This window comes from Elaeis guineensis, chromosome 10 (assembly GCF_000442705.2).
Source record: "Elaeis guineensis isolate ETL-2024a chromosome 10, EG11, whole genome shotgun sequence".
In the NCBI taxonomy this organism is placed as follows: domain Eukaryota; kingdom Viridiplantae; phylum Streptophyta; class Magnoliopsida; order Arecales; family Arecaceae; genus Elaeis; species Elaeis guineensis.
In genome coordinates, this window is record NC_026002.2 from 1,919,812 (window position 1) to 2,030,561 (window position 110,750).

General features: G+C 35.2%; 2 protein-coding genes and 1 long non-coding RNA gene across 38 annotated transcripts in view; 2 read left to right on the plus strand and 1 right to left on the minus strand.

Annotated features, from left to right (window-relative positions):
• The window catches only part of LOC105053232 (DNA gyrase subunit B, chloroplastic/mitochondrial), a 39,311-nt gene extending 2,311 nt beyond the window's left edge, over nucleotides 1-37,000 (plus strand). Inside the window, exons 6-22 of one of the 3 annotated variants that reach the window (XR_012134840.1) lie at nucleotides 4,518-4,619; nucleotides 6,628-6,778; nucleotides 6,856-6,932; nucleotides 10,938-11,045; nucleotides 14,839-14,909; nucleotides 15,115-15,256; nucleotides 18,739-18,837; nucleotides 18,982-19,110; nucleotides 20,110-20,224; nucleotides 24,180-24,247; nucleotides 34,646-34,759; nucleotides 34,834-34,950; nucleotides 35,060-35,113; nucleotides 35,205-35,310; nucleotides 36,034-36,164; nucleotides 36,301-36,475; nucleotides 36,627-36,828. Coding sequence is in view for 1 of the 3 variants with exons in the window: in XM_010934325.4 (XP_010932627.1) it covers nucleotides 4,518-4,619; nucleotides 6,628-6,778; nucleotides 6,856-6,932; nucleotides 10,938-11,045; nucleotides 14,839-14,909; nucleotides 15,115-15,256; nucleotides 18,739-18,837; nucleotides 18,982-19,110; nucleotides 20,110-20,224; nucleotides 24,180-24,247; nucleotides 34,646-34,759; nucleotides 34,834-34,950; nucleotides 35,060-35,113; nucleotides 35,205-35,310; nucleotides 36,034-36,164; nucleotides 36,301-36,369 (1,653 nt within the window). In the remaining 2 variants the exon portion in view is untranslated. Of the gene's footprint in view, nucleotides 1-4,517; nucleotides 4,620-6,627; nucleotides 6,779-6,855; nucleotides 6,933-10,937; nucleotides 11,046-14,838; nucleotides 14,910-15,114; nucleotides 15,257-18,738; nucleotides 18,838-18,981; nucleotides 19,111-20,109; nucleotides 20,225-24,179; nucleotides 24,248-34,645; nucleotides 34,760-34,833; nucleotides 34,951-35,059; nucleotides 35,114-35,204; nucleotides 35,311-36,033; nucleotides 36,165-36,300; nucleotides 36,476-36,556 lie in introns of those variants that run through there. The other 2 variants (XM_010934325.4, XR_012134841.1) reach the window with 2 other exon arrangements.
• A 23,885-nt stretch (nucleotides 37,001-60,885) lies between these two features.
• On the plus strand, nucleotides 60,886-97,180 carry LOC105053231 (MADS-box transcription factor 23). 9 transcript variants are annotated; one of them, XM_019853311.3, is made up of 9 exons: nucleotides 60,886-61,124; nucleotides 61,230-61,484; nucleotides 78,662-78,740; nucleotides 93,914-93,975; nucleotides 96,080-96,179; nucleotides 96,269-96,310; nucleotides 96,398-96,481; nucleotides 96,613-96,743; nucleotides 96,851-97,180. In XM_019853311.3, exons 2-9 carry the CDS (start codon nucleotides 61,303-61,305, stop codon nucleotides 96,852-96,854), a joined length of 684 nt encoding a protein of 227 aa, XP_019708870.1. In that variant the 5' UTR covers nucleotides 60,886-61,124; nucleotides 61,230-61,302; the 3' UTR covers nucleotides 96,855-97,180. The 9 variants fall into 9 exon arrangements, 7 of the variants coding, with proteins under 7 accessions (XP_019708870.1, XP_019708866.1, XP_019708872.1 ...); XM_019853307.3 differs by having other exon boundaries at nucleotides 60,891-61,124; nucleotides 96,613-96,767; XM_019853313.3 differs by having other exon boundaries at nucleotides 60,891-61,124; nucleotides 96,398-96,439; nucleotides 96,613-96,767.
• Nucleotides 74,835-106,162, minus strand: LOC105053230 (uncharacterized). 26 transcript variants are annotated; one of them, XR_012135096.1, is made up of 9 exons: nucleotides 105,872-106,149; nucleotides 102,662-102,723; nucleotides 100,326-100,398; nucleotides 93,911-93,991; nucleotides 91,700-91,830; nucleotides 85,311-85,476; nucleotides 84,303-85,212; nucleotides 75,615-75,817; nucleotides 74,835-75,514 (listed from the first exon to the last, which is right to left on the minus strand). It is a non-coding gene; the product is annotated as an uncharacterized lncRNA (long non-coding RNA). The 26 variants fall into 26 exon arrangements; XR_012135087.1 differs by lacking the exons at nucleotides 91,700-91,830; nucleotides 100,326-100,398 and having other exon boundaries at nucleotides 84,303-84,459; nucleotides 85,113-85,212; nucleotides 85,311-89,507; nucleotides 105,872-106,162; XR_012135076.1 differs by lacking the exons at nucleotides 91,700-91,830; nucleotides 100,326-100,398 and adding an exon at nucleotides 89,233-89,507 and having other exon boundaries at nucleotides 85,311-89,115; nucleotides 105,872-106,160.
• Between the last annotated feature and the right edge of the window lie 4,588 nt (nucleotides 106,163-110,750).

A 110,750-nucleotide genomic window follows, 5' to 3' on the forward strand; every position in this document is an offset into this window, starting at 1 on the left:
ATACCTGAATTCTGAAAGTACCATAACAATTTGAAACTACACAATCCAATCCTTGCATTATTTCTATGACCAAAAAACATTACAAAGTCACTGGAGACTGGACTCTAGGATAGGCATCAAATATCATTGTCACTAGAACCCTCCCCAACAACCTCATCATCCTCAAGTAATCATAATTATTTGTGTAGGAAATATCTTCCTCTCCATCCCTGCCCCACGTTGGCTTACAACTATCGTTTGTTTTCTGGATAGACTTGCCTATGTTGCTCCAATTTGATGTCATTTGCAATTCTTTTTTCCTGATTTTTCACCAAGCAATGACCAACCAACTGGAATAAGCAAAGGAAAAAAATGTTGGTTTCCTGTGAGAAAGAACTCATTATATTGCCTAAAAACTCGATTGTACCTTAAAAACTTCAAATTCAATGATTTCTTGTGCTAGACACTTTTCACTAATGTAGAACCAAGGTTTGAATAACCGACTGTACTGTGGTATGATACTCCCCATACTGAGACGCATCAAAGTTCATCAAGGGTGTATCAAACTGTACTGTGCCATGATATTTCAAACCTTGGATAAATCATTAATTAATATGGGGGCATGCCATGGTAGATATCACCCTGAGACGTGAGGCACTCCCTTATACTGCAGTACTTCAAACCTTCTGTAGAACTGCATAAGACAGATAAGAATTGGACTATTGGCCATGGAAAATTTGCGATCTTCTCTGTGTTTTATTGGTTGCACAAAACTCCAAACCAGAATTGTCGCTTCTTATAGATCTTGAACCATAAAGTTGTAGAGACCTAAGAGATAAAAAATACAATGAAATAATTTAACATATTACAAGCAAGAACCTGAAAAAAAAAGGAAGGGAAGAAAGGGTTCTGTGGACTGCTGGGTGAATAGGGCTATCCACCATCCATACCATATGAATCATAGAATTGTAGGCTTCAGTTATTCATGTAATTTGGCCTAAAAATGGAATTTAGGCATGGAATTTGGATTGATTGGCTGGAGGTTAGATCTGAATATCTGATTCAGCTTGCAATTTGCAAGATTTCGATCACAAGATTTTGCAAGATCTTTTTATATTGTTACACAAACATAGCTACTTTGGTTTATATAGCGACATTCTTTCTTAAAAGTATGATGTCCCATATTATGATAAAGTTTGGAAAATATCTTTTGTTGCTTCTTTAATTTTAAGTCCAAGGACTTTTTAAGTACATGTTATAAAAAAGATGTCGGTGTTTTTGTCTTCAATCCTGACTTTCAGCATCATTATCTTTCGTAATTCATATAATCCTGGATATTGCGAGGGATGGAACATAACAGATTTCAAATCCAATGCTCTATGCTATATCTTAGTATCCATAATCCTTGCACATGTTGCTGTTAATGTCTGAGTTTTAAAAGACTTCATACTGTCAACCCCTCATTGGTGCATCTTGCTGTCTTACTTGTACATGGAACTCATCTCTGTACTGCAGGCCATGTCCTTTCCTCCTTTTCAAATATCACTCTGCTTTGCTGCATGACTGTTCACTTAGGTTTTATTATCGATATATTCTAAAAAAAGGATACAATTTTAGCTGTGCCTAGTGACACTCTAGGTGTTGATATATTTTGAAAGACATGGATTGCTTCAGCCAGCCGATGAACCTTTCTCAAATTCTGGGGAAGGATATGCTTCCAACTCTTATGGCATGCTCACTAAATCTTATGTCTATCACTAGTTCAAAGGTTTAGCGATCAGTTGATTTGCTATCTGATATTGGCTCTGTGACTTTCATAATATTGTTGCATTTCTCTCACCATTAAATTATTCAAGATGCAATGATTTACTTTGTTGCTGGTTCTTGTGCATTATATGGAGATTCAACTTTTAAATCAGGCAATTGTTGATTGTAATGGCAACAGAGAAAAGGAGGTCATGTAAGAGTTAGACAGTTGCAAGATCAACCTTGCTGTGTGGATTAGAATGATAGACAATGAAAAGGGTAATTGAATTTGAACATAAGATAGATGTAGCATGATGGTTATGTGGTGGTTCTGTCATGGATAAAAGAAATTTAGGAAGGATTGTTGGCAAATGAAACTTTGGAACAGCATACTGAAAATTTGGAAATTTTATTTATTTATTTTGTCACATTTGCTTCAGAAGTAAGTTATGACATTAGTGAGGATTGGGTTTTAATACTCAAAAGAAGACCGGGGAAGATGTGGATGGAACTAGTAAAAATAAGAAACTTTGTAGGAGAAACATAGCAGATCCTGTAAATTTGAGGATGTCTTCTGATGATGATATTGCTTCTAAGTTCATAATCTTTTATGTTATCAGTCCTAACTTGCACAACATTTTCTGCAGCCATCTTTGTCAACACAATTTTTTTTCTCTTGACTGTGTTTCTTTTGGCTGGTAGTTTAAATGTATCAAAGTTATTTCCTCACAGAAGATAAAAAACCATTTATACAGGTTCTGTTCTCCATATTAATCTGATATTCAACATCTATATATAACTTGTGGTAGGTCATGATTTGTTGACTTGTGATTTTATCGATGAACAACATTTCCATCACTGAATAATGTACTTCTTAGAGTTGTATATTTAAGTAAAAGCTAATGATGATTGCACTTAAGTAAGATCTTGCATGACTGATGATTTAAGAGCATTCAGTCTGCTGCTATTTATGATCAATTTTTTTGACAACTATTTAATCTACTACTAACTTCGTGATGAGTAGTATAAACCTATTAACAAACTAATCCAGGTAGGAGGACAAAGAAGGACTATTTAAATTCCCTTAATTCTTGAAGAAGTTGATCCAGTTCTTAGTTTGTCAAAACCAGTCACAAAGATAGCCAAAGCTTCTATCTACATTGCATTGATCATGTCCTGAAACAAATTTCCCTATTCTTGGAATCTTTTTAAACATTGAACAAGCCAAATGTGAAAAAATTCCTCAATGCATTGACCGTCTAAGACGGTAATGGGAAATATTGATGCTTGTTTTAACATATCTTCCATCCCACGTTGTCTTTGTTCTTGTAGTGCAGGCCATGGATACTCTCCTGACATATCTTATATTGGTCTTTTGAGAGTCATATTATGTGTCATTTTGTTCCAAAAGTCATTACCTTTGAAACCTAGTAATGAGAGTGGTGATGTTTATGGAGGCTTCTGCAGATTTAAAAGAAAAATATAAATGTTTGTCCTCTTGAATGATTACAAGTCAAATGCTTTTGCTTCTGTGGTGCGTATAATTTGACCTTATGAATCCATTTGCCAGATTAGAAAGAGTTGACGAAGGCTAGTTGTTTTGTGTCAATAAGTGTAGAAATATAAATTGAGCATTAGATAACATGGATGCAGAAGATATTTGGAAGAACCAGGAAAAACGGAATTTGATGGTGCGTGGAAGTTAAACCAATATTGCATGAAAATGATACTTGTCACTTTACTGAGATGGTATTGCCATATGCAGTCAAGGCCAGAGAAGGCACCAAATGACTGGGGCACTGATTATGTGCAAGACTTAGAAAGTAAGAAGGGAAAACCACGAGAACCTGCATAGTGTACGAGACAGGAGTAAGAGAAACTTGCATTTGTGGGTTATAATGCTCTTTATAAGTGAAAAAACGGGCAGAAAGATTCATAAAGCCAATGCAAAAAGGATGAACAAGGTGTACTATAGGGCTGAGCAAATAACCGAAATTCGAAGAAACCCACCCAATCCGACCCATATGAAACTGAACCCGTATGAAACCGAACTTGAATCGGGTTGTGATTCGTAAAAAATTCGGTTAATTATGGTCGGGTTCGGTTTTTACATTTTTAACCTGTATAAAACCGAACCCGATCGACCGATATAGTATTTTCAATACTTAGGCTATTTAAAGAATTGGAAATTGACAATTATGACATGTTATGGACTAACTTATGGATGCTATAAAATTATTATATCTTAGTTTCTATATGAATTGAATGGTGTATTGATTTGTGATGTTTAAAATCAACATTGGATCAATATTGAAGTCCAAACCGACACAACCCATCTGAACCCGCTACAAACCATTAACTTCGGTTTCAAACGGTTTATATATGATAAACGGTTGGCAGCGGGTTGGATTTTCTTCAACCCGATTGGGTTTGATCGGATCCAATTTTTCTCTCAACCCGACCCAACCTGATCCGTGCTCAGCTATAGTGTACTGGTTATGGCTGTGAGTATTAAGAAGAATCCAGGCAGCCATAGAGCTGACTAAAGTGGAGCTATTGTGGGGGAGTTAAATCATGCATCTATCCTTTGGGTAGCATTTACTCGATCTTAGACTCAAAGATAGACTAATAAAAGAACATAAATGATTCTAACTTCATAACCTGTAAATATTTTCTTCATGTGATATTTTAGTTAGCATTTATCACTCTATGATAGACTTAAATTATGGAGTTTGGCTTCTGTTTGTTCTCTAGAAAATCCAGGACATCTGACTGCAGCCAAAATTATGTAGGTCTTACATGCTGGAGGGAAATTTGGTGGTTCCAGCAGTGGGTATAATGTCTCTGGTGGATTGCATGGTGTGGGTTTGTCTGTTGTCAATGCCTTATCTGAGGTACTTTTCTTCCTCTCATATAAGTTATGTAATGTTCTATTCCTTTCCATTTCTAGATGATTTTATGGAAATTCTGCTTCATACTATCAGTTTCTTTGTTTTTGTAACTTCACCCATGTGGTACTAAGTAGGCTTGTGGATGATGGCTCACAGCTAAATGTCAACATGGCCAGGATGATTGAAATCCTATCTCATCTAATTTTATAATTTTGTTAATCAAGCTGTTACATATACCCATACATCATTTATTTGTCATTAACTTTTGCTTCCATGATTTATGTTTGCCTAGCATGTGCATGTAACTCTTTTTTTTTTTTTTTGTTTTTGGTGCAAATATAGTCTCATTCTTCAGATATCATTATATTGGTCATTTCATCCTGCCTTTTGATGAGAAGACATTTGCACATATCAAGTCTTATCGAGCTAATGGGTTTTTGAATTTTGTCCATAACCCGCACCTGTTAAAAATCTAAAATTAAATTATGAGTTTTATTTGCTCTTTCATATGAAAACTGCGAGTAGTGATTATAACTTTTTAAGCCATTTCTCTAAACATAGATGATATTGCACATGAATTGATTGGTAAAAAGGTATATATATTCTCTCGTATGTCATGGTTATGGCTGTAATATTGGAAAACCAATAGATAAGCTCATGATGTGAAGGAATGTGCTGGAATTTTTTGGGGCTAATCCTTATAATCAAAGTTATCTTGTATGTATAGGTACTGAAATTGCATGTAAGCCAATGCACTAATCCTGTCTTGGTAGATCGTTGAAATAGATGGAAGAAACAAGCTTTATATGCAATCCTTGCAAAAATGGGGGCACTGCATTAACAGCTTTTCTCGAAATGATCTTGAGATCATTTCCAAGCTGATCTGCAAGAACCAGACGGATATGAAATGTTAAATTTATTTCAATTGACCTGGATGCAAGTGTACTCAGGTCTTGTCCTGAATCTCATAAAGTTTCAAGCAAGTAGTTCTTTTAGTGATTTCTGTGTTCAATAATTAAAGACCTAGATAAACCTTCAAGGTACTGAGTTTTGTGTGTTTTGGAAAGAAATAAGGGCAAAAGAAATGTAGTCATTAACCCTCAATTTAGAGAGTAGAAGCAGGGTTTTCCTCTTATTTTTTTCATAGCACTGTAGTTTGGCCTCGTAAGAAAGCTTTCCTTCTTTCCTGTTTGGAGTGAGCTCCTGTTTTATGTACCATAGTTTAACCTTTATTATGTTGACCTCCTAATAAAGCTTCCCTTCTTTCTTGTGGAGTGGGTTCCCAAATTATTAATGAACTACAGAATCCTAGTTAATAGAATCTAGGTACAAAATAGTATAAATTGTGAAAAGGGTTAAATTTTAGTATATTAACTCCTTTAGTGGTTTGAGAGGGTCATGCGGCTTTAAACAAGTTTAGTGGCTGAGATTTTAGTTCTCGGTGCTGCGTCCTGGCTTAATTTGCTTCTAGGACAGTATGGAACAGGAACTGGATGGTATGGCCTGGACAGATTTAAACAATCATTATTAACAATAATTAAAAGCAAAAAAATTGTGGCCTGGTCCATTCCAACCATTGTCCTGCTTTATCCCAAGTGTCGGGATGCAAGGGGGATGATTGGGACATACTGGTTCGAGAGAGAATTTATGTCCTGCACCTGTCTCAGGTACCATCTTCTTCCTGGAATGATACAGTACTAGTGGGAAGCACCGTTACCCGCGGAACATGAATCTTTGGTGGCTGTCAATGTGTGACTTCAAACATGGTTAAAATATCTGTCATTATATGAAGATTAGGCATTTTATGGCTCATTGGTGCGAAATAAATTTTTCTGATCTTTCCTTAATGTGACCAGAGCTTCAACATGTTGTGGTTGTAGTCGTAAAATCATGTCTTGAACTTGGTACTTGGATTGATCAGTAAAGACGTTGTTCTGGTCACTTGCACAGTTTTAAAATTGTTGATTTTAGGCTGGTTTTGAATTGGCTAAACTCATATCATGTTGAGCAGGCACTAGAAGTTACAGTATGGCGTGATGGGAAGGAATACCAACAAACCTATTCTCGTGGGAAACCAGCAACAGCTTTAACTTGTTACCTTCTGCCAGCTGAATCAAGTGGTCGTCAGGGGACATGTATCAGGTTTTGGCCCGATAGAGATGGTATGCCCTTTTCATTTCTAATATTTGTCCAAAAAAAAAGAAGAATTCTATGATAAGAAAGTGTTTTTTCAATGCAGTATTCACTACTTCCATTACTTTTGAGTTCAACACAATTGCTGGCCGCATACGGGAACTTGCTTTCTTGAATCCTGAGGTTTGAATATTCTTCTTCCCATTCTTGAATGCAACTTGTAATTTTTTTACTGTTTGGTTCTTTTCAATTTAAAATAATGTCATGATCCATGACAAGTTTATTTGAATTACATTTGTTGCCACCTACAGATAGCATAGTTTATTTCTTATTTTGGTAATTATTTTTAAGTTGCAAGGTACAAGTTCTCTTTGACTGTAGTTTGGTTGGTATTACTTTTGTATAAATCCAACAACAACTCCTGTCATGCTTACCTTTTTTCATTAATCAAATGTTCGTCAAGGATGCGTGTCGGGTTTTCTCCTAAAAGAGAAGATGTCTTTTATTCTTTTATATCCAACTCTCCACAACCTAGTGGACAAGGTCGGTGGTACATTGTGTACTTATGCCGATGTGAGATGTCTGGCTGGTCCTCCTGTCCAATCATCACTGGATTTTCAGTTGTTTCACCTAAGGATCCACTCAAAACAAGACCAATGTTGAATTGCTAGTATCTAGATTTTTCAATTGCAGATAATAAGCCCCAGTATTGCTTTTGATGGTGGCTCTAAGGCTCATAAGTATCAAAAGGAATTTTTATGATGTTTACTAGGCCTTTGGTCATGTCATAACATCGGCTGCTTTTTCCCCCCTTCTTCCTTTCTCACCTGTTATATAAGTTGCTTGTTTTGAGCTAGTTGAATGAGGGTCAATGGGCAGGTTAGCTTGAAGGTTTTCAATCTTGCTTGGTGTTAGGCATTCTCAGGCTTTATTTCAAAATTGTGAGTCTGAGCTTTTAGGCCTATTTTTTTATCAGACCAAGCATGTCCATCAATTACATACTTCGTTGTGCCTTTTCAAGGAGACATATCTTGAAGGGTTCATTTATTTGGTGTATGTCTGATTATGGGCCAATAGGACGCAATTTGTCGACTCTCGGAAGTCATTTATATACAAAAATTATTGTAGAGAAAAATAAATTTTATCATGTTTGGCTGGTGGAAAAATTACTTTGGAAAACGACATCAGAAAAGATTACTATCTTTGATTGGAGGTAATTTTATATGGCAATATTGCAAAATTTCCAACAATGCTCTTGAATAAACAATCGAAGTAACAACAATTTTTTTTTAGTCCATTTGTTGGCCATTTATGACCTACTTACATAATCACAGTCGATGATAGCTATTCCGAATATTAAAATTATATTTACATGAGTTAATAAATATTTTTAAATTAATTATACATATATTAGAAAATATATTTCTTATTATAAATAAAATTTAGTATGTTTTGGTATATGAATAAAGATATTAATTATAAATAAATCCTATGTTAGATTTATTGATACTTAATAAATATTTGTTAGTTATTTATTAATAATTAGTATTTATTAATAAATATATTAATATATGATTAGTATAATTAATATAATATAAGTGAGCGTATTTTCATAATCTTATATAGGAGTATTGCCAAATTTTTAGCAATGCCCTTGATACATAATCGCAGTCGATATTAGTTATTTCGAATATTAAAATATATTTATATGAGTTAATAAATATTTTTATATTAATTAGACATGTATTAGAAAATATATTTCTTATTATAAATAAAATTTAGTATGTTTTGGTATATAAATAAAGATATTTAATTATAAATAAATCTTATGTTAGATTTATTGATACTTAATAAATATTTGTTAATTATTTATTAATAATTAGTATTTATTAATAAATATATTAATATATGATTAGTATAATATATTAATATAATTAATATAATATTAATATAATATAAGTGAGGGTATTTTCATCAAAAAATAATAATTTTAGATCACGTCCACTTAATAATCTAATGTGGAAAAAAAAATACCACCCCCTGGCTGTACTGTATTTATTTCACATTCTCTTTGAAAACTAGACATGGGATCCATCATTTATTTTTCCATCTCTTTCATTCACTTTTTGTATGAAACATGGTAATTCGATGCGGGATTTATTTTCCCATTCCAGATTACCCCCAACCAAATGGGCCCTAAGAACTTTCCATAATGTCAATTTAGGCTATGTAGAACTTAAATATGTGTAGACCTCAACATTTACATTTGTGAGGTATAAACTTGTTAAAGACCCATGAACAAATGAAAGTCAAATTTAATTGCAGCATGTCTTCTCTTGGTCTAGGATCTCTAGACTTGAGATAAAGCTAGACTTCTTAAATGGAATTCTCATTGAGATGTAAACTTGCTCAAGTTTTCTCTTTCATATAGTGGTAGTAAGCTTTGAATGGTTGGATGCCCATTTAGTTATCTCGCCTCTACAAAAGTATCATACAACCCCAAATATTACGTATTTCATATTACACTAACTTCATTGCATAAATCACTAGTTCCAACCTTATGACTGGTCGATAATCAATTTGATAAGACAAAAGGGTTAATCAGTTTAATAAACAAATGCAACTTACTTGCTTACCCTTTTATACATAAAAGTTCATTTTCTTGGTTAGTTGAAAGGACATATAATTGATTGAATTCTTAAGTGAAGATTATTTTTTAACAATTATATAGATGCATTGGAAAATATTATTCAACTATAAATCAGTCAAGTTAGAACAAAAGATTTTGATATGTGTTTTTTTTGGGAGGTTTAATTGTATGGATCTTTTGTTATGATTGATGGGCCAGTGTCCCCAGTTTGCCTTATTCTAAATCTTGGATTTATTATATTAAGAATGGGAAGATAATTCAAGCTGTTTTTAATGGGGATTAGAATGGACTGGATGATGTAGAAAGGTGATGTCAAAGAGTTTTCTTATGGATGCCATTGTGATTACGCAAATGAAAAATGATATAAGGCACTATATAGGCTAGCTAGTGAATGTGAGTTTGAGGCAACAAAAAGGGTCCATGGATAATGTAAGCATAGATGAGGATATTTGGAAGGTGTCTTTGGAAAGGGGACGAATAAAGTTGGTTGCACCAATTGAACATGAGATTTATGGGGAACAATTCTATGAAAATATAAAATATTCTGACATTTATACATAATTATTTTACAAGTTCTCTATAAAATAGATAATTCTTGATTTTTTTTGACTATATATTTTTATTTTAAAAATTAATTTCTAAAATATTTTAATACAAATCCAATTGGATGAATGATCTAGATCATTGGCTGGGTTGGTCTTTGTGTGAGTTTGTTAATTATGAGCTAGACCCTGACCTAACTAGCTGTCTCATGCAATCTTGATATTGGATTCTGTACCCATCCTTTATGACTATGTCATTTATGTTGGTTTTCATTATTGAAATCTTCTCTAGATCCGGTTTATATCCTAATAATATTCAACTTATATCTGTATTTGAATATGATTCATATCCATATTTGTATAAAAAATACGGATATGAATAGAGACACACCAATACCTGGTCTGTATCCTGTCTGTCCAAATAACAGCTTTTGGCAGGCCTTTTGGGGTGAGGTCCTAGATCATCAGGTGCATTTAGATTTGTTTTTTTTTTTTTTTTAAATTTAAATTGTCTGATTCCGCGGTCAAGAATAACAGCATAGTTCCGTAGCTTTGTTGGATGTGTGGTGTTGATTGTGCCACTTCAATGAAGCTTTCTTTTCCAAAATGGAATATGCATTTGTTTGTTCATATTTATTCGATATGCTACATTTACATGATAAAACCTTTGTACTATCTGTAATTAAGAATTTATGAGAGGATTTGCACGTAAACGGGCATGAGATGCATATTAACACATTATTATGGATAAAGGTTTTCGGTGTATAGACATGCTTGTGTGCAAGCTTACTCGAAGTTTCTGCTCCACCTTGAGTGAGATACTATCTTATAAACCACTATCCGTTCATTGTATTAATTTTTGACTTATTTCTTTTCTGTGTATGTCTAAGTAGATTCTGTCCTCAATAAGTTCCATTAAGTTGCCTGTCATTTTCTAATTGTCCTTGTGGTAGTACCTCACAAATGTTGTTATCTCCATTTCTATTCTACTTGCAGCTTACAATCACTCTGAAAAAGGAGGAAGGAGACTCGAAGGTGCAATACAATGAATATTGCTATGCTGGTGGCTTGGTAGAGTATGTGAAATGGTTAAATGCAGATAAGGTATGCAATTCTTAAACAATGAAATGCAACAATAATGGTGAGATTGAGTACTTAGAAATCCCACAATATTGAGCCTCATGTCATATACAAGGCCAAAAAATATAAATCCATCATAACATGATATATGGTACATATTGACAAGTAGCAATGTCGAGTCAGAATAGACTAAATGTCTAGCAATAATAACATATACGAGATTTTATTCAAAATTATAAACTAACTTAATTCATTCAGTTATAATTTCATACAGTTCTCACATATTCTTAGACAAATTTTAATCAAGCAAATATAAAGATAAGACTAGATCGCACTGAATTCCATACTTTGCTTCTAATTACACTCCCAAAAGATATTATTATGCTAATCTTTAAGTTCTTGGAACTGAAAAAAGAAAAGCAAAATAACGAGTGACGGGACGGACTGTCAGAGGCTGCAGAGGGACTACCAGAGGAAAGCCTACCCCCGCTAGCTAACATAGATATTTATTCTCTGTGCACATATTCTTTATTTAGAATTTGTTCCCGACCAGGCCAGGTCGAATCAGGCATTCACCCCAACATTACCCAGTTGTGCGGCTGTTGCTGAGCAATTTTTGTCAACAAACAAGATATTTCACTATTGACATGAGACCCAAGACTTAACCTAATAAGTATTTTATTGGATTGGAAACTTCAGTTCAAGCATATCATAGATAAAACTTTTTCAAGCCTTTTAAGTCGAGCTTGTTGTAAGGCTAAAGCTGTTTTGCTAGTAGAGGCAGAACAAAAAGTTGGAAAGCAGTCGGTCTTTTCGGTAAGTCAGTGTTGCAACTCTTATTGAATACCTAGAATCGGATAGCTTTCATAGCCCCGATCCAGTTGCATTCGATTGGAATTGAGAGAATAACTTGCTCTTTTGTTTTATCAATTTGGTTCTCTTCTCCTGCACAGCCCAGCAAGTAAACAACAACCTTAACCCGAGGATGAAGCAAGTACATTATGAAAGGCTTTTAACAAACTATTGATGCATAAGACATTTTCACGATCAATATTTCACATACAAATATTTCGATATAGGAATATAAAACTATTTTCTGAAAGCAATTCTTCACATTCAATTCCTAAGAACTTTTGTAAGTTGGATTCCAAAGGCCAACATATCACTTATACAAATATTTCCAATGAACAACAAAGCATTTTGTAAATCAATATTACACCATGTAATTCTAATAAGTTATAAACTATTTTTCAAGCCAATAGTTAACAACACATCAGTCTTTGAGACTATGGCCATAGTATCCCTGCGACAGGGCCCAATATGCCGCATTTAACCCCTGTAGTTGGTCCAGTGTATTGTATTTAAACCTTGCGAATAGGTCCATTATACTGCATTTAACCCTTTAGAGAATAACCAAAGTGCCAATATATAACCCCCTATCGACAAGGTCCAAAATCTAGGTAGATTGAGGAAGGCCAAGGCAAGCACACAAAATCCAATTGTTGTACCCATACCATTTAATTCTGTTTTTGAATTTATGAAAAAAATGGCTCATCAGTTTATGAAATTCTTAATTATACATGAGTTTCCAGTGATTCAGATATTTCTTGTAAACATGACATTAGTTCATAATTATGATTGCACATGAATTTCAAATTTAGCTAAGAGTTTCAATGATATGATAATCTCTTGCTTGATCTGATTTACTATGATATTATACAATTTTTAAAGCATTTTGAAATAAATCATAATTATATATTTAAGAGATATATGGTAGAAGTATACTTTAGCTAGGTTGAGGTTTCTTATCTCTAAAACACCAACAATTAGATTTAACTACTTCACAGAAATCTCTCCGGCACCGAAAAGTCCAAAATCACATGTATACCAAAATAGCACCACATTAATATTCCATAATAATTTCAAAATATTCTTGGAAACTCCAATTTCTAAAGAAAAATGTCCATTATAACATAGAAAGTGGTTACTCTTTTGAGCACCAGGCCGCTAATGTTCCTATTTTTTTCCTCCACATAGAGAGAGTGTGGAAATCAGAGGGAAATGGGGATGAGAGAGAGTAGGGGTGAGAGATGAGAGAGAGTGAGAGTGTGTGACAGTGAGAGGGGGAAAAAGAGGGGAAAATAAGGGATGAGAGAGATGGAGGGAAAGGTGGTGGAGGGTTACACGGTGGAGAAAACAAGGGGCGTGCCTCTGTATAGAGAAAGATGGGCACCACCTCAAGTGGCCTCAATAAGGCCTGGCCATGGGGCCTATGTATTACACTAGTAGTAGGGGATGCGGCCCCTTTTTAGAGAGGTGCATTGCCTTAGGCGGGCTCGATAAGACCTAGCCATGGGGCCTGGTTATTACACCAATAATAGGGATGTGGCTTTGCACTGGTGCTTGGTGATTGATTAGTCCAATTAATAACAGTCAATGAGTCACCTTCCAGCCATATACACCGCCAAGATGACCTGAATCGCATAGCACAGTCCCTCCCAAGTTCAAAGCTTGGCAACTGGCACTGTGGTTCGGCAAGGGATTGCTGGAATATGCATTCATTTTTGGCAAGCTAGATAGAGTACCCCCTAAAACAGATAGGGACATTGAGTTCAGAGGCAGTTGCATACAGATTAGAGTTCTGGAGTGTTTCCCCTTTTTACCGAAATGGGATGGAGAGGAAGCCAAGTTTGTGATCTGTTTGGATAATTGCCGGGCATGCCACTGTTTGTCACTGGATCAAAAAGACAAGTAGATGGATTCAGATATATTGACCTTCAAGGACTTATAGCTATTGGAATGCTACCTATGCTGTTGAAGGTTAAAAGCTAATTAAAAGAAAATAAAAAGATGAAAGATAAAACCAAGCTGATAAGTCATGGATTAACTCTACCAAAAGGGTCCCTTTTTTGTTTTATAACTTCATATTTATACTTCCCTCATCGTCAAGTTCCTTTGCCGACTGCTCGAGTACATCTTCTCTTCCATTTCACTATGTGTTCTGGTTGGTTACCACAACTATCCTATTTTCTTCTTTGTCAATTGCTAGCTTTAACTTCAAATTTTAAATTCTCCTTCCAATTCTCACATCATATTGTCTGGTAACCACCATGGAACCAATTTTTCGTTAACACTTCTGGGTATCCGTATTAGGCCTGCAATACAGTGGTATGTGAATTGAGTGCTTATTTAGCCTTTTATGTGTTCTCAACCTGCTCGGTCAGTTTCTTGTAACGTAGGCCTATCTTTTGAACCTTCCGTGTTTGGCCTATTCTCTTAGCTTACATTCTTTTGGTAGATATATCTTCACTAAGGTTTCTGGGCCTGTTCTTGCCGGCACGGCTCATCCTTGAGTAGGATGCCTTGGTATTTGACCCCATTTTTCTGGGTGGAACTTGTCGGCCTACTTTTAATGATGTCATGTGACAGTTGTTTTGGAAATGATCTGCGATATGCTGTCTGTCGTTTTTACAGCACATCTCTGGATTTCAGTCTTTGCTCAAGATGTAGTGTAAACACGGAAAGGATTAAGCAGTTGATTACAATGGAGATATCATCTCTTAAGGATGTGGTTTGAGCCACACTTTTCCAGCAAAGTTGCAGTTGGAAAGAACATGATCAATGGATTCTTCAATGTTTATGCAAGAATCATAATGATGCTGAAAATATTGTCTCCAGCTTTTTTGGCCTGAAAATTATATTGTCATTAGAAATCCATTGGTTCTAATCATACTTCCTTTTGTTATATACAGTGTGGTATTTAATTTTTTTTTATATGAATTATGCTATGGATGATAATGCATTGCTATGTTGCCAGAAACCACTTCATGACACTGTAGCTTTCAGAAAAGAGGTAGATGGAATCACAGTTGATGTAGCCCTCCAGTGGTAAAGCATTTTATCCTTGCATGCTAATTTGTCAATAATAAGGCTTTAGATTATTACAAGCTTCTAACATGCGTTATATTGACACAAAGTATATCTCAGTTTGTAAGTATCCATACTGCATTTTTTGATGTTTTTTAGCTTAATGTTACATTTGCATTTTTGAAATAATCTTGTTTCAGTTCTTATTAATTGCCATCTCAAACAGGTGTTCTGATTCATATACTGATATGGTGCTGGGGTATGCTAATAGCATCCGTACAATTGATGGTGGCACCCATATAGATGGGATGAAGGCTTCATTAACTAGAACAATCAACAACCTTGGAAAGAAGTCCAAGGCAATCAAGGTAATTGTTTTTGTTGTGTTGGTGATACTTTATTGCTCATTACAAAAAGTTGCTTTATTTTTTAGGTTCTTACCATTAAATTTGACTACTAGTTTGTGACGATGATGATGATAATAATTAAGGGCCTAATAAACATTTATAATTTAGGTTAGGGAAGAATAAAGGTTTAAATTTTTTGAAGGAATTTACTTGGTTTTAGCTTATTGCAGAAGAATTTCTATATCTATTTTTTACATTTGCTTATAAGTTATAACTTAAGATAAGCAAGAAAATTTGTCATTTTGCATTTTATCAAAGCAATTTTAAGTCTATTTTTCTTGTTTGTCGAATATGGGATGCTATGTTAGTTGTTTCTACCTGATCTACTCATCCTAGCCATGGATTTTATGAAGAAGTTGGATTAGGTCAAAATCGGCGAAAACCTAGCATGGTTAATAGCTGATAGGGATGTGAAGTGGCTACTAGAACAGGTGTAACTTTCAAAATGTTCATCAGAATTGCTATTATGACCCCAATCTAGAATAAGCATTCATAGCGCTGCAAGCCGTTGATGAATTAGAAGGCGATCAACTCAAAGTTTGAGCCTCAAGTTCCATCATTTTGAGAGTTGACAAGTTCCGAGCAGAAAACTACCATTTTTGGAACTTTTCCTTAGCCAATTACTATTTTTGGGTTATTTTTGGTGATTTTTTTTGATGTAGTACTCTTGGTAATCCTTTTAGCATTTCATTATATAAAAGGCTCAATGGCTTGCAAATAGAGCATGGTCGAACTACTTCAAGTACAATTCATGGTGTTTTGTCGACTTTTCCTATCCTCGTTCTTTCTGTATGTGTTTTGCTCATTCTGAAATTGCCTTTTTAGATATTATTTCTTGTAGTCCTCTGTATGACATTAAAAAAAAAAATGATATTACTATCCCCTCCGAAAGGCTAATCTTAATTTTCATAAATATGTCAGTCTCTTTATGGCTACCCTTGTTTCTTCATGGCCTTGTCTATCATCCTAAAATTCTGAAAGCTTGTACTTAGAAGTTGTGTTTTTAGGTTCAGGTTTACTCCATCTGATCTTTTGCAAAAGTGCTATTTTAACATTCTCCACCATTATCGTCTGGTCTTAATATCAAACTGGTTAATGTACTTGCATTCCATGTGCTATGGCAACCTTTATTCCTTTGGAGGACTTTCTTCTTTAGCTATCATCTTTGAATGTGATTGCATATGATTTCCAAGAATAGCCTAGTCAAGTTTTGTGAAGTTCTTACATGAATTCATTATGGGAATCAGTATAAGCAACATTCTAACAAGCCTTTATGTATCTATTGTTATTGTTTGGTCATGTAATGCTATTCTTGGGAACTGCTATAGCCTCCTTAGAACATATCAAATCAAGAACTCAAGCTTCAGCTGCAGAGAGAGAGAGAGAGAGAGAGAGAGAGAGAGAGAGAGAGAGTATTAGTAGGTTTACGCTTTGACTCAAAAGTAAAGAATTGCATGTTAAAAGAATGCCCGGCACTACTCTAGTTTATTATATTTACTTGATGTACTTGATGGTAATCTTTCACATGAAACAATGTGCCATGTTTTTAATAATTTATTTATCAACTTATCAAAATGGAAAAGAATAAATGTGGATATCAGATAGAATATGAAGCTTCTAAGTTCTAACATCATGAAGCTTCTATTTCATTAAAATTTGTTTTCATGAGATAATGTGTTTTTAGTAAAAATGAAAAGGAAAATTTTATAGAATTTTGCTCCAGAAATTACTTCAGTGTGAATCAATTTTAGTCACATGAAATTCAATGCAAGCATTCATGTTAAAGGTTAAGAATTTGCCCAAACTTTCAAATAAAAACAGAAAATAACTATAAAGAATCAACATTTTATATTCTTCTAAGCTAATTGTTCCACATAATTCAGACTTTTGTAAATTGTAAAAAGAAATTGCTTTTCCATATGCTATGATGAGAGAAATTTCACACTTCATTTTTATTCTCAAACGAATTTAAATTAGTGTAAAAATATAATCTTCTTTATCCAGTTGTTTATCTCCCACAAACAGAGTTGTCTATTAGCTCAAGAATATGAATATATCACCTGGAAGCTAGGAAGTACAGATACGATATGGGACACAGTTATGGTACAATATGGATGCGGAGATACGACAAATTCTTAAAAATATAGCATCCATTTTGCTATACGGATACGGGGTACGGTACGATATGGATACGTATCCGACACTGATATGACAGCCATTTTGCCGTGTCCATGCTTCCTAGCCTTGAAGAGAGTGCCCTGTGTCCTGGACTAATTTCCTTTAGCTTTAAGGTAAAGACAACTGAAACTTGGGAAGTAGGTTTGTCTTGGTTGCAGCTGAAGGTGATTGTTTCAGCCTAACATTAAAGCCATGATTCAAACCAGGATCCATTTTGTGGTATTGAGGATTTTGTCCCTGACTTGGTCTCAGTATGACATTTACCCATCAAGGGTTGTGAGAAGTTCCCACTAGTTGGGGACCTTTTCTTTTCTCTTTTTGAATTCTTGATATTTAAACCACACTTATTGGAAGCACGGATATTTCCTATTGGATGCGGTGTCCATATTGGATACATAATACATATTGATATTTGTCAAATTCTTCTTGGATATAAGCCTGATACTCAAGAGGGTGAGCCTGGATACAATGGTTAGGTTGCTCCATGGTGACTTTTAGGTGTCACGTGTTTGAGACACGAAAATAGCCTCTCCATATGCTGGGTTAAGGCTGCTTACATATGAACCTCTCTAGACCCTACAATGGTGGGAGCCTCATGCACCGGACCATATTTTTATATCCAATACCTGTGTAAAGTATCTTATTTTCAAAATCTAAAAACACACTAGTTACTTGCGAGATGTACTTGACATACTTCTTTAATACCACCACGAGGGGGAGGGTGTTTGCTTTCTGTTTTCTACTGTTAAACTTTTAATTGTAAATATCCAATTTTGTAGTTTATGATGTTAGTTTGAAATGTGGAGTATGGATTTTGATTTATGGATTTGAATGATGACTAGATGATGAGCTCATAAAAGTTGATGACTTGATGCTATTATATAAACTATGTTGTCTTGATAACCTACCATGCTTTATGGTGTTTTTTTTTTGCCTTTTTAATTTTTTAAATGCATACATATCTATATATCTAGTGTATATTCATTGATGTGTCTTAGCGTATCATAGCCTATTTTTTTCAAGGTTGTCATGTTAGCGTATCCATATCGTGTCATGGTATCCAGTCTTTGTGTCCTTCAAAGTCTTCTGTGCTAAAGATTGTTTGATTAAACTCTCTTTGCCTAATTTTGTATGAACGAAATTGGTGCTTATACTTTATTTGACTTTGCAATTCGCATGACATATTGGAGCATAATTAGTTACTTCAGCTTTTATAAATTTTTTTCTCCCAATTTGGTATCAACTCAAAAATCATATCTCTACAGGAAAAGGACATTAGCTTAAGCGGTGAGCATGTAAGGGAAGGATTAACTTGTATTGTATCTGTCAAGGTACCGAACCCAGAATTTGAAGGACAAACAAAGGTAATATTAACTTTAATTTCTTCTGAATGCTGATGTCTTCAATGAATGCTTTGGTTTTACTATCTTGTGTAATGCTACATGAAACACCTGTCTACTATTTTATGTAAATCCATGGTTTTGATCTTATGTATTCTTATGGGACAGACAAGGCTAGGAAATCCAGAAGTTCGAAGAGTGGTTGAACAATGTGTTCAAGAGTATCTTACTGAGTATTTGGAGCTGCATCCAGACACGTTAGATTCAATTCTCTTAAAATCGCTTAATGCTCTCAAGGTATACTTGTTCATTTACTATTTTAGTTAATTGTTTTCTAGCCACTGTATTGGAGTTACTATTCTTTCTTTGACAGTCTTTGCATACCCATCAACCAAGGTTTGCAGAACCGGTATCGGCGGCGGTATCGGCTGGCCGGTGGTACGGTTCGGCACGCCCCCGTTCCGAATCGAGGCGAACCGACGAAGAAAAATCGAGCCGAATTGGAGAAGAAAAAGAGAGAAAGAGAGAGAGAGGGAGGAAGAAAGAAAAAAAGGGAGGGAGGGTCCGCCGAAGGGGTCGTCGGAGGGCCTCCGACGGGCCGTCATGGCCCGTAGGCGGTGTTTATGCCCCTTGCGGCTCCACGGCGTGAAATAGGGGCGATCACTTAAGTGAAGCCGACACTGGGTTTGCCGGCATCACTTAAGTGAAGCCGACAAACCCCATGCTGGCTTCATTTAAAAAAAATATTTTTTTCAAAAAAATACATGAAACAGGGGTGGGTCGTCCCTGTTTCATGCCGCGGGAGGCGTTTATGCCGCCTGATGGCCATAACGGCTTGCCGGAGGCCCTTCGGTGGACCCCCCTCCCTCTTTTTCTTCCTCTCTCTTTCTCTTTCTCTCTTTTCCACTTTTTCTCTCTTTTCTTCTCCGGCACCGGCATGTGCCGTTTTCCATACCGGAACCGTCTCGGTTCTTCGTCGGTACGGTTCGGCATGTCCTGTACTGGATGGTTTGGTCTGGTACAGCATTCCCTGCCATCAACCATCTTTTGTGTCCTCAAATATTGGTATCTTTATCTTGGAATTGTACATGCATTTACATACCAGCCTTAGCTCAGCTCCCTGCGCGGGAGAGTTCCATGGTTCACACCCTGTTGGTTGTGTCCCCATTCTATTTCTCAAAAGCAAAGCATAGATTTGACTTGTGCTACTAGATTAAGTTGATGACTCGTGAAAGATATTTTTGTCAGGTTCATGCTGTGTGTGTGTGTGATGCTGAAATTTCATTTTTTATGTAGGCTGCACTGGCAGCCAAGCGGGCTAGAGAATTGGTGAGGACAAAAAGTGTCCTGAAATCTTCTTCCCTTCCTGGAAAACTAGCTGATTGCTCATCTACAAATCCTGAAGAATCTGGTAACTCCTATCCTGTCTCCCTTTTATGCTAAACTTCTCTATGCAATACGTATTGTTTACTTCAATACACTGTTCTTTTGAACTTATATATTCCTTGTCAAGTACACATTGCATCATTACATGTTCTATTTGCTTTGTAACATATATTGGTATGCTTGAGGATCTTATGTTAAGAGCTAAAGATTTATCAAGTTACCTTAAATTCAACTCAGACCCTGACCTGATATGATGCAAGCTAGCATGATCCAATTAACTTGTGGATTCACTCGACTAGCCTCAGCCCTAGATAAACCTATATCTATGTGGTGAGTGTCATAATCAATTTGCTCCACTCCAAAAGCAAAAGTAACAAATGATGATGCAAACTCACTTACATGCTATTCATAATGACCGAAGGATCAAAAAGATTTCCTCTGTGTCTCCATTAGCTTTTTAGTGTTCATGATTTTAGAAAATGTTGGCATATTTAGGTAGATTGTACTATGTTTTAGGTCATTTACTTTGGATTCAATGGTTCCATGATCTTTGGTGCAATTTCTGTGCATTGTAAATATATTCCAGCATAAGTATGTAAGTATGTGGAATTATTTAGACTGCTTGTGATACTTACTAAGAAAGTGAAGTTTATGCTACCTCACATTGAATAGAAAGAAGAAAATGGTTTTGTGTCACAAAAAGCATAAATAGTGGCATTTATGGTGCATCCAGCTGAACTAGCAAGCTTGCTCAGCCCAACCCAAATTTTGAATGGACTAGACCAATTCATCATTATGTTGGGCCGATCTTGGGTTAGAAAATATGTGATGAGTTGAATTACAGACAGGGTTGATTGGCAATGGTCAAGCCAATAGGATAGCCCTGCCCACCCTGCATGACATAGGTATGCATTCTTACATAAATAATAAGCCAAGGTTGTAACACAACAATAGTGACTTTAATACAGTTCAGATTCCAACCGTGATAATTGGCATATTGATGTAATAAAATTTTCCTAATAAAATAAATAAAAATGAATTGGAGAAATCAAATGTCAGGACCATCTTGGGTTCTTCATGGACTGAAATGACCCTGCTTTGCGCTAATTACTTCTTGGGCTAGCCCTACTTAAATTTATGATCATGTGGGTTGGGGGTCGACTAAGTGCAAGTGGGCGAAGCTGGGTTTTGCTTAAGCTCAGTTCAAGTCTACCGTAGTTTTGGCTGAGCCCAGGATGGCATTTGACCTGGCTTTGCCTGCTTTGTGCACCCCAACTCACAGCTTTGGTTAATACAAGCAAGACACCCCCTTTTTAAGGTGCTAAGGATTGTCACTTTTTACCAAGATGTATCCCAGGATCCAAAATTATTTTTGTTTCAGAAATCCTACGTGCAGTATCTAGGTAACATTGTTTAGATTTGCATATGGACTGTACTTTGAATAACCTCCATGTTAGTTATTTATTTAATTCACTGATTATCTTCTTGACTCGTTCAATTGCTATCCTGTCTTGTTCATTTCTCCACATTTGTGGTCCAGGCCCCACCTTTTTTTTTTGGTGGGGTTGGGGGGGGGTTCAAGATTGATATCCATAATTGACCCATTGCCTATCAGCTTACCAACTTACAAGTGGTGAGTTATCCATGTATATTAAGCTCTCAGCCGCATAAGGCATCTCTTGGCCATAATTTTGAGTTTGATTTTTATTGTCCTTTCAACTAGAGTAAAATTTAAAATACTCTTTTTTGGTGATGTTAGTTTTTTTGACCTGCATCCTCCAAAAACTTTCATTTAAATTCCATTAGGATTTAGCTCATAGAATGCTGTACCATGTCGAACCGATCGGTACACCCCGTACCGAGCCGGACTGGCTGGGAACCGGCACGGTTCGGTCGGTTCAAATGGTACACTGGCGGAGGAGGTAGGAAAAGAGAGGGAAAGTGAGAAAGAGAGAGAGAGGAGGAGAGGAAGGGAGGCGGGAGCTGCTGGAGGCTGGCGATGGCCCATTGCGGCCATCAGAGGACTGTGAAAGCATCCGTGGCTCGTCGGTTCGCCCGACAGGGCTTTGAAACGAGCGAGAAAGAGAGAGAGAAGGGAACAGATCACCGAAGATGGGAGCAGGCGGTGTCACGGTCGCGGATGCGGGCTTCGTCGAGATCGGGGGAGGGGGTGGCGGAAGCGGTGCAGGCAGCGTCGCGGTCGCGGAACAGAGGCTGTCGTCCTTGTTCACGCGACCTCTTTTTTTAAAAATGAAGATCAACAGTGAAGCCAGCAAACCATTTGCTGGTTTCACCGATTAAAAGGTTTTTTAAAAAAATTAAAATCAATGAAGCCGACAAACCATTTGCCGGCTTCACTTAAGTTTCGGTTTTTTAAAAAAAAATCATGAAACAAGGGCATTGCCCTTGTTTCACGCCTACGGCGCCGCGCGCGTAGACTGCGCCATCTGAAGGCCCCGCCCCCTCCTTTCCCCCTTTTCTTTCTTCCTCCCTCTCTCTCTATTTCTCTCTTTTTCTCTTTTTCTTCTCCCGATTCGGGTCCGATGCTTTCGTCGGTTCACTGTTGGTTCGGTACGGAACAATACCGAACCGTACCATTGACCGGCCGAAACAGCCGTCGGTATCGAAGCGGCGAACCTTGATTCAGCCATATTCTCATTTTGTTAATTAATTTTGCAATGTTTACAAATAAGATAAAACATAGAACCATCCTATTTTATATAAGTTATATATTATTTTTTTTGGAAGTTCGATGACAGTTTTAAATTCCTTTTGCATTAATATATATTCGTATTTGTTTTGTGCAATGGCTGCCATTAAGATAAAGTATAGAACCATCCTATTTAATATGACCTACATATTAATTTGTTGCAAGTTTGACAAGATACAGAAGGCTTAGAGTTGATCATTCATGTAATACAATCTATAGGTGAAAAATCATTTGTCTCACCAAAGCTATTCATGCTTGGTTGTGCTCCTTCAGACATAGACCATTTTGGCTCATTGCTAACTATATTACAAATAGCCTTTTATGGTACTCTATCATGTGCTTTTGTTAGGTGATGATGATCAATGTATATACTTTCTTCTCTCTATGTCGTTCATTTAGTTGTCTAAGCAATGAAATTTTTTCCTTGGTTGACCTTGTTGGCATGACCTCTCAATTGTCCTCACAATTTGTTTTTGTTTTCTTTTTTTTTTTTATTCCATTGTTTTCTTACTCTTCATTTTTAACATTTTCTAGGAGAAATTGAATAAATGCAGGATGAACTTAGGAGACTTTCACATTTCAATGATGTTAATTTATTGGGGAGGGCTATATGCCAAATTATACTAACCATCTATTGAATTGAGTTTATGATTTATGTAGTTAGAAAGCCAGTTGGAAGAAAGACTGGACATGTTTGAAAGTCTTGTAGAACTAGCTTATGATGAGAATAAGAACTTCATACACAATCTACTTACTACTTTTGCTGTCTAGCAGAAATTATACTATTGAAATTGTGATAAATCATTCAATGAGCATTGAGGAGCAACTAGCATAGATTAAATGAGGTAACAATTGTAAGTGTAAAAACGTACTTGGAAAGATGTACTTTCTTTTATTTTTCTTTTCCATGATTCTGATTTTTCTTATCTATATCAGTTCTGTCATTTCTTATTAAAAGTACCCATTCGTTCTGGTAAATAACCTTGCACCCAGTCTTTGTTTGTTGTATGTCATATACTTGCTTCTCTTGCCATGATGATATTCTGAATATAGGAAGCTTGAGACTTTATTTTAAGAACAAATTTAAATTCAGATTTGTCTATATTTTATTGCATGTCTGCATTTATCTGTGTTTCTGTTGATCTGATTATTTTTGAGCTTTGGTTATTGTTAGTTGCTAATCTTCTATCTTATGTTAGTGATACTCTACGCATGTTGGATTCTACTTACCAAACATTCTCTCGTAAACTCAATTTGCGAAATTTTCCAGAGATCTTCATAGTTGAAGGTGATTCAGCAGGTGGTAGTGCAAAGCAAGGTCGTGATAGGAGATTTCAGGTGAGATTTTAGCTTTCACATATGAGTGATGAGCAGTGGTATTCTTTGCTAGATACCTAACGAATGCATGATTAGCAGTGATTCCATGACCTTACTTTTCATAAATAAAAGGAAGATAGGTTTTAGGGGTGCATGTTTATGTTACACACTTCTTCATGCCATCATGCACTTGACAATCATGCCATATGCATTTTTTATGCAAGTGTATGCTTGATATTGTTGAGAAGACAAATCCTTTCAATTTTTCAAGTGTGAGCGACAATGGTATAACAAACATCCTTACAACCTGTCCAAGGAAAGATTGTAACGAAGATAACACTTTAGAATATAGCACATACCTTGATTAGGAGTGAAACAAAGCACCCTTAATTAGTTTCCTGTTGCATTTGTAACCTAACAGGCTAGGTTAAACAATTTGGGCTTGATTCATGCTTAGCTATCAATCCAATTACAATGGAAAATACTATTTAAACTCCTCTAGTGACACGGAATTTTCTTCCAAGTAGATGAGCCCTGGTTTCATAATACTCATTGATACTCCCTCTGAAGCTTGAGCATGAATGGGAAAGCATTCCAAGCTTGATTATAAAATTCTTCAAGTGTTTTCATTTGGTAGCTTGAGTTTTTTTAACATCAACCTAGAATTTGATCTAAAACAGGGGGTACATATTTCCTTGTTGATCACCTCATCTTGAATAAAGTGTAGATCAACTTCTATATGCTTGGTTTGGTTATGAAACACTAGATTACTGGTAATATGAATGTCTGCTTGGTTATTAGTGATGGAATGGGCTGAGACACTGAAATACTAAGTTTAGAAGTAAGGTTTGAAGCCACATCAACTCGTAGCCTCAGCACTAGATCTAGCCACAACATATTGCTTCTTGCTCTTCCCCATAACCAAGTTCCCCATCTTTGTACAATATCTTGAAGTAGATCTCCAATTAGATTGGGGATCCAGCCCAAACAGCATTTAGATGTTCCCACATCTTGATGTCCATGTGCACTAAACAGAATTCTACACTCAGATGCTTGCTTAAGATAGCACAGAATACAGTAGACTGATTCTATAGGAGGCAAATGAGGGCTATGCGTAAATTGACTGACCATCACTGTGTTATTAGTGATATTAGGTCTTGTAATCGTTTGATATATCAATTGAGCTGCCAAAGGCCGAAAAGTTTCTGGATCCTTAAATGGCTCCTCTTAATCCATAAATGGCTTCAAGTTTGCTTCCGTTGGAGTTTCTGGGTTTCTAACCTAAGTTCTGTGTCTTGAAGCAGATCCAAGATATATTTTCTTTGTAAAAGAACCACTCCTTTCTGGATTAGGCAACCTTTATACCTCAAAAGTAATGAAGCCGGCCCAAATCCTTAATCTCAAATCTCTTTTGACGGAATTGCTTCAAAATATCTTTCTAGCAAGAACAGTCAACATAGACCATAAGGAAAATCATACCTTTAGGCGTTTTCTTGATAAACAAAGAATGATCTACCAGGTACTACTACCCATTCCCATGTATCATTCTTGTAAAATACTTCCATTTCATCTATGATAGCCTTTGTGCAATCAGCATTTAAAAGAGCTTATTGAGAACTTTTTGAGTAGAAACAAAATAAACAAATAATGATCTAATAGGTACTACTACTACCCATTCCTGTGTATCATTCTTGTAAAATACTTCCATTTCATCTATCATAGCCTTTGTGCAATTGGCATTTAAATGAGCTTATTGAGAACTTTTTGAATAGAAACAAAATAAACCAAAAAAGCAAAGGATTTAGGAGAAATCAAGTCAAATGAAACAAAATGGCTGATGGGACATGAAGTACAAGATCTTTCAGGTTTTTGCGGCGCAATGTCTAAGTCATCATTAGGAAACAAGTATCAATGAAGAATGTATGCCTATGCTTCTATCTCGTTTTGGGTCAAGTGATTGATTGACATAAGGCTCAGATACATGGAATGCTGAACTGTCTCGAACTGTCTAATTCGAGGCATGTTGAACTGTACCAGTGGCCCATTGGGACGGTTCCACCATTCAAAACAAGAAACTGACAAGGCAAGGGAGAAGGAAATAGAGGAAAAGAGAGAGAGGGGGAGTGAAGGAGAGGGAAAGGCCAGGGAGGTTCGTCGTGGCTTTTGGAGGGCCGTGGATGCCAGTGGTGTGTGGGATAGGATAAATCGGATAGAGGAAGAGAGATAGAGAGAGGGTGAGAGGGAGGGAAGGAGAGGGAGAGCTGTCCGTGACTAGTAGTGGCTGTTGGAGGGCCGAGGAGGTCCCCAAAGGGAGGACCCCTCCGTGTTGCTGAAATAGGGATGAGAAGCTCCTGTTTTCTTTTTAGGATTTGATGGTGGAGTTGGCAATTGGTTGGCTAGATTCACTTAAGTGAACATGGCATGACGGCAAACCAGTTGCCAACTTCACCGTACATCTCCCTCAAAAAAATATTTTTGTGAAACAGGGGCATGTTGCCCAGTTTCAACCCCACGAAAGCCGTGGTGGCTATTTCTGTAGGCTAGGGGCCTTGATGGTCCTCTGATGGCCTCCCCATTGCCTTTCTCTACTTCTTTTTCTCTTCCTCTCTCTCTATCTCTCTCTACTATTATCTCCTCCAAGAGGGGGCGGAGCTCTAGAGGCATCAGTGGCCCTTCGAGGGACTTCATGGCGCTTCGATGGCCACTGCTGGCATCTCCGCTGGCCTCCCTTTCTTTCCGTCTTTCCCTCCCTCTTTTCCTTTCTGGTTCTTCCTCTCTGCCGCTTTCACTTTCGTGTCGATTTGGGTTTGGTACGGTCTGGTAGATGGTGTGTTGAACCATATTGCTGGCCAGCCGGTATGGGATTTGGTTTCGAGTCGGCGAACCTTGCCCAGATTTATCGAGACTGTTAAGAATATATACCTGTACTTGGTTTTCCCAAGTCTCTCTGGTAGTGTCATAAAACATTGAGTTGCTGTTCAGTGTTGGTTCCATATTGTTTCCACAATAATGTGGTGAGTTAAGAATTTTCTTTCTGCCATTTTTTCATGTTGTCATAGTTGGAAGATGGATTTTTAATAAGATATGCTTTCCTTTGGCTTTCAAAGAAACTTTCACAGCCTTTGCCCACTGAAGATAATTTTTTTTGCTTCCCTTAATTTTGCAAATGTCATTTGTACACAAATCATATCACTCATGGAGATGCCAACCTTTGTATCATCGTCTAACCCATTCATATTTAAAGATATTAAGTACAATGAGATTGATTACAGTATAGGAAGTGTGAATAACAATTTATTAAGATTCTATCAGCAGCCATAAAGAACTCCAAGGCTAATAGATGATATGAAAGGTTTCAATAGTCAGCATAGGAGACAAGACATGCATATTTCTGATCCTTTTGTCAGTAAACACATGAGATAAGTCAGAAGAAAGGTTCGGAAAATCGATTGAACCTATACTGGGCAAGAGCGGTATTGTATGTACAAAACCAAGAACCAAATTAATGAAGGAAACTGTTCGGTGTGGATGGACATGCCCAAACACCCTTGAAACTGCCCTTTTGGTCTCCAATTCTGATTTTGGGTTTCTTGTGATGGTTTTTTGTAGAGGTGCTCTGTTTTTGCAAGGAAGAAGATGTGGATATCAGAGTAATTATCCTAGTAATGGTTTCATGTGCATGGTTGAAGTTTGGAACATGCATATTTATCACATTAGTAATGTATCATATGCTATTCAAATTTCATATATGACATGTAGACTTTAATATTAGCACTGCAAAAGCAATCACATTACTAGAAACTATAAATCTTCTAGAAGGGCATACCCATAGTTGCAACTAATGCACTATATCAGAAATTAACATCAAACGCTTTATTAATTTTTTTTAAAACTTGCAATATTTTTAATATATTTATAAATAATTGATTCAGTATTTGCTATCGTAAATTCAAAATAAAAATTATTATTGCAGACAAAAGTACACCATCGAACTCAAAAATTGTGTATAATTAGCCAGGATATCATTTATAAATTTTTGACATTATAACATTTTTAATATATCATAAATAATTAATTCAAAGAGTGATTTTAAACTCAAAATAGTGAAAATAATATTTTCAATTGAGGCCTTTTTAGATTAGTCTGTATAACATCATATAAAAGATCAATCTGAACAGATGTATCTTAGATGAGTTAATTTTAAATTAATTTAATTTTCAATATTGGGCTTGGCTGGAGTTAAGGCTGCAGATGGGTCGGGTTGACCCGCGATCCACCCCGATTCGACCCATATAGATCTGATATGAACCGTTTAAAAAGACTCGTGGATCCAGGTCGGGTTCTAAAATTGGATCCATTCTATTTTCCGGATCGGGTATGGATTTATTGAACTTTGAGCCGATCCGACCCACTTAAGTTTTTGAGTTTATATGGATCTTATGCTCAATGATCCGTTTTGATCCGAATCCATTATATGATCCAAATCTATTATATGCTAGCATAGGCTAGGAACAAATTACAGCGGGCTGTCCATCTATAGAACATTATCTTCTTCCCTTTCTACCCTCACAATTGAGTGGCACCCACTGGTTCAAGCTGATAGAGTCCTCAACAAATATTATTTTCTTTCCTTTTCACCTTCATAAGAAATCCTTCGCATCAAACCTACGTAACCTTTCTAACTCAAAAAATTTAGGGGATTATCAGGAAATAGATATTTCACTTCTAGTTGTATCACACGATCGACTTTCATATGTATATGAGGTACATCTTTGCAGTTTTTTGGGATATAATTGTCACATGTTTATGGCCACTCCAAAAATTATTGTGTCGCAAGTGTCATTGGATGGTAAACTTGTAAGATCAACTTCAACTCCACTCATGAGAATCGATTGAATAGCTATAGCTGATGCTTGTTGGTTAATTCGACTTAGATCCAATCCAGACCCAATTCAGACCTAAACTAGACTCGAACTAGATTCGTATTTCATGAATTAAGGTCGGATCATACATAGATCCGATCCGATCCGAATGATCCGTTGGATCAAAAAATTTGATCATGGATCCGATCCGATCTTTTATTAGGTTGGATCTGGGTCCAAAATCAAGACCCGATCAAAGAACTGGATCGGATTGGGGTCGCTCATGATCCAGTCCGACCTGATCCATTTGCACCCCTAGCTGGAGCTTAAGCATTTTAAATTGGTTCTTTTTTTTTTTGAAAATTTGGTAGCATGCGTAAATTAAAAGTGCAAGCACGTCACCAATTTCTTTCAAATTTAACATATTTATTTTAAAATTATTTTTCAATAATATTATTTTTAAAAATCAATAATAGTTGATAAAAAATATTTCGTAGGTTTTTGGAGTCACCCATACCCGACATCTAATGACATAGGGCTTTATTTAGAATAGCTAGTTGGAAAGTATTATTCGGATTCTTTGGCCCTATATGAGGCCCTGTTTGGCTAAACTTTTAGAGTGCCAGAAAGCACTTTCTGGCCCTAAGAAAGTACTTTGGAATGATACAGTGATGTTTGGTAAAAATATCGGAAAGCTGTTTTGGCTTTGTCAGAAAGCTGAAAAGATCTACTTGGGGAAAGCTGTATTTTGAAGCTTTCTCCAAAAGTGTTTTCTAGCTAATGTCGGGAAGCTGTTTTGCTTTCCCCAAAGTACTTTATCAATATGGTTACAAAACAGCAAATAGCTTTTTCTAAAAGCTCTGCTTCCAAAAATTCTACTTCTCAAAAGTTCTACTTTCAAAAACTTTAAAAGCTCTACTGCCAACAACAATCCCAAATAGGGCCTAAGTATTTATGATTTGTCTAGTACATTGGTCAATGTGGAAACAAACATGCCCGCTTGGGTTCTCACACACCTTTGTTTTTAAGCTCTGATATCCTCGTCAGGTCAAGGATCCAAATTTAACCAATTGCAATCATAAATATCATGATTGGCCCATGGTGAGCTCCAAATATGTCCGTGTTGCAGTGTTCTGTAGTCTACATGGGCCATAGGTGGGTTCTGTTTTGATACTGTTGCGGCTAATCCCCTCGTCGCCTGATCGCCGGGAACGAGCGCCTGCAAAAGAAGTCCGCACTGACCGGAGGTCGAGGGTCACTGGATCGGCGAGGCGCTCTTCCCGCCGAGAAGAGGCCTCTCCGCCACCCTCCATGGCGGAACCCAGCTCTCCGCATCCTGCGGTGACTACGGAGGCACAGATCGCGGCGATCGTGCGGCAGATGACCGTACTGACAGACGCGGTCAAGAGCCTTCAACAACAACCAATCCGGCTGCCGCTCTCGCCGGTCGAGCAACCGGCGGCACGTCCGATGCCCTCCAGGAGCAGCCGCCGGCGCCCGCGTCGGTCTCCGTCGCCTCCGCAGCACCTGCCACAGTGCTCCCACCGAGAGGAGGGACGGCCGCAGCGTGACATCCATCGATTTCGACGGTCATCCCCCTCCCGGTTGGGACGAGCGAGGAAGGAAAAGCGGCCGCGAACACCGTCCGCCTCCTTCTCGGACTCATCGGGAGACTCCACCCCTGGGGTCTCTCAGCACCGACGAGTCGACGACTATGAACGCAGGTTCGAAGAAATCGACCGTCGGCTTGCCCAGCTGCAGGTGGACGGACAGAAGTCCTCGAACGACGTTGACTTCCAGACCGCCCAACCTCTTTCCCGACTCATCCTCGACGAACCGATCCCCAGTCGGTTCAAGATGCCGCACGTGGAGCCTTACGACGGCTCCACCGACCCGATCGACCACTTGGAGAGCTACAAGGCTCTCATGACGATTCAAGGGGCAACCAATGCTCTTTTTTGCATCGGCTTCTCCGCCACGCTCCGCAAAGCTGCCAGGGCCTGGTACTCCGGTCTTCGATCGGGAAGTATCCACTCCTTTGGGCAGCTCGAGCACTCTTTCGTGGCCCACTTCAGCACCAGTCGGAAGCCGCCGCGAACCTCGGATAGCCTTTTCTCCCTCAAACAGGGAGAAAACGAGACGCTCCGACACTTCGTGACGCGATTTAACGCGGCCACGCTTGAGGTCCGGGACCTCAATGAAGACATGGCCATCTCGACCATGAAGCGGGGGCTGAGGGCGTCCCGATTCACCTACTTCTTGGACAAAACCCTCCCCCGAACGTATGCTGAATTGCTGGAGCGCGCGTACAAGTACATGCGCGCGGATGAAGGAGCTTCCGACCGACGCCTGACCGAGCCCAAGGGCCCCAAGGAGAAGCGGAGGAAGGGTCGGGACCCTGCCGTGCCTAGCAGGCCCCCGACCGACGGTCGGGTCTCGCCTCTGCGACGGAATCAGAGGTCGCCTCGACGGCGGAGTCCAAGGCCGACACGCCCCAGGTATGACTCCTACATTTCTCTTTCTGCTCCTCGTGCGCAGATTTTGATGGAAATCGAACGGGAGGAATACCTGCGACGGCCTCCGCCTCTGAAGGCAAAGGGCCTCGACCAGCGGAAGTACTGCCGATTCCACCGGGGCCACGGCCACAATACCGAGCCAATCTGTTGCGGCCAATCCCCTCGTCGCCTGGTCGCCGAGAACGAGCGCCTGCAAAAGAAGTCCGCACTGACCGGAGGTGACTCCGGCGGGGACCCTCCGACGGTCAAGTCAGAGAGGAGACTAGGCAACAGTAGAAAGGAATCAAAGAGCTCAAGAGGAGAGGGTGAGAGCAAGAGCTAGAGCTAGAGAGAGGAAGGGTTCAAGGGTTTCGGAAAAACCTCCTCAGCACTGTTGCCTTCCCCGATTTATAGCAAGAGGTGGTATGGTCCCGCCGTCGGTGATGTAGACAACTGGAGAGTTGTCAAATCGCCGGAGGTTGTCTCGTCGTTGACGAGCTGACAAGTCCTAGGAATTAATTTGCGTCCTTGGCAGGACAGCGCCCCAGGTTTCCTGGCAGGACAATGCCCCCTGGCGTTCGTACGGCGTTTCCTTGATAGGACTGCAGCTCATTCGGCATCTAGAAGGGCCTGTAGAGGTAGGACGTCAGTTGTCCAGACCGACCGTGAGTCGGTGATGTTCCACCCGACAGGAGGTCGGCGATGGGAGATTGGCTTCTAGGCGATCGGAGGCGGTGTTGGTCCGTCAGGCCGACGCGTTCCGGCCGGGAATGACCGGTAGTTACCGTTGGTGTTGCCCGTCGTCAGACGGGCATAGTCGGTCGGTCCATCCTCGCGGATGAGTCGGCATTGGAACCCGTCGGTGAGTCGGCGTTGGTGTCGGTCGGTATATCCCAACAGATACCATTTGTATTAACCTATGAACTCATACAAAAAAAGCTGCAAAAATGGTGTTATTGGACTTCCTTGATCCTGTACAAGTATTCAATATTTATCCAATGTATAGTCGATGTGGGACTAAGCACACGCTCACATGGATCCTCACATTCAAAAATCTACCTGTACAAATACTGTTTGATTGAATTAATTTCGGATTGCTTGGATGTTTGGATTTAGGTTTCAAGTTAGCTCCCCAAAATCCTAACTTTCCAACCTGGATTCATGTTCTAAAGCATAAATCCTTCTAAGAGCTTCTCTAAACAAAATTTTTTGTAGTGTTTTCCTTGTATTTAGCTATTTCTGCACAATTTGTGTCTGCACTTTTCAAAACATAATGAAAAATGGAGAAGAGAAGTTATGGATCTTGAGGATTTGATTTTTGTAGCTCAAATCAATGGATTTGAGGTGTAAAAGGGTTGATTTGGGCCCCAAACCCTGTTGCCAAGCTCCCTCCCCACAAACTAGGCAAGGAAGTGGACAAAAGGAAGGATTCAACCTTTTTTTTTTCTGGTCTCAAGATGTGCCAATGGGCGAACTGGGGGATTTGGCAGTGTGATTGGGGTTGTTCAGTTGGAGCTACTAGATTCCCTAGTGGTTCAGCTGGTTTAGGCTCGGTTCACCTTGATCCGCCCTAAACCCAATGGATATAGGCTGATTTGGCCGTGGTTCGATATGAACCGGCTGATTTAGTGCAGTTTAGGTGGTTTTCAAAATCTTGGTCAGAAGAATTAGAAAGGGGCTGTTACCAACATCTAGCAGTCTCAGTTGCTATCTTGAGTACACCTCATCCTTGCTTACCACTCAATATGAAAGTCCACATCTAAGCTTGGAACCAGCGTTTTTACAACATCAATTGCTTCAATTGAAAAAGAGGGTTTAAAATATCAATGATGTACATGGGATTCACTAATCCTTCATATTAGGAAGAGAAACCTGCCCGAAATACTTCCTCCTTGAGTACTATTATCTCTTCTTCCACAAAGAAGAGTAATAAGAAAGGCCCAACAAGGCCTAACATGGGCATACTAATATATAGCTGGACAGCAACTGTAGTGAAAATAAGAGAAAGCAAGAAGAAAGGCCCAGCAAGCCCTAACACGGCTTTGGAATCATGTAAATTTATAACCGGACAGCAACTGTAATGAAAGTAAGAGAGAACAAGCGCACGGAAGAAGAAGAAGAGAGAAAGAGAAGGAAACAAGAGGCAAAAGTAGAAAAGAGGTGGATGGAGAGAGAGAGAGAGAGGTGAATTGTACAGTCCGAAAAGGAATCCATGTGACTTAGTGCATTAATGAAAGGGGCTGGCCACTTAATTATAAGAGTGGACCAAACACCTAATTACTGGCTTTTTTCTCTGTGTGACCTAACAGGTCAGGTTATGCAATTTGGGCTTGATTCAACCTTAACTATTGACCTGATTACTATGGGAAAAGTACTATATGAAGTCCACCAATGACATTGAATTATCTTACAACTGAAACGGTCTTGGTTTCAATAATGTTCATCAACAGTTTAAGCTATCTCTAAAATATAATATTCATCAACAGTTTTAGCTCTCTCTAAAATATAGTGATTTTCTATCATCCTTAAAATATAGGGATTTGGGTGTCCCCAGATTTCCCAAATTGGATGGACTTCCCTTTAACTGGCGTTCTCTCCATTAGCTTCAGAGAAATATTCTATATATAATGAAGCATTCAAACGGCCCTGTAGTAGCTTTATATGAAACTTAAATTTATTGGAAGCCGGCCCTAGATGGTTGGGGCTACTCTCGGTGGTTATAGATATGGCTATGTCTTTATTCTTCACTTTTTCATTAGAGCCTTGGAGGAGACTCTACAAGTTAACATAATGGGGAGAAGCCGATACATTTCAGATGTATTACTTTTTGGATAATAGATTAAAATTGTGAATAGTAATGCTTTTTGGTCTACCACATTACTATGCTGTGCATCAATCATTGGTTTAGCATTGCCAACTGGTTGCTGCTACAAAAGTCAAATTGTATTGTAGTTTAAAAACTTTTCATTTTTATGTTTGTTGCCCCTATTCAGGCAAATTAACCTCCTAAACTTATTTGCATTCTACATAATGAAAATTGACTTTCTGACAATGTGGTGCAGGCTATTTTACCCTTGAGGGGTAAGATTCTGAACATTGAAAGAAAGGATGAAGCAGCCATGTATAAAAATGAAGAAATTCAGAATCTTATTCTTGCTCTAGGACTTGGAGTGAAGGTTGCAGCATCTTAATTTCTATGCTTGTCCACTTTCTGGCATTTTTTAATGAACTTATTCTATTCTTATTTCAGGGGGAGGATTTTAGGAAAGAAGCCCTTCGGTATCATAAGATCATCATTTTGACAGATGCTGATGTAGATGGCGCTCACATCCGAACTCTTCTGCTGACATTTTTCTTTAGATATCAGGTAGCTCATGGGCGCTGCAGTTCTCTCAGAAACCAGTAACGGTCTCATGGTTGCATTTCAAACATATATGATGATTTTCAAATGTATGATAATGTGTTTGGTGCTGCAGAAAGCGCTTTTTGATGAAGGTTGCATTTATGTTGGTGTTCCCCCACTCTATAAGGTAAGCCTTCCTGCACTAATTTGACTTGCAACAGTTATGTAATATGAATATATTTTGTCAAAAGTTCTCATAAGTCATCCATAAATATTAGGTTGAACGTGGCAAGCATGCTCACTACTGTTATGATGATTCAGAGCTTAAAATCCTTCGGAGTACTTTTCCTGCAAATGCTTCATACAATATCCAAAGATTTAAAGGTAAAGATAGAGCATAGTGAATATTGTCATCAAAGGTATCATAATCTATGTCTTGCAATTCAATGTGATGTAGGAACAAAGCAGTATGTCTTTTTTCTTTTTCTTTTTTGTTAAGGCATGCTTGTAGATATGCATATTACATTCATTCACACTCGTGCTTGTCTGTATGACCTCTCAAGGATTTTGATACGTATGCTGACAATTTTCACTTTTGGGTAATTTTGCAAGGAAAATATTTTGCTGTTTGCATCACGAACTAATGTATAATAGAAAATGTTGATTTTCATCTTCCTGTGATCTCTTATTTTTCTCAAATTTTTCATTTTCCTGTTACCACTCCTTTTTTTAAATAATTTTTATATTTTTTTTTATAATAATGTCTTCGTATTCTGCTGTCATTACCTGCTCAAATGGGTGTTTCAAGGGAAGAGAAGTCATGAGTGGCCAACTTATGTTAATAGTGGGTGCACGTGCGTTGAATATTTTGAATTTGCATTGTACACTCAGTGAACATGCATTCAATGCCAATCAGTTTATTTGTTTATTTATTTAACTTTAAGAGTATTCCTTGCCATCCTAGTTTGTTGTTTTGCTCTCCAATGCATACAAGTTGTTAACCATCAATTTTTTATGCAACATGCTCGAAGCATGTAGGAGCACCTGCTATCTTTTCATGAAGTGAAATGACGTTTTTGATGATGCATTCATTTCCTTAAACATTAGGTCTTGGGGAGATGATGCCTTTACAACTCTGGGAAACTACAATGGACCCAGAGAGGAGGCTACTGAAGAAATTAGTGGTGGAAGATGCTGTAGAAGCAAATTTTGTATTCTCCTCTCTTATGGGTACTCGTGTAAGTTTAAAGATCCATAATCATAATTTTATTCTTCCCAATATTCATGTAAAAATTATTTATCCACCCGCTTATGTCACATCTTACTAATCTATTGGTCACCCCAGATTTTAATATATTGTTGCTTTTCTTTCAGGTTGATGTCAGGAAGGAACTGATACAGAACTCTGCAAGCATGATCAAGCTGGAGCATCTTGATATTTGAGGGTGGTCCAGGTTAAATTTTTTGACAACCGCATAATTTGCAAATGCACCAACTAACCATTTTAGTTTTTTCCAGTAGGAGGATGCTTTTATAATGGCATCATTAGGTATCCTTTCGGAGAAGTGATAGAGATTCACATCTGATTTATCCAGAAAACTTGCTAATGTAATACTCTTGTGCATTTCAGATTAAATGATATATTTTCCTCCACTCGCAATTTCTTTATGTTTTTCCTTGACTTGCGGGACTGATGCTAGGAGCAATGAAGTCATACAATTGGTTAGCACACCTTCACCTACAGCTTGTCGAGTGCAAGGTCACAAGATTGGATTACCTATGATTCCTTTTGTTCTGGCATTTCTGATCAAGTTGACATTTTTCTATTTTATTTTTGTAGTTTGTTATTGTAATTTCACTGTAATTCTTCTGTGGAGTTAAACCAGTTTTCAGTTCTTGGTCTTTCTTCGTGTTTTTGAGGTTGAGGTGATGGTTTGTTCTTGCAAAAGTCACCAATCCCAGCTATGCCTGTATTTGATCATTATGACTTTACTACCTTAAAATATTCGTGTAAACATACGAGATTGACCGTAAATCCAGTGCGACAGCAAGGGACAGGGTCCTTTTTTTATAAGATGATTTGCTGAGTAATCTATACCCTTACAATATGTCCAACAGTAGTTGCTTTGTGACAAATGCATGACATGGATGTCATTAAAATAAATTGTTGGTTTAGCATCAATGAGAATATTAGCTGCCCCTCCATTGGATATCCATTTTGATTTGAATGGAATCAATTTTACTCGACCTGATTGTAATATCTGATTTGAATGGAATAAATTTTACTCGATCTGATTGAAATTCGGGATGGATATGGGTTATAGAAAAAAAATATTCAAAGTGGATTTTGATCGAATACGGATATTGATATATCAAGATCTGATATAATTTTAATATATATATATATTTTAAAATTATAATAATTTTATATTATTTATATGTATCTAATTTGATTAATTTTTTTTATTTATTAGATTTGATTTTTATCTCTACTTGATTTGATCCAATTTGATCCGGGCGAATGCAGGAGGGTGGATGTGAACATGGGGATTTTACTTCTGGGGTAGGTATGGATATGAGCCGGCCCACCCCATGCCCGATCCGTTGCCTTGCATGGCCTTACATGTATGGCTTTATGTGATAGTCGACTGTTCTTATGATATTAACAAAGAATTATTTCAAGGATGCTCGGCAATCAAAACTAACAGTTGAGACAGTGCAAATATCTATTTGATATGTGATGGACGATAAGCTTGTACATGTAACCACTAGTTTTGTTCAACAGGAACTATATTTGGTAGAAATAGTAAGCTTGTACAAATTTCTATTAAGTGTGATATAGGATAGTAAATGTGTTCAAATACATAATAACACAGTATAAATGCCATCAACAATGGGAATAAGCATAGGGTTTTAGGTTTTAGTAACTAATGTCAATGATTATATTTGTGCCATTGGTTAAATTTGCAGAATGGTGGATAACTATGTCAATGTTCACGGTATTTAAATTTGCATGAACTTAATGCATGCTGTAAATATTTTTATCGAGGAGCATTTTACTATTGTTTGCAACATGGAATTCGACATTGATAAGGATTCTCGCACCTAGCATGCTAATTTATCAAGATAATTTTAATTTTAAAAAAATTATGAAAATAATGCCTATCAGAAATTTTTTATCAAAATATTGTCCAAATAAAATCGTCATTTGAAAGGACGATTTTGTTTGTCTAGTTAGCGGCCGATTTGACGAGGGAGCATATCGACTCAGTGAGTCATCCTTTGAAAGGACGATTTTCTGAGACCATCCAGTTTTTCTTAGAGGTTTCTCAGATGAGTATTTAAAGTTGCTCTATCACAGGACGACTCTATAAGTCATCCTACAATAGAGCGATTTATAGAGTCACTCTTTTATAGCGTAACTTACTAAACTGTCCTACAATGGAGCGACTTTATATTACTGATTTTATCATCTACATGGCGTGAATTATGGTGAGTCAGTACATAGAGTCGCCTTATCACAGGATGACTTTATTTTGATCAGTATTTTGATAAATATTTTATAAAAAAATATTATTTTTATTTTTTTTAAATTAATATTATTTAGATAAAATTATGAATATAAACTTCATCCAGAATTCTATCTTGTGAAATGAAAATTGTGTGAGCTTTATTACCATGCGAGTACAAAGCTATAAATATTGGTCCATTGTGTCCTTCGAGATGTTTGAGAGTTGCAAGCCATATCAGGCCCACTCTTATTGCATTGTTTCCAGTGCAAGCTTCCAAATTCCATTTGGAAAAATCAAATTACAGTAGAAACAACTTTTTAATCGTTGCACAGTTGCCATCAATTTTTTAATCAAATTCCGTTTGCAAATGGGATTATAGCCGGGAGTCCAGTCCACGAAGGGATAAGGTCCCCACCTTTTTTTTTTGGGTGTGCAGGGTTTGATGGTCGATGTTTTGAACTGCACAGTCTTCAATCCAAAGGCACAAAAAAAAAAAGAAAAAAATAAAAAAAAAAGAAAAAAGAAAAGAAAGCTTCACAAGGCCCACAAGCATAGCTCTAATAACCGATTTTAAGTTTTAAGAAAGGTGACACCTTTGAGGCATATTCTTCAACACCTATCCTTCATTTTGAGCAGCGCTAACCGCAACCCCAAGATAAGGTTGACAAAAGAGAATCCCAGGCTGCACTAGTGAAGTAGCCCCCGCCTGTCTACAACCCAGTAAGTCACTGGTGGAAGGGGCTGAACCTTACCTCCAATGCCAGCATCCACCATCCCCCACCTCGCCCCGCCAAGGGTCTTCTTGGCCCACAACTACTCGATTTGCAATGCAGAATCATAAGACCATTTTCCTACCACCATCACGGTTTATATTATAAAATTTTAAAAATCAATGAAGTTGCAACTCGTGGCAGCCAGTTGTGTGCTGATTTTTGCTCTTTATGCTCCTCATAAAGCAAAGGTAATAATTGATGTCAATTTTTTAAGAAAAAACTATGAAGATATATTGTAGCAACACTGTAAGATAAATTTCATATACTAAATTTGTTGTTTCGTGGGCCTGAGAGCCATAAATCCCATATCTGACATGCAATTTTGTGGAGAGACGAGAACAAGCAAGAATATATAGTTTTGTCAGCCGTTGGTTAATCTGTATGAGTTGTTGGAAAGAGTAGATATTTAGAGATTCTGCTTTGTTTGGATTGGGGGTACATGAGAGTTCATAAGGGGAGGGGAGGGGAGGGGAGGAGAGGGGAAGGGAACTAATGAACCCTTATTTGGGGAGGGAGGGGAAGAGTAAAGAAGAGCACATACCTTATCCTTATTTGGATATAGGAGTTAAAAGGGAGAGAAGAATTTTTATATATATTTTGACAAATATGCCATTTCTCATTAATAGATGTACTATTTAATATTTGTGATATTTTGATAAATGTCTGTTCCTTTTGACAAATATACTTCTCAGATCTACTCTATTTGATTCTTTTTTTTGGCATTCACATTAATCTATTCAAGAATGATTTTAGCTTTCTGAAATGTCTGTTCCGTTGTAGGTGAAGGGATGGCTATAGGGTTCTAAGTTGTGCAAAGAGCAAAAAAGTGGTTGGAAAGATAGAGTATATAATGGTCTAGTTGTAATTTTAAAATTTTATCAAGGACAAGTTAGAAAATAAAAATTAAGCGTGAACTTTTTCCTCCGTTACATCCCAAATCAGAGGTACAAAAAATTGAGTAATTGAAGAGTATGGAGGGGTTGAGGAAATCCTTCTCTATCCTCCTTTACTCTTCAAAAAATTATGTCAAATAGAGGTTCATTCTTTATCCTTTTCTTCTCTTCTCTTATGAATCTGTGTATCCCCAATCCAAACAATATTTGAGTAGTTAAAGTTGAAAAAGATATTTAAATTGAAAAGAAAATTGATAAAATCTTTAAAGTAGGAAATAGGGGCTGGCGGCTTGAGAGGACTCAGGAAAAGGAGGGCAGGGTGAGGAGTGGGCTAATCAAGGTTGGGTGGGGGGCGGGGTGATCAAATATGAAAAATATCTAATATGTTAAAAATATATTTATTGGAAAATATCATGGAGAAAAATATTTTAGGAAGCTATATATATCTAAATATATTAGAAAATACACATGATGTGTATTGCCATTTTAGAGCCGATCACTATCCTTCTAGTTTTATGTGTAAAAATTTTGATCTATTCTTAGCATAATTTATCTAAGGACGAACACTCAAAGAATGGGGCTTGACTCAGGCTTAGCTTACTATAAATAAAATTTATATTTATTTTAATATAATTTTACATAACAAATTTTATAATTAGGACTAGAGTGTATACATATTTTCACATAATATCAGATTTATGATTCATGCATTTGAGTATCTAAATATGAAAGTAATCAAATGAAAGGAGTCCTACTATTACTATAACAAAACAGAATATTAGCGACGAAAAAATTCATTGCTAATAACAGATTTTCATCGCTAACAGTTATTAGCGATAAAAATATCATCGCTAATATTTAATCGCAAATAATGACGTCGTTGATAATTTTTTACGATGAAAATTTTTTTTATCTTAAATAATTAATATTATCGATAAAAAATTTTCATCATTAAAAAAATTATTTTTTTAAAAAAACTATTTACGATAAAAAATTTTGGTTGTAAAAAAAGATAATTTACGATAAAATGTTAAGTCACTAATAAAAAATAATTATTTGTGATAAATTTTTTTGTTACTATTAATTTAATTAAAATTTTTTATAAAAATTAAATTTAAAAAAGTATTAGCGACGTAAATTTTTTATCGCAAATATGGCAATTTCTGACGTAAATTTTTATCATTAATAAATAATAAATTAATAGTAATGAAAAAATTTTTATCGCTATTAATTTAATTAAAAATTTTCATAAAAATTAAATTTAAAAAAATATTAGCGATGTAAATTTTTCATTATAAATGTAAATATTTACAATGAAAATATTTTTATCACTATTAATTTAATTAAAAATTTTTATGAAAATCAAATTTAAAAAAATATTAGTGACATAAATTTTACATCACAAATATTATAATTTTTGACATAAATTTTCATCGATAATAAATTTTTAATTATTTACAATGAAAATAGTTTCATTGCTATTAATTTAATATAAAATTTTGATATTTTTAAATTTATTAAAAAATTTATTTACGATCAATTTTTCTTCGCTAATATATTTTTTGGTGATCAATATTTTGTCATGAATAATTCCATTGCTAATAATTTACACATATTTTTTTAAAAATAATTTAAATATATATATAATTTATATTTATAATATTTTTTATAAATTAAAAATAAAAAATTAAAATAAAAAATTCACACAATAAACTCATAAATAAAGTTCATCATTTTATTATATTAAATTAAAATTATAAAAGATCTAAAATAAAAATAAAAAGCTATACAAATAGGCTGTCAAATGTCGGCATCTGCAGAAGGAGAACGGATTGGGGAAGGAGAGTGCTCGGATGAGCTCGGACCGGTCTGCTGCAGTGTCATTAGTTGCAGCATCTGCTCCATCTGCGCTATCCACTCTATCATCTGAATTTAGAGCCACTGATACTCGTCGACGCATGCAGTCAACTCATCAGCTCGCTGCTCAGCCTACCTCTGCACCTCCGCTAGTCGAACATCGCAGGCAGCATAGATGTCAGCCCTGGATGAGCGTGAGGATGAGGGAGCAGTGATCCCATGCTCTAGACCCCTAACATAATAAGATCTCGTACCAAGCATCTGATCACAGATCTCGTCATCTGTGAGTGCGGTTGAGCCCTCAAGGATAGGCTAGATTTGATGTCTATTATACGATCCTGAAAATTAAAGTTATAGCTATTTTAATTTCATACTAAAAATCAAACTATGAATGAAAAAAATAATTGAAAAAGCTTATAAAAAGCTCTTGACTCTCTGTCGTCTACTCTCCTGATCGTCGCTGGTGGGTCCGCTGGTAGATATCGATCTTACCAGGAAGCTCGCCACTCTCAGCATTTCTCTGTAATTTATGAATAATTAATTATTTTTTTAAAAATAATTAGAGAGTTAAAATATACTAATTAAAAATTACTTACCATCTGCTCCATGTGACGAGCGAATGATCTCGAACCCCCACAATACGGTACGATCTGTCTTGTCCGATTCGCAGCGTTCTGGGCACATCTTCTCTATATAGTTAGCAGTCAAATTTGTAGGTAACAAACTGAATTTAAGAATAAATGGTTCAATCATTAAACTCTAAAAAAAAAAGTTGGGATGTGTAACCTGATATACCGGATCCTCGTAATACCGGTATATGACAGTCTAATCATCCATAGTGAGGCTGTCATAGGGCCGCTGCCATGCTGCCTCCATCTCATGATCCTGCATCACATGATACCAATACTGATGGATGCAATGGCGATACTCCTTGAAATATAAAGATAAATGAGCGTTCAAAGCTCGCCGCAAGCGATCCTCCTCAAAATCAATAATATCAAATATACTCTGTCAGTAACAAATATTAGAAGAATATCATGCTAATTAAATATTCACAGTATAATTTATTTTACTTATAACTGGATGTAGAAAATCTCTTTCTGAGCTGGTACAACGTGATGCCAATCGAAAAGCATCACGGGGGCATAGCTGCTGCATATGATGCCCAGCTCAGTCTGCCACGGCTCGCACCATTTCTTAATGGACCTGGTGTAGTCGGATGGTATCTCGATATGGAGATACTGTTTCTAGTGCTCACATCTCCAATGCTCTAGAACGAGGTTCTTCGATGGATCTCGTCCTCGTCTCACTACTGGTGGAGACTGATCTGAAATAACAATAAATAAATCATCAGTATGATAGCTATCTAAATAAAAAAATTAAATTTTATTATATAAAAAATATGATAATACCACTCAGATCCATCTCACTCGGACCCGCCTCACTGGGATCTGCCAATGCAGGACCCTCTGGCGATGGAGCTAGTGCGGCAGTAGAAATCGATGAAGGCGCTTTAGCCTCCGGAGTAGACTACGAATGCAAACATCATCGTCTGTCTCCTGATGCCATATCTGCAATTCTTAATATATAAATAAATATAATATTGAATAATAATAACAAAAAATAAATTACATTCTAATGAATAGAATTACATCGCATACCACTATTGCAAGAGAAGATTGAACAAAAAATATAGATCTACTCATCAATATTCGTATCTTCCTCGATGTGTAAATCCTCCTCCGAATCACAATAATCGACATATGTATCGTTTTCTATCTCATTGTCATTTATGAACTGATCGTCGCCCTCTGACTCATCAAGATTAAATATAAAATCAGCTTCAACTTCATTGGACGGCAAATCAGCCTTATTCAAAGGAGTTGTTATAAGTTCTTCATCAACAAGAAGCTTAGGTAATATTTGTTCTTCTTCTTGAAAAGCTTCTTCTTCATTTAAATCCGAATTTTCATCCATCTCTAATTGGGTTGGTATGTCATATATGTCTTTAGGTGTTATTTTTTGTATGACATACCAATTACCTCGATACTTTAAATCCTTCAAATATATTACTTGTTTCGTTTGAGTTGCTAATATATACGGCTCATTCTGGTATCATATTCGTATAAAATTTACATTGATAAAGTTGAATCGATATGAATATCGATCTTTTTATTATTAATATCCCACCATTCACACTGAAACAAGAATATATAATTACTGGACCGATACTTCAGTTCTATGATATCTATCAATATACCATAATATTCAATCTCTTCTTCTCTTTCATATTCTATTGTAACAATCCCACTATTCTGGATCTGTCGTTGCATCTCAAGCTCTCTTGTGTGAAATCTCATTCCTCTAATGATACAGGATGCATAGTGATTAACCCTTAGATCAGAACCACATGCTAAATCGTATAACTTATCGGTCGCACCCTCTTCTTTATTGAAATACTTATATTTCATCTACATGATAACATAAAAAATTATGTTGGTTCAAATAATTATTTTTATAATTATTAAAAATAACGTATTACTAGTGCAACTTACAAGATCATTAAACTATTTTACAAATATTTTCTTATATCGATCATCAGCATTCGTATTATTCTCTCTGCATAGTATACTCTTGTGCTCACTACAATAAATTATGATTTTTAATTTTACATCGATATGAAAAAATTATTTAGGACATTAAACGGTATGCTAAGATGATACTTACTCAATAAAATCTTTAATTTCTTTATAATTATTTAAAATATAGAAATATACCTTGGATAGTTTATTCACGTCCATAAATTCATATCTCCTTCTACCAATGGGTCGAACTGTTTGTTTAAATATAGATAGCGTCGGTTCATTGTTACCCCATTCACGGTCTACGTTATGATCTGTACGATTGAATCTTGTTTCGATATCATCAAGATACATCGAGCAGAACGTAATGCACTCCGTAGCTACGTATGCTTCCGCTATGGATCCTTCAGACCGTACTTTACTACGCACATATCTTTTTTGGATACACAAAAATCTGTAAATAAAAATAAATTTAAATTTTAAAAATATATTTATATTTTATAACTGATATGATAAAGTGCATATAATTTTTTTACTTTTCAATAGGATACATCCATCGATAATATGTCGGTCCGACTAAAAGAGCTTCTTTTGAAAGATGAATAGCCAAATACACCATAATATCAAAAAATGATGGTGAAATTTTTTTTTCTAACTTATAAAGAATGAGTACGATATTTTTCTCAAACTTCTCAAGTAAGTTAATCTTCAATTTTCGACAACACAGTTCCTGAAAGAATACTCCCAACTCAATCAATGCAGTTTAAACATCACCACCCAAATAGTCATGCATGATCACAGGAAGCAAGTATTACATCATCACATGGGAGTTATAATTTTTCATGCCAGAGATATTGCCATCGTTGTTTCCAACACACCGCGATACGTTTGAAATATATGCATCAGAAAATTTTACGATTTTGAACCATTCATAGAAACTCTTCTTTTCTTCGCCAAACAGCGAATAACATGCAGGTGGCATAAAAAATCTATCACCTCAATGAACTAAATGCAACTCCAATTGAATTTTTATTTTCTATAAATCAAGATGAATTTTTGTACTATCTTTTATTTTTTTTGAGATGTTCAATATAGTATCAATAATATTATCACAAATATTCTTCTTAATATGCATTATATCCAGATTATGATGAAGTAGTAGCTGCTTCCAATATGGTAGTTCGAAAAAAATACTTCACTTCATCCAATTTAGCTCAGCTTTAGTATGTTTTCGCTTGCGAGTATCCGATATTTTCTCAAATTGGATATTTTCAATGACTTCAAGTTGTTCTAAAATTTTTGCTCCACTTAACTCCTTAAGTGGCGGATGCCGGTTGGACTTACCATCAAAGTATTGATTGTAACGGATCCTCTAAGAATGATGACCAGGTAGAAACTACCGATGACCTATGAAGTATATTTTCTGTCCATGCTTTAAATGTAAGGAGGATGCATCCTTGTTGCATATTGGACATGCCAGATATCCTTTAGTGCTCCATCCAGATAAATTTTTATATGCAGAAAAATTATTTATGATCCATAAAATCAAAGCATGCAACTTAAAATTTTTTTGACTCACAGAATTTTATATCTGTACTCTATTTTTCCATAGCTCCTTCAGATCATCGATTAATGGTCTACATATATATCAATTTCATTACCTAATGCTTTCAGACCCAGAATCAATAGTGATATAAAAATAAATGGTTCTTTCATATACTTCTAAGGTGACACATTGTATACAACTAGCATCACATGCCACATGCTGTAGGAAGTACTCAAATTACCAAAGAGATTAAATCTATCTGTCACTAGACCAAGCCGGATATTGCACAGGTCACTCGCAAATTGTGGATGCTTGGCATCGAAGTCTTTCCATACTACGGAATCAGTAGAGTGGCTAAGTATGTTCTCCTCTAAAACTCACTGTTCATGATGCCATCTCATTTCTTTTGCTATCTTTGTGGACATATACAACTTTTGAAGTCTTGAAATCAATAGAAAATAACTCAAAATCTTTTGAGGTATCTTCTTTTCTTTCTTGTTATCAATTTTATACTTAGGCTTACTATATTTCGGACATTCAGTTGCCTATTCGTCGTCCTTATAAAATAATATACAGTCATTTTTGCAGACATTTATAGGAATATAGCCAAGTCTTAATTTTTGCATGTATATTTTTGCTTCAGAATATGATTTCGAAAGTCTCTCTCTATCGAAAAGATTTGCTTTAATCAATGTCAAATTTTGATCAAATGACTTCTGACTCCATCGGTTCATGATTTTAATATGAAGTAATTTTATCAAAAATTCTAACTTGAAGAATTTTACATAATTTGGATAGAGTGGCTCTCGTGCATCCCTTACAAGCTTTATAAACTGTTCAGAAGTTTCTTCTACCTCAAGCCGGATATTGTATTCATGATCAAAATTATCTTCAGATGCACTAGTACTTATGCATACATTTGAATAAATATTCTGATGTAAATCATCTAATAGTTCTCCTATACCACCATATTCAACAGGTTCAACAGCATCACTATCATCTTCAGTATCGTCATCATTGCGCACAACTTCATTCGGATCATTCTCTCCATGCTATATCCAGCAAGTATACTTCTTATCCATACCATAATATAACAGATGGTCCTCAACAAGTATTATGTGATGATATACCATATTGACACATCTCTTGCATGGACACTTTATCTGACTAGTACTGTCAGGCTTATGCCGTGCAAAGTCAATAAAATCTCGAACACCTTTTTGATATTCAGGCAAAAAAATATTTTAGCATTCATCAAGTTTTTTTTAATATCTATCTAACAACAAACACAAAAATCATTAACAACAAAAAAATTTCAATGGTATTCATCCAAACTGGATCCCGATCCGGATTTCAGATCGAATCCCGACCCAAATTTTGGATGAAATTTCGATCCGGATCCGGACACGAATCATTTTATATAAAATAGTACGCATTAAAAAATACAGACTGAATAGTAATACAGAAAATCTTTTTCTACCAATTTAATGAAGTAAAAATGCATGATCCTATCCATTTCAAATCATTACTAACAGATGTGGCCCTATCTCTTTCAGAAAAGTAATAATTTTATTATTGTTATTAGTCGATATTTTATTTTATTATTATGAAAATTTTGATAGCATCTTTTCATGGTTCTCCAAGTATACGACGTGAATATGATGCCTACGTACCCTATCCACCATATATCCGAAGAATAGTGGACGGATAACTACTGAGTACCACATAATGAAATAAAATATCAACTATTAACAATAATAAGATTATTATTTTTTTAAAAAATCCAAATATGAGATATGCAAGAGTCGATCTCGATCAAGATCGACTCTTGAACGAAAATCTATGATACAATGTAATTTAATTACCATCTCTGAACGTACATTCAAAGATGGATTTGTAAATCATCAAAAAAGAGCAACTCTGCATTAAGATTTTTTCATCAAAAATTTTAGTAGAGTTTTCTCTAAAAGAAAAATATTTTTTATATTTAATTATAATAAGCAAAAGTATACAAAACAGCACATAAAATAATTAAATTATAATAAACAAAAATAATGTGCATTGTGCTAGTGGAATAAAAAAAATTTATAAATTTTTACAGTAAGACTAAAAAATTTATATGATAAATATAAAATAAACTATAAGTAGTTGAGCATGCAAAATAATATTAACATAAAATAATAACACGAAACCTAATCCCGAGGACCCGATGATTTTTTATTTTTTTCTAAAATATTTTTTATCTTAAAATAATAAATAAATTTTTTTCTAACATATTTTTTATTTAAAAATATATTTTTTTAAATATTTATTTTTTTAAACGAGCTCCGAACTCGACCGTCCATGGCCCCTGCTCCCACGACTCCAGCGCCGTCACCCCCCCATGCTGCCTAGACTCGACCCTCGCTCCTGCAGCACCACCGCAGTCACCCACCCTTTGCGACCCACCTTCCGTAGCACCATCGCCCTCTTCAACCCCCCACGACCCAGATCTCAACTCGGATCCTGATCAGATCCCGATCTGGATCCCAATCCGAATCGAGATCTCGATCCGAATCGAGATCTCGATCCAATTTGGATCGTAATCCAAATTTTATTTTTATTAATCAAATAATAAAATATTTGATTAATATTTTATTTTTTTATTTTTATTTTTTTTATTTTTTTTATTTTATTTTTTCCTTCCTCGTTTCTCTCTTCCTTCTTCCCAGCCGTCACTCACCCCTTCCTGGCCGACCCACTCCCCACCGTCACCCACCCTTCTGCCGGCTGACCCCCTCCGTCGGTCGTCCCACTCTGCCGGCCGACCCCCTCCTCAGCCACATGGCGTCGTCGTGTCGCCCCCGACCCCATCCCTGCCCCATGTCACCACTGACCGCCCACCCCCACCCTACAACTCCCTTTGTCGGTCGACCCCCTCCCCGGTCCCATGGCACCGCCGGCTGCCCACGGCCCCCCTCTCGCAACCCCCTCCACCCCCCGACCCCATCCCCGCCCATCTTGTATCCAACCGCCCACTCCCACCTTGCAACCCACTCCACCAACTGACCCCCTCCCCAACCCCGTGGCGCTACCGACCGCTCACAGCCCCCCCATAACCCCTCCGCCCCCTGACTTCATCCCCGCCCTCGTCTCGCCCCCGGCCACCCACCCCTACCCTGCAACCCCCTCCGTCGGTCGACCTCCTTCTCGACCCCATCGCACCGTCGGTCGCCCACGGCCCCCCGCAACCCTCTCCGTCTCTCGGTGGCCCGATCAATCCCAAAAAAAAAAGGATTGGAAGAAATCTTACCTTTGACGGACGGCGGACAGCAACGACAGCACGGCAACAGTGTGGATGGTGGATGGTGGCGGTGGCGACGGTGGAGACGGACTTACCGTCGGGAAGAGACGGGAGAGAGCCCAGAGAGGGAGAGAGGAGAGGGGAGAGGGAGAAAGGAAGAGAGTTTCGCATGAAGGGATGTCGAGTTGACGTGCATTGAATGTAGAGTTATTAGCGACGTAAATTTTTATTGCTAATATTATTATTAGTAAAAAAAAATATTTTCATCGTCAATAATTTCCATCAAAAAAAATTTTCTCACTAAAAAAGATTATTGACGACGAAAAAAAAATTTCATCGTTAATAATCTTATTGACAATGAAAATTTAAATTTTATCGCCAATAATTTCCACCAAAAAAATTTTTTTACTAAAAAAATATTTTCTTTAAAAAAATTTTGTCCAAAAATAAATTATTGAAGATGAAAGAAAAAAATTTCATCGTTAATAAAATTATTAGCAATGAAAATTTTATTTTCGTTGCTAATAAATACCACCAAAAAAATTTTTTCCCTCTACAAATTTTTCTTTCAAAAAAATTTAAAAAAATTATTTTTAAAATAATTTTTTCAACGAGAACTATCTTCATCGCTAATAAAAAATTTTATTTCATTTAACAAATTTTTTGTTTACAAAAATTGATTAAAATAATATTTTTAAAACATGATTGCTGATGAAAAATATATTTACATCATAAATATATTTTTTAAAAAATTTGATAAAAATATTATTTTTAGATTTTTCCTATCAAAAAATTTTTCATCCAAAAAATTTAAGAAAAAAATGACATTAAAAAAATATTTATGATGAAGAATAAAATTAATTATTTTAATATAAAAAATTTTTGATCTAAAAATATTTTTTAAAATAATTTCATAAAAAAATTAATTTTTTATTAATAAAAAATTATATAAATAGTTAATTTATGATTTTTTCTCCAAAAAATTTTTTCTCTCCTAAAATAATTAAGTACATAAAAAATATAATTGCGATGAAAAGTTCAATTTACGTTGCTAATTATTGTTGTAAAAATAGCTCTTCGACTTCCATAATGGAATAGACACTATGAGAGATCGATAGTTTTGAGGTCTTCGATCTCTAAGGAGCTCGTCTTCTTTTTAGAGTTCTCATTTCGAATGTTAGAGTATGAGAATATCGTAGCGATTGTGAGATTGCGAGAGAAATCTATCAAGATTGAAATTTGAAGAATAGGATAGGGATATGAAGTTAGAGGTCCAAAAGCTCGTATATTGCATGCATGTAAGGATTGAGCTTGAAAAATTCATCTGAAATTGTGTGAGCATCAAAGATCTAGTAATTAACCAGAATTAAAGTGGATCTGCGAGTAGTGCAAGTTGTGTTATAAAGTATAAGCTCATATTTATACTTTGCATTGTTAGGAAGATGAGTGCTCGTATTATTTATCTTCTCATGATTGAAACTCCTACAGAGATATATTTGTACGTCGATCGATGCGGAACGCACGGTACTTTTCGAGATCATGGAAGTTATGCTAGAATGCGCTGCTTAACTGTATGATTTCTGCATGAAAGGAGGCTCCTTTCATTCAGCTTAAGGTAGATACTCCATTAGAAAGATTTATTGATATCACTAGTAACAGTGACAGCGATGAACAGATAAATTTTACATCATAAATAAACGTACAACTCATTTTATTCAAAAGGATCTATTCATTTTTATTCGTAAATAATAATTAATTTTTGATTTTTTTAAAATTTTTAATTTTTTTAACTATTGACAACAAAAATTTTTCATAAAAAATAATTAAATATTTAAGATAAAATTTTTATTTTTATCATAAATACTTTATTATTTATGATAAAAAATTTTCATCACAAATAATAATCAATTTTTAATTTTTTTAAATTTTTAATTTTATTTAATTATTAATAATAAAAATATTTTCATCATAAATAATAAAGTATTTATGATGAAAATAAAAATTTCATCATAAATAACAGTTATTTACGATGAAAAATTTCATCGTAAATAATAAGCAACTTTTAATTTTTTTTAAATTACTGATTTTTTTTAAATATTGATGACGAAACTATTTTCATTGTAAATAATATATTATTTATGATGAAAAATTTTTTTCATCATAAAAAGAGATTATTTATGGTGAAAATCTTTCATCACAAATAGTGAGTAATTTTTAATTTTTTAAAAATTTTTAATTTTTTTAATTATTAGCGATGAAAATATTTTCATCATAAATAATTTAATTATTTATGATAGAAATCAGTTTTCATCATAAATATCCAGTTATTTATGATTAAAATTTTTTTATAAATAATTTATAATTTTTATAATTTATAATTTTTTTTATTTTTTTAAAATATTGATGATGAAAATATTTTCATCATAAAGAATGAGTATTTATGATAAAAATTATTTTTTATGATAAATATTAAATTATTTATGATGTAATATTTTTATTGTAAATAATCTGTAATTTTTGAATTTTTTAAATTTTTTATTTTTTAAAATATTGATGATGAAATATTTTTGATCGTAAATAATTGAGTTTTTATGATGGAAAGAGCTATTCATTGTAAATACTCGATTATTTATAACACAATATTTTTGTCACAAATTATCTATAATTTTAAATTTTTTAATTTTTTTTTTCAAATATTGGCGATGAAATATTTTCATTGGAAATAAGATTATTGTCGATGAAAAATATTTTTTCATTGTAAATACTTAAATTATTTACGATGAAAATATTTTTATCATGAATATTTAAAAATTTAAAATTAAAATAAATGATGTATGATTTATGATGAAAATATTCATTGCAAATAATGAGTATTTATGGTGAAATTTTTTTTCATCGCTTATAGTGAACTATTCACGACGAAAAATTATTTTTATCATAAATATTTTATTATTTATGATAAATTTAGTTTTTCATCATACATATTTTTAGTGACGATGAAAATTATTTTTGTCGTAAATAATTCTATTGTAAAAATACTCTTTTCTTGTTATAATTAAATTCTAATGTTGCAAAGAAGATTGAACAATAATCATAGTAGGGCTTTTAATGTAAAAACCATTCTCAGATGTAATTTTAAAATTTACTTTGGAATCATTTTTAGCACAAATGTGTTCTAGATGTTTGATGAAGTTACTTAAACGAGAGAATAATGGGGTTAAGGGACTTGAAGAGGGCGGATGGAAGATGGATTGTTGAGAGAGGAGAGGATGATATATGGAACAAGTGGAAATAATGGAATGGAATGGGTGGGTAGGTAGGATGGGGAAAAAGAGATAAATAGAGGGAGAGTGAAATTTTTCTACATATTTTTCTTTATTTTAAATCGACATATATGCATACATATGTATAATATGCATGTATGTGTATACAGAGAGATGGATTTGACTACACTTGAGTGAATCTTCATTCAGATTTGGTCAGATTTATATTGAGTAATAAAGATCTTTTATCGATATTCCGAGTTATTGGGTATCATCAATTTTCTTTAAGTTGCTTACGTATCAAAAATTATATGTTCTAGTACTACTTTTTATGAATAAATTTTTATTTTTTAAAAAACTATATCGATGAAGGGAATTCTATAAAAAGAAAATCTCATGATTTTAGAATCCATGAAATTTTGTGCCCTTTATTTTCTAAGAAAAAAGGAGTCCTACCCTTTACATGAACGACATCCTTCCAAATGACTTTTCCGTAATTTCCATTTTTTCTTGACTTTGAATTTTGTTGTTCATACATACAACTGCTTCCTATATTACTTTTATAAAATAACTATTTAAATAATAGTTCTATTTACTTATTTTTGTAGTTAATTGTCACTCCATAAAAGTTCAGTTTTAGCTTTTCTATATATATCAATCCTTTTATGAATGAGATACTTGAACTAAAATTATGAATCAAGTATTAAAATACATTCTACTTCAAATTTTATATGTCATTTTCTTGAGAAATTACTTATTCTTCTACTATATAAATTCATGTTGATGATTTTATTATTCCCCCATGCATCGCGCTGGTATCATATTTGTGATAGTTTAATGGTTTAAGAATATTTATTTTATTATTAATCTAATATCTGATATTTATACTTAAATTGAGCCTCAAATAATCAAGTACGAGTTATAAGCAAGAACTAATAATTAATTAGCATGTATATATAAGTGAAGAACATATTTTGGATCAAGCTGATTGAGTACCGTCTAAATATGTTCATCAAAACAACAAAATCATGATGGGAAACAAAAATATGTTTTCTAAGTTCAGTAACCTTCAATTTTTGGATCAAATTGACCTGATAAGCATTTATATTGGTTAGATGGTCATTATTTTGTTATAACAATCATTATATAACAGATATTGGTAACCATTACAATTTATATGTCATCCTTTTTTTTTCCTGAAAAATTGCTTTTTCTTCTATTACACAAATTTCATGCTTGTGATCTCATTATCCCCACACATTGCAGAGGTATCATACTTGTATGAAATTAAGCAAAAAACTCATGTTTCTCGAACTTACTCTAGATATCGGAATCACAGTAGTCCCCCGAGCAAACCACATGCATCACAGCTAATCAAAAAATAGTATTGTAAACACCCAACTTATCACTATTCAATTCAATCCTTGGAAGAAAGAATGAGAAGGTCTCAAGTCAAGCGGATACTTTTAAAATGTCCTGTAAAGAAAGCTAAGGAGGTAAGCGAATCTTTTCACTCTGTCCTCGTCCCTCCCCGTGGTTTATTTGTACCTTTTGATAGTACCTTCCCAAGTACACTTTGGCCAGTGATTTCTTGGTGCCATCTCCAGTCACATGCAGCGGAGGCGCCAACCGAGACCAAACTCTCCCTCCGAAGCGTCATTCCTACAGTTGGCTCTGTGGATTTCTGGTTTTGAACGAACGAAGAAAAATAAAGCAAATCTTCCACAACTCGTGAAAGATTCCTTTACCCAATATAGAACTCCATTTTCTGAGGCTGCTGACTCAAACATGGGGACACTTTGCACTGTTTCGGTTGTAAAGAAGTTGGGAGTTCCCATGAGGCTGCCTTTCTCCTTGGCATGCGTTGGTTCATGATAAGGCGATGATTGACACCTGGCCTTGGATTTAGCTAAAGTCATTGGGAGTACATATATATTTTTATAATTTATAGCACAAGCCATTGATTCCAGGTTTTTAAATTTTGGATCGATATCAGCCATCCCGATCATTCATTGATATTGTGTTTGTATTGGTCAAGAAAATATGTGAGAAGATTTTAAAGAGGATTAACATACTCCAAAATCTCAGCCAATAAAGGAGAATCGAGATGTGGATAGTTTGATCAATACTATGAAAATCGAAATCAAACACTACTTTTAGATTACTGTCGATATTTTTGTTGGAGCAAAAATCTGAAATATGTGGTACGTGTATTAGTTTTTTTTTTAGTCTAAATTAATTAATTTGTTTTTGGAGTGTAGATCCATATATATTTAAAGTCAGTCTTGATGGTAAGTCTTGTTTATGAATTCAAGGTTAATCCATGTAACTTCAATTTGAATTGGATTAGATAATCTTCACATCATAATAATAAGATCCATTGCAGCTTGACTTTTTTCTGTCAAGCAAGTGCCTTCTATTTAAGCAAAACAAGTTGCCGGTATCTAAATCTTGCATAATTAGCCAAAGAATCCTACTTAGCTCCAAAGTTGAACACCTCATTGGAGGATGGAATCGTGGCCACGTGATCTCGGCCAACTAGGGAGCTATCAAATCATCTCTGTCTGCAGGACAACTCCAAAGCACCAAGAGGAGGTATCACGGAGTACGATGGGAGCAATCAGTACTACCAAACTCTGATGCTGATGTTGTTCGTGGTTCTTTCCATATCCATTCTTTTCACCGTTCTCCCTGCGAGATGGCTGAGTTCGATGTAAGCGTGCGGAGAGAGCTCTCGACTGGTGGAGGGGATAAGTTTTCATGTCGTTCACGTGCATGCCGGTTGCTAGGGTTTTGACACGTACGTCAGAGTTATAGGAGAATGACGAAGTTTAGTGCTAGGGTTCTGAGACCAGATCACCTGAACCTGTCCCTTATCTTTTAATTAACTACTCGATATTTTATTCTCATTCCCTCTTTAGATGCTCATCAACTCAAGAAAGACCGCATTTTATTATATGGTTTGGTTTGAAGCATTGTTTTCTTCCAAAATACTTGCCAGGCCAATTACTTGATGCTGAAGCAACAAAGAAAGGTCGACGTATTCTTAAAAAAGAGACAAAGATAAGGGAGTAGCAGATTCCAAGTCGTTCGTCATCCATAAGAAATTAAGTTTAGGTCATCTTGTTATACCAAAACAGCACCAGATGTCAGTAGCGATGCTCGCCAACCAAGCAATTTGCTATAACCATAAATGGAAAAGAGCCAGTCTTGGTCAATCTAGACTTTGTACTCTTTATGTCTGAGAGTCAGAGCTGTCTTAATCTGTAGAAATGTAAGCGTCAATTGCTTGGTAAATGTTCCAACGATTAAAATTACAGGGTATCTGACAGATAAGCTTAAGAGACTACCGAGTTATTAGAGGCCTGGAGTTTCGAGTTATTTGAGATTCTATATACTCAGAAGAATCAAACAGTAAGGATATGAGGTTTATCTATTTTGTAGAAAGATATCAGGTTCAATGGAGGTTTTTCTTTTTTTTTTTTTTAAAGTACAGTCTTGTGAACTTAACTAGATCCTTCATTAAATTAATGCGATAAATTAACAGCAAAACGTACGTTGTTGAGTCATAGAAGACTTTAGTTGTTGTCTTCTATTTCAATGCTTCATCCCTCATTCTAGACCTCGAACTCATCCCACCACCTCATTGCCATCGTCCTAAGGCAATCACCCCACCTCATTTTGTCACCATCCTTGTAGCCATGAGGCCATCGGTTGATTCAGATTCCTCTTCTTCACACATGTTCTCCCTTTCTTATTCATTCTTTGCTAAAAGCAAAGATCAAAAGCACTCCACAGGCCTCAGAATTTTTTTTTGGATATCTTTGTTATTTTTATTCAAAAATTATAGTTAAATAGTAACTATACTAGCTCGGTTTAGATTTTTTTTTTTTTTGGGCTCAAAATATCCATGTATCCTACATCATATTGAATAAAAAAAATCCAATAAGATCACATTGAAATAGCAATATACATCCCCTCTTGAATTGTACTTATAGGGCGAGGAGCCTTTGGAGGCTGTTGCCAACAAAATCTGGCCTAATGATGATCTGGAGTTTCAAAGTGGAAAGTCGATGGTGGATTTGCAGGGGAAAAGGAAGAGCTAATCCGCAATAGAAGACCTGCACATGGAGAAAGATAAAAAGCTCAAAGGTCATAGACATAATCCGGCCAGGGTCCTCCCATGATTAAATCACAGAGCTTTGGGGAACAAGAGATATGCATGTAAAAGGACAAAGGAGAAGAGGAAGTAGACAGCTTGTTGCTAATTATCTTCGCATACCTGAGATCTTGAGCCTTTTTTATAGTTGAAGAATTCTAGTCTCGTTGGCATGAAAAAATAGGATTGGGATGGGCTTGGGACTTCGAAACCCATCTTTATTTCTTGCAGGGAGAGTAGAAAAAAGAAAATAAAAGAAAATAAAAGAAAGATGAAGAAAAAAAAGAAAGAAAAAAATAAGAAAAAGGAAAAAAAGAAAGGAAAAGAAAAAGAAAGAAAAAGGAAAAGAAAAAAGATAGAGAAAAAGAAAGAAAATGAAGAAAGATAAATTAAAAAAGAAAGAAAAGAAGAGGAGAAAGATGGAGGATATCCACTGGGATGCACGATCGGGACTGCTATCGGGATGGAACCAGATAGTGGCTGACGTCTCATTCTATGGAGAAATTGGGACATTTTTATTTCATAAGATTTAAAATCTTGATTAGGATTGGACTTTAGAGTCTGAAGTCAAGTGAATAACGAATTCTCAATTTCATATCTAGACCAGTCAAAGAATTGAGCAGTCCAATAAAAATAGTTTTCCTTCAATGCCAATATATCAGTTTACAATCGAATGATCAGATTTTGGCCATATCAGTGGCTAGTTATATATGTCTCTTGAATTATTAGGTTGTCTTTGAAACATTGAATGAAGAAAACAAACATGCGCCCTTTCACAAATAAACTTGATAAATTAGAGTTAGGCACAGCTTGGTTGCTAAAAGTGAAAGAAAAACATTATTAGAAAAAATCTTCTTTTCTGTTGATTGTGATAAAAAATATAGAAAAAAATTGTCAACCACCCCCACCCCCCCCAACCCCCAACCCCCAATCAAAAGGTAGTGATTTTGTGGTAAAATGAATGTAGGTAAGTGTTTAAGACAACTTAGTCATATCTTAACCAATTACTCAACAATTTTTTTTATAATTTTCTTAGTTAACCTAAGATGAGAAAATACTTGTTTATTTTTTCCCCTTCTGTTCTTTTCTCCTGCTAATTTATCTTTTTCCCTTCACCTTTTTGGCAGCCAAACAAATTCTTAGCGTCCTCAAATCTGTTACAAAAAGTCATGCTTGGCTATCTACCTATGTTGATTTACTTTTTTTTTTTGAAATTTATTATGATCATAAATTGTGGTAAATGTGAAATCTCAAACCTACACCATTGATAACCAATTTTCAATGATTTTTCCAATTAAAGCAGTTGGCATCCTCTACCATGTGGCTGTTCACCTGATAATTAATGAGGTTTTAACGTTGATTTTACATGGTCTTTGCTCTCATTTCTTTTTCTGGAAAAGGTTATGCACATAATGGTAATCAAGGCAAAGACATGACAAGAATAATAGCATCTAGCACTTCTTCAAATAATTAGAGTCATTTAGCACTAAACATTCTTAATTTGTCCAAAATTTCTAGCTATAGGAGGGAGGACCCATGCATGATGTAACCATTACTATTAACCAAAATTGCCTTGGTGCTAAACTTGTTTAATGAAGTGTTTTTTTTTTTTTTTTTGGTGATCCCTATATCTTCAATTTTTAATAATATTATTATAGCATTATAATGCATCCTGGTCAAAACTATTATTGACAATATTATTTTAATAGTTTCTTTCTACCCTAAAATGTATGACTTGAAATTATCTAACAACTACAATATTATAATGGATGATAATTACAAACAACAATGGAAGAATGATACTACTATTATCAAACTACTATTTGTGTAATAAATAATTATAATTATTATTTCAAGTAGTAAAAACTTTGTGGACATAGAAATTCATAAAAATTATAATTTAAATATTATGTTATTGATAAAATAATATAAATACAAATAATTATTTTTTTGGTTGCAAATGAATAATTGTAGAATAATAGTTTTGTTTGCTACAACTCATAAACTAGTAGTGTATGGAGCACCTGATGTGTTAGAGTGCTGAGGTTGATTCATAGAATTAAGTGACAGGGTTCGATTTGCCTTAGTAAAAGAACTTAAATATCTAATAGAATGAGAATTTTGCAAAGAAAAAAAAACAGGCAATAAAGAAGTGATAACTTACAGATGTATAGTAACAACTTTTGAGTGAAATGGTTGATATACTTGAGAATTAGGTATGCTGATGAGGGCCAAGGATATAGAATCCTTTCGATGCTTAGTTGATCTTTTCTAATATAGAATTGAGACCTTACATTGGAGAATATTAGACTAGAACATCCACGTCAGAGCAGTCAAATGTCTATATGTGTGGAGTGTAAGTGATCTCGAATGAAGTCTTCTTTCTTTTTGTATGCTGCAAATTAGTAGTTGTTTCTAGCAATCTTCTGAGTGGTTGCTTGACATTATAGCCCTCTCCATGGTGGTGGTTGCCAATAGTTCCTTGCATGAACAACTTCCTATTATTCTAAACTTAGTCAACTTTATTGATCAACTATCTAAATGTGATCTTTTGTATAAATGACATGTGGCCAACCACAATCTTTCCAAGTGTCAGATTCAAGTTATTAATAAATTAGATCTTGGTTAATGTAATATTATCCATTAATTTTTAGATGAAAAGAATACTTCCCTCTATGGCTTAATGAAATGAATATTTTTTTTAAAAAAACCCAATAAGCATAAGTTATTACCTGATTGACCAACTAAAAGGCATGCTAAATCAATCATATAGAAATTAATAGGCTATTATAGTTAATTGATCAATCTTATATTTTGGCTGTAATATTTTCCACAACATGTAGCCCATAAATCATCATGCCTATTAACCATGATAAAAATTAAAAAGTTCAAATTGACCAAGCATGCTTATCAACCATAACATAAACTAGAACTTTGTATTATGGTCGGTAGATTATCATTAACACATGTAATCAATCATAATGGTAGATTATTATATATGATTGATCACATACGCTAACTCCGGTGTTAGTTATATCATAAGCCTATGGACAATGCTTATTTGATATAATCCTTGATCACACTTATCATATATATAAAGACAACCACCTTGAAATAGGTTGATCAAAGTTATCAACCATGGCAATGGACATCACTTGAGAGGATAAATCATACCTATCGGCCATAATAGTAAGCTACGTACTGCTCAGGTCTATTTTATTATTCTTGTTTCTAATAGGATGAGAATATTGTAGGGAAAAAAGCAAACAAGGGAGTAATAACTCATAGATAGTAATAACTCTAGAATGCAATGGTCCTCATGTTGGAGAACGGGATACATCGATAAAGGCCAAAGATGCGAAATCCTCTAGATGCTCAGTTAATCACCTTTAAAGTGGAACAAAACATCATGTTAGAGAACTTTAGCCATATTTATCATGCTACATAGGAGAGACATGAAAATATTGTCTATGTGAGGGTACGTAGTTAGTTGTCTATGTATGTAGAGTGTGAGAGATCTTCAACGAAGTCTTATTCCTTCTCTTATATTACAGATCAGCAGTGATTCGAACTACCATATTTTATTTCGTTTCTTATTTTGGTTACTTTGACGGTGGTTTAAAGGTTAGAGTTTAGGATTTTATCTATAACTCTTTATTATACTAATAATTCTTTCTAGAAAGTTAGTTTTAGTGATCAACTATATATATTTCCAAATATAATCTCTTGTATAAATGCGGCTATGATGTTTCTAATTATTCCAACACTGGGATGAAAAAATCGGCCATTTCAAAGAGATGGACAACAAAACACCGCAAACCAATGGTAGAATCGCCGGGCCAGATGGGACCGTGGCCCGCACGTATTCGTCCTACCACGTGTCGGCGATCTATAAGGTAGGCGGCGCGTTATCAAACGTCCCAATAAATAGAAGTAATCGACGAGCGAAACGTGCTCGGTTGTTCCCCGGACCACAAAGAAAATATAAACAACCAATAAACATAATAAACAAGTGGATAAATAAGGAAGCGAGTGCAGGGAGGGCTCAGATATCAAAATGGTATGGTTTTATATGTATTCATTTTTTTGGTAAAGAAATCCTTTCACCACCACCTCATTCCTCCGTCAAAGGGGAAGAAGAAAGGCAAGGGAGAGTGGGAACCAAGCCCACCTATTGGCCACCCTTTTCCGTTCCTTTCTATTTTTGCCTATAAAATAGTAAGACTAGATAGGAAAGGCATCACCCACCACCTAGGCCAAAGCCAAATAGAGAAAGAGGCTCCAACTCCGTTTGTGGCCATTGATAAAGCTCGTCTTCCCGGAAATTAAGGTTTCAATCTCTCCACCAGATCGATCTCCTCTCTGTCCTTCTCTTTCTTTTCCTTCTCTCTGCCACCTTGGTCTCCCTCCTTTCTTTCTGATTCCTTGTTGTTAGTTTTCCATAGCAGATCTGATACATCTGATACTGGGTTTTTGGTGGGTTGAGAAGAGGAGGGAGAAGAAGAAATATGGGGAGGGGAAAGATTGTGATCCGGAGGATTGACAACTCCACCAGCCGCCAGGTGACGTTCTCGAAGCGGAGGAACGGGCTATTCAAGAAGGCCAAGGAGCTCGCCATCCTCTGCGACGCCGAGGTCGGCCTCGCGATCTTCTCCAGCACCGGCAGGCTTTACGATTTTGCCAGCACCAGGTTCTTGCTTCTCCCTCTTCTACAAATTACTCTCTATGTCATCCTACATGATATATACGGTTTCAGTTCGATCAGTCTTAATTTCTTAAGGTCTTGATGGAGGTTATTGCATGGATGGACTGGGAGCAAGTCTAACATATGGAAGAGTAATTTTACACCGAAATGATAGAATAATGTTAGGAAAGGTGGTTGGCTTCTTAGTTTTGATATCTTTGTTGCATAGATGGTTTAGCTGGTAGGTTTTAGAGAATGAACTAGAAAAAAAAAAAAAAATGAGGAATGGCGTATCTCCCCCACCACTTCTCTTTTATTTTATTTTATTTATTTTATTTTTTTAAGAAAACATGGCACTTCTCTTTTATAGGTTTCTTATTCCTAGTTTAATGTTACCAAGAGCCATTGTCATATTCTCTCTCTCTCTCTCTCCTTTTTTTTTTTTCTTTTGATGTAACATTGTCATATGCTTTTATATGCTTAGCACTCAAACATCTCGATCTTCCATCTGTTCTCTCCGCATAGATTTTCATTAGACAACCTCTCTCTCTCTCTATCGCTCTCTCGCTCCCCACCCCCCCCCCCCCCCCTCCCTCCATTCCTCAGATACTTCGAGAGTGCATTTGATGTATTTATCTTCTTGTCTTCTCTATTTCCATGGTATAAGACACGATATTGCTTCGTATACTTAAATAAAAAAAACTGCATGTTGATCCTAGGAGTGTCAATTATAAGCCTTGAGCTACTTCATGGTTTTTTGAAGTTTGTAAGAACACTAGAGTGCAGATCAAGAGATTCTTGGGATAGGGAAAAAAACAATATAAGAATTTGGCAGTTTCTTATGCATCTGAGACTTTTTATCTTTCCAATTTTCTCATTTGCCCCAATCAATCTAAAAATATTTAAATGATAAATGCTCCATGCATGTTTATATTTAACCATAGCCACTAATCTTATCATCTTCTGCTTCAGTACGCTATTGGATGTTAGATAATGAAGGGCACTCTTAAGGAAGATAAAAAATTTCATTAAATAAAATCATTCATTCACGTGTGTATAATGTGATGCATGGGTAGCGTACATCGAACATATATATATATATATATATACATATATAGAGAGAGAGAGAGAGAAAGAGAGAGAGAGAGAGAGAGAGAGAGAGAGAGAGAGAAAGAGAGAGAGAGAGTAACAAGGACGAAGTCCTCAAATATTTTACTTCTCACATTATTACTGTTAGCAACGAGCTAGCATTAGGGTAAGTCAGCATTTTTACAGATAAAATATTATTTTAATAACATTGAACTTTTAGATTCAGAAAGTGAAGGGGATGCTGAGGGTTAGAAGCATGGATACGGCTATATATTCTTCCAAAGTCCATGCACCACAATTCTAAGCCATAGCGCAGGATGATCATTGTTTTTCTGAATCATTGTTCTTGTGAATGTGTCCTATTTATATAGATATGGTTGTCCTAGGAAGAGAGACAACCAATTATGGTACTGAACATGGGAGTGGGACAGATCTGACATGCCTCTTGGACTATTTGATCATTTGATGCAATAACCGCCACAAGTTACGCCATCATTATATGAAACTTGTGAGCAAGTTAATGGCTTGAGCCCACTCCTAATCTAGTTTATTGTAAAGTGGGATGTGTAGAGGAAACCATGTTGGAAGATAAAATGGTCCAATGTATAGGATCTAATGCATCATACTTCCCTTGCATCCACCTCACCATCAGATCCGACAACATTCAGAATATATGGATGTGTGCAAGAAAACCTTCTTGGAGAAGTACGGCCTGCACAATTTTCTATACGTGATGTTGATGAAACATTACATAAAACTAGATGGTCATACATTATAACTTCACAAAGCAGTCTACAAGTACTTGTTTAGAGTTTCAACGTAAAATAAATACAAAAGTGTCGTTATGATCAGAGGAGAGGAAACAGTATCATTTTAAGGTTAATTATTATATTCCATTTGGAGCAATTTGAGTTTGTAAGGTATAGGTTACCTTCATTATTTTTTTTTGGTCTGGAAGGTTGCCTTCATTATGATGGAAGAGTTAAACTAAATTGTCACTTTGTAGCATCATTTAGATGCATGTGCTTGATGGAAAAAAAAAAAACCGCCTACATATTGCATGCACCTGGGAAAAAAATCCCCTTTTGAAGTGGCTTCACATCAAGCACAAGTCAGAACTTCATATCAAGAGGGTCCTAGACTGTTAGCATTGCATGCCATCATATGTAGGCTTGGGTACCATGTGAATGGTAGATCATACACTTAACAATCCTCGCCATTTTCCTAGACTCGCCAAGCTTGTTCTCTTTTTACCTTTTTCCTTTTGCATCAGAATTGTAATGAAACAAGTTTTTCCTATCCTGTCTCCATTCAAGCTCAAGTCCCCGTTCATGCCAACAACTATTCTGAGAGGAGTATTTGTTAGACAAAGCCATCTTTACAAGCTGATGGAGAATAAGTTGTGGAAATTGCATTCAACATGATTTTATCAATTTCTATTTATTATTACGAAATTTTCCATCTCTAGATTTCAAATTTTTTAATATTATAAAAGGGCTGGGTTGATTTCAAAAAGAGAGGTCCACAGTCTTCTATATTTTAGTTTTAATTACTAAAGTTTCACTGAAGTCATTTACATGATTTGAGTTTTAAAGATCATGCCAGACTTGTTATGTTAAAATTATTATATTAATTGTAGTCTATATACACTATTGTCTGGATAATTGAGTGGAAGGTTTATCATTATTTTGAACTCATAACATTCATTTTACTACTCTGTGTTCCCTCTTGCATGCATATTCAAGTTCCTGAATTTATTCTCACTATATTGTATCTCTCCCTATCATTTAGCGATGAATCTTTTATTTTCTAGTTATTGGCAACTCTTTTCTACTCCAAGATGGAACTAGAACATGCTTCTACTTTTCGATTAGAATGAAGAAACGATAAAACGAAACAATTGGAGTAGACTTCAACCTAATGGAGAAGCAGCTATGGTGGAAACGTCATAAGTCGATTTTGTGTATTTTTGCTTTTTGTAGGTAATTAAGCATGATTAAGAGAATTTGTTATCACACTACAACTAAAGGATAGGTTTTTGTTCGTAAGAGGTAAAGTTGAAACCAACCAACCTTAGATCAGTTGGTCAACATCCTTCTCCACTTGTAAGAGGTCTACAATTTGAACTCTGCTGGCATGATCTTATATATTTGTTGGTTTTCAAAATAAACAGATATAATGATGTCTACTACCATGTATAGTTAAATTGTATACTTGCATCCAATGATTTCTATATCTTCTTTTTTTAAGATTTTCAATTTTACAAAAAATGCAGTGGATAATTGAGTTAATGGTAGAGTTCAAGAATAGTATGGAAAAGCTCCAAGGTTGATGTTTAGGTTACTACCAAATTAATGCAGCAACCACAAGTTGGTTGCCATTATAAATGTTACTGGTCTAGTTTTACTTTTGGGTCATCACATCTAGTGTACATAGTGATTTCAATTTTCGGAATAGTGGTTTGCCTTAGTATGACAATATTGTATGATTTAGGCTATACAAACCATTGTTAATGTTGAAAGGAGAGCTTCAATATTTGTAATCATTTTCTAATATCTTTTGGAGCTTTTGCTTGAAATAAATTAATTTTTATGTAAGCCTTAATCCTTTCATAAGTTTTATGTAAATTATTTCTCAGGTCATAATCAATCTCCTTAATTTCTTTATTTATCCTTATAAACTAAGTATAGTATTCTTCTAAATTAAATACAGACACATACATACCTACATACCTACATATATACATATATATTGTGAATGAGTTAATAACGTGCCAAATGCAAAAAATAATTTTTTGAGTTCAAAGCTTCTTTCATTTGTTAAAACAAATGAAATTAATATTACTGATTATTTTACTTGACTTTTTGATTTCTTTAAACATTGATTTACAAAATATATGGGTTTTATTGCAGTATATGTTAATCTTAAATTTTAATTTTTGAATCATCATGTATATATAAAATTCTCCCAATATATTTTTTCCAATAAATAATAATATAACATATTTGCCACATGTCAAGAAAAATATTTAATTAGATCTTAGTTGAAATTGTGATAGTGCAACCATTGAATAATATTTTTTGATTTTAAAAATTAATAATACCATTGAATGATAATTTTTTTCAAATTTAAAATTTATGATGCGATTATAGTTAGCAGATCATATCAAGATCAAAATGATGGCTTCAAGTTTGTAGATCAATTTGTCATTTTCAATATTATGTGATGGATAAAAAATGAAAGCATATAATTTTCTATCTTTTTCTTTAGTTGTTGAAAGAAAAAATTACCTAAAACTACCTTCAAAAGATGAGAGAATTAGAACAAACCTGAGCCATATTTGACTTGGTATAAGAGAAGTGTGTTAACAAAATTGCCCTTTGAGTAACTTTGGTTGTATAAATAGTTAACTAAGCAATTAGTGGTTTAGTTACTGTTTTTGCAAATGTAAAAGTCCGTATCATCCAACTATAAGATAGAAAGCCTCCATCCACGATCTAGAAAAAATGATTATTGAATTAGCATCAATTCAAACATCCAAAGCATTTAATACATTATTGATATATTTATATCTTTTCCATCAACTCAAAGTTTAATCAATGAGATTAAGTGGGTGAAGAGTCATTTGGAATGTGTCACAAGCATTCTTCATAGATGACCATGAACAATGATATACAACATATATCGTTGAGATATGTCTAGAAGAGTTACTGATAACTAGATTTTTTTTTAGTTTATATATTCTATGGGTTTTACATTCTCTATATAAAAAAGATAATTATTTTAATCAAGAAGGGGAGTTCTTTACTTCAAACTATCAATCAAGTCTAAAATTCTTCAACATGTATTGCATGCTTCATTGATTTATGCGTTGTTTCAATACCTGATCCAAAATATGCATTTTGGAAAAAAATTTCTTAAGCTTTTTCATCCTTAAGAAGGAAGTTTACAAGCAAGGAATCATAGTATTGATTGCTATTTCTCAGAAATGGCAATCCAATATTGGGGGAGGTGAATTGGATTTTTTTTTAAAAAATGAGAAGTACTTGTGCCCCTCTAAAAAAATTTGAAAGTGTTTGTGCAGTGCTTAGCAGTAACTAAATAAGCACTAAAAAAATAAATACAAAATCAATCATTCAATCATAAATATAAATACAAAAAATTTATAATGGTTCGGTGCTCAACTTCACACCTACATCCATTCCTCAGATCAACCTATTTGAAAATTTTTATAACTATAATCCCATAAGATTATAATTCGATTGTTTTTGTGGATTCACAATCAATCTGGTTGGTTTTTTCTAACTCACCAACTAAAATCTTATAACTGATTATTTTTTAGGGCTCACAATCAATCCAGTTGATTTTTACTGACTTACCAATCAAAATATTATAATATCTAATTTTTGGCAATTGGGCCAATCCTCAAGAACCCAGGTTTCTTCCCAAAAAAACTTGTCATGATAGATAAAGAAAGATATATAAGAATTTAAAGCATAAAGAATAAAATCTTTAAACTCTTGAAGAAGTCGAAGTGGTTGAGCTTTTGAATTACTTCGATTTCTTACTTGAATGCAAAGAGGGGATTGACAGAGAAATAAATGCTTTTGCTCGGTGACTGCTGTCTCAATTAAATGCACATTTCCTCTATATTGAGTTAAGTAAATATGAAAAGGTGATGATTGAAATGCTTTTTGAATGTCTTTCTTCTCTCTCTCTCTCTCTCTCTTTTATTTTCACTTAATAGCTTGAATATTTTCTTCAATAAATTTAATAGCTTGGTTCTCAATTTTGAATTTTCTATTTTTATGACCTCAAAAATGATCGGAGTTAATACACTAGCTGTTGGAATCAAAAATAGCTGTTTGACATAAAATATGACCGTTTGAAATATTTTGAAAAACTAGTTGCTATGCTATCAGAATTTTATGAGTCGACTCATCCAAAATCTTAGTTAGCTAAGATGAAGTGCTGAGTTAGCTAAGTAAAGCTCTAGATTGGCTCAGGTATACATACTCATTTTTCTACTTTCTATCTATCTAAAATTGGATCAGCTGAGATATCTTTTTAGTCGGCTAACTTTATGACTTGGTTAGATAATTTATTCTTTAGGTCGGCTCAAAAAATTTATAAGCTTTTACTATTTTCTATCTTCTTTTACATCTGAGCTCGAATCGACTAACACATTCCTTGAGTTGGCTTAGTTTCTTTTTTAGTTGGCTATCTTATTTTTATGGTCGGCTTAGGAGGATATCTGAATTCTTTATTCTTCTGCCTTCAATTTGAGTCTAAGGCTAAATTAGCTATCCATTTATATGAGTCAACTATGATCTGTCTTGATCAGCTCAGATAAAAACTTGATCGACTAAAAAAAAATATCTGAATTTTACTTCTTTCTATCTTTTTCCTTGAACTGAGATCGGATTGGCTAAGTTTCTATCTTGGTCGACTCAAAAGCGTGTCAGCTATGCCAAAAATAATTTTTTCTATTCCTGAGCAGCTTTCTTTATTCAAAGATTTTCTAAGCTAGATTTACCTTCTCAAAATTAATTTTTGAGTAGTTAAACTTGTTGAGAAGTCTTTCTAGACTAGATTTTTTTTTCAAATTCATTTCATATCGAACTTAATTTTTTTGCTATCAAAATCTGAAACTTTGATTTTAGAAACATGAATTTACTCAAATTTTGAGAGGACTTCTTTTTAAATGAGATAAAGCATTAAGCATTATAAGATATCCTATAATTACTTTCACAAGCATTATTAGTAATTATAATTTATACTCAAACTCTTTTGACATCATCAAAATCAATTTTAGGACTAACAACTGCATTATAAATTTATGATGTTGATTAAGTCTCCTAATGTAGCATCATGAAGTCCCAATACGACCCAAAAAAAAATATTTTTTGGTTATAAATGCTTCAATATATTTTGCTATTGCTGTTTGGACCATTTTGTTTGTCATAGCCGTATTAAGCCTACTTTACGATCTCAAACTACAAATGCAATACTAGCTTTTCTATCTCCAAAAATACACCATCAGCATTGATTTATATACACCTTTCTTGTAATTGAACTTTTATACTAGTACTAATCTCTTGACTACTTTGGAATTCTTATGATAGCCAACAAGCTTTATTAAAAATTTTCTATAGCTTGAACTTATATCCTCCAAAAATAAAGTCATTTATACTTTTTCCAAACTGCCCAAGCGATAATAACAAACATTGTTAATCCTTCCATTTTTAATTTGTTCGGAACTTGTATCTGACCCAAATGCTTTTAGCTTTGCTTCCCTTGATTCTCATTTAGAGAAGTGCAAGACTCCATACTTGTAGTGCACATTAATGACATTTAAAAAAATCCATTCATGTATCATTTTGTTCATCATATGGTTCACATAATTCATCATTCAACTTTATTTTTCTTTTACTCAAATTTCTTTTTTTTAGAAGGATATTTTTGAGAGCATATCACATAAAAAATTTTTGATTTTTCTAGGTTATGTACCTTCCAAAAATTACTCTTCCTTATCAAAAGTATGCAAATTAAAACTACTTGCTTTTGTCAGATCTTCTTACTTTAGTATCAAGTGAAAACCAATAGTCTTAACTGTGAAAATTCTATTTTTTTACCATGTCATATTGATCTATAATTTATTGATCTATTCATACTTGGGATTTTAAGAATGTTCTATGAAAAGAATATCTGATTAATACTTGTCTAGTGTAGCACTCTCTATCCTTGTCCATCAAAACACCAACTATAGCTTTAGGGCTCAAGATGTTAACAACAGAGGCCACTTTGGAGGCTATTTTCACCGATAGTCATTTATCCTTTTAAATTTTTATCCTATTCTCATTTTCAATTTATGAGTATTCACCTGCTTCAAGTAACGATTTTATATACTTAAAACAACATAGAATTAGACTGTTGTAGGATCTCCATTCCTTTTTTGCTAGTAGTGCTCAATTAAGAGCTTGTAATTCTCTAAAGCCACATCTCCTTTCTCTTTACAAAATTATTCTAATTTATAAGTCTAGTTTATCCCAAAAATCTTTTCACTTTTTTTTTGCCCCACTTTGCTAATAGTAAATTTAACTACTTGCATGTATTTTTTGAAATAAGAAAATAACTCACTAGATATGTTGGAACTGCTTAAGTAATAATCTTCAATAAATAATTTTTACTTTAATTTTCTCATCATAGTTTGAAGACCTAAATAATTTCACTCCTATTAAATTTCACTCCTATTAAATTACTATTCTTTTCCTTTACATCTCATTGTGCCTTCTTGTTGAATGTGATGGCTGACTTATCCAAGTCGATCATTTTCTCCAAAACCTTCTCATATTTCTCCTTGATATGATTAAGCCAAGAGAATGGGTTGTGAAGAACTCTCATTCTATGTTTTGATATTGTATTAGGAGAGAATTATATATACATGGTGATTACAATAACCATGAGATGAGCTTACCACTAAGATTATATGCATATAATATATATTATATACAATAGATAATACTCTAACACCTCCCACTCCCCTCCAAAACTCATGGTGGGTCATAGACCATGAGTTTAGAAAGAAGATGAGAATGTTGAGCTTTCATGTGAGGCTTATTAAGTAAAATCAGTAGGTTGAATCTCAGATGGAAGATAGTGAGAGGGCATCCCTACAAGATGATGATGATGATGAGTACAGAAGGCATCAACACTAATAAGCTTGGTGAGCTTATGCTTGATGCGTTTGGTGGCAATATGAATAGCATTAATATGATCACAATAGAGTGGAGTCAGCTAAAAAATGACAACACTTATATATGTAAGAAGCCAATGAAACAAAATAATCTCATGAGTTGGTTGGAAGATGGTAGTCTATTTTTTTTTATTTCCATGAGAAAAAGGAGTGCCAAGAAAAATATAGTAGCTAATGATAGAATGATAATTAATAAAATCACTTGCCCAAATAGCGTTAGAGAAAGAATAAAGCTAAAGTTGGGAAGAACTAGATAAAAGCAAAGCTCATGAAGTAGTACCTTGAAGATAATGCAACACATGTAAGAGATGGGCTAGGTGAATTCTTGTGGGATTCGAAATAAATTGGCTTAAAATATGACAGCATGAGCAATATCTAGTTTGAACATAGTGAGATAAATAAGACTACCTATAAGATATCGATAGTGAGTCAGCTCATAAAGAGATACATTAACTCCATGCTTTAAGTTATGATGGAGCTCCAATGGAGTATTAACAGTGCGGCAATTGATCAAACTAACTCTAGAGAGAAGGTCAGCAATGTATTTCTATTGGAATAAGTGGTAATTCTTGGAGCTATATGCAACCTCAAGCTCCAAGAAATATCAAAATAAGCCAACATCAATCATCACACACTGTGTACTAAGATACTACTTAACAAAAGTAATATACTTCGAATCATCCTCAGTAATAATCATATCATCCTCGCTAATAATCATATCATCGATATAAAGCAATAAAAGAATCCAACTGCATGAAGAAGAATAGACAAACATGGTAAGATCATGACCACTCTGGGTGAACCTAAGAGTAAGAATGGTTTAGCCAAATCATTTAAACCATGCATGAGGAGCTTAGCAAAGATTATAAAGAGCCTGGCAAAGATGACGCACATGTATGGAAGGATGAGAAAGTTCTAGTGGTAATTTTACATGGACTTCCTCATATAAATCTCAATGAAGAAAAGCATTCTTCACGTCAAGCTGATAAAAAAGTCATTGATGAATAGCAATCATAGCTATAAGAGTCCACACAGTACTCATATGGGCCACCAATGCAAAGGTCTCCTTGAAGTCAATGCCATTCTTTTGCTCAAATTCACAAGCAACAAGACGAGCTTTGTAACATCAATGTAGCCATCAAAGTGAGTTTCGATCTTGTAAACCAACTTCTAGATGATGAAAATTTTGTCAAGGGAAAGAGGAACAAGATCCCAAGTGCCCGTATGCTTAAGAGCATCAAGCTCCTGAGATATTACTGCATGCCACTTTGAAATATCAGCAACCTCTTTAAAAGTCTTGGGCTCCTAGTAAGAGTGAATAGTAATAAGAAAAGTATGGAACTCTAAAGAAAGGCACTGAGGAGTAGCATTGAGTTTAGTAGAAGTAGTGCGACAGTGTAAGGGATGGTGATGCTTATTAGGTGGAGCAACTGTTGATGGTGGATCATGAATCGATAGCTTAGATCAGACACTCGCACATGGAGGAATATCTATGGATGAGGCAGAGGTGTTATGAGGAGTAAAGGAGCTAGAAGGCTTAATGAAAAACATAAAAGACAAGACTAGTGGGGCAGAAGTAGAAGTAATAAAGGAAAGATCAACAAAAACAAGTTGGAGAGCAGAAGGTGAAGGGTCTAGTGGATGAGGAGAGAGAGCATAAAAAGAAAGATGCTCATGAAAAATGACATCTCGAGACAAATACATGTGTCATGAAATAAAATCATGGCATCTATGAGGCTATGCCTTTTATGCTCAAGACTATATCCTTTGAAAACACAAAGATCGATAAGAAAGTTTGGTATATTCAGAGGGAGGTAACATGATAAAGCATAATAAATATTTGTAGATTATCATAGGAAGGGGGGCTAGAAAAAAGTCTCTTACGAGGAGTAAGACCTCAAAAAATGAAAAAGGGTTGAAGATTAATAAGATAAATAACAATATGAATAGCCTCAACCCAAAAATGAGGGGGAACATAGGCAAAGTTAAGAACTGAGCTAGCAATCTCAATGATGTATCAAATGAGCATTAGGACAGGAGAGTTGAGAGAGAGTCCCCATGAGGCAAGGAAGTCGAGAGATTCATGAGATAGATATTCACCATTAGACTCAGAATGGGGGGCGTAAGGGATCTAGCGAATTGAGTTTAAAGCATTGTGGCAGATTTTTTATAAATCTGGTACAGTTGAGAGCGAGACTACATAAAAAATAAATCTATATAAAGAGAGAATAATCATTAATGAATATGACATAATAGTAGTTGCCATCTTTAGAAACAAAAGGGGAAGGACTCCAGACATTTGTGCAAACTAAATTAGAAGGTGAAATAGCTACGGGATTACTAAAGTGAAATGGAAGTCTCACATACATTCCAAGGGCACAACCTTCATAAGGCGACATATTTGAATTAGATATAGAGCCTAAGACACCACTACAAATTAATATAATGAGATGGGGACCACAAAGATAACCAAGATAAATGTAGAAGGAAAAACATCTACAAAGATAGAGGCAAAAGAAATAGGCACATGCAAGTGGTCCATCAGATACACTATATTATGGTGATGGCCAACACTGATTAGACAATTGTTCATTGATTCTGCACAAAACAAGAGGATGAATCAAAGGAGACAAGGCGATCATGATCAATGAGTTGACTAACAGATAGTAACTTAACATATAATTGAGGAATATAGAGGATGGAAGGAATAGTTTATTAGGTGGTCTTAAGCTCACCTTGTTGAGATGTCCGTAAATAGGTGCCATCAATTGTAACAATATGAGGTTGCATAGAAGGAGGTGAACAGGAAACAAGAAGAGAAGCATGTAGGATCATGTGAAAGGATGCCCCGAAGTCTAAGATCCAAGTGAAACATCTGCAGTGTATAGTTATTCTAGTTGTTGGTTGATCAAGGTGCCTTGGAGATATTTGGGAAGGAGCAGATTAAGCTCCATTAGAGACCCAAGAATAATTCAGTAGAAGTTAGTCTAGTTCACATGACAACAAGGGCTGAAGATTTTCAAATGGATGCTGGCTGATATTATGCAGATTCACAAACACTTGGTGCTTGGGGTGGTTTGGACCAATTATCCAGCAGCTGGTAAGCGCAGTCCTAAGCATAACATAGAGATCCATGGCTGACATGGATAAGATTGTGAATAATGGGAAATGAATGATGAAACTCAAATCCAAAGAACCAGAGAGTCCCGGATAGAGTGCGCAGCTATCAAATTTTGATGATCTCAAAATCTCCAAGCAGTAGTATGAGGCCTTGTCTTGAAGCTCATTTCAAAGACGAGGGAGGCTTATTTTAGAGATGCATGAAGGACCGGTGAGTTGGCTCTGATACCATATTAGGATCAAGCTAATAGAATGGGTTATGAAGAACTCTCATTCTATCTATTGGTATTGTATTAGGAGAGAATCATACATATATACGGTAATTACAACAACCATGAGGGGGGCTTACCACCAAGGTTACATTAATATATGCAGTATATACAATATATGATACTCTACATTTCTTCCTCCTTATTGACACTTGTAGATAGGAAGAAATTAGAAAACAGAGCTCCCACTTTCTAAGACCTCTGGATGAGACATATTTGCTTTTCTATGACACTCATTTGATTCATCGGAAGAATTTTTCTTCACTGAAGTGTTACTTCTGGAAAGTTGATTCATGAAAATATGATACCGAGAAAATAATTTTGACATATTTAATTGATCATAAAAAAGTAGTTTATTTCATATTAGTTTATGTTTAGTTGAGCTTTCTTTTTTTTTTGAAAACATATGTAAAATATCTATTATATCCCTAATAAAAGGAAGAATCTTATCTTATTCTATACATTACTATTGTTTGCAAATAAAAAATTATGATGGTTAAGAGTTTTTGGCATAGATCATAATGGAGGAGTTGTGATGGAGAGAATGTTTATTTTAACTATAAATTTTTTGATGGCTTAAAAAAATATTTTTGAAAAAAAATAAAGCAACTGATTTTCATCCTATGAAAATTCAAAAAATTCATGTTCTACATGATTTTTGTTTCTTATAAAATATAAAAATTATATTCCCATAAAAATACCTTTTCTCAATCTCTCAACTTTGAAATTTCTAACCGAACAAGGGTGATTTTTTTTTTACTTTCCATTGACCATATTTCTTCCCCTCTTTTCGTGAGCCAAACAAATCCTTAACAAGAATAAAATAAGTCACAAAAGTAACACATTTCACAGCCAAGGCCACCCATTTTCCACCAATCCATTGTGAGCATTATTTGCTCCCCAAAAAGCCATACCACTATCATAAGTTTTGCTAATGTCTAGTTTCAGAGTTAAATGAAGCACTGAACTTATTCTTCAAATAATGGATTCCTTCAAAAGCCTTATGAATGTTGTTCGTGATTAAATGACCAGAATCAAAAGCACATTGGCTTTCTGAAATTATCTTAGCAAGCTAATGGTTTTTGAAATCACATTGTAGATCACATTGCAAAGACCTGCAGGTCGAAATTGAGTCATTGAATCAGAATTCTTGCTTTTAGGAATGAGAGCACCATAGGTAAAATTTATTTCATCCAAGAAATGACCATAATTTAGAAAATCAAGGGAAGCTTTGATAACATTAGGACCAACATTATTCCAATGTTTTTGGAAATAAGGCGCAAATAAGCCATCAGGCCCAGGTGCTTTTAAAGGTAGAGTTGGAACAAGACAAGATGTTACTCGTTGGTCATGAAGTTTTGAGGTTTGTTTCCATTCATTTCACCTGAGACTTATCTTTCTACCACCTCATGAAATAGAACTGTGTGGATTCAAGCTTTTTTTTTTTCTTCTTTCATTCAGATTCCTGAAACTGCAACATCCTCAACTTTGTTCTCATCCATCATCTTTGAGCCTTGAAATCTCATTCATCCTGTGTCTTTGAGATGCCTTTGCATGAAAGAAATGATGCGTCTCTATGCTCCCCAAACACAAATTTGTAGGCCTTTGCTTCCACATTGCTTCCCCATGTGCCAAAGCCTTATTTAATTGTCTCCCAGGTAACCAGTCTTCACTTATGTTTACTTTCTATTGGCGACCTTCAAACTTCTTTTCTTCTTCTTCTTCTTCTTCTTCTTCTTTGAGAAAGCTCATCTATCAAGTCTTCTATTTGCTTTAGAACATGGCCAAACCTGTTTCTGTTTCTGATCAAGTGAGGAAGAGTCAGACAAATAACTTTGAACCTTATCAAGCATAAATTATCTGATCAAAGATGAAAGCAATTGTTTCATCTCAATAAAGCACCTTGATTTCCCATGCTTCCCCATGTGCCAAAGCCTTATTTAATTGTCTCCCAGGTTACCAGTCTTCACTTATGTTTACTTTCTGTTGGCGACCTTCAAACTTCTTTTCTTCTTCTTCTTCTTCTTCTTCTTCTTCTTCTTTGAGAAAGCTCATCTATCAAGTCTTCTATTTGCTTTAGAACATGGCCAAACCTGTTTCTGTTTCTGATCAAGTGAGGAAGAGTCAGACAAATAACTTTGAACCTTATCAAGCATAAATTATCTGATCAAAGATGAAAGCAATTGTTTCATCTCAATAAAGCACCTTGATTTCCCACACTACAGAATTAATGTGCAGCAAATGTCACAAAAATCGAACAAGTACATCAATGCAATATCATTGACTAGACTTTGTCCCTGTTAGAACCAACCAGTTACTCAGTCCTACACACTTTCAGGAGGCTCATAGATATTATTCTTAAGTTGAACAAGGGACATGGTTAGTAGCTTGAAGAACAACTTGGAAATTAGAGACACCCATTTTAAAAGGATATAAGAAGATTTTTAAAAATTTAACCCGACATATTATTTGATTCCCATCTCGTGAACTTAAACCTGCACAAGAAAATTAACAATTATATTTAGATGAAGTTTATACTGAATATGAAGGAACATATGAAGTATAATTTTCAGTTCTCAAGCAATAATCTAGTTATTCGTAAGTTATAAGCATTCCCACAATAAGAACATGGGCAACTGCCTTAGCATCATGGTAACAATATTTTTCAAATTATTACGAATTTTAAAACTGCTCACAACTTTTTCTTTGGTTGAAAGATACTATGCATTATACTAATGGTCAAATAAACAAGAACTATTATAATTCATTCATGACTTATTTACTAAACGGTCATGAATCAAAAATAATGGTTTCAAGCTTAATCACTGGGAGTTATTTTTTCGTTATTGTTAAATGTCCTTATTAGATTAGCAGAGAAAATTAAGAAAAGTGGCCTGATTGGACAAGTCTAGTATAGGTGCTTATAGAATTTAACTTTGATCATATCTATTACTAGAAAGAGTTGAAATACCAAGTAGTCCAGGGCAAAACACTGGGAATGTACCACAGTGGCTTGACAAAACCACAACCATTTTTCTGGGCTAGAAACTAATTTCAGCTAGATAATTTTCTGTGTTTTATCCTTTCTTTAAATTTCATCAATTATCCAAACACCAATTCAAGAGTAGTCGGTAAAATTAAGGAAAGCTCCCATAAAACTAAGATTAAACCTTCTCAATTCACTTGATCCACGCCCAAATTATGAATCCAAGATCAAAATTAATGAATTTTGGAATTTTAGGTTGATCCCAAGACCCAAATTGTGTAAATTTGAAAATAACCCAAGCAATGCATTTGCGCAAGTAGATTTCCTGAAAATGGAGACAAGAAAGGCCCTACCTAGAAAGCCACCATAATATTTTTTTAGGCTATTTATTTAAAAATGGAAATTTCTAGAAGTTAATTTAAAATAAAATAATAATTTCTGGAGGGATATCATGTTTACACCACTAATGTGTACACCATCAAAATTAGGTATACAATCAATGAAACCTAGATGTGCTTAGGTTCCACTAGTTTTGAGGCCCTCACAATTTTTAAATCAATCCAATAAAATGACCTTCATTTGAGATTGATTTTTTCACATGTTGTGCACATGGGGCCAATCTATGATGCCCTAAATAAAACAATAGCTTCTAGTATAATTTTAAATTTTTTAAGTTATTTTAGAATTAATTATAAGATATTTAAAATGTAATGTTTTGAAAAATATAGCTATAAACTTAGATTACTAAATACTATTTTCCATGGTAAGTAGTGCATTTTCATTAAAAAATCATTTTATTAATTATTTATTTTTAATTATGTATAAATGTTTAAAACATATTTTGAAATCATAGGAAGAAATATAAATTGTGTCAAAAGAAATATGGTAAATGCTCCAAAAAGATGCATGTAATGTCTTTGCAGTCTAGGTAAGCTAAACAAATTTTCAAAAGGTGATTTTGAAGTGCAAGTTTCACTACATCTTAATAGTATTTGAAATTTTGAATACATATTTTCTTTGCTTACTAGCATTCAATTGCTAATTTTAAGACATATATCTTTTAAATACATTTTAGATTACAAGTCGTATGATCATAAATGAATTTTGTATGTTTATCATACATAGAAAACCTCAAGTAGGGAATAGCAATACTATATTGGAATTTAAAATTTCTTCTTTTTTTGTCTTTTTTTTTTGGTTTGATAGTTGTCAATCTGTTTTATTTTTTTATCTTTTATTTTTCAAATGTTTCTTTAGGCTTAGGTGAGTTTTTAAGCCTATGGTTGGGTTTATGATATCATACGGGTCCCAGTACCAATTTGGTATCTGGTTTTCTTCTGCTTTCTCTTTTTCTCCCTTCCTCATTCTTCCCATGTTCCAGTGCGACAAAAAAGGAAAGGAAAAAGCAATTAGGAGTCTTCTAACTATGTGCTGGTTAGTCTTGGATAAAATAAGTGGTTCCAATTCCTCTCCCACTTGTCAGCCAATCGGTTCAGCACCAGGAACACTTACTTTTGTGACTTGTCGCTCAGAGTCACAAACCCATCCTAGGACTTGGTTGACCACCAGCCCGACCTGGGACACTAGGTATGAACCAATATGGAGTGAGACCCAAAGCCTTGTATTTGGCTTATAAAATTAGTGCTTTAATCGGATTTAATAAAATATAACATTATACACCATCCTAAAGTGTTTTTCCCCCCCCAAAAAACAGTTTTCCTTTTATGCGACCATTTTTTGCATGAAAAAGCATTATGTTGGGAAAAAAGTTACTTCTATGTGTTAAAAACAAAAAGATTATACAGCTTTTCTTTTTGTAGTATTTGTTTCATCTGTCATTTTGATGTAGAAGGTAATCAATCATTTGTCTTTTCACAACGATAACAATTTGATTCTCTTCATTCATACTTATCTTGATTCTTGTGATTTTGAAGTAATAAACTAACAAACCTTTTCTTGCCAGCATGAAGTCAGTGATAGAACGCTACAACAAGACCAAAGAGGAGAATCATCTAGTTATGAATGCAAGTTCAGAGACTAAGGTACATTTGAAGCACAAGTATATCTTGTACCGTCCCCTAAATGGTTTAAAGTTGTCATCTTTTCTCTAACTCATGCTTTGCTAATTAGTCTACATAACCAGTTGACATTAGATTCTTGACTTTATGATTCCTCAACTATTTTCAAGCCAAGATACAACTAAATAGCTCATCATCATAGAACATGCACAGCTTAGGCTCAAGTTTCTTTTAGTTGTTCAAATTTGTGTACTTCTCTTATGAAAATATCATACCCTAAAATGTCCTCTTAATTTCATTTATTCTTAGCTTAAGCAAAAAAAAAAAAAAAGAAAGAAAGAAAAGAAAAAATGGGCTATGTTTACACTACTTAATAATTGAGTAATCATTCACATGGAAACCGAAGACAGATTTAAAAAATAAATATTATCTGACTTTTTTTTTCAAAGCATACCAAGGTAGATTTTTTTTGGATGGTTGTAACAGACTGATCTTCACATATTAGAATAATCTTAACAATTTTTCTAGCTCTAAGGTATCATACATAATGATTCCAGCTACATCAACACCTGCAAAAAGTCTATTGATGGAGTGGAGAATTAGTTTACTGTAGGTATCATGCTTGGCATATGAGAATTTTGTTTACCCATGTCCAACTATGAGTCTTTGCTCCACATAGATGGACTCTTCCTCCTTTACCCAAACAATTTTGGTCACTAATACAAGCTTTTACAAGATCCCTGTTCATGGCTGCATTACATAATTGCAAGGTCAAGAGTAATGAGGAGGCATCTTTCATGCTAAACAACAAGCGGACCTTCATGATTTCAATCCAAATATTCTACAAATCGATTTTCAATTGATCAAAAGATTTGAAATAGGATCTTTGATGTCAAAATAGAATAAACAACAAGAGAAAATGGAGAATTGCCTATAACTGAGGGAAAAAAATCTATTGTTGTGGGCTATACTGGGTAAAATGTGAGTACTATGTGTAGTTCCTAAACAAAGCAGTCTAAGTTACACAGCTTAAAATACAATGCAGAACAATAAATGAATTTACAACTAAGTCTGACATCTAGATACCAAGATCATAAGAAGAAAGAGATGACGATAACATGATTTTGACAATGATTTTTCTACTTGCAAGAGTTCTACTTATACACATTTTTTATCCTCTTGATCTCATTATAAATTTTAAATCCCTATGTAATTTTTATTACTTTCTTTTCTCTGAAAGTAGCATGGTGGTTCGTGAATCAAACTATGCACATGTTTGCATATGATCATTCTGTCTTCTCAAATGTGATTTCTCACTTGACACTGCTATGGTGCTACCTGTTTCAAACTGATTCCTTTTTAATTCATTTTAATATGGGAAGCTTGATCATTGCTTCTTTTTTCTTTTCAACCATACAGTAGTCATTACTCATTACCATCAACCATCTAGTGGTCGGTACTGCTGATTGCTTGATTGTCACACTTAATTACCGCAAGACTGCTACTTTTTAGTTGGTATAGTTAATTGCTTATTGCTAGTTATGATCATGGGTAATTACCAATAACCAGTAATCTTAATCACTACTAGTGTTGGCTAGCAGCTTTTCAGTTTGTTGATCACACCACTGCTTCTGTTCCAGTGTTTCAGAGTTAAGTATCATACCATCCAATGGCTCCTACTTGTTCACAAGTCAAGAGGAAGAATTCTAGATTGTCCCCTCAATTGGGAATTTAGTTAGTAAAGTGAATAAGGACAACTTTGCTGTCATATGTTCTCTCTCAGGACGTTTGATGGTGAGCCAGTCATCATCCTTCTTGATAAAATTTCGATCTGTAGTCATCAACACTGTAGTCATCCAAAGTGATACGACTAGAATCTACACTGATCTGTTGGCAATGATTTGGGGATGCATTCAGGTGTCCTAAATTATAAGTTGAAAAGTTATAGAAGCAAAGCAAAGCAATCCTAACAACCACTTAGTCAAGATTGAAAAACTACTGGTGAAATAAGACCATATTAGGGTCTTTCCAACAGACATAAGGCCACACCAAAAAGTCATGACCAGACATGTTTGCATGGGCTAAAGTGGGGGAGCCAACCGGTTTTACCTACCACTGGAGATATGAACCAATGACTCACCATATAAAACTGATATACTCTTAACTGCTAAGTAGGTGTTTGTCCAACCATCTTATTCAAAGGGTGAAACTGACCGGCAGACCAGGCTGCTCTCATTATGAGTTAATCTTACCCACTCTGGTCAGGAAAAGAACAAAGTTTGAGGCCTTATTAGGCTTACACAAATCTTGGTCCATAATTGTTGGACATACTAAAGATGCCTTTGAAGTGAGTTAGTCTGTCTAATATTCAGGAAACGTCGATCTTGAATTGGAAATGCTATGAAAACATCTACATCATTCCAATGCATCCCTATAACCCCATTGGATGGCTTAAAAGTCAACAAACAAGAGCTTGCAAAGAGGAACCATGACAATTTTACAAGAGCCATTAACTACCAAGTATGGTATTCTGTACCAACCCAAACCGGCCGGTACACCCCATACCATACCGTACCGACAAAAAATCAGTCCGGTTCAGGCCAGATTTTTAGAAAATGGTCTGAACTGGACCAAACCAATCGGTTCGGTATGGTATTGGCCCGAACCACCCGATACCGGATGATCCGGTCCGGTTTGGCCTGATTTTTTTTAATGCTGTTGTGTGAAATTTTTTTGATTTTTTTATTATCGGTATGGTACGGTATGGTATGGACTGGTATGGTACGGTACGATACCATATCGGCCGGCAATCGGCATGACTTTCAATACCGAGTCCGCGAACCTTGCTACCAAGCATTGTAACTTTGCAATTGACCAGACATACAAGTGTAAAATCAATAATTGAGTTTTCCTTTGATAAATATTGAGTGAACATTGTGTGAAGCTGATGGTGGTGATTTTGTTCTCCAAAGGCCTAATAATCCATGGTTCAAAATCAGTTTTCAATTTATGTTGGGGTTTTGTTCACATTCCCTACAAAAAAGGCTTGTATTACTTCTTCTCGTGTAGAGTTAATTGTATGACACAATGATTATTCAATCCACATAATGTTTCCCTAGGCCTATGTATGGTCATTGGTCATTGATCAAAGACTATCCATCAAACTGGAGATAGCTTTCAAGCCAAGGATTTACATCTTGCTTAAATGAGATAACATTGCTGGTACTATACTATTCCAATAGGAAGTCAGGAGCTAGGAGATCTATGGGACACCGATCTGTTTATGGGCCGGGACATCCCTCGTCTCAACTCAAACTAGTTGGGATCAGCCAATACCAAGCCCGATTTAGCAGGTACCGGGCATAAGTCGACTAGGAGGAAAGATCCACCTACCCTTGCGGGTGTTGGCATCGGTGACATCACCATACACCCATCATTGATTCAAAAGAATATTTTGCCGTACTAGTTGGTACTAGTATGTACACTGCACCGTATAGTATCGGTACTAAGTCGGTATACAGTACAGGGATGTTTCAAGTATTGGTATGCCGAACCAGCCCTCATACCAAGTTTACCGACATAGTAATAGGATGGTACCAATATGGGGTCTGGTACCAGATGGCAAATCTTGTTCAAAACCATATCAATAGTCATTCAAATACCTATTTAGGATTAAAAAAAAATCAAAAATTTGATATAATATTATGGTACAGGGACACCAAACCATCCTAAGAGTCAAGACTGTAGTGTCTTGATATCATCCTAACTTGGGGCAAGGCTCAGTATCAATATCTTGAACCATGCTTGGAGCTTTGTGTGAAGATGCCAAATGACTAATTCAAGTCCTTATTTAGTCATAATTTATAAATTATTCTCTATCATTTTGCATTGGTTCATCAATCTTAATAGAAGTTTGGCTTGTTAATCTAAAGTCTTGATCCAACTTATAAGCTTAATAGCAGTCATGGTATGATACAAGTTGTAGCCAAAAGAATGCATGACAAACAAAAATTCATAATAAACTGGCGGAAGAGCTAAGAACTATTAGATTGCTTGTATGATAAGCCTATCAGGTTCCGCCTAGCTTCAACTGCCAAAAGTCATAATTCTGATGGGGCAGATGAAAGGGGAAAGGACTCAAATTTAATGCTTGTAGATGCTCATGAGCGACAAGAATTACTGGTGAAATCATGAATGACTCAAATGCATTGAAAGGCTAAGTGGAAAGATGCCTTAGTGTCAGCACTTGTCCTTTGAAATTTATCATAATTTACTTGTTATTTTATTTTATATCATAACTAGTCATGACTTTGTGGTAGGTAGAAATATAAGTTGAAGCTGGTACAGAAAAAGCAATAACAAAGATACAACAAAGCACACTAAGGTTTATTGAATAGAAATTTTAACGGTACAAGAAATGAATAAAATGATAAATGGAGGACCAATGGTCAAAAGTTCAGCATTGAGAATAAATGGAGGACCAATGGTCAAAAGTTCAGCATTGAGAAAAATTGGGCCATATCTGGCAAATTCACAACTTAAGGAAAGAGTGAGGATAATCAAAAATTTGGAACATATATAACAAAACAAAATAAATGCGAGATTTCTAAAATAGTTACTTTTCTTTGTGTAAAAGCAAGTACTAGAAGGAGAGAACAATAAATGGTAGCAAAATAACACCATCATCAACAATATATTGCATCTCTAGTCTGTAACACAGAATTATCATGTAATCATGATTAGCTCATCAATAAATCATGAAATTTATGTAAAATTGAGAACAATTGATTAATTGTGAACTTAGTGACCTACAGGGAATAGTATGGAAAACAGTTCAAATATCGAATAGTACAAGAAATTTAAGAAATTTTTCAATAGTTGGAGAATATTGATACTATGTAAAGGAGATATGGTTCTTTCACCAATTAATGTTGAGTCATTCTATCAATATAGATGATAATTTTGACCAAACCTTGACTTGTTTTCAAGAATTTTTATGTCTTTTTAAAGAATTTCTAAGGCCTCAAAGAGTCCTAGGTCAGTGTGGAAGTCCTAGATCTATCATCCTAATCCTCAGTTCTTCAAATTAGAATGAAACTTATTCATGATACAATCAAATTTGCCATGTTATATTATTTGTCAGATTTTGCATGACAAATTCTTTGTCAACCCTGTGTTGGATCAAAAAGAAGCTCAAAGGAGGCTCTGGTGAATTTTGTAAGGACCTAACAAGCAAGTTTCTAAAAGCCACTTGATTTTCGAGAGCAAAAAAGACTTTGAAACACATGAATTTATTATTACTAGTCCCCCCTTCCTCGTCACTTTGATTTAGTTCTTTTATTTATCACAAATTGTTTAATTCTCTTATTATTTTTGCAACCCTTCTGAACTTGTGTCCATATGTTCCTCTGTCAATCAAATCTTGTTTTGCTCTTTGTTACATGGGTTTTCTGTATCTCTTGGTCATTTAGACCTCAAAATGAATTCCAATATCAGCATTCAAACTGTGTTAAATCAGCACATACAATTAATTACGTTAGTACATGCCTTGGATTGGTAATGAATATTTTTAGGAAAGAACATCACCTGGAGACCACAAGAAATGGCAATAAATCTGAAGTTTTGCAGATTAAATTGACAGCATTTTGCAGTTGAATGTGCTATACTTGAGTCAGCTGCTTGACACCCCTCTCCTCCTTGAGGTCCCGCATTTGAAGCAGATTGCATAATTGCCACCATGTTTCTCACAAAAAAAGAGAAATAAATAAATAAATAAATAAAATAAAAAAGTTGGTAGTTTACAAAGACCAATCAACTATATGATTGATCTTTTATTGTAGTTTTAGTCCTCTTTTTTTTTTTTTTTACAAGTTTTACTCATTTTATTTGCAAATGAAAAACTTGTGGGAACTTTTGGGTTCCAAGCTCTCATCATTAACAGGATGAATAGTGGGGAGAGAAATTTCCCTATGATATGCTATAGCTTAAGTCTCATTTAGAACAACAAAATAAGGACATTTGTTTATGCAATTTTAATAAGAATAACCATAGGTAGCTTGATGGGAAGTGTTTTCTCATTTACAAATAAATGGAGCCGATACCTATAGCACTTCAAAGTGATCTTTCATAGAAGGTCCTTCAGAAACTAAAATCCAAGCTTTTGATCATCATATGTGACAAGCTATGATTTGGATAATTACAATGTCGTTGGAGCACTTCAATTTTGAACATTCAACTTGCAGTGATAAGTACAAGTGTCTCAAAATTAGAAGAGGTTATCAATTAATTTAAATTTTGAAAGTAAGCATTAAAAAAATTGTAAACACTACTCTCTTTTCTCTGAATTTCTGTAGCAAAACATAAGAACTCTTCAAAAGATCAAAATGAACGAAGTACCTCTGATGGCCTTCAAAAATCCCAATCATAGTCTTCCCCATCCATGTGATCTTCCACCTTATGAAGGTCTTATGATGATGATCAACGGAATCCAAGTTATCTGACATTTAGAACATATTCAGGATTATTAGAAAACTCATGGTTTCCAACAGTACAACACCAGAAGGAGGAAGAATCAAGAAGGCAGATTTTTAATACCTTTTTTTTCCCTCTTACGCCTGCTTCTTGTCCAAAGAAGAATGTAGTTACAGCAATATGAACATGAAGGCATCATGCCTCTCTCTCTTTCAGTAAGTCATCCTACACTTCTCCATGTTGATTCGCTGGTTGCATTTTGTCCATCCATCATCACTGAAAAATGCATCTGCAGTACCTCTGTATATTATGGAAAAGCCATGTGGCATATGTTCCTTTTGATCTATATTAATTAGAACCTATGGTGTAAAATGCCTTGGGAAACTAATCTTTGTCTAAAGAGTACTTGATCCAATTAATGGTGTCAATGAGTAACTCCCACTATGGACATGACATAGGAATGACTGATCAAAATGAGAGAGAGAGAATTACAATTTACAATTAGATAAATCGAACAGCTAGGCTAACTGTCATTTCTACTGCTGCAACCTTGGAACCCTACTTGCTAAATCATCACAATCAGAATCATTGATTGCACCACTCATATCCTTTCATCAGAAATCTCATCTAATCTTACATAACCTCCTCTTACATGTGCCTGTCTAAATTAAACTACAAATTTCACAATCATCAAGTTTAAATAGTACTTTCCCTTTCTTGTCGTCCATAACATCATCATCATCATCAAATATACTATTAAAAGCAGTCTGCTCCATTTTAATCTTATAGCAAGACCACCCCCACAAAGATGATGCTCTAGTCAAAATACCTATCATAGATAGGTGTTCCATAAGGAATTTCATCTTTCCCAACCCTCAATCTCGTACTGTAGCAACAGATATTTACTTATTGTTTCAGTATTTTGCTTCTAACATCGCACAGATACAATCTTTCCCCTCATAACATACTTTTGTAATTCATATGGATCTTAGAGGTCTGTTCATGTGTTCCTAAATTAGATAGTCACACTGTTTTGCCAACAAAAATTCCACATATTATGACAGAAGCTCTCCTGCTCAAGCTGTCTTTGCTATGTCTTTTCTATTCATTATCACCAAAAATTAATACTTAACTATAAATGCAGACAGATTTAGGACGGAATCAACCTCACAAACATCACTTCTACAGAAATAGAGAGGCAGATCACATTCAGGTAGACAGATTGAGAGTTTGACTTTCCATGTTCTAACCATACCTTAAATCAACAGGACTGCTTCTGAGTTTTGAATTTCTGCAAATGCTCTAAAATGCATCTTGCAAATTTCACAGTGATCGCTAGCATCCATGTCTGTGACAATCTTCAATCCTAACAATATAATACGTTCTTTCATTGAAAATTATTTGAGACTTATCAGATGGTCCATTCTTCATAGATTTCAACCACTCAATCAAACAACATCCAACAATGAACTCTGTAGTTGGCTGCTCCTTTATATTAACTAGATATCCTTCACTTAGATTTTGGTATTTCATTACAAGGATAAGAAAATTCATGAGCAAATGAAATCAATAGACTGGTCAAACTTTTAGATTCTGCTACTTACCATGAATATACAAAAATCAAAAGCAGTATACAGGCAACAATAATTGCTTGGATAATATACTGCTAATGGCGAGAAATGTGGTCAGTGTTGGAAATAGATATTCAACATAAGGTTAAGATGAAATTCAACTAAAGACCACAATATAATGCAGAAAAGCTTTAAAATTAATTATAAAAATAGCAGGAGGTTTTCTTGCAATGAGGCAATACAATCTCCAGTTCTCTCATTTTACCAATGTCAGAAGAGGCATATGACAAAATGGTCATAAATATAAAGATTTAAAGGTGACAAGAAATGCCATTTGGTTTATCTTACTAGCTCCATTGACTATCCACTTTGAATAGCCTATAACTGTCTTCTATGATGGAGTTAAACAATTCTGTTTAGAAGCAAGATCCTCATGGCATTGCCGCGTTATCATGAGGATATTAGATAATTGATAGATAGGAGGTCTAATAACAATTCTTATGTGAGTTTTTAGTGAAATTTCCATGGACAAATAGACGAATCTCTCAACAAGCTACAAAGAAATTAGGCAGTGTATACAAAATAGTCCTAGGTGTATTAACTGACACTGTCACCCATGGTCTGCAATCTCAGCTAGAGACTGTAGGTCAGGTGCCACTATGGTATGGTACCGAGTCGAACCATATTGACATGCGGTATGTAGGTGCATACCAATTCGGTACTAGTTTGCTATTTTAAGAGTGCTAGAGTTTTTTTTTTCATATTGATTCTGAGAGACTATATGATTGATTAATAGATACAACTGCAATAATTAAACATAAACTTGTAACTCAATGCACAGATGCATATTAATTAATGCCCTGCTCTGTCATATACATCTTTCTTTCAACCATTACCTTCTTGAACTCATGCTTTTGACTTGTCATCCACCCTTTACTATTGTTTTTTGCCTTCATTTCATAGATTTTACATAGGCCATATTATCTTGATATATAGGTGGACATCATATCCCAAGGTCTAGTTCTTGTCTTGCTCCTAGTCTCTTATGGTTGCACCTCTCTGTATCTCTCTCTAATTCCCACTTCCCAATTTAGAATCAGCATCCATTAGAGTGGCATTAGTCTAACCAAATAGTCTTAGGGTTTTCTTAAGCTTTCATTTTGTTTATGCACCATTGTTCCCATCAAGATTAAAACATTATAGGAGAATTCTAAGGTTCCTAAATGACAAAAGTTTATGGTTAAAGTGCATTTAATTCTATGACATACTAATCTGTGAGAGGTTGCCTTCTCGAATCATTGTTCATGGAAATCATCTGTATTTGTTAATGGTTCAATTAAGCAACACAAAGCTCAGATGATGGTGAGTTTTTTCACCTAAGAGCTTGGCATAAGTTATGAAAATGGGTATTAATGGTGGACAAGATTTTTATTCAAATATTAAATATTGTGGTTGTGTGTTCAGTAATCCCTCTTCTAGATGAATTGAAGAGAACCTCTTCAAGTGAGGATCCATATAAGATCTATATGTCCTAACTTTGTCATTCTCTACAGATTTGGAAACTGATTATGATCAGGATCATCTCCCCTTCAATACCTATCAATTAGTGCAAGGATTTTGAACTTTTATTACAAACATATTTTACGATAGAATATACAAGTTTTCCATCACAAAACTCACCCTTCATGATGCAACAAGAGTGCAGTCTGCGAAAACTATAACCAACTAGACCATGCCAAGTTTCATAGAAGCCAGCGGTTTTAGCTGGGTTTCTATATTCCTAGTTGAATAATTCTAGCATGTTTCCTTATTATTGGATCCTATTTCCAGCATGATTATGTACCAGGTTTAATGCCTAAATTTGGGGTCATCCTTTATATGCTTTTAGTACATTGTATGAAGGGTGGCTTTTGATATATTAATAAAAAAATTTCTCAAACAGAGCTCCCTTCATCGAACAAAGGGTTTTGCAATCCAATGTGCCATCATCTTGTCTGTTGATCTTCAAAGTTTAATCCCGTCAATCTAATCGCTCTTCACTCATGCTACATCACTTTCCTTCATAATTTTTGAAGAAAAGATAGGAGAGTGGCATCTTGTGGCCTTCTCTCTTTTTCATCATAGGACAGCCCGGACCAACCCAAACCACTCTAAAACCGAGTGCAACCAAGCAATTCCACTCAATTCAGACTGACTTGGGCTGGTTCATGCCAGTTCTTGAACCAAGAGGTTGAACCAACCTAGTTCCAACTGGTTTGGGTTGATATGCCCCAAACAGGGAGGGCAGTTCGAGTTGGTTTGGCAGACCATAGTGTCTATGCTTGTCTTCAAAAAGTATCAGCTTCTTACACTTTTACCTGCATAATGTAGCATCGTTCAAAATCATAAAGATGTTGAAATCTTAGTTAAAAATAGACTAGTAAGAAACTAAATATATCGAGACACAAGCTTTTGGTGTTTGCTCAAAGACATACCAGAGATGACCAAGTTGTTTGGAGAAGTATTGTGGAGAATGCTGGAAATAGTTCTCAACAAGACCATAGTTTTCTGAAATAGAACATCAGGTAATGGAGATGTACCTGCTGGGTCTTATTTCAATCTACTTGCTGTGGTCCAACTAAGTTATAACTATTGAGTGTGTTTGCCTGAGAATTCTTTAAGAAGCCAATTTAGGACATGATAAACTAGACGAGATTCATCTTAGCAACCCTCTAGAGCCAAACAAAGCTGTGGAAACAAGGACATATTTCTGAAATCAAAGAAAGGTTTTTCACCTTAAGACAACAAAAAGAGAAAAGAAAAAGAATATAGATTTACGATTAAGAGATAAGTGGATGTAGAATTACGAAGCAATAGAAAATGAAGAAATGGTTTCTAGAATAGCATGCTAAATGGAGTAGATCGACTGTGCCAGCTCAACATCCAAAACAAACACCAAACAAAAATATTTGCAAAGAATCATGAGCAAAAAAAAAAAATTATGGAAGAAAAACTTGGGAGAAAAACAAATTTATTCATCGAAGAAGAAAAATCAAAACCTCACAAAGACGCCTCACAAAAGAGTCTCCATATACACAAATAATCTCTCCTCTCTCCTTTTTCCCACACACTCTTCTACATAATTTTTTCACGGTCTTCCACACCCAAAGGAGACATCAAAGGTCCCTTTAAATAGAGTACCACATAGGTGGGAGTTTGACTCCTACCTTGACTCAAAATCAAAGACCCATTAGAACACAAACTCTAACAATCTTTAGAAGAAAATAACTAAAAAGAGTAACACTAGAAATAAAATCTTAAAGTCATTAAAACTAATGATCAACTAAAAATAGAATCATAATTGGATTGGGACTTGACAATGAATCTCAACACTCCCTCTTATTGCAAAGTCCATACTGACACAATGCTGACTTTGTCGATGTCATGAAATGCCATAGTAAGCTAGTAGCCATCGCCATCACCGCTACAGTAACAGTAACATATAACAACTTATTGAACCTACAATTCAATAATGAAACTTCTTTATTGACTCGAACATTAATTACTTCGCTGGCTCGTCCTCTTCGATGCATATATCAAAATCGACAATAATGTCGTGCAATATTTTCTCTCAGCATTGGTTCCACGATCATGATGTCGAGATTTCTTCGAGCATCCAGCTTATCCCAACGAACATCAAATTGTTGGTTATAATAACTGTGAGCATTGACCATTACCTGCACGCAAGTAAAATCAAAAGCAAAACTTTGACCATATTTATATACCTCCCCTTGAGTTGCTTCAGGTATCTGTACACAGTTGGTTTCTACATATGGAATTAAATTTTCATGTATAGAATTTTCAAACAGCTCGAACTTTGGAGTAGCTTCAAAATTAACTGATGTATCAAGAATCTTGTTGATCGCCAAAGTACAATAAGAATCATCTCCATTGAGCATATTTTCTCGTTGCTTTATTTTCAAAGCTAATTCAAAATTAGTCAGTTTTTCATCCTCGTAGTTGAGTAAACCTTCATATGAAATATCCATATCTTGGATAGCTTCAATATCAAATTCTTCTGCATGATTTGACTCCTCAATATTAATCTTCATAACTGAATCGGTTGTAGCATCATCAAACTCTTCTTAAGCAATTTCAGAATCAATAGATTCTTCCATCATGAACTGATTTAGACTTGATGTGGTAGCCATCTGATCAAGCTCTTCTTACTCCAAATTTTCTTCTGCACATGATTGATCCTTAAACTGATCGACTTTACCATATTTTGAGTCTTCCGAAATTGATGCAATTTAACTGATCAAGCTCCCCATATTTCAAATTTTCGTCTTTAAACTAATTTTGTTTTTTTAGATCTTTGGAAAAGCCTGAAATCAGAATTTACTCTTCAGATAATTTTCGTTTATGATTTCTCATATTGCAAGAATTCTAGTAGACAGCTGTAAGAATATCCCATGCTTTCTTTGACTCCTTTACGTCTCAAACATAAAAAAAATTTTCTTTATCAACTGAAATTTAAAGAATGCATATTACCTTTTTAGATTTCATATTCCACTTTCTTCTTGCAATCTCATCTGTTGGCATCATTTCTGACTCATCCAAAATATCCTACAAATCTTGGTCTGTCAAATAAGACTTAACAACAGCCTTCTAATATGGATAATAGATATTGTTCAACTTACGAAGAAAAATAGTAGTAAAAGCAATCTTATTGATATTAGCACGATCAGACATCTCATAACTAAATCTATTGATAGAGATAGTAATAGCATTGACTATGATGATTTACTTCTTCAGTTACCAAAAAAATAATCTACACACTTGCACTACCGCACAACGAATTACTAAAAACTCTTTAACTGCGCCGAGCTATAAATACGGAAACCACCAATAATCAAGTCATTGCTAAAAAAAAAAAAGCATCAAAACTGCAAACCACTTAACCACTTTCCAAGCCTATGGCTCAACATCATATAGAGCCACAAACACACGAGCCACCAATCTCCGAACCTTAGCTCTGATACCATGTAGAATGGCATGCTACATAAAGTAGATCAACCGTGCCGCCCCAAGATCTAAAACAAAGACCAAACAAAAAAAAATATTTGTAAAGAATCACAAGAAAATAATTATCGAAGAAAAAATTGGGAGAGAAAAACCAATTTATTCAAAGAAGAATAAGACCAAAACTTCACAAAGACACCTCACGAAAGAGTCTCCACATGCACAAATAATCTCTCTTCTCTTTTTTTTTCATTCTTCTACACAATTTTTCCATCATCTTCTACACCTAAAGGAGACGTCAAAAGTCTCTTTAAATAGAGCACCACGTAGGTGGGAGTTTGACTCCTATCTTGACTCAAAAACCCAAGACCCACTACAACACAAACTCTAATAACCTTTAGAAGGAAATAATTAAATAGAGTAACATTAGGAATAAAATCCTAAAGTCATTAAAACTAACGATCAACTAAAAAGAATCCTAAATGGATTAGGACTTGGTATTGAATCCGAACATGGTTATGGGAGGTTAGATGAAGGCATTCTCTTGGAAAGGTTAACAAACTATGTATTGCAACTACATGCCCATCTTGAGGTTTCTCTTGAGTTGGGTTCTCATTTGGTTCTATTAGTCTACAACTGGCTGCGGGTTAAAGAAGAGTAAATGGAGTAAAGGTCCCATGAGCCAATTTATTCCATGTTAACTTGACAAATGCCAAAACATGACCAGTTTATTTGGAGCTCAAAATGAGTAATTTTTTAAAGTTTGTAAAAGCCATTTTCCCCATCTAATCCAAAGTAAAATATTGGACATTATAGGGTAAAGTATTTTATTTTGGAGGAAAGAGGGTAAGGAGCAACTAAACCAATTTTATCAGGGTTGACTTGTTCCACAATCAAATGCAGCCTCAAGGTGGAGCAGCAATTTCCTATGAGGTGAAGGATGTTTTTGTCCAAGAGGATGGAATTGTCCTTCAAATATAAATGGGGATGGTGTTTCTAGTGAAGAATTTAATATGTTTTTGATCTGGATGCATAATATGTTTTGAATATGGTGTTTCTATTTCTCTTGCATGCTTGTAACTACTTTTGCTTCCTAATAACTTTTTGCATATCTTTAGGGGTAGTTGTGCTTGAGCCCATTAATAAAGAAAAGTATAACAGAAACCTCACCATTAATAAAAAAAAAAAGTATAACAGAAACCTCCTATCGTGTGGTGATGAGTACAAGCACACGTTCCATGTTTTGAAGAACTTGATCCGGAAACTTTTTTTTGTGATGTAATTAAGGAAATTCAAATTGTTTAGGAAGCTTAATGAAGCACAATCAAAACCAAGGATTCAGGTTCCAGCGGAACGTCCCACGGGACACCAGAACAGGATATCATCCCATGTGTCGGGACAGGACGTCTCTTGAGACATCCCCTATCCCAATTTCAGGATGGGGCAGGACGGTGGCGCATCCCGTTCCATGAGAAAATCAAGAGTCTTGTCCCACGGGATTTGAAATCTTGATCAAAATATTGAACCTATAATCAGAAATCATGAAGCTTTTGAATGTTGCCTCTACATTCCATATTAATGATGCAGAAATTACATTGTTTCTTAGTCATGTAATATGAAAAAAATCCTACAAATAATTTAAATGAAGATCTTATCCTCTTCCCCTCTACCTGTCGACAGTCTCCATATCCAATATATTCTTTAATTCTTTTCCTTTTCATCTTTTGTGTGTTGAATTCTTGTTCTTTTTTTTCAATTGGGGACTGGGCATGTGGCTATGCAACAGATGTTAGGCAAAGCACCAAAAGTGTGTGAATAGGTCATCAACTATTTAAGGGGGAACATTCAAAGATCAATACAGCATGCATCGATAAGATTAAGTAATCAAAAAGTCATAGTCGAGAATTCATAGTTTACATCAGCAGTAAGTGGTCTAGTATATGTTCAGAAGTTTTTAAACCTAATGCTTTTAAACTTGATTTGCAATAAATTTCATGAAAAACTGGTGTATCAAACTTCAGATTCTAAGTGACCTGACAGAATGTTTCTTTCCTGAACCTGGTTACTGTAATCCATAATCACTCCAATAGTAATAACATAGTATTTTAAAAAATCTGCTGCATGGGCTTAAAACTTTGTCCTTGTACTCACTAGTTTTGGCAAAGGGAGGCAGCAAGCTTGAGGCAGCAACTGCATAACTTGCAAGAAAGTCACCGGTATGCTCACTTCACCCTGCATAACATATTTTTTTTTTTAAGCATTATTTCTCAAAAGGCATTCATCTCAAAAAGGTAAGCATACTGTAACTTCTACCAAGTGGCTTAAATTCAGAAGATTGTTACTTGTTACATAACACATGGAGGCTAAAACTTATTCAGCATCTTGTAACATATATAATAGTATAATACTATTTCAATTTGACACTAATAATGGCATATTACACTTCAAAGGCACTAGCATATCACATACCCTGAGAGCCAGACTGATTAATAGTATCAGAAATGCGAATGGCAGATGGGTAACATGTCTTTGACAATAAATTACTTAAATTTCATGCATACTAAGACCTAATACGTAAGAGATAGTATTATTAAAGTCTAGATAATAATTTCAAGTTTGTGTATAACTTTAGAATGAACTACATAATTGGCAGCCTTCTCACTTATCATCAGAAAAAAAATAAAAATAAATCTAGGAAAGTTTATATCAAGCAAATGTAGTAGCTACTAAAATACAAACAAGTTGTAATGCAACCATGTATATTAGTCATTCCAGCATAAGAAAAATGAAGGGGACTGGTAACTGGTTCATATATCACATGTAACATTCCAAAGATCAGTAGTTAAGACCATATGACCATGTTTATGAAATATGGTAAAAGCATTCTCACTATAATTGTAGAATTTCTATCTCACTTTATTATTCTGGAATTCAAAAACAACGAATATAATTAGACATTTCTAGCAACCAGTGGGACAAAGATAGAGACTATGTGGAGCAACATTAACAGAAATGATCATGAAAAGAAGCACAAATTCATTGAAATAACAGTAACAACATCCCAGTCAAAGTGAAGAGCACTGCCAAGTTATCAGTTTTGATAACAATGAAGAAAGAGAAAATATTTCTAATAAGGTTAGAGCCAGTGTAATGAAACAAATAGATGCCTCTTGGTCTAGGAGTCCACATATGCCTGGGAAACTACAACTGTTTTAAGGAACTAGTATATTAGTGGAGGTGAAGTAGCACAATTAAGAATAAAGTGATTAAGAACCAGTAAGATGGTAGGGATTTGTGAAAAACCAAAATATCAGAACCCTATTTAGGAGGTCCTCATATCCCTTCTAATCTTCCATAGTAGCATTTCTTCATCTTTTTGTAGTCCCTTTCTTCTTTTTTTTCTTCTGCTGTTGCTTTCTTTTTGTAACTTCTTTTGGTAATCACCATTATTTTTTCAATGCATATCACCTTTAGCAAATCACTTTTCTGAAAAGATCCAAATAATGTTCCACTTCATTCTCTTCAATTGAGCACCTTGTACTTCTGTATTCTTTCTTTTATTTTTTATGTTTTAAAAACAACTATAGTTTAATCTCATATGGATAATTGTTATTAATTTTTTGATCAAAATTTGTATTTCTTTAAAAAACAAAGAAGGTCAGATTTATTTTGTAGTATCAAACATTATTTTACAAAGATGCATCCTAGGAAGTTTGACATCCTAGATGGTTTGACAATCTAGATTTTCTTAGTTGTCTGTTTCCACTCCCACATCCAAATCCATTCCCAATGTTGCCCATAGATTGATAAGGTCTTCAACAGTCAAATTAGCCATTGACTAGCTTAGAAAATAGAAACACAAATAATGGATACAGATGATAAAAATACCAAAGCTAACAAAAAGTCTCTTCAGATGGCTAGGTATACAGCGATGGTAAGTAGTAACTCATTGATGAAATCGGAACTAATTTTAACCATAAGTCTCTAGTTCTCACTGGTATCACAAACCATACTCAGGGCACTCAATATACCAGACACTAATGACAACAGAAGAGTTTCTAAAGAAGACACTACATATACAATATCCATCTAGATACTAAACTCCCATATTTACTATTGACAACATTAAATGCCCAACAATAAGCAGTAAGTCCATCATTCACCAAATCCCAAACTGAACTCACTGTTATGTATCTGTGTAGGCAAAGCTCTAATAAGCGCTTAATATCAAATTTAGAGCAATCATTTGAAACATATCTAAAATATAAGTATATAACTGACATGGCAAAGCATACACAACATCGTCTTCAATGATTGCAGGCAGTTGTTGGGAGAAGAGCTTTCTGGCCTAAGTGTGAAAGATCTACAAAATCTAGAGAACCAACTTGAGATGAGCTTACGTGGTATCCGAATGAAGAAGGTCTTGGTCATCTTTGCCTTATTCAATGTTGACTTGCTGTCCTTTTTAACAATAGCCATTTTTAATGGATTAATTTTTCACCCCTATAGGACCAACTTTTGATCGATGAAATTCAAGAACTAAACCGAAAGGTTGGAAAACATGTGTCTACCACATCCCCTCCTCTAAGTTTTAGGTGATGAATATCAATTGCTTAACATTTCACTGGTTCATCGCAGGGGAACCTTATTCACCAAGAAAATATCGAACTATACAAGAAGGTAAACCTTTTTCGTCAAGAAAACATGGAATTGCAGAAGAAGGTATTGAATAAGAGAGCGAATAGACTTGAAAAATCCATACAGAAACTTCTGTAATGAAATCCTTTCAACCAATGGTAAATTATGTAAGTTGTGGGTATAGCAAAGGCTAAGCATTAAATTTTGCATCTCAGGTTTATGCAATGAGGGGTGTAAATGGCATTGATAAAGGTCCGATTACTCCATATGGTTTTAATGTCACCGAGGATGCAAACATATCCATTCATCTTGAACTCAGCCAGCCACAACTGCAAACAGATGCAACGTAAGCTGCAGCACCAAAACTAGGGTAATTTTTCTTTCCAAAACTCAAATGGTATATATTTTTTTAATTACTAGTTTAATCATAGAATATTTCACTGAATGTTGCAGCTGACTTCAATTGCATTGACAAGATGATGCGCAAATCATGGGTTGCTCCTTGTGTATCCTTTGCCAGTGTAGTTACAACAGCATGCTATTAATGATCACCTGTGGTGTACAAGGAAGAGAAGGATCTATTCCCAAAAAATGGTGTGAAATAATCAGAATAACCAATTACTCTGTCAAGCTGTGTTACTATTAAAAGGTGATGGCTGTGCTAGGGATTTCAGTTTAAGAGCTTCAAACAGCAATCTTTTGCCTATCTAGATGCGTATTCCCATGTTTTAAGTTCATCATTAAAACCTATAATCAAGAAATTCACAAGTTACATTGCAGGCATATGGGATTATCACTACCTAAATGATGCTTACATTGAAAGAGTTGATACCTAGAGATGGACTGTATCTTGAAAACAAGTTTTTCACTTGTCACGTACAAAAAATCATGAGAATTATGCAACTACGACAATCTGCACAAACCATTTTATGCATCGTTAGTGAAAGAATAAGGTGGAAAGGCATCCCTTCTATCCAGCCCAACAGAGTTATCGACAAGCAAGCTAAATCATTTTGCTTGTGATTATAAAACCAACTCCATTTGAATTCAAGTTAGTAGGTTATACATAAGAAAATGTCATGCCCTTCAAATGAACTTCCTTTACTGCTTGATTTTACTCTCCCTTCTAGCAGTTTTGTGCATATGCTCATATAGAAGAGCAACATAGTCAGCCACACAAATAAATCTCTCTCATGAGTATATAAATATAAAATGATAACAGAAGTGGCAGATTTCTTTCTGCAGAATTTGCCTTACTTTAAAGTGCAAAAGAAGGGGCCTAAGTAGAAACCAATTTATTTTATTTAGCCACATGACCTGGCTGAAATGCAAAAGAGAGAGGGGAGGTGAGGGTTCGAAGCATTGGGAGGGGAAGGACCAAGGTTTGCTATGCCGGTAGACCGGTCGGCTGGCAATATGGTTCGTTACCCGCCTTGCCATTCCGTACCAAGCCCAAACCGACACAAAGAGAGGGTGGAGAGAGAATGGGAGGGGGAGAGACAAAGAGAGGGTGGAGGGAGAACCGGGGGGGGGGGGAGGAGGGGAGAGAGAGAGAGGGCCTTTGGAGGCCACTAGAGAGTAGCTGAGCTTGCTGTGCCATTGCCGAGCTTAGTGGAAGCTGGAGAAATCTCCAAAAAAAATTGCCGACTTCAACCCAAAAATCCACAAAAAATATGAAACAAGGGCTAAAGCCCCTATTTCAATCAGGAGGTGGGTGGAGCCCCTCCTTTGGCCTTCATTGACCTTGGTGGCGGCATAGCCGCCTCGCTGACCCTTCGGAGGCCTCTGAGAGCCTCCTCTCCCTCTCCTTCCCTCCCTCCACCCTCACCAAGCTCAACAGTGGCGTAGCAAGCTTGGCTGCCCTCCAGTGGCCTCTGGAGGTCATCTCTCCTGCTCCCTCTCTTTTCCTCCCCCCTCTCTCTTCTTCTCTTTCCTGCTCCCTCTCCCTCTTACTCATTTCTCATTCCGAATGCCGGAACCATCTCGATTGGCCGTGGTACGGTTCGACATACCCTGAACTACGTGATTCGGGGCGGTTTAGCAAACCATAAATAGGAGGTTATCGTTTCGACGAGAGCCCCTAAACCAGTTTGGTTCAATACACCTTGATCCAGCTGGTTCGACACGGTTCACCAGACCTTGATTCAAAATATAGAAGAGAACCATATAAAGAAAATTGGAATCTCGGGCATAAAACGTAGTGCTAAACATAAATTTCTAGGGCACATGATTATTGGTGCTTATTTAAGAAATGTAAAGCAAGCAACAAAAGGCAATTAATATTACACAATAATGACTACCACTACCAAAAGGAAGATAAGAGTTCTGCACCAATAATTGGATAGAATGTTCATGAAATCTAGGATTACTCACAATCTGCATGGCAACTATTTCTTGCAATAAAGTGTGGTTGGTGTGCCAAAAAAAAAAAACATTTTGGCAAAGGTGTGACAACCAATAAGGCAACAAAAGACAATGAATATTTTATAAAAGCAACAAATACTATTTAAGATATAAGAGGAAAATACTAGCAAAGCATGTTAATGATATCTTGGATTTCTTGCCATCTGAATAACAGTAGTCCTTGCAATAATACTGGTAGATTTGCCAATAAAAACCTATTTCAACAAGAAGCTACCAACAGCAGACCATCTCTAAAGAGGATTCAACCATTGCGCAACACTCTCTCTATATCTCAAGCATCCACTTAAATCTTGCTTTCGTACCTTATAGGAGATAAAAGTCTCTAAGAAGATGCAGTAACACAATCAATAACATCATCAACACAATCAACATATGACCAAGCATAGAGTTGTAGGGGAAGGATGAGAAAAATGGACTTCAACAATGGTGCTACTGTGCTACTGAAAAACAAAAGATGAAAGAGACCATATAGAATAATGAACATCCCCTTTCGTAACAACAAACTAGAATGGAAAATGAACAGCATAATGCTAAATAATCAGTGCTTCAACAAGCTAAAGGGCGCTCCTGATCATGCAGTCTTATACACTTTCTCTGTCAGGTGAGCACGAGCAGCGATCTGAAAAGGACTACTGCTGAGAAAGCAGATATACCTAAGCAAATTCAACATGAACAGGAGACAGATCTTCAAGAAAATGAAAGTGGAAAAGAATAAGAGAAGGAATGAGGACAAAGAAACATGGAAAAAGCACCAGTCCTGACCACTCAAAACTTCACTCAATACTTAACTCCCAGTAATCATCTCTACCACCAAAAGCCAATGCTAGAATTGTTTCTGTAGCCAACAAAGAACTTTATAAACTAAACAAAGCATCAATTCTAACCATCAACAACAACCAATAATCCAATAACCCAAAATTTCATTTGATTACCAAAAAAACACAAAATCCAACTTAGTGCCTAGGTCCTTTCTTGATAGGAAAAATCATAATTTTAGGCATCTCTCATAAAAAAGGCCAACTGATGATCTGTTCACCAATCTGTCTGATTATTAAGCAATAGGGATATCATTTGATGCCAAATCTGACAATGTCTTGATGTATTCTCAAACTTAAAATTCTCATAACTTCAATGGAGCTTTCATTTAAACCCTGAGTAGATGGAGTAGCTTGTAGTGGTGATCTTCAACAGGACATTCTCATATTTATAACTTTCATCCACAGAATTTCCTTCAAATACAGGCTTGCTCAAGGCCAAGGAAACAAGGAAGTTGACCAAGGTCATTCTCATCAACCTACCAATGAAGATATAATGCCTTCCGGGTTCACCATAGGTAGAAAAGTGGATAAACATATCATTGTCATGCTAACTATAGATTAGTCTTACCAAAATAATCACCTAAATTGCCAAACAAGAACTGTAAACATGTTGAGGATGCAGGAGACCTTGAGGAAGCATATGAAACTTGACTTGAATATTTATCATCAAGAGATTTATCACTTACATCCCAGTAAGTGCAACAAAACAAAATCTAGTGGCAGAGCTGCAACAGCTATTCAGCACCACAGGATAATCATCTGGGAAACAGGAGCAAAGTCTCATAATCTATATCATAGTTCTCGGACCAAATATGGATTACCAATTAAATCATCATTTAGTAGACCTATATTGCAGGAGATAGGATTTCCCATGAGAAGGGAACAACATTCCATGTCTCAGAGCACAAGAAAGAACAAGTTTATTAGCCATGTCATTGTACCGGTGAGTAATACCAGCCACTTAATGTCTATGGTCATGATCATTATAGATGACTAGGAAAAAAAGGGTGAAACATGGTATATGAGTCTGCAATCACAAGATAGTCATGTCCAGTAGGAGGCATCAGAGAACTGGGGTCCTCAACCGTAGAGAAAACAGAGAACCATGCAGTATCAATGGCATAAGTATTCATAAACAGGTACAAATGAAGTCTTAGATAATGGAAGATCAACAAGGAACAGCATGTCAAAGTAATATAAAACTGATAACAATAGGAGAAAAAAATAGGATCAGAAAGAGCATAATAAGATAGATCTACAAAGAAGATATCACCGTGAGAAATATGCAAACAACACATAGCAGCATATAACATATGTACTCTTTAAGAAGGATATAACATCTGAAAAAGCACAAATAGTTGATCAAAATCCAAACTTAATCCACTAAACCTGAGGATGGACAAAACATGTAAAGCCGAGAAAAGAAAAAAAAAGTGAGATACGAGTGGTAACTAGAAAAGAGATTCTAAGAAACAGGACTATAGTGACATTCAAGGTTCAATTAATACATCACATTAGAAAAGGAAAACTTTGGGTTCAAGAGTTTAGACTGAAGCACAGGGGGGAGCGGGGGGGTGTGGGTGGAGGTTGGGCGGGCGTACCACAAGAACGTGAAGCCTTTAGAGATTGACGGTTTTTATGCTCATCGATACCAAAATACAGCTTTATGAAGGTCGTTGCGAACTAGAAATATCAAATTTTCATGCATCTAACACATTTGAAATTCATGATTACAAGTCTACACAACTGATTACCAACACAGATACAACAAATGTCTACTTCCACATCTGGATGGAATAGATGGAGTCAGGACATTTATTTGAATGCAGCAGATTAGCAGGTGGAGATACAAAATAATTCCACCAAGGCACAAACATCACAAAGGGCTGACTCATGAAGCAGTTCATAGCCTAAAAAAGGTGTCACAAAATACTATAATAAGCAAAACCATAAATAACTCAAAATATATCATCTAACTTCTTCTCCGAGAATTACCACCTAACATCAAAAATCCTTTTTAGCTAAGAAGGCAAAAAAGCCAAAAATCAAAAAGAGACCGTCAAACTGAAACATTTATTTCACTTTTCCATGCCAAGTTGTGTTTGTCTAGCACACATTGGCAATAATCTCCTTTATAAAGTTCTCGCTTTATGCCATCTGCTCGGACCCATCCATAACTTTCTTAGTTGCACAAAGAAAGCTCATACTCCATGCCTTCAGTCCTATGAAAATAGTAAAATATGAAAATGACAAGGAATACCACATATTGTACATTGGCATGGATGAATCCATAATATCTTCCATTCACAATTACCATGTTCAGAAGCTAAGCCCCAATTTTGTCAAATTAGAGAACCAGAAGGATGGGGGGGGGCGTGGAGGAGATTGAGTGGGGGGGGGAGAGGGAGGGAGATTTGTCGACAACAATATGCTTGTCAGTGTGAATATTTTTTTAGAAACTTTTCATTAGCTCACCCAAAAGTAATAAGTGAAGCAATTTCACTAAATGATTCCTTGCATAAGCATTTGGCATCACATCCTCACCCAACCTATTTTTGCCATGATAATATAAGAAACTAAAGCATTGATTTAAATAATGGAACATAAGCTGTATTTGGTCACCCATGCTAAAGTAAATAAATGGTTCATTTTCATGGCATATATTTGGAAGTATTGACTATGAAATTGAATTTCCATCCCACAATCAAACCAATTGGTTTCTGAAAACATAATTACCGAGGTAACAAAGTATAGAACCTTGTTTTAGTAATCATCCATTCTCATACGTTTCAAATTGATCATAGAATTCTATCAATTAAAATTTCTGAATGGTTTTAGCAAGGTAACCTTGAACAACTTTCAACCATAGGCTAGAATCTAAGTTGAGAGGTACCATCGAGTCCCTAGACATCATCTTTACCAAAAAGTTCAAAAGTTTTGGCATTTGTAGGTCATGATAGAAACATCTTGATTCTAATTAAATGCATTGGCATGTTAAGGCTTTTAAGGAAAATAGACGTACCATGGAATTTCTTGCAAGTTATGCAGTTGCCACCTCGAGCTTGTTACGTCCTCTTGCATTGGCTAGTGAAAACAATGTATAGTTTAGTCCATTGTAAGTATAGATTCAACTTGACCGATAATTACCATGATCATAAAACTGTAAACCCCATTAAGTTCTTTATTGTTGAATATATTATGCATAGGTGTTGCAAAAACTCCAAAAAATAATTCCTCATGTCGGTTGATAGTTTATGAGAAATTAAGGATGAAGGGCTCTTGTGCTATTTTTATTTTCTAAATGTCCATGAGAATGCATCTCAACAAATAATCTTCCAAAAGTCATATTCTCTTGCCCATGCACAGTCATCAGCATCTGCTTATCTTTTGTATAACCACAATTAGTAAACGTTTTCAGAAACATAAAGCCATCATTTATGTTATCTGAAATTTTGCATATTATCATCGATTCATGCACATGATAAAACATAGCAAAACAATAAAGATGCTCACAATTGCTTATTATATATATTTTACTAGCTCCACTTAACTGACTAAAAAGGGTGGCCTGGTGCATGAGGCTCCCATTACTACCGGGTTTGGGGACGGTGAGACATATGTAGCCTTATCCCCACATGCAGAGAGGCTGTTTCCATGTTTAAACCCATGATACCCAAGTCACAAATGCACAATAGTCTATGTAACTGACAATTACTAACATATTTACTTGGTACATCATTTCAAAAGAAAAACAACAATGAGGCAATTGATTCAAATATAGCAAAATAACAGTCACTCTAAATTGTTCATTATAATTGTTTTGCTGGTTATCTATAATTGATTACTGCAAAGAAATTTACATGGTGCATCATTTCAAAAGAAAAAACTGATCCTCATTTGAGAAAAATTGATCCTCATTTGATGAGATTAGAATGCAATACTACCACATTTCCACAACTTTCCATTGCCACAGAAAACCAAGTGTTGGTTATCACAGGCGGGGCAGGTTAGAATCCAACTATGGAATTAGAGGCCTCACCAACTAGGTGGAAATATACCCTACGCAAAAGATGGGAAGAGATGGCAAAATGTCATGGCCAAGAAAGTACGGAAGCTCAACATTTTTTTTATAGAGTGAGAAAATTTATATATCACAATCTTGCACATGTTTGAAAGATTACATTGCATTGAATTCAGGTACTTCCTAGTTGCAGAACAGTTACATATCTGCTGATATGAATATTTGTGGTGGCTGACTAATGAATTTAGTATGGCAAATTGCCCCAAATCTAAGGAAGATTATAGTTTGCATCCTCTCTCAATCCATTTATCTCGAAGGTGCAAGAGAAACTCGAGCATGTTCTCATTAATCCAATGGAGAGAAAAGAATAGCTTTGTACGTTGTTATCTTGAAATGTTACTGTATAAACATTATAGCATGAGGTTAAGGCTAAACTACACTACCAAGCAGCCCAAGGAAGAAGTGTATATTCATTCTCTCAATGCAAACCCCATTCACAATGAGGATGATCCGAAGATCAACTAGCTCAAGAATCATCGAAACCAAAGACAGGCCAATATTAGACAAACCAAGTGATATGCGCAGGCTTCCTTACTTTTTTTTCCTCACGCATGCCAATAAATAGGACCTTCATCAATGGGCTAAGGAGAAGATGATGGACTCAAAGGCTGATCAAGCACAAGGAGTAAGAGAGACAAGGCTATGAAGATGGGTAGTCTAAGATCGATCCAGATGATCAATCGAAAGAACTAAATGTTGGGCTTAGGAGACTATCATGGAATCCAGGATGAGGAAATAAAGTTTGTCTACTTACTAGGGGCAGTCGGTGCACCAAAACAAGAAGTTAGTCAATGCTAGTCAAGGGTAGTACTCAAATAAGTAAGGCTAAACATGATAGCAAGGCTACTCAATCAGTATGGCTAGAAAATTTTTTTTTTCCAAAAAAAAAAGGGTAAGGATAGCATTAAAGGAAGACACTGATAGCTTCTTTACAAACAAGAAGTTAGCAAGGCTACTCGATCAGTATGCATGATGAATGTTAGACATACTGCAAGTCCAAATTTTAGGCCCGCATGGTTCTTACATTAAGATTTTGCTTGCTGTGGTCAACATGATCCTAAATGTGCATCTCTTGCTGTAATATTCTTGCTTCAATGTGAGTACATCTATAAAATAATGAAATAGAAATTTTGTCCCAACAATAATTGCCAAGAGTCAGTAAATAACGCCATCTGACAGTAGCCATGCTACTACTACATGATAGAAAAAGGAGTTACTCAGCAATTTTAGTGTGTGAACTTGACAACTATTGAGTGTGATATTGACATGCAATGATGTTATGCATTTAACCTATAGATGATTATGTATAAAATGAACATACAAGGAAACAAATAAATTAACTGTTGCTTTAGAGAATTTCTATAACATTACAAGAAGAGTGTCCAACAGTACATGTCCCAAGCAAAAGGTATCACCTAATTTATAAGGTTTTCTAGCTTGCTAAATCAAGATATGAGCCATCAAAGTCCCAATATGTTTACAACTAGCTCTCAAAATGGCAATAGTTTTCTATGAGGTAATCTTTAATTGATCTAGACAACTAAGTCTTAAAATCACTCCATACCAGTACAGATAACTGATAATCACCAAAACTTGCAAGCTTAAGTAAAACAGGTTTCAAATAAATTTAATTAAAGCAAAAAAAATAAGCACATAGAACTACCCACTCAATGAATTTTATGCCAATACGCTAACTCATAAAAGCCAACCTATGGCTAAAGAATTCTATCAAGAACAAAGCAATCAGCCCATAATAGATCTATTAAGGTACCCTAGTTGTTGCTCAACATTGTGGTACAAAGACAACACTCACAGTATTAGATTAACAACAGATAAACCAAAAAACTGTTTTTGTGCGTGTATATGTGACAGAGAGAGAGAGAGAGAGAGAGCAAAGTCGTGATATAGGGGTTGAAAAATATTAGCCTATTACATATTTGGAAACTCTTAATAAAGCAAGTTCAGCCATTCTTTCTTCAGAGAGGGGGGAAATGGATTTAGGCATTAACTTAAGCCGCACCAAAATCATAACCAGAAGAAGCAAAAGAAAATAAATCAAATCAATAATAACGAAACACAATATTTTCAAGAACCGAATTTAAATCTCGCGCAGCACATCTGAATTCAAGTTATACATGAAATCCTCTTTACCTGAGATCCCCTCCCCAGGCCAAAAAATTCCACCCTCAGATCCTCTCCATAACTCTCCCTCTCCCTCTCTCTTCCATTTCTCAAACTCAAACTGACCTACCCTCCGGCCACAATCCGACAGCAAATCACGCATAACCCCAAGAACCGATCCAACAATAAGGAAATGCGAGAGCAACGACGTAGCAAGAGTTCTAAAGGAAGGCCAAGAGAGAGATTGAATCCAAGGAGCGGGGAAGAATCGAGAGGGAAAGACGAAGGAACACCAAAATATCTCGGCCGTGTCATGTGTTCCCAAGGGTTTAAATAAATGGGGGAGAGAAGCGGCTGATCTCTATCCACGTCGCCCACCCTATTTCTTTATATCCCTCGAAATTTTTGAAACCGAAACGAAACACACTTCAAAGTATTTTGTCCACGGAATCGATAAAGTGTAACCTAGGAGTGGTCCCGAGTGACAGCTGGTCTATTAGGTCTCTTCCACGTGGTTCATGTCGCCAGGGAGGGGGTTGGGGGCTGGAAAATATCTGGGCGACGCCATGATGGGGGACGATTCCTGCGGAGTATTATAATCAAAGTGGGGGGGGGGGGGGAACGGAGCCGGTGCACTCATTTCGCAGCTTTTCCCTTTTTTTTTTTTTTTTTTAAGAATACGTGTTGGCCATTGAACAGGTAGTAGCGGGTGCCCCCACTGCTCCCTTTCCACGTGGACAGAGAGGCCCGACGCTGGACCCCCGACGTGCCAACTTAGGTCGTCGACACGTGGGTGTTGTCGGCGGTGGGAACGTGGGTTAAATTAAGTTTGTACCATTAGGTACGTTAATCGCCCTTTTTATCCTTTTAATCTTGATTACGATCATTTTTATCGTCTTCCGTTTGGATAGCCGTACGATTGGAGGATGGTTGGGTTCTTTTGAGGGCGAGCGTGGTCCCCTGCCATGCCTCAACGTGCTTAACGGAGCAAGGAATATATATTAAATTCCCACTTGCACGGAAAAGCTTCACTTTAGACCAGGTGCATCGTACCACGTACCGGCGATTTTTTTTTTTTATATATATATAGAAATACCAGGTACCGGAGATTGCCAGCAAAACGGGACTCAGTTCATTGGACCAAGTGCCGGACATTGCCAGCAAAACACAACGGTCCTCTTCTTTTATGATTCATTCAAGCTTACACAAAAAAAGAAAAAAAATCTTAATTCCATGCTAGTTAGCTTTGGCTCTATCCATCCTTTTCCTTCATTAATCAAAACTAAATTCGTATTGGTTATAAATAGCGTAGTTCGTTTTAGAGGTTGTTTGGTTCGATGCAGATGCCTCTAATTAGCTCAAGTTACCTGAAACTTTAGTTGCTGATAATTGAGTTTCGTCCAGCTGCAACTAAAGGTTGGTGCTAGATATTTTAGAGCCATGGTTTTTCTATTAAAAAGGTTGCGTATAGGAGATGTAAGTAATATTTTAGCGACAAAGCAACCTAATTTTTTAGTAAAATAATCCAAAGGAATTTTTTTAGTAAAAGTAACTAATTTGTGAGTTAAGAACTCCAACTAAGACACATATTGAGGATTAATCTTCGGTCTCAACATCACTGTCAATGTCACCAAACGCATGCTGTATCTAATTGATGTTGTAATCAGACATGCACATCATGTGAAAGCAATCAATTCTTATAAAAGAAAAACATGAAGTAAATTAATCCAACTTGGAAGTTAAAAACTCAGATCGATGCAAGTGCTGAGAATGGCAGGCAATCTTTGGCCTGCCTGTCATTCTCAATTTTGTTTAGACTCTAGAAGATTTTATTAATGCTTAGTGCTCCACTTGTTAATTGTTATGTCTTGTTTCTAAGAAAATTAAAATTAAAATTAGAAAAAAAATATAAAGATGTTCCTTTAAGTTTGGATTATTTATATTTAAATCCTAAAAAATTTACATCAAAATTTCAAAATTATTATGATATGTCCCGGCCGTCTATTTTTATTTTTTTAAAAAAAAAAGTTATCATGTGAAGATACACTTGATAGCTAAATTTTTATAAAATCTCATAAATGTACTTTTCATTAACTTAGCGAGAAACTCTTGTTTTAACATGAATTAAATACAAGCATTTTGAGATCTGTATGGGTGGTTGAATGATAAAGAATGGAGTGCTTTGATATCTATATTGATTGATGAATAATAAAAGATAGAGTGCTTTGAGATCCATGCAAACAGATAATAATATAGGATGGAGTACTTTGAGATCTGCATAAACAAGTGGATAATAGAGGATGGAGTGTTATGAGACTTGTACAAACAAATCGATGATAGAGGCTGAAAATTTTTGAGATTTATGTAGATAGATAAATGATAGAGGATATGGTACTTTGATAGCTGTTCAGAAAGATGAAAATGATGGAGTACTTTGAGATTTGTGTAAGTGGATAGATGATAGAGGATAAAGTTTATTGAGATCTATGTAAATGAATGGATAATAGAGGATTGAGCACTTTGAGAACTATGCATGTGGATAAATAATAAAAAATATAGTACTTTGAGATCTATGCAGGCTGATAGATGATGAAGTACTTTGAGATTTGTATAAATGGATAGATGATAGAGAATGAAGTGCTTTGTAAGCTGTGTAAGCGAACGAATGATAGGATAGAGTATTTTGAGATCTGTACAAAAAGTTGAAGAGGAAGGAGTATTTTGAGATCTGTACAAGTAGATGAATGATAGAGGATAGTGCTTTAAGATCTATGTAGATGCATGACAGAAAATAAAGTGCTTTGAGATCTGTATAGAAGTATCGTTGATTGAAGAAGGAGTGCTTTGAGATCTATGTAGGCATATGTACAACAAAAGACAAAGTGCTTTAAGGTTAGAGTGCTTTGAGATCTATCAGATAAATGATGACCATAAATGAATGGCTTTGAGATCTACACAGATGGATAGACGACAAAGGATAGAGTGCTTTGAGATCTATGGAGAAGGATAAATGATAGAGAATAGAGTGTTTTAAGATCTATGCAGATTGATGGATAAGAGATGATGAAGTATTTTGAAATTTTTTGTATAGATGGATGGATAATAGAGGGTGAAGCACTTTAGAATTTATGTAGGTGGATGACTGATAGAGGATAGAGTACTTTAAGATCTGTGCATATAGATGGATAATAAAGGATGGAGTACTTTGAGCCTTGTGTAGATGAATGATGATAAATGGGGTTCTTTAAGATCTATACAATTGAATAGATAATAGAGGATATGTGCTTTGAGATATGTATAGGTGGATGGATGATTTGAAGATGAAGAACTTTGAGATATGTGCAAATGGATAAATGATAGAGGATGAAATGCTTTAAGATTTGTGTGAGTGGATGATTCTCAAAGGATGAAGCACCTTGAGATTGCATAAAAGCTATATATTGGTATATCTGAATCAAACTTATTTTGATTTTTTTTTCATTCCATTAATGATGTCAGGATTTACATTGATGGTTGGCCATTTTGCAAAAAAATTATAGTTTTAATGGTTAATTAAAATTTTTAAACTTTTAGGATTTAAATGTAATAAGTCCAAACTTGAGGGGATATCTCTGTAATTTTCTTTTAAAGTTATTAATGCATATCATATGAAAGCAAGTAGTCTTTTTTTTTTCAGTAAACATAATCTAGTCATTTTTCAATGAAAGTAACCTAATTTTGAAGTTAAATACTTAAATCGAGGTATATGTAGAGAGTTACTAGTGTTGAAATTTTATTTTTTAAAAGAAAGATTTAAATTTTTTTATCCCTTAAATTTTAGTTATTTGAAAATTTAATTTTTTTAAATTTAACAGCTCTTTGCGAAGAGATATGACTTTTTGGAAGAGAATGTTGGTTTCCGAAGAGTTACAATCATATCTCTTCAAAAATATGGCACTTCGACAGAGTCTATAAGTAGGCTTCGATCCAATTTGTTTCAAAATAATAAAAAATCTTAATCTCTTCTTGTGTTTTATCTCTCTCTATTTCCTTCTGAGATAAAAGCCGTCTTTTTCTTTTTTTCCACTTTTTTTTCGAGGCATCTGAAGAAAATCTTTTGAGTCAACCTCTCCAACGATTATGCTCGTTAGAGGAAGATCAGACTGAGTTGCATTATTGTACTTTGAGGATGAGATCGTCAAAGACCCACACATAAAGGGCGAATCGCATTTTTAAGACAGTATTTCACATGCTTCGATTCAGACAATATCTTCTTAATCTTTTTCTTATTTTAGTATTCTCTTTTTTTTTTTAATAAAATCATCTTAGAATCATATAAACAATAATATTAATTTCTAGGTTTTTTGAATGAATTTTTTCCAACAACTTGCCCGAGCCATCATCTTCTTTGGCAAATTTTGGTCTTCTCATGTAGACTTCTCTGAAGATTTTTGATGAATCTTCAATCAATGATTCATTAATTTTAGTTGTTGAAGGTTCTATCGAGCTTAAATCTTTTCTTTTCTGCATGCTTACGGTTATGTGATTTTTTTTTACATAGTGATCACAAAATTTCTGGGTTCTGGGTTGCGTAAAATGGCTTCCATCCTCTGTAAAATTCTTTTCGTAGAGAGGGGTGCTTAAGAGAGCTGCAGGCCAGAAAAAAATTGATTAAAGAGATTGTATCAAACAAAAAGAGAGAACTAGTTGAGGATAGGGAGAAGATGATGACCGCTTTTAAAAGAGAGAGCATAAGAAATCTCCAGTTCAAGAAAACTTTGGTGAAACCCAACAGGTCAAAATTACTTCAAAATCGAGCAGGAATGAATCGAGATTCTTAAGTGACAAAATAGAGAAAAAAATAGCCATAGAAACAACAAACCACTAGAGAGGCTACTACTCTTCACTGCCACCCTCCTGTTTCCTATTC

What these genes read in the sequence shown, in the direction of transcription:
- LOC105053231 (XM_019853311.3), top strand. Translation starts at nt 61,303, where the DNA reads ATGGGGAGGGGAAAGATTGTGATCCGGAGGATTGACAACTCCACCAGC. An exon ending in ATGCAAGTTCAGAGACTAAG is followed by an intron (nt 78,741 to 93,913) that starts GTACATTTGAAG and finishes TGTACTCACTAG; the next exon opens with TTTTGGCAAAGGGAGGCAGC. An exon ending in GTGGTATCCGAATGAAGAAG is followed by an intron (nt 96,180 to 96,268) that starts GTCTTGGTCATC and finishes TCACCCCTATAG; the next exon opens with GACCAACTTTTGATCGATGA.